The sequence below is a fragment of the Rana temporaria genome, chromosome 6, assembly GCF_905171775.1.
Source record: "Rana temporaria chromosome 6, aRanTem1.1, whole genome shotgun sequence".
Classification (NCBI taxonomy): Eukaryota; Metazoa; Chordata; class Amphibia; order Anura; family Ranidae; genus Rana; species Rana temporaria.
Genome location: NC_053494.1, coordinates 139,533,800 through 139,655,695, shown reverse-complemented (window position 1 = coordinate 139,655,695; position 121,896 = coordinate 139,533,800). Strand labels below are relative to the sequence as shown.

General features: G+C 45.7%; 1 protein-coding gene across 6 annotated transcripts; it reads right to left on the bottom strand.

Moving 5' to 3' along the window:
* Positions 1–5,050: 5,050 nt before the first annotated feature.
* LOC120943859 lies at positions 5,051–115,963 on the bottom strand. 6 transcript variants are annotated; one of them, XR_005750324.1, is made up of 4 exons: positions 115,428–115,963; positions 114,770–115,033; positions 108,949–109,531; positions 70,569–72,478 (listed from the first exon to the last, which is right to left on the bottom strand). XR_005750324.1 is itself a non-coding variant. In XM_040357453.1 (3 exons), exons 2-3 carry the CDS (start codon positions 71,889–71,891, stop codon positions 5,484–5,486), a joined length of 516 nt encoding a protein of 171 aa, XP_040213387.1. In that variant the 5' UTR covers positions 71,892–72,478; positions 87,457–87,658; the 3' UTR covers positions 5,051–5,483. The 6 variants fall into 6 exon arrangements, 2 of the variants coding, with proteins under 2 accessions (XP_040213387.1, XP_040213388.1); XR_005750326.1 differs by having other exon boundaries at positions 114,770–114,867; positions 115,428–115,960; XM_040357453.1 differs by lacking the exons at positions 108,949–109,531; positions 114,770–115,033; positions 115,428–115,963 and adding exons at positions 5,051–5,986; positions 87,457–87,658 and having other exon boundaries at positions 71,879–72,478.
* Positions 115,964–121,896: the final 5,933 nt, after the last annotated feature.

The following is a 121,896-nucleotide window of genomic DNA, read 5'->3' as shown; positions in this document are numbered from 1 at the left end:
GCGTCTCAAGAGCGAGAGCCGCCCCACCGTCATTTGTCTAAATGGCAGATGGTTAAAGAGAACCTGTCATGTAAAAATCATTACATTGGGGACTGCAAAAAAAATTAAGTTACACCCAAGCAAAAAAATCCCCCACCTGCACATATATGCACTCGTCGGTGGCACGTACGCATGAAAACTTCAATTGCGAATCATATGTTACAATTCACCCCACACCCTCCTTCCATCCAAGCCCCGGGCTTCCAATTTTGGCAGGGCATCCATGGACATAATCCCAAAAACCCTTCTTCCTGGGGCGCGCATCTGGCGCACTCTGTGACTGCTGTGACCTTCAGATGATCATAGTAAAGGGCCAATCACATGAAAACAGACGTGCCGGTTATTGGCGGCCCTTTCCTTCCATGCTGTGTCAGGAAAGGAGAGTGGTTAACCAGCAAGACTATCAATACATTGTTTACACTGATAATCAGTGCAGCCTAGCAGTGCTGCTTAGCACTGTTCTCCCTCCTCCCTTGTACGGAGACATCACAGCAAGTTTAAAGCAAAGGTCGAAGCTGCATTTTTTCAAGGCAGCACACTTCCCATGGTGCACACAGGAGAGGTGGGGAGAGAAGGAGCAGATCGGTTGTCTCATTTCCCCTCCGTGCGAGAGAGGAGGGAGGACAGTCAAGTCGGCTCTGAGCTGTATGAGGGAGACGCTTTCAGCTCAGAGCCCTGGGACTAGGGGTGAGCTTTATGTTCGGGTCGAACATGAGTTAGACTTGAATATTGGCTGTTCGCCGAATAGCGAACAATTTGAGATGTTCGCGGCACATTCGAAAGCCGCGGAACACCCTTTAAAAGTCTATGGGAGAAATCAAAAGTGCTAATTTTAAAGGTTATTGTCATAAAAAATGTTTGGAGACTTGAGTCATGCCCCAGGGGACATGTATCAATGCAAAAAAAAGTTTTAAAAACAGCCCTTTTTTTGGGAGCAGTGATTTTAATAATGCTTAAAGTGAAAGTGAAATAATCAAAGTAAAATATTCCTTTAAATTTCGTACCTGGGGGGTGTCTATAGTATGCCTGTAAAGTAGCACATGTTTCCCATGTTTATAACAGTCCCTGCACAAAATGACATTTCTAAAAGGAAAAAAAAAGTAATTTAAAACTACTATAATGAATTGTCGGGTCCCAGCCATACAGATAAAAGTCATTGAAAAAAAACGTCATGGGCTTCCCCCCCCGGTTCATTGGCAGGCCCTTCAGGTCTGGTATGGATTTTGAGGGGACCCTTACTCCATTTTTCCTTTTTAAAAATTGGTGCAGGGTTCCCCTTAATATCCATACCAGACCTGAAGGGCCTGATATGGAATTTGGGGGACCCCCATGCCATTTACTTTTATTTTGGTTCGGGGTTCCCCTTAATATTCATACCAGACTCAAAGGGCCTGGTAATGGACTGGGGGGGGGGGGGACCCATGCCATTTTTTTTTCATGACTTTTATCTGTATTGCCGGAACCCGACAATTCATTATAGCCGCGAGTAGTTTTAAATTACTTTTTTTCCTTTAGAAATGTAATTTTTGGGCAGGGACTGTTCTAAACATGCACTAACTTACAGGAATATTATAGAAACCCCCGCAGGTACAAAATTCATCCCTACCTGGGACTAGCAACCCTGCTGTGCCCCCCCGACAGTGGTGGAACGCCAGGGCCCGGTCGTAAGTGCGACTGTTGCGACCCTGGTAGTTCCACCACTGCTCTATGCATGTTGCAGGTGCATTATAAGCTGCAAATACAGCAGATTATTGGCACGATTTACTAAAAATGATGCACACAGAATCTGGTGCAGCTGTGCATGGCAACCAGTCTGCTTACATTTTTAATTTTTAGTTTTTATCACAGCTTAATAGAAAAAGTTTAATAGAAGCCGATTATTATTATGCCCAGCTGCACCACATTCAGAGTGTTCCAGTAAATCACCACCTATGTTCTCCAATAGGCAAAATGTATACTGTAATATAGTCTTAACAGCACCATGTCTATGTGACAATAATAGTGTCTGAGCACAGAAAATGCATGTCTAATGGCCAAACATCCTCGTGTCTCCACACATTTGTTGCTTAGTCTGTCTACCAATAGTTTAACAGGTATTGCCTTATCTGTTTGGAAAAAATGCATATTGGAAATCACACACTCCAATAGGTGCAATATTTTCTATTTGCCTTTGTGAACGAAAAGTCGGCAACAAGAAAGACCTTTCTGTTTGTTGAAATGGTTACAATTTAACACACGCATTCGCTGTCAATTTTTACAAACTATTTTAGATCGATTACACTACTGATCTTTTGAAAATCAATCGTTTTGGGTGGAAAAAATTTAAAAAGACATGGTGATTCGTTTTTTTTCCATTAAAATTGACATTTTGAGATTAAAATTCAACCGATCAAGCATATCGAATGCTTTTTTTAACAATTTTCTATCCATGTATGGCCAGCATTAGACTGGGATGTCATTAAAGTACATGTGCATGTAAAGGCAGGCGTTGCAATACTTTTGATAATATAGCGTATATTCGTTTTCCATAAGGCAGAATTACGCTCCATTCACACCTAGGCGTTTTAACGCCTGAAGCCCGACGCTATTGCAGCCTAAAATACGCTGGAGGGGTGATTTAACATTGTTCTCTATGGAGATGGTTCACATCTCCATGCCAAAACGCCGTACGCCTGAAGCTCAAAACAAGTCCCTGAACCTTTTTTTCAGGCGGCTTCGGCGTTCGGCATAGCCGACAATGTTAAATCACCCCTCCAGCGAAAACCGCGGTAAAAAACGCTGCGTTTTGTCGCGGTAAAAAACGCTGCGCTAAGGTGTGAATGCAGCCTTAATCCACCCTGGGCAACCATAGCATGAGTGAGGGAACTTTCTTTGCCCCCAAATATAAGTATCGCTTATGTGGATACTCAGCATGGCACTGGGGCAGACTTTTACCATTTTAAAGTAAGTGAAATTTTAGTCTCTAAAAACACTCCACCCAAGCCTTCTTTCAGTATTCTTTGTATAAAAATAAGGTTATTTGTGCACAAAGATGCATACCTGGGTGTACTGATATACAAACCCTTTGTTAGTACCCTCAAGGTCAGGGGTGTCCAAACTTTTTTCAAAGAGGGCCAGATTTGATGAAGTGAACATGCGTGAGGGCCGACTATTTTGCCTGACATTCTTTGAACCATTACAATTCTGTCTAAGTGTGTTCGTCTGAGCACTAATACACTGCCCAACAAGAATTATCTTGCCTTTGTGGCTGTGTGTGGTGAAGAGATGAGCTTGGGCGTGTTATTTGGATATACTGTATATATTTTATTTGTGGCCCCCAACGAACTAAGGATGAGCTTGGGCTTACCATTGCCATGAATGCAGCCTTAACATTGCAACCTCATCATTGCAACCAATGCAGCCTTACCATTGCAACCTCATCATTGCAACCAATGCAGCCTCACATGTGCCATGAATACAGCCTCACGTGTGCCATCAGTGCAGCCTCACGTGTGCCATCAGTGCAGCCTCACGTGTGCCATCAGTGCAGCCTGAACGATGCCCATCTGCAGCCTCGAAAGGCAGAGGGAGGGGACGGGACGAGTGCAGACAGATTACAAACAGGAGAATGTCTTGTTTACCCTGTGGCCTCTTTGATACAAAGTTCTGCCTCCTATGATAGACAGAACAGTCGTCCAATGGCATCCTAGGAGATGGGACTTCCAATAGAGACGCTGCTGAGTAAACAGGAGATTCTTTTCATGTAATCTGATGGCGCTCGTCCTGTCCCCTCCAAGGCAGCGCCAATAAATACAGTATATATCTTTTGTGGCCCTGGGGGCCACAAACAATATATATATCCAAATCCCCAGGGGGCCATATTAAATCAACAGGGGGGCCGCATTTGGCCCCCGGGCCTGACTTTGGACATGCCTGCTCTAGGTATTCCACTTACCAGAAAGGCAAAAAGCCCATCAATAGTGAGATGTGATCACAAGCGCTGATTATTAGTCATCTAAATATTGCTTTTGATAAGCAAAACAGAAGAAAAAAAATGTACATAGCGTAATCCAATATAACGCAATTTTATATCATTTGAATAGCTGCGTGGCGATGCCTAATGCGTTTGTCATTACTTTCGTCAGAGTAATGATGGAAACGCGCCAGGGCATCGCTACGCAGCTATTCCCAGTGCCAGCTTACTCTCGTCTTCCTACCTGGGAATCATTGCAGGAGCAGTGATAAGGTCAGGCTTGAAAGCGCGGCTTTTATCATTGATTACTACATGCCCTATTGATTTTTATGTTTGTAAAGTATAAGATTTCCAACAAATAAAGTTGAGTTTTATATACGATTACACTATGTACATTCTTTCTTCTGTTTTACTCATCATGAGCAATATTTAGATGGCTATTAATCAGTGCTTGTGATCCCATCTCACTACTGACAGGCTTTTTACCCAGAGCCATCTGGTAAGCGGAATACCTAGAGGGTGATAACACTTGTGTGGTGAAGGAGTTTTACTACAGATTTGGATTCCAACCTCTTCTGCTGCTTCTATATGAATGGACTCTTTTGCACTTACCTTCTGCTACAACAGACTTTTACTATTTATTTAGTGGATTGTTTCTGTGGATATTATCCTAACTTTATTTTAAGATTTTATCATTATATGGTATTTATATGTGGACTCACCTCATGTTCTAAAGCCATATGGGCAATTAATGATCATTGATTGTCATCTACACATGCACCTCATTGACCTTTACCAGTGCTGCTAATGTCACTGTTTTACTTGGACATAATTTTTTTTATATTTTAGACCAATATAGTAGCTGCTTTTTGTCTCTTGACACTTTCTGTGTGCGCTGAGGGAGTTATACTGTACTTTGGTTTATTATTACACAATTTCTGATATACAAACCCTGTAGTCACTGTTGTAGGTTTTCCTTGGAGTGCAGCTTCCTGTCTACAGTGAGGCCCAATTCAAAGACATGTTGCAGTGTAGGCAATCAGTAACAGACATCAGATGTATGTGAACGCTGTCTCAATTTACTGAATGATTGACATGGGTATTTACAATAAGAAAGGTGTAAAAATTACGCAGTCTTTAGTCACTAGTCAGATGTTGATGAGGTCTTCTGATAAATCTTGGGGACTTCTGATATTTAGCCGATTCCAAATATTCTAATTTATACTTTCATGATTCAATGTCCCAAGACTTAACAGGATCCTTGTTGCCACATTCTTCTACACTCAGATGTCCAAATTGCACATTTGTACATTAAACAAAAAAGAGACAAAAGGTTAGCTTTTAGTAGCCATCTTATTATAACATCATCGGCAATCATTTTAATATACCTATCCATCTCATCATCTAGAAGTGCCTCTGTATAAAACCTGGCATGTCCATAAGTGTTGCCATTTTGAGGGCATATGGAAATACGGCACCTTAGAAGCATCAATCACTGCTGTGATGTAGTAGAATCAGGAACCTTTGTTGAGAATGGCTTAAACAGATATTGTGCAATTTGTGCATGTTTTTCGGATACTTTTACAGGATTGGCAGGAATTAGGAGATCCTTATCCGAGTTTTCCACAGTAAATAAAGGAGGTACAAGTAGGCCAGTCCTTGATTTATCTATAAAAAGGGGCCCAACAAAAAACAGAGTGTTTTTTTCGAATGGAGAATTCACTTTCCAATAAGAGCAATCCTTATCCCAGACCACAGTGAATCTCTCGTTGTTTGCAGAGAATATCCAGGATTGGAATCCAAAGTCTCCTTTTTGGAGACCCCAGCCTGCAGGAGGAGAATCAGAAGTGTATGCCTGATTTATGCGTTCCCATATCAACATTACGGGCCAACAAGCCTCCTCATTTGCTTTTACGATGTCAGTTTCCATCTTACACTTGATAAAAGGAAAATCTTCCTTTAACCAGAGATTGTCATCCACCACAGCAAACCATTCTGTTAAAAAAAGAAAAAAGAGAGAAGGACTTGTTAGCATAACTTAACATATGAGCACATTAAATACATAATTTAAAGTGTTTTTAGATGCAGATAAAGAGGGAATGGGTAGTAAAAAGCAGTTCAATTAACTTCCTGCATTTACTGGAACCTAAAAATAGGAGTTTAAGTGGGACGTAACCAAAAAAATAAATAAAACCCCACACACACACACGACCCTTGCAGCAGGCAAGATCCATACCAGACCATTATCTTATACAAGACACAGGCTTTCAAAGACCCTAGGACAGTGATGGCGAACCTTGGCACCCCAGATGTTTTGGAACTACATTTCCCATGATGCTCAACTACACTGGAGAGTGCATGAGCATCATGGGAAATGTAGTTCCAAAACATCTGGGGTGCCAAGGTTCGCCATCACTGCCCTAGGATGTCCCTAAGCAATAACTGACACAACTCAGAGTACCGCTGCGAAAAAAACTACATCCATCTCCTAGAACTTAGAGTCTGTATGAACCGAAAACCAGGTGGCGACCTTACAAACCTGAACAACTGAGGCTTGGGGTTGGAATGCCTAAGAAACACCCAATCATATGAAAGAGTGAGCATGCAATTGTGCAAGTTCTTGAGATTGTCTTATCCACCTAGCAATAGTATATTTTGAAAGATGATGCCTTTGGGAGGCCATGTCAGTAGCAGAAAGGGAGAGTCCATCTTTCTAATAGAGGCTGCGGCTTTTAGATAAACTCTGATAGCTCTGACAACATCCAAACAATGAAGATCAATCTCATCAGGGGGTTAGGAGCAAGGCATAAAAAAGGGAAAGAAAATCTTTGAGATGGAAGGCTGATACCACCTTAGGTAGAAAGGAAGGCCTTGGGTTCAAGACTGCGTATCCTCGTGAAGAATCCAGAAAGGAGATTTACAAGAGAAGGCCATTACCTAATGTCTAAGAGAAGTTATACCCACCAAGAAGGCCACCTTTGAAGGAGAGCTCATCCAAGGGTTTCCAGTTAGGCTCAAATGGTTGTTTCTGCAGTGCAGACAGAACCAAATAGTGTGCCAGATTCACAAAAGAGATCCTGATACGCCGTTGTATCTCTGTTTTAGGGCCGTTCTAACTATGCGACGGATTCATAGAATCAGTTACGCATAGCTAGCCCTAAGATCCGACAGGTGTAATTGAATTACACCGTCGGATCCTAGGATGCAATACGTTGGCCACCGCTGGGGGGAGTTTGTGTCGTAAACCAGCGTCGGGTATGCAAATTACCAGTTACGGCGATCCACAAAGGTTTTTCCCCACGTCGCAAGTTTAAGATTCCCGTCGCAAAGATAGGGCTGCTCTTAACATGGTGGAAAATTACTCCACCATGTTAAAGTATGCCCGTCTTTCCCACGTCGCTTTTGAATTTTTTGGTTTTCCCGGCGCAAGTACATTACGCACGTCGCGATTCTCAACACGTCGGCGCGTCGTAATTTCGCGCAAAGCACGTCGGGAAACTTGCGAACGGAGCATGCGCAGTACGTCCGGCGCGGGAGCGCGCCTAATTTAAATGGTACCCGCCCCATTTGAATTGGGCCGCCTTACGCCGGACGTGTTTACGATACACCGCTGCAAGTTTCCAGGAAAGTGCTTTGTGGATCGGGCACTTAGACTGAAAACTTGCGGTGGTGTTAACGTAAACGGGTTACGTTACGCTGCGCCGCAGGTACGAGAATCTGGCCAAAAGATCCCAAGTAAGCACAGGGGGCCAGATTCACGTAGAATCGCGGCGGCGTAACGTATCGTAGATACGTTACACCGCCGCAAGTTTTCATCGCAAGTGCCTGATTCACAAAGCACTTGCGTGAAAACTTACGCCGGCGGCCTCCGGCATAAGCCCACGTAATTCAAAGGGGCGTGTGCCATTTAAATTAGGCGCACTCCCGCACCGGACCTACTGTGCATGCTCCGTTTGGAAATTCCCGCCGTGCTTTGCGCGAAGTGACGTCATTTTTTTGAACGGCGACGTGCGTAGCGTACTTTCATATTCCCGGACGTCTTACGCAAGAATTTTTTTTTTTGAAATTCGACGCGGGAACGACGGCCATACTTTAACATGGGCTGTGTAAAGTTAGGGCAGCTAAAACGACGACTAACTTTGCGACGGGAAACTAGACTAGCAACGACGTAACGAACGCGAAAAACCGTTGTGGATCGCCGTAAGTACTAATTTGCATACCCGACACTGGTTTACGACACAAACTCCCCCCAGCGGCGGCCGAGGTATTGCATCCTAAGATCCGACAGTGTAATTCAATTACACCTGTCGGATCTTAGGGCTAACTATGCGTAACTGATTCTATGAATCAGTCGCATAGTTAGGACGACCCTAAAACAGAGATACGACGGCGTATCAGGAGATACGCCGTCGTATCTCTTTTGTGAATCTGGCCCAGGGTGCTTAATGGATGGTCTGATTCAAGAATCAAGATTCAAGACCACATTTATTCACTTTGTTCTTTTTGTAAAAACATTTATTCAAACAAAGCCAGGAGTTTTTTTTTAGAATAAAATGCAAAAGGCCAAAACCTGTTCCTTAAGACTGACTATTCCTACCCAATTTAAAAAGGATCTGTATAATTACCTTCTTTAATCTGCTCTGGTAACATGATCCTGCATCTTAAGTTTCCCTGTGCAGCTGCAGGGGAGAGGAAGAAGTTGCCGAAAACGGCTGCACCATAGGAGTCTATGGGTGACTCATGGTTCCTGGAATTCCTAGACACTGTCAAGCTCTCCATGGACATGGGATCTGGAGCTGCTGGATCATGCGACCAGTTCGGAGAGGACTAAACAAAAAAATGGTAAGTATAGAGATTTGGTACCAGCTGCCCCCACGTATACCGGTGATTTATTATTTACCATAAGGACCCTGTAAACCCCCCCCCCCCCGAGAGGCCCAAACACCATCTTTTTGGCGCAATTCTATGCAGATCATTAACATCCTTAACACAGTGGAGTGGAAGGATCGTTACATTGTGGTCACTGCTAATGTTTCGTCCCAGTATACAATAATTTCACATCAACATGGTCAGGAGGCAGTGCAACGTTATCTCGAAATGCATGACCTCCCAGAGAGGTTATATTCTGTCACTCCTTGACTTTGCCATGGGACAGAACTATATACTAGTTTGACGGATCTTCTTACCGTTTGGCCATGGGCGCTAAATTTGTGCCGAGTACGGCCAATATCTTTATGGCTAAGTGGATCGAGGATGTCATCCATGTTGGGCCTAGACCAGAGTTGATCCTCTGGAAAAGGCACAGACGACATCCTCCTCATATGGGATTGTGATCAGAATGGCCTTCTTGAACATAAATGATAGGGGCATTTCCCTTCAAACACGAGTCAAGTGCAGGATGGAGCCATTGTTATGTCAACCTTTAACCACTTAAGGACCGCCTCCTGCACATATACAAATCGGCAGAATAGCACAGCTGGGCACAAGCACGTACCTGTACGTCCTCCAAGTGCCCAGCCGTGGGTCGCGGGCGTGTGCCCACGGCCTTGTCAGTAGCTCCGCGGCCCCAGATCGCCAGAGTCAAGCGATCGGTCCCCGGAGCTGAAGAACGGGGAGAGCTGTGTGTGAACACAGCTTCCCCATTCTTCACTGTGGCTCTGTCATTGATCGTCTGTTCCCTGATATAGGGAAAGGCGATCAATAACGTCACATGTCCAGCCCTGCCCCCCTACAGTTAGAAACACATATGAAGCGACGCAGTGCCGAATCGCAAAAAGGGGCCTGGTCCTTTACTTGCATTTTGGTCCGGGTCTTAAATGGTTAAAGGAGACGGACTGAAATGGCTTTATCTGCACCAACAGTTATCATCCTTTTTGATAGCAGAAAACAAATACTCTTGCGCACAAGTGAGTTAACCAGGTGGACTAAAGTTCATAATGAACAATGCCTCAGGCCTTGCTGCCCTGAAGGACAGGGGTATCCTAGCAGTCAAAAGAAATGGAAAAAAAATAAAACCTTGTGCTTTATCTTTAGATATATTTTATTTAAAGGAATAAAATAAAAACACCCTACTCACAAACATATGAAGGAAACCCGTAATATAAATAGCCTTCAGATGATGGCAACAGTCTCCATATTTTACTAGAGAAGATGTCGAGGGCCGCTGATGCGTTTTGAAGGGATACCTTTGGCTGAGGAAGGTATCCCTTCAAAAACGTGTCAGCCAGCAGTGACTCTCGAAATCTTCTCTATTACCATCTGGAGACTGTTGTCATCAGACCGATTGCCATCATCTGAAGTTTAATAAAATATATAACGGATAATGCACAAGGTTGGTGCGCCCTCTTTTCCCCATTTCCCTGTTATCCTGCCTGGCTTAGATCAGTCAGCCGGGGCCAAATTCTCAAAAACCTGTGTAAATGTAGGATTATCTAACTTATGTCATTTAAGTTACGGCGCCCTAAGTTGGTGTCGTAAGTACCGTATTCTCAGTGCATTTGCGTACAAAATTGCGCCATCCTTAACTTAAGTTTCAATGCGTAAGGCGTGGTTATGGCAAGTGGGAATGAAGTGGGCGTGCTTCATTGTAATGAGCCGTGACCCCATGCAAATGAAGTGCCGGCCGTACTGCGCATGCGCGCACGAATCTGGACCTCACTGCGCATGTGCAGAACTTTGGTCAGCGCAATCAGTGAGATAGGTAAAAGGCCAAGCGTACTTAGTTTGAAGATCGCCCTGTGTCTAAATAGCCCCAGTCAAACAGACTTCTATTGCAAAAGTATTTCCCTGTGTTCCCTTCCTAAAGCAAGTTGCTTCTGCTTTGAACGTTTGTCAGTGTTTGTTGGTAAGATTTGTTTGTGAGAAAAGTGTTTGTGGAGTTGGAGGGTAAAGTTGGTGTTTGTTTTTGCTAATTTGTTTGCCTGTTTGTTTTTGAAAAGTGTTTTTTTTTTTGGTGCGTTTATATTTTTTGTTTTCCTTTTTTGCCTGTTTGTTTTTGAATTTATAGTAGCTGTCTGTATATTTATTTTTTTTGCTTGTTTGTATTTTCTTTGTTGTGTGTGTGTATTGTTGTTTGTTTTTTTGGGTGAGTTCCCTGTTGCTGGGTGTTGTCTGTCATGGCTCCCAAGCGCAGGAAGCTTAATTTTACCCTGGCAGAGAAGCATATACTTGCTCAGGGCGTCATTAAATTTGGGCGATTTCTCCATGGCCCCGAGAGCCACAACACCACCCCGGCCAGGAGGAAGGAGATCCTTCAAAAGATCACCGATCGGATCAATGCGGCGGAGGGGGGGGGGGGGGGGGAGACCAGGACCATCGCTGGAGTTCAAAAAAAAATTAATGACTTGAGGAGCGTGTCCCGGAACAAGCTGGCAACGCTGCATGCCCATACCAGGGGCACTGGAGGAGGGGGACCCTGCCCAGTCAGGATGAGTGAGGAGGAATGGGCAGTGGCCCAGTGTTTCCACCCACAGCAGGTGGTGGGCCTGCCTGGCTTTGACAATGATCCTCTTATGAGGACAGGTAATTTTTTTGAATTTCTATCTGGTGATTAGCATGTGTGGGTGGGGGAAGGGAAGATGTGCCAAGTGTGTGGATCCAACAACCTGTGATTGTTTTGTGTCCTCCCCAGATGGCCAGGAGGTTGCAGCCCCATCAGCCCAGGAGGTGGCAGCCCCATCAGCCCAGGAGGTGGCAGCCCCATCAGCCCAGGAGGTTGCTGGCCCATCAGGTCAGGAGGTTGCTGGCCCATCAGGTCAGGAGGTTGCTGGCCCATCAGGGCAGGCTGCTGCACCACCCCTAAGACAGGCTGATGCAGAGTCCCAAGAAGGGCAGGATTCGCCATGGGAGGGGAGTTCCCACAACTCCCCTAATTTGGATGTTGAGTGGGAGGAGGATGAGGGGGAGGAAGATGACAATATTGTGATTGGGCAGGAAATAATGATGGGCCAAGATATGACCTTTGAGTCATCCCCTGAGGGAACCCCACAGGCGCCCAGCAGTCAGGCCACCATCATGGGTCGCCCCTTCCAACCCTCCTCCAACATGCAGCAGCACCCATGGCTCACTCCAACTCCTCCTCCAAGGCCACAAGCCTCAGGGGCAAGTAGGAGGCCGACCCCGGAAAACAGGGGGGGGTTGGTGCGTCTGCCGGTCAGTCTGTTGAGGGACAATGTCCGGCAGACCCGCAGTCTGTCTGCAATCCAAAAAACAATGACCAAGGTGGAGCGCAGCCTGGGTGCAATGAGGGAGTCACTGGGTGACGTGGCCACCAACTCCGTGGGGGTCATCACCTGTTTGTGGGACCTGAGGAACGCCACAACAGGTGTGGCCCAGGAGGTGACTGCCCTCACCCAGGCTGTGCAGGCCAATACCCGGGCTGTGCAGGCCAATACGGCTGACATTACTTCCTGTCTGACAAGGATAGCCGTTGCCTTGGAGGGAAGGCCAGCAGGAGGACAGACACCAGGGGAGGCTCCTTCTTCCCCTGCACAGACCCCCCCCCTGAAAATACTCCCTCCCCTGCACAGACACCCCCCCTGAAAATACTCCCTCCCCTGCACAGACCCCCCCCTGAAAATACTCCCTCCCCTGCACAGACCCCCCCCCCCCCGTGAAGATCCCCCAGTCGGCCGTGGCCGTCCCGTGGCCGTGGGCAGCCCAGAAGGAGCACTCGGCAACATCCTTAATTTGCAGGGTACTTTTGTTTTTTGTTTTTGTTTTTTTGCTACTGTACTTATGATTTGGTTTATGTGTGTGAATGTGGGGGGGTGGCATTCCTGAAATCATAAGGGTGTCACCCTCAGTTTTGGTGGAGTATGGATCCCCAGGACCAGGGAGAAGTCATCCTAGGTTCCTGAATGGTGTATGAATGCACAGTGACATAATTGGAGCCGTGGCGGGGCGTTACTGCTCCCAAGTACCAAAGGGGGGGGTACTTGGATCTAATCCAATTCGATGTGCATGTGATGTGTCTGTGCTAGGGACCACAGTGACGTGCATTCATGCATTCTCATTGTGAGATAATTAATGTGCGTTTTGTAACAAAAAAAAAAACATTCTCATTGGCATATAAGTAATGTGCATTTTATGTGCAAAGAAAATATTTAAAGGTCACATAATCTCTGTGATTTATTCTGGGCAAAGCAAAAACAAAAAGATAATTAGGGTCCATTTACTGGGCAAAGATGCCTTCAGACAGTTGTCTCCTTATTGCCTGGCCCTCAGCAGACCGGGTAGAGGGGTTTGGGGGGGGGGGGGGGATTGCCTGGGTGGGGGGTTAGGTCAGGACATATCTCCACATGCAGGCCCCTTCTCAAAGCAAAGTTATGGAGGATGCAACATGCCCCAATAATTTGGCAGACAAAGTCTGGGGAATACAAGAGTGTACCCCCAGTCTTGTCAAGGCATCTAAATCTGGACTTGAGAAGGCCAAAAGTCCACTCTACTATTGCCCGGGTCTGGATGTGCACCTCATTGAATTTCCGTTCTCCGGGTGTTTGGGGGTTCCTAAAGGGGGTCATCAGGTGGGGTCCCAACGCATATCCTGAGTCACCTGTAAGGGAAAAGACAGGAGGATATTAGTCATGCATGTGTCCCTTGTGATGTCTGCATCATGGGGGGGGGGCATACCTGACACCAATGTCACTCACCAATCAGCCAGCTGTCTCCATAAACGTTCATCTCCAAGTCTTGGTAGATCTTGGTCTGCAGTAGGATGTAACTGTCGTGGCACGACCCTGGAAACTTGGCACAAACGTGCCATATGAGGCCATGGGCATCTACGATAAACGTACAGGTTATCGAATGCCAGCCTTTCCTATTTCTGAACAGGTGTTCAGTATCATGGGGGGGCTGTAGTGCCACATGGGTGCAGTCTATCGCCCCGATGGTCCTTGGAAAGCCAGCAATGTTATAAAAGTCTGTCATGGCTTGCACACGCTGGTCCTCCTGGGTGGGCATGACAAACTGGTTGGTCATGCGCCGCAGTATGGCAGGGACCACCTGATGGACACATTTGCTCATTGATGACTGCACCATCCCAGCCACACCTCCAGATGCACGCTGGAATGAGCCACTCGCTAAAAAATGGAGGGTTGCCATCACTTTTTGGAGAGGTGTCAGGGCATGGGAACGTAGGGTTGGGGTGATAAGATCCTCATGAAGAAGTTGGGTGATCTCCAGGATGGCCTCCCTATCAAAACGGTAGTTGCCAATCACCTCATAATCTGGCATTTGCCAAATATCACGCCGTGGACGATAAACTCGCGCCTGTGCCCTCATCCTCCTCCTCTGTGCCCTCATCCTCCTCCTCTGTGCCCTCATCCTCCTCCTCTGTGCCTGTAAGGCAGCAAGTGCCGTCACAATCATAGCTGGTCCTGGCATTTTTCCAAAAATAACCTTCACAACTATAGCTCTAAGCTCTAGTCACTACCTACAGCAAACCCTTCCACAGCATGTGTAAAATTAGGGCTGGTTTTATAATGTGGAAATTTAGTCAGAAAAACTAACAGGTGCGCACAGGGCGGAAAATACGGCGCACACACACTTAATTCTGAGAATCACCCTAACTCCCTCATTTGCATCTTTGCCTATCAAAAACAGTGGCGAGCCTAGCGTAATTTGCGCCCGGGGATGCGCAGGTGTAACTAATTTAAGTACGGCTGAAAATACGGAAATGTTTGCTTAAGTCGTTTTGACGATCGTGCGCAAATATACGCGCCGTGTAAATTTAGAAAACTGGAGTTAAGTCTGCGTATCTCTTTTGAGAATTTGGCCCCCAGTTCCTATATTTGAGGAGGAATTGCATGACATTTGAGGACTTTGTGCGAGAGGCCTATGCTCTTAAAATTCTTGGAGAAAGGGTATGAGGAGGCAGAACTTGAGCAAGCCATAGACTGTGCAATTAAGAACAGAGATGAACTGTTGGTTCCTTGGGAAGCAAGACCCAATGATAGCTATAAGTATGCATTTTTCACTACTTTTTCCCACAGCAATATGCCATCAAAAACATTTTACGTAAGCATTGGAATGTTCTCAGGAACGATAGGGTCTTAGCGACTCTTCTTTCGGAGGCACCTGCAGTCATTTTTAGAGGTGCCCCACCCCTTAGGCTTCAGGTGGCTCAGAACGTTATAGAGCCACCCAATATGATCTCCTTCAATAAGGGGGGTTTCTTCCCATGAAGGAAGTGTTCTACAGGTGAAACTCGAAAAATTTGAATATCATGCAAAAGTTCATTTATTTAACCAATGCAACTTAAAAGGTGAAACTAATATAATATTTAATGTTCATTTTTATGCTGATCCCTGCTTTGTGTGTATGTAATATTCCATATTTATTTGATCGATTGTAGTTTCTCCAAGAACCACAAGATGGCGCTGTGTCCGAGTGCAATACATGCCTGTTTGACATTTTAAGATTTACTCTTTACTAGCATTTTATTAGATTATAGCATAAAGTTCTAATTTCTAGATCCTTCTTTTCCGATTGAATGATTGGATCTAGGTTTAATCAACCACTTCACCCCCGGAAAAATTGGCTGCTCAATGACCAGAGTATTTTTTGCAATTCGGCAATGCGTCGCTTTAACTGACAAGTGCGCGGTCGTGCGACGTTGTACCCAAACAAAATTGATGTCCTTTTTCTTGCCACAACTAGAGCTTTCTTTTGGTGGCATTTGATCGCCTCTGCATTTTTTCTTTTTTGAGTTATATAAAAAAAAAAAAACAACCCACACACAATATTTTGTACTTTTTGTTGTAACAAATAGCCCCTTTTAAAAAAAAAATTAAAAACTAGTTTTCCCAGCTTAGGCCGATTTTTTTTTTTTTTTTTAAAACATATCGCAAAAAGCGTATATGGGTTTGCACAAAAGTTATAGGCCCGGATTCACGTAGAACTTACGCCGACGTATCTCGAGATACGCAGCGTAAGTGTAAATGTGCGCCGTCCTATCTATGCGCCGTGCCCATAGAACTAGATACGCCTGAAATTAGGCTTCATCCGACCAACGTAAGTTTCCTACGCCGTCGTATCGTGGGCGCATATTTACGCTGGCCGCAAGGGGCACTTCCATTGATTTACGATTCAAATATGCAAATGAGTGAGATACATCGATTCACGAACGTACTTGCGCCCGGCGCATTAATATACGCGGTTTACGTAAGGCTCAAGTCCGGCGTAAAGTTAAGCCTCATAAAGCAGGGGTAAGTCATGTTAAGGTATGGACCAGGGAACAGCCGTCGTATTTTACGTTGTTTGCGTAGTAGTACGTGAATAGGGCTGGGCGTAGGTTACGTTCACGTCGTAGGCAGTGATTCGACGTATCTTAGGGAGTATTTCCGACGTGATTCTGAGCATGCGCACTGGGATGCTTCCACAGGACAGCGCATGCGCCGTTCGTTCGGCCCATCATTTGCATGGGGTCACGCTTTATTTAAATGGATCACGCCCACCTTCACCTACTTTGAATTAGGCCGGCTTACGCCGACTAATTTACGTTACGCCAGCGCAACATTGGGAGCAAGTGCTTTGTGAATACTGTGCTCGCCGCTCTGCGCTACGTCGGCGTAGCGTATATTTGATACGCTACATCGGCATAACTATGCGCAGAGGTGCGTGAATCCGGGCCATAGAGTCTACAAACTATGGTAGAGATTTATGGCATTTTTTTTTTTTACTAGTAATGGCGGTGATATGCAATTTTTGCGGTATTGCGAACAGACAGATCAGACACTTTTTTGGGACCATTGACAATTATTCAAACAAAGCCAGGAGGATTAGGTTTCCTCTTCCCTGACAGCACAGGGATTTGTACACGCGCGCGGCCAGCAGCGATCATGCCCGCTGGCCATGCTCATCAGGTTCCCCGCTGTGCAACGGGCGCACGCCCTCTGGTGGCTGAAAAAGATGACGTACCTGTATGGGAGCTATGCTGCCGCAGTATATCTGCGTGAGCCAGTCAGGAACTGGTTAAGAGGTCAAGTGTCCCCCAAGATGATGAGTGTCTCCCTAAGCTTGCTATATATCTACCACCAATCTAAATTCTGACCCCTCCCAGAGGTTGTAGTTGGTACCATTTGCACTTTAATGCCACGCTCGGAAATTCCGACAACAAATGTTCGATGGGAGCTTTTGGTCGGAAGTTCCGACTGTGTGTAGGCTCCATTGGACATTTGGAAAGTAAAGTGTAGCGCTTCTATCGTGGTCAGGAGAGAGCAAAAGAGAAAAACGGTCTCCTTGCCACAATTGGTATTGTGCAACACCCTATGACTGAGAAAACACCAAAAAAAAAATATGCCTGCTAATATGCGGTAAATCTGTGCCACACAAATACTCACAGGGAACAAGACAAATTGAGATATATTACTCAATCTGAAGTAAAAATGCCTTAAATGATAAAAACAAACAAATATGTGTAAGAACAAAGCTCATGAAGGACGAATGTCCTATGTGCCCCACAATGACGTCAAAACAACATAAGTGTGCTTCCAAAAAAAAAGGGGGAAAAAACGCCATGCAATGTTCGTGAAAATACATTCAGCCACACATGAAATTCTTGGATATCTGCAAGGGTCCAGACAGTGTTAATATTCCAACAGTCTCCAGATCTGAGGTGGGACTGAATAGTTGAAACAAGAACACCCAGGAGTGCCTTCACCATCTAGGGCGGGGATATGCAATTAGCGGACCTCCAGATGTTGCAGAACTACAAAACCCATGAGGCATAGCAAGACTGACAGCCACAAGCATAACACTCAGAGGCAGAAGCATGATGGGACTTGTAGTTTTGCAACAGCTGGAGGTCCGCTAATTGCATATCCCTGATCTAGGGGGAGAGTAGAGAAAATGGATACTCTTACCAGATGAGTTGGATCCAACTCGCTTACAGCGGTGGATACAATAGGCGTAGATATCAAATCGCTGCTTCAGCTAGACTCCTGGTGGATTTCTTGACCTTCCTTGGTGGGACTTTGTGACATTCTGTGCTCTCTTCAACCCGTGCAGCAAAAAAAAAAAAAAAAATTCTCAAATGGGAAAGAAACTTGTCTGGATCCCCCTCACCGGCACCAATGTGTTCGTAGGAGAAAACAAACAAAAAGGCCTCTTCAATGTCTTCATAGCATAAAAAATTCCAGTAAAAATGTATTAAAAAACATCTCACAGACAATATTCAAAATAACACCCAAATCAAAATCCCCCCCCCCAAAAAAATAAAAAATAACACAAATACAGCAAAGTATCTCTAAAAGAAAAAAAGAGATAGCAGTAGCGCAACATTGGGTGGCTGGAGCCAGTGTATCATGATGATTGTCCCTTAAGATGGTGAGTGTCTCCCTGAGCTTGCTATGTATCTACCACCAAACAATCTAAAATTGCACTTTAATGCCGCGTACACACGCTCGGAAATTCCGACAACAAATGTTCGATGGGAGCTTTTGGTCGGAAATTCCGACCGTGTGTAGGCTCCATTGGACATTTGCTGTCGGTATTTGACAATAAAAATTTGAGAGCTGGTTCTCAAATTTTCCAACAACAAAATCCAATCTCGTAAATTCCGACAGTAAGTAGACAATTCCGAAACATAAAATTCCACACATGCTCTGAATCAAGTACGAGACGGAAACGCTCGGTCTGGTAAAACTAGCGTTCGTAATGGAGATGGCACATTCGTCACGCTGTAATGGACTGAAAAGCACAAGGCTGAAAAGCGTCTCTCAAACTTCTACCAACACGACTAGTATTGAATCCACGGATTTGTTGTCGGAATGTCCGATCGTCTGTAAGGGGCATAAAACTAGGAATCCCTAGATTCAGGTAAAGAATACATTTTATAGCCGTGTACGCAAAAACCTGAGAACAGGACCATAGCTTGTTCCATTCAGCTTGTCAATTCTTCCGATTTCACAGAACAATGCATTTGCAGCCGTACAAAAGATTTTGTGTACCACTAGTAATATCAGATGGTTCATTGTTTGGGAAGTAATTGTCTCCATTGTTCATCGCATGTAAAAACATGCCCTTGCAATGATTTGCTCTGTACACATTTTTTTTGCAGGGCACACTATGCAAACTGAAAAGCCAATTTGTCTTCAATAGAACTCTAAAGGCCTGCCATACAAGGTGTGAATTTCTTTCCTGCAACCAAAAATTCTCTTAAATCCCTTTTGAACCTTTTGGAAAATGTAAAAGCTTCACATTGCATTATTTTTTTTAATATAAAAGGTTATACTTACTTGCTTTGTGCAGTGATTTTGCACAGAGCAGCCCTGATCCTCCTATTTGAGTCCCCCTCTAGCGCTGCCCACTCCTCCTCTCTGATGACTGGTCGCAAAGCAAGCTGCATGCAAGCAGCTTTTATTTATTCATGCAAAACCTTTATTCCAAAAGGAGAAAAAATGCGCAGCTTCCTGGCTGATGAATGCAAATGTTCCGCCAGTATTTTTTGATAACTTACAGCATTCATCTTGCCATGAATTTTGACCAAATTTCCTGTGCCTTTGTAGCTCACCCATCCCCAAAACATCAGCGACCCACCTCCGTGTTTCACAGTATGAATGGTGTACCTTTCATCATAGGCCTTGTTGACTCCTCTCCAAATGTAGAGTTTATGGTTGTGGCCAAAAAGCTAAATTTTGGTCTCATCATTTCAAATGACTTTGTGGCATTTGCGTAGTAATGGCTTTCTTCTGGCGACTCGACCATGCAGCCCACCTTTTTTTCAAGTGCCTCCTTATTGTGCATCTTGAGACAGTCACAACACACCTTTTCAGAGAGTCCTGTATTTCACCTAAAGTTATTTGTGAGTTTTTCTTTGTATCCCTAACAATTTTCCCTGCAGTTGTGGGTGAAATGTTAGTTGGTAGGGATGAGCTTCGTGTTCGAGTCGAACATCGTATGTTCCACGGTTCGTCAAAATACGAACATTACGGGTCGTTCGCGAGAAAGAGAGAAAGAGAGAAAGAGCAGGCAGGCTAGTCAGTTAAAGTGTAGAGGATATAGATATATAGAGATATATATATATATATATATATATATATATATATACATCCCAGGTGTTGTATATATATTTATACGCTGTATAGATTAGCTAGATCTGCTCTTCCTAATTTACTGGCAGGCAGGTGATTGTGCTAGCTGCAGTATTCTCACGTGGTGTACTGCCTGTGTCCTCTGCAGTGTGCACCTAAAGCTACGTGGTGTGTGTACTGCCTGTGTCCTCTGCAGTATGCACCTAAAGCTACGCGGTGTGTACTGCCTGTGTCCTCTGCAGTGTGCACCTAAAGCTACGTGGTGTGTGTACTGCCTGTGTCCTCTGCAGTGTGCACCCAACGCTACGTGGTTTGTGTACTGCCTGTGTTCTCTGCTCATTGTGCACCTAACGTAAAGCTGGTGTTTGATATTTACTCCTAGAAGCAGGGATCTGCTCATATTAATACTACAGGCAGGGTATATTGCTGCAAGTACTTTCGCGTGGTGTACTGTCTGTGTCCTCTGCAGGCCATTAGTATGTCTGGAAGGACAACAAGGAGAGGCAGAGAGTCACAAACCGATAAGAGGGCAAGCAGGCTCTGCGTCTAGAGGCAACAGTGCTGGTAGTGGACACGGTGCATCCTCATCAGCACGTGGCCGTGGGAAACGGTCGTCCTTTTTTTCGGAAGAGTTGGTAGAGTGGATGACCAAGCCGTCCTCATCCTCTCTCACCCAGGCTCAGGGTACTTTGGCAAAGCAGCTGCCAAGGCGGCCTCTTCCCTCTGCTCAATAGGAACAGTCACTCCTTCCCTAGCCCCACCATGTCCTCCTGAGGAGTCGCCTGCAGCGTTTCGAAGGCTCCGATGATGGTACACAGCTAGAGGAAGGCAGTAACGTGAGCCCAGAGAGGGGGTGCCCAAGAAGGACAGCAATCTGGCAGTCATGTTTCCCCAGCTGCAGCATACTGCCAGGTTTTCTACAGTGATGAGGCGGGAGGGGATGATAAGGTCACTGACTCTACGTGGGTGCCGAGGAGGAGGGAGGGGGGGGGAAGAGGGAGCACATCTCCAACGAGGCAGGATGCCCTCCAGGGGCCAGCTTAAGGGCAGCACACTGACTGCATCACAACACAGAGCTACACATGTGCAGGGCGCTGCTGTCTCTCAGCGTTACTCAAAAAGTTCTTTGGTGTGGGCCTTTTTTGAGACGAGTGCATCAGATCGCACCACTGCTATTTGCAACATATGTCTCAAGCGTATGTCACGTGGCCAAAACATCACCCGCTTGGGCACCACATGCTTGACCAGACATATGTCGACCTGCCATGCAGTTCGTTGGCAAGCGTACCTCAAAGACCCACACCAAAGAACAAAGCGGACCTCCCCTTGCTTATCATCAGCTGGGATCTCCAACCCCACTATACCCTCAGTCCTCTCTGAAGCCTGCACTGATAGGACTGAAGGTGTAGAATTATGTGTGTCACAGCCAAGTACTTGCGGGCAATCTACTATTGGTACACTGATGGCAGATTGTACCAGCCAAATTTCCCTGCCCCAGCTGCTGCAGCGCCGAAATAAGTTCTCTCCCAGCCATCCACATGCCCAGCGGTTGAATGCTAGCTTAGCTAAATTGCTAGCACTTCAACTGCTGCCTTTTCAGTTGGTAGATTTTGCCCCCTTCCGTGAGTTTGTGGAATGTGCGGTACCTCAGTGGCAAGTTCCCAAACGCCACTTTTTCTCACGGAAGGCAATTCCAGCTCTCTACCGGCATGTGGAAGGCAATGTCCATGCCTCACTGGACAGGGCGGTCAGTGGTAAGGTGCATATTACCACTGACTCATGGTCCAGCAGGCATGGACAGGGCGTTACCAATCTTTCACGGCGCATTGGGTGACTCTGCTGGCAGCGACGCGGGACAAGGTACAGTAGTGTTGGAGGTTGTTCCGCCACCACGCCTCCAAAATGCTACTAGTGGTTGTGACACACCTCTCTCCTCCACCCCCTCCATTTCTTCTTCCTCTGTGGCCTCTTCCTGTGCCGATGTGTCCTCGGAAACAGCGGTGCTCCGTAGGCGTTCAAGGGGCTATGCAGGTACGCAAGCAAAGAGATGCCATGCGGTGCTTGAGCTGGTGTGCTTGGGGGACAGGAACAACACTGGGCCAGAGGTTCTGTCGACTCTGCAGGGGCAGGCTCAGAGGTGGTTGACGCCACACCAGCTTAAGCCAGGAATGGTGGTTTGCGACAATGGCACCAACCTCCTCTCCGCCCTGCGACAGGGACAACTGACCCATGTGCCCTGTTTTGCTCATGTCCTTAACTTGGTGGTGCAGCGGTTCTTGGGCAAGTACCTGGGCTTAGAGGATATCCTGAAGCAGGCCGGGAAAGTCTGTGTGCATTTCCGAAGGAACCCACAGACTTGTACATGGCTGGGACGAGGTGGCTGCGGATCATGTCGTCCTCAGTGACCCAGAGGACTCCGCACCGAATGCCTCAGTATACCTACGTTGTATGGCCTCCCTGACCCTGCAAAGCCTGCGGAAGGATCCTCGTATTCATGCTATCAAGGAGAGGGATCATTACTGGCTGGCAACCCTCGATCCACGTTACAAGAGTAAGGTTGCGGACCTTATCGTGCCGGCACAGAGGGAGCAGACGATAAAACATCTTCGGGAGGCCTTGCAGAAAGGTCTGTGCAATGCGTTCCCAGATACTGGGAGGTTACAAAATCCTGGTCCTGGACAACGTGTTGCTGAGGCTTCGGTCAGTCACAGAAGGAGCGGTGGAGAAGGTGGCCGTCTGACCGATGCGTTCAGACAATTTTTTAGTCCGCAGCCCCAAGGTATGACCAGTTCCAGCAACCATCGCCAGCGTCTGTTTTACATGGTGCGGAAATACCCAGGGGCAAGATCAGACTTGGACACCTTTCCCACCGAAAATCCTCTGGCTTACTGGGTCTTACTGGCAATTGAGCTACTGGCTTGTCCTGCATCCAGCGTTCTTTGAGAACGCACATTCAGTGCTGCTGGAGGCTTTGTAACCGATCACAGGGTGCGCCTCTCCACCGACTCGGTCGATCGACTGACCTTCATTAAAACGAATCAGGCTTGGATCACCACCAGCTACCAAGCACCTGATGCTGATGTAACTGAATAATTTTTTTGGAAATGTCAGATCCCTTCAAGACTGCCTATGCTGATGCTGAGTGACTATCCTTTTCCTCCTCAATGATCATGCTGATAGCTTGTAAGAACATTTTTGGTTCTGGTCACCGCCACTAGTGGCTAAGGCCCAATTTTTCTGCCCCTGTTTAACAGGGGCGTGCAATTACAAAAATATAGAGACGTACATTGGAATATTATGGGAATGTTTTTTTCACTTTAAGCATCATTAAAATCACTGCTCCAGAAAAAACGACAGTTTTTAAAACTTTTTTTTCCCATTGATACATGTTCCCTGGGGCAAGACCCGGGTTCTCAAACCCGTTTTCCGACAATAACTTGCATATTGGGCTTTAAAATGAGCACTTTTGAATTCGAACGTTCGAGTCCCATAGACGTCAATGGGGTTCTAAATGTTTGCGCGAACGTTCGGTCCGTTCGAAGGTTCTGGTGCGAACCGAACGGGGGGGGGGGGTCGTTCGGCTCATCCCTATTAGTTGGTCTACCTGACCGTGGTTTAGTTTCACCAGAACCCCTAATTTTCCCCTTTTTGATTAGAGTTTGATTGTCATTTTTAATTCCTTGGCTATCTTTATATCCCTTTCCTGTTTTATACAGTTCGGCTACCTTTTCCCGCAGATCCTTTGACAATTCCTTTGCTTTCCCCATGACTCAGAATTCAGAAACATTGATGCAGCACTGGATGAAAGATGCAAGGGTCTGTCAGGAGTCCAGAAACATATTGACCTTTTACACACACACACACACACACACACACGGATGGTTACCTTTAATAAACATGTGCAGTCGTTTTCGTCCGAATGCATTTTTGTCAGAATTTCTGGCATTTTCGTTATCGTTTTAACAAACTAAAACGAATGCGCAGAATCCAAAAGATTTGTCATAAAAAAAAAAAATGCTTTATTTTCGTTGCTACAACAGTTCGATATAGATAGGAGATATGACATGATGCTGACAATAGAAATCTGTGTATCGAATCTGCGGTCCAATGTGCCTGACCTTAACTCTATTAGTCCAAAGATTCAACAGAGAGAAAAGATTCGACATTATAGAGACAGTGTTGGGGTAGACCATTCAACATGAACGATGAAGATTTGACGAAGCAGCGAAAAACATACAATTGTTGAATCGGTCATTGAAGGCTTATGGTGTCTGTCGAAAGTTCTAAGAAGATTCGACAAGCAGCTAAACTGTACGACGCCGCAATCATACATTTCCGGTTAATTGCTCGGTCCATAGGCTATAGAAGAATTCGAATGTTGGTTGACTAGTAATAATAATTTATAAATATAATTATTACTAGTGTAATACAACATTAGAATTCTTCTATAGCTTGGAAGCGGAAAATTTGACCAGAAATGTACGATTGCCACGTTGTATAGTTTTCTTAGAACATTCGACAGACACCATAAGCCTTCAATGACAGATTCGACCGTAATTCAGATTTTCAGACGAATGCAATTTCTAACGAAACAAAATAAATAAAAATGAATTTCGGAAGTAACTAAATAAATGCATTTTTCTGACGAAAACAAAATATTTCAGTGTGCACATGTCTAACCTTTAATAGCCATTCAAACTCCTTTGTTTCAATTTGTGTGCATGTTATCAGGCCAAAATCACCAGGGTATGTAAACTTTTGATCAGGGTCATTTGGGTAGTTTCTGTCGTGATTAGGATTTAAAAAGAGTAAATACAGTTGATTGATAATAACTGGGTTCAGCCAAACACTAACCATGAGTGAAAAAAAAAAAAAAAAAAAATATTGTGTTATCAATCATAGTCTATTATTTGGGACTTGTGATCTCTTGTGGAACTGGCGCAGCATTATCTCACTTTATGGTGCTATGATTGGCTTTCCTTTTTTTTTTTCCTTCATTCATATCGTTTTTATTGTTGTTTGCGTGACAAAAGTATAAAAAAAACACAGTGCACCAGCGTGCATAGTCTTGACATAGTAAATACACGTCATACATTTTTTTCCCCCCCTATCATATCTTCCTCTATTGCGTTGTGATTAAGTGAAAACCCTCTTAGTTCCATGTTATCTTCCCGCGTTACCACACTACCTACCCATCCCACCCACCCTCCCCTCACACCATGAACCAGTTTTTGAGGTTAGTATTATTCATTAATTAAGACTTCCCTAAAGAGGAATGCCCAATAGTGGGTTGGAATATAAATTACGTTTATTTTTCTTTTAATTTTCTCTTTCCCTTTCCTTCTCTTTCCCCTTCCTTTTTGAGAGCCGGCTGTCATCTTATTATATTTCCTTTTTAATGCTTTACTTTATAATTTGATCAGTGTGTAAGCTGGGGAAAAGATAGCAAGTACAAAGCTCCTGTAATATTTATAAGGTCTATATACAGGTGCTGTACAGTGTCTCAGAAAACAAACAGAACAAAAACAGCAAAACAAAAACCTAGCTGTGCCTCTGCACTAACTATACAAAATACAGGCCCTAACTAATAGGCCTAGCAAGCCTACATGTCAGCCCCCACATATACAACTTGTTAGTTTTTACCAACCTCTTGCTCTCACAGACAGGAGTTGTCTGATTTTCCCAGGCCAAGCACACTGTCAGTTTCAGGTTAGCATTAATTGGCCTGGGGGAGAGAACCAAGATCCGAACTGGATCGGGGGATCGGAGATGCCTGAATTTGTATGAGAGGAGCTTGGGAGATGTATAAACCCCGAACAGGACTTTTCCCAACTCTCTCTGGGACGCCCTGCTACAAGTGCTAAGGCCATCAGAGATATCATATATCCTCTTTGGAAGATTGGAAGACTCTTCACTAGGATGAATATACAGTTGCTTTTCATGTGCCCTCGAGATCTACTTCTTGAGCTTTAGGCTTCATTTCCATGGACGTTTTTACAGCCACTTTTCTGAGCATTTTTTTGCAGGATTGCAGCTTAAAAACGTCTCTCTGTGTTAGTCTATGGCCTCATGCCCACCATGACGTTTTTGAGCTGTAAATGGCTGAGCCGTTTTTAAGCTGCAAAAAAAAACAGGACCAGTGCGTTCTGAAGCTCCAGTGTTAGAGCTGTAAAAACGATTGACGTTAAAAAACGCTCAAAAACGTCCAAAAACACGCAAAACCGCAGCGTTTTTGAGCTCCAGCTCAAAAAAAAAAAAAAATGGAAAAAAAATAAAATAAATAAACATGGACAGGCTTTTTAAGCTGTAAAAAAGGCTAACAAAAGTGGCTGTAAAAACGTCCATGGAAATGAAGCCTTAGGCCCCTTTCACATTGAGGAGTTTTTCAGGCGGTACAGCACTAAAAATAGCGCTGCTATCCCGCCTGAAAAACTCCTGCACTGCAGACTCAATGTGAAAGCCCGAGGGCTTTCACACTGAGGCGATGCGCTGGCGGGAGACAAAAAAATCTCCTGTCAGCAGCATCTTTGGAGCGGTGAGAGGAGCGGCATGTATACCGCTCCTTCACCGCTCCCTCCCATTGAAAACAATGGGAACCGCGGCAATACCGCCCGCAATGCGCCTCTATAGAGGCGCATTGCGGGCGGTATTAACCCTTTATCGGCCGCTAGCGGGGGTTAATACCGCACCGCTAGCGGCTGATACCCGCGGCAATTCCGGCGGTATAGCGCCGCTATTTTTAGCGGCGTTATACCGCCACCGCAGCTCCCGCCCCAGTCTGAAAGGGGCCTAAGGCTGCATTCACATCTGAGCGACAGCCGCGTTCGCGTGTAGCGGCGTATTTTGCCGCGAGTACAAAACTTTCACTTTTTTTTTTTTTTTCTCAAAGTCTTCCCATTGCTGTCAATGGGAAAACGCCTATGTCGCCTGAAAAAAAGGGTCCGGGACTTTTTTTCAGGCGACAGGCGTTCGGCGTCTATGAGATGTGAACCATCTCCATAGACAGCAATGGGAATTCTCCCCTCGAGCGACAGAAGCGTCCGGCGTCGGGCGTTTTGTCGCTCAGGTGTGAATGGGGTCTAAAAGTAAAGGTGACCAGATTTTTTTAATTAAATCCGGGACATTTTTTTTTATTATTATTAGCAAAGGTTAAACAATTTTATAAGCATATTTTCCTCCAATGATAAATGCAGTGTATGTGTTTATAAAATGATTGTATGATATATATGTTATTTCTCACATTTCCTCTATGAGATAAATAAAAGATGCTTCTTAGAATTTTTTTGGGATAGGACTACTAAATGTTAAGAAGATAAGATAGAGAAAAAAAAAAACTTGGCGATGGGGCGGCAAAATTCTAATTTAATCCAGGCAGGGGCAGCTCCAGACAATTTTTTTGTTGGGGTTGCTATGGTGGTGCTTGAGATAAAAGTGAGGGTGTTAATGCGGTGGGCTACCGCACACCTATGGATGTGGCCAAAAATTGGGTGTGTCCAGCAAGTGGGCGTGGCCAGAAAGTGGAGGTTTCTTCATGGCGTACAATGGTGATCAGTATATCTTGACCTCTGTATACCAATACACAACCCTACACTTCCTTTATACAATTCTACAAATGGACTTATAAGTGTAATGGTAAAAACGTATAAATGAATATCCAGTGCAAATCAATCAATGTATTGCAATATAGTCGTGATGGTGTCACCCCCTCTGCAAAAATATTTAAAGAAATTGCAGAGCTTTAATGTGCAAATAATGGTGAAACCCCCTTTATATAATAATAATAATCATAAAATGTACAATTGATGTACATATTTTAAATGTTATTATGATTATATATAGGGGAGATTGTTGAGAGATTCGTGATTATTCAGCCTAGGCTCACATTTGAGCGATTTGGCATGCGATTTGACATGTCAAATCGCATGTCAAATTGGTGGCCATTGCCGGCAATGGCACTGTTCGAATTGTTGTGGCGCTGCACCGATTCCCAAAAGTAGTTTCTGTACTACTTTTGGCAACTTCGGGGTACGATTTCCCACACAGATGTCTCTAAAATCGCCTCCAAAATCGTGACTGACCTATGGGAATGAAATTGTGCGAGTTCAGCTGAAGTCGCACGATTTCATTCCCCGTCAGTGTAAACCTGGGCTCAATATCCATTGAAAAACAGTTTTCAAAATTGTGGAAAAATAAATAAATACAAAATAGAAATATAGTGAAATGATTAAAGGGGTTGTAAAGAATTTTTTTTAAACAACAAACATGTTATACTTACCTCCACTGTGCAGCTTGTTTTGCACAGAGTGGCCCCGATCCACGTCTTCTGGGGTCCCTCTCTGGTCCTCCCCGCAAGAACTCCACACATTCATGCGAGCTCCCTCGCATTGTGTGGAGTCCTTGCAGATGCACTCCCGTGATACAGCGAGGGGCCATAGCCGCTCACTGTATAACTCGGCCCCGCCCCTTGGCGCGCAGCGTCATTGGATGTGATTGACAGAAGCGCCAGCCAATGGCTGCGCTGCTTTCAATCCATCCACTCTAGCCAATCAACGGCCAGGCTGAGCGGCGAAGAGGATGTCGGGGCCGAGCGCGGGACCTTCGAGGGGTCAGGTAAGTATAACGGGGGGCCGGTATAGTCCGAAGTTTTTTCACCAAACTTTTACCTTTACAACCCCTTTAAGGCTGGGTCCACATACTGGTGTGATGTGAGAAACCCTGCGAATCCTGTGCGGGTTCCCGCATCGCACCTGAATCGCAGACGGTTCACACCGACATCTGCGATCCGCTGCAAGTGTTAATAGAAAGCTAATGACACCCCAGATCGGTTCTCAGATCACAGTGTGGACTGTGAAATGGTACAGGAATCGGATTGGATGGGTGTGAACAATCATGCGATCTGATTCCAGTGCGGACCAAAAAAAAGAATCCTGCTCCATTCTGGTGTAAATGCGATGCGATTTCAGCCATACAGTTTGTATGGCTGAATTTGCACCGCACAGACATCGCATGTGATGTAAATGCGGTGCGAATCACATGCAATGTCTGTGATTGCACAAGTGTGAACCCAGTAAGAAGGTTATTGTAGGCAAGGGAATAGGACTGACCTGGAGTTAAAGTGGAGGTTCACCCTATAAAAAATTTCTAACACTGCATCCAGCCCAGTCATGCATATAAAATGACACTGACCTTTTTTTTTCCTTTGCCGTAGATAGCGTTTAGCCGTGGAATTCACCGCGGCTTCCGGGTATGGAATCCCGCGGGAGTGGGCGTTCCTATTGTCATGCCAATTGATTGACATGCTAAACGACGGCACACACAGCGCGTCACGACTTACCGAAAGAAGCTTGGGTCGGCTCGGCTCTATTCGGCGCCGAATAGAGCCGAGCCGACCCGAGCTGCCTTATGGTACGGTGCTCCATCATGCTGGAAAATGCATTGTTCTTCACCATACTGTTGTTGGATTGTTGGAAGAAGTTGCTGTTGGAGGGTGTTTTGGTACCATTCTTTATTCATGGCTGTGTTTTTGGGAAAAATTGTGAGTGAGCCCACTCCCTTGGATGAGAAGCAACCCCACACATGAATGGTCTCAGGATGCTTTACTGTTGGCATGACACAGGACTGATGGTAGCGCTCACCTTTTCTTCTCTGGACAAGCCTTTTTCCTGATGCCCCAAACAATCGGAAAGAGGCTTCATCGGAGAATATGACTTTGACCCAGTCCTCAGCAGTCCATTCACCATATTTTCTGCAGAAGATCAATCTGTCCCTGATGTTTTTTTTGGAGAGAAGTGGCTTCTTTGCTGCCCTTCTTGACACCAGGCCATCTTCCAAAAGTCTTCGCCTCACTGTGTGTGCAGATGCGCTCACACCTGCCTGCTGCCATTCCTGACCAAGCTCTGCACTGGTGGCACCCCGATCCCGCAGCTGAATCCTCTTTAGGAGACGGTCCTGGGGCTTGCTGGACTTCCTTGGGCACCCTGAAGCGTTCTTCACAAATGCAGTGGAATTGTTTTTTTTATGGGATTAAGTTAATTTTCATTGCAATGAGGAACTTTGCAATTAATTGCAATTCGTCTGATCACTCTTCATAACATTCTATGAGTATATGCAATTTCCCATCTCAAAAACTGAGGCAGCAGACTTTATGAAAATTAGTATTTGTGTCATTCTCAAAACTTTTGCCCATGGTTGTATGCACTGGGTTGTCTGACAAATGGGGGAGGAGCTCTGCATATCGGCCCCGCCCATCCCGATATCAGAGCTCCACTTTGACAGCTCACCTCGCTCTCCCTGTAACCATGGTCACACTGCTGCATGTCCTGCTAGCTATGCTGTCAGCAATGGGTTTGGGCCCACCCCTAAATCCTGGGACAAATCCAGGGACAGACAGGCTCTGGGGATGGTGTCCTCAAACCGGGAACGTCCGGTCGACCTACTTTAAAGCAGCAAGGGTGGCGAATTTGATGGCTACAACATCTATAGAAGCAATGCATTTGCCTTACATGAAGATTTTCGATTTTCTGTATGTTGGATAATTGAAGATGGATATTTGCAAAAAACATATGAAATATAACAAGAGTTTAATACAATTTGGAAGTTTTGGGGTCTTGAGTTAAGTGACTTTTGTTCTACATTCCTTTGAACTATTACAGCCACCCTTCTTCATTGCTCTTCTGCACCCACCATCATCTTCAATTGTATGGTAATATCTTCAGAGACTCTCTTGCAGCAAGATACACTATATTACCAAAAGTATTGGGACGCCTGCCTTTACACGCACATGAACTTTAATGACATCCCAGTCTTCGTCCGTAGGGTGTAATATTAAGTTGGCCCAACCTTTGCAGCTATAACAGCTTCAACTCTTCTGGGAAGGCTGTCCACAAGGTTTAGGAGTGTGTCTATGGGAATGTTTGGCCATTCTTCCAGAAGTGCATTTGTGAGGTCAGGCACTGATGTTGGACGAGAAGGCCTGGCTTGCAGTGTCCGCTCTATTTCACCCCAAAGTTGTTCTTTTGGGTTACGGTCAGGATTCTGTGCAGACCAGTCACGTTCCTCCACCCAAAACTTGCTCATCCATGTTTTGTATTATGGGTAATGTATATCTACCCTGTACATATTATCCTGGTTTATAGCTGGAATAGCTTTTTCTAATAAACAGTGATTATATGGCCAATTTATTGTGGCTATGTTACACTATATATACACATCCAAAGGATGATTCTGCTCCTACTTGCATTTTGAATGCTCAATGATTTATATGATCACAGTACTATTACTCATGAATAACCTCTTTGATTACATGGTAATACATGCTCATGCCTCGTACACACGATCGGGTTTCCCGGCTGACTTTTTACCGCCGGGAAACCCGAGGACTGGCTCGGCAGCTTTTTCCCCTACACACAGTCGGTTTTCCTGGCAGGAAAACTGCCATGAGAGCTTTGGCCTGGAAACCCAGCTGTGTGTATGCTCCACCGGTTTTCCTATCGGGAAAAAGACCTCCGGGAATCACGGCAGGAAAAAAGAGAACATGTTCCTGCCAGTTTTCCTTTCGAGAAAACTGCCATGGTGCATACACATGGCCAGTTTTCCCGACCAAAAGCTGTCACAGCAGTTTTCCCGACAGGAAAACTGGTTGTGTGTACGAGGCATCATACTTTAATGTAGACATCTTTCAAGGATAATGTTGCTCCCATCTGCATTTTGAATGCCAATTATGGGATTAGGATTAGAATTATATTATTTATGATCGTTCATATGTGTACCATAGGACGTCACCACCTGACGCTGTCCATGTGACCTGGTTTGACGTGGGGAGAGAGACAGACGTGGAGGCACCGCATTGGGCTACTCTGTCCGCGATTCGGACATGGAGTGAAACCCACTTCCCTTTCCATCACGACCCCCGTATACTCCCGTATACTTGGGATGCCGCACAGGATGAGCAATTAGAGGACTGCCTGCACGGGCTCTGGCATTACTTTGACTACTATATCGAGTGGATGGGCACCAACTAAAGGTCTGTAACTTTGAATTGTGAGCATCTGTCTGGATTTGCATGGATGGCCATGTGCATTGAATTTGCTACCAAATGCTACGCTCTGCTGAGGCTATAATCATACTCTAGGCCACAGCACCTTGAACCCAGCACAAGTACTGCCCTGACCTGTATGTCACTGACCATTAGTGACCATACTGATGGCTGACTGTGTATAAGCCTGCATACCTTACAGCCATCTCGCATTAGCGAGACGCTCATACCCGTGCAATACCAGATACTATTGACTATTTAGTGGCCGTGCAGATGGCTAACTGTGTATAATCTTGCATATTCTGCAACTATCTCGTATCAGCGGGACGCCTATATCTGCGCAATTCCAGATATTTAGTGTTTTTACAGTCATCATCACACAGTATATAACACTTACTGCCATCCGGCCAACTATTGAGTATATACATCAAAGCCTCTGAGAATACTGATTGGATCCCTTTCCAGACCTTCGTGCCCTACCCTCTACTTGATTGCTCATTGATACTATCAGAGCGATAGAATACCGTACAGAGCCCATTGATTAATATTTGATGCCATTTCCTACACTACCAAGGATGGGACGTTATACCTACATCAATTGATGAACTCAATTTAATAATATACCCTTTCATCCCCTGGCATCATTATCAATATCTGCTGCAGCCTCAATCCCCAATACTCTCCTCATCCTCCTCTCCCTCCTCCCCCTTCTCCGCCAGGGCCCAGCCATTGGTGAGTGCACTTATAGGATTAATAGTCTGGACGTCAGGTGATATTCACATCCCTGACTATACCTTCATATCTTTACATCAATCAAATTCCGTCCATCACTATATTATACGATCACCATAGTGCCTGCCGACAACCAATGACTGATCCCTGTCTAGTCCGGACAGCGTCGTGTGTGTTCATGTTGTCTAATTGTATGTCTTGTACGTTACGTGTGTTCATGGTCAGACAACAGTCAGTCTATACCATGTTTTATCAAACTGTGCCGTGTTATCTGTATTGATCCTTATATGACTATTTAATTCATTAATAAACTTTTGATACCCAAATCCATGAGTTTAATATTATAACTAAGTCACTACAGTGTGGCCCACAGTAACCCCTTTTTTTCACGACCTCATCTGAGGTTATTTTCTACTTAATCTTACCTACTGTCCTTTCTTACCTGCCAGTTTTTCTGACATATGCTTAAGGTTACGGCTACACTTCCATCATTGATGAAGGATCTCACACATACTAATAATTATTGGACTAACTTGCGCCCTTCCCCCATTTCCCTTTTCCCCTGAAATCTTTACATTGTGTACCATAGCTGTCTGTCATTTGTGTCAATATTCAAATTTTTTGTCTCAAGCAGAGTCGGTCACTTTTACTATTACTAGTGAGTAATCTATTCTTGTTAAAGGGGTTGTAAAGGTTCATGTTTTTTCACCTTAATGCATCCTATGCATTAAGGTGAAAAAACATCCGACAGTTACGCCCCCCCCCCCCCCCCCCGTTTTACTTACCTGAGCCCGTTCACCTGCTGTGCTCGCCCCCGACATCCTCTTCTCCGCTCAGTCTGGACGTTTATTGGCTAGAGTGGATGGATTGATAGCAGCGAACCCATTGGCTTGGGGGCAAGTGATACAGTGAGTGGCTATGGCCGCCGGCTGTATCACATGAGCGCGCCTGCAAGAACTAACCCCCATGGCAGAGAGCTCCCATGAAGGGGGTTAGTTCTTGCGGGGAGGAGCCAAGACAGCCGCAGAGGGACCCCAGAAGACCAGGTTCGGGGGCCACTCTGTGCAAAATGAGCTGCACAGTGGAGGTAAGTATAACTATATTTAAAAAATATATAAAAATTATCCTTTACAACCCCTTTAAGTCCATTTCTCAAATGATATACTATCTATATTTTTTTATACATACAGTATATATATCAGGGCTCGACAAATCCCGGTCGCCAGGGCGACTTGAAATAGTGTCCTGGCGACTTGGCTTGGAAGGTGGGCAAAAAAAAAATGTTGTGAGCTGGCGCCATCTGGTGGTGAGCCGTTGGTATTACAAGTTAAACAGCAATTCTAATGTAATTTTTCACTATTTTCACTGCCATCTCCTTCCCTCTAATTAGAACCCCCAAACATTATATATATTTTTTATCCTAACACCCTAGAGAATAAAATGGCGATCGTTGCAATACTTTCTGTCACGCCGTATTTGCTCAGCGGTCTTACAAGCGCACTTTTTTGGGAAAAAATGTAATTTTTTTTAATTAAAAAATAAGACAACAGTAAAGTTATCCCCATTTTTTTAATATTATGAAAGATAATGTTACGCCGAGTAAATTCATACCCAACATGTCACGCTTCAAAATTGCGTCCGCTCGTGGAATGCCGACAAACTTTTACCCTTTAAAATCTTCATAGGCAATGTTTAAAAAAATCTACAGGTTGCATGTTTTGAGTTACAGAGGAGGTCTAGGGCTAGAATTATTGCTCTCGTTCTACCAATCGCGGCAATACCTCACATGTGTGGTTTGAACACCGTTTACATATGCGGGCGCTGCTCACGTATGTGTTCGCTTCTGCGCGCAAGCTCGTCGGGACGGGGTGCGTTTTCTGGCTCCTAACTTTTTTAGCTGGCTCCTAATTTGTCAAACCTTGATATATATTATACACATACATATACACACACATACATACCTGAAGCTCTTTTTATGGTATTAACTAGTTTTAGCTTTAGAGACAATGGCCCGGATTCAGAACAAAGTTACGCTGGCGTATCTATTGATACGCAGCGTAACTTCTAGGATGCGCCGGCGTATCTTTTTTCTGCAGTCAGAAATCAAGATACGCCGGAATTTTGCTAAGATCCGACTGGCGTAAGCCTCTTACGCCGTCGTATCTCAGTTGCATATTTACGCTGGCCGCTAGGTGGCGCTTCCGTAGATTTACGCAAGGAATATGCAAATTAGGTAGATACGCCGATTCACAAACATACGTACGCCCGGCGCATTTTTTTACGTTGTTTACGTAAGGCTTTTTCCGGCGTAAAGTTACCCCTCATAAAGCAGGGGTAAGTCATGTTAGGTATGGACGTCGGAAACGTTTGAACAGCGTCGTATTTTACATCGTTTGCGTAAGTCGTTCGCGAATAGGGCTGTACGTAAGTTACGTTCACGTCGAAAGCATTGACAGTTTGCGGCGTAATTTGGAGCATGCGAACTTGGAAACGTTCGCGGACGGAGCATGCACCGTTCGTAAGAAACGTCAATTACGTGGGGTCACAAGTAATTTAAATAAAACACGCCCACATCATCCACATTTGAATTAGGCGGGCTTACGCCCGCCCATATACGCTACACCGCCGTAACTTTGGGCGTAAGATCTTTCAGAATACACTACTCACCTGACTGAGTTACGGCGGCGTAGCGCATATGAGATGCGCTACGCCCGCAGAAAGATACGCTAATCTTTCTGAATCTGGGCCAATGTTTTCTAGGGTTGACATGCTTTCGTCCCTCTGAAAATTAATCTGCGATGGGTCGCTTTTCACAAGGCAGCATACAGATGGCTGTCAAGTGATATGTTGTCTCCTTAATATGTTTAAACCCATAGGGCTCTTTCACACGGAGCGCCCGTTCAGGTCCGCCTGCCAGTTTTTTAGACGGACCTGAACGGGCACTCCGTGCTCCTCTATGGAGCCACGGATGTCAGCGGTGACATGCCCGCTGACATCCGACCCGCTCTGATCCGCCAAAGTGTGACGGAGGAAAAGCCTACTTTTCCATCCGTCTGGCGGATCGGATGAACACGGACAGACGGTCCGTGTTCATCCGATCTCCCCATAGGGGAGAGCGGAGAAAAGACAGGGCGGTCCCTGCACAGTGTGCGGGGACCGCCATGTCATCCGCCGGCTCAGCAGGGGTTTCAACGGAGCGATCCCCGCTTAGCAAGCGGAGGTTCACGGGGCGGATCATTACTGATCCGACCCGTGTGAAAGGGGCCTTAAAAGCCTGCACCTTCGCAGCCCAATTTATTTTTGAAGGGGGAATCATTTTTTTCTACAGTCACAAAGCAAGCAAAGCAAAGCCACAGAGCAAAGCAAAGCATTGAGGCATGTATACACAATCATAGGACCCCTTACAGTTTAACCAACAGGTTAGAACTCCATCTAGTGGTAATATTTATGTAGTACACATATGTTATTACCTGCTATATTCATTAATAAATGGTGTTTTATGGCCTTCCGTGCAGGACAGTCCTGTGGGGACCTATAGTTCCCCCTTGTGCTCCCCTGGCAAAACACTCCCTTGGCATTTTCTTCTTTAACACATTGTGGCATTAAGCTGTATCTTAGTCTGCTTTCACACTGAGGCAGTGGGGCACTGGGGCGTCGGCGGTAAAGTGCCACTATTTTTAGCGGCACTTTACTGTTGTTTTTGTGGCTCTTTGCAGCCACTAGTGGCATGCTTTTAACCCCTGCTAGCGGCCGAAAAAGGTTGCCCCAGGGTGTGACGTCATAAGGGACGGGGTCACCGGGTGACATCACCCAGTGACCCTGCCCCATGCCTATATAAGTCATTGCGCACTGCGTACATGGCATTACAGCGGGAGAGAGGGTCAGTCAACATTGGAAGAAGAGCAGAGGGAAGAAGACAACGGAGAAGACTGCGCAAGAGCTAGCAAAAGAGCGGGCAAAAGAGCAGAAGAACCCAGCAGAAGGGACAGCAGGAGTAGAACCGGAGAGCACAGAGTCGAGTCAACATTGGAGGAAGAGCAGAGGGAAGAAGACAACGGAGAAGACTGTGCAAGAGCTAGCAAAAGAGCGGGCAAAAGAGCAGAATAACCCAGCAGAAGGGACAGCAGGAGTAGAACTGGAGAGCACAGAGAAGAGGCCGTAGAGAGCGGAGAAGTCGGAAGAGACCCCCCAAAGTCAGAAGAGACCCCCGAAGCTGCCTAATAAATTACTTTAAAAACCTGTGTAGTGTGTTTTATTTTTGACACTTTTTTTTTCACACGATAAACCCCATACTTATTCACATAGGGTGGGGGGCCGGGATCTGGGGCCCCCTGATTAAAGGGGGCTCCCGGGTTCCGATAAGCCCCCTGCCTGCAGACCCCGACAACCAATGGCCAGGGTTGTCGGGAAGAAGCCCTTGTCCTCATCAACATGGGGACAAGGTGCTTTGGGGTGGGGGGTGCAGGGCCCCTGCCCCAAAGAACCCACTCCCCATGTTGAGGTCATGGGGTCCTGGTACGGTTCAGGAGGGGGGCTCGCTCATCCCCACCCCCTTTCCTGACCGGCCAGGCTGCGTGCTCGGATAAGGGTCTGAACGGGCACTCCGTGCTCCTCTATGGAGCCACGGATGTCAGCGGTGACATGCCCGCTGACATCCGACCCGCTCTGATCCGCCAAAGTGTGACGGAGGAAAAACCTACTTTTCCATCCGTCTGGCGGATCGGATCGGGTGAACACGGACAGACGGTCCATGTTCATCCGATCCCCCCATAGGGGAGAGCGGAGAAAAGACAGGGCGGTCCCTGCACAGTGTGCGGGGACCGCCCTGTCATCCGCCGGCTCAGCGGGGATCAAAGGAGCAATCTCCGCTTAGCAAGCGGAGGTTCACGGGGCGGATCATTACTGATCCGACCCGTGTGAAAGGGGCCTTAAAAGCCTGCACCTTCGCAGCCCAATTTATTTTTGAAGGGGGAATAATTTTTTCTACAGTCACAAAGCAAGCAAAGCAAAGCCACAGAGCAAAGCAAAGCATTGAGGCATGTATACACAATCATAGGACCCCTTACAGTTTAACCAACAGGTTAGAACTCCATCTAGTGGTAAGATTTATGTAGTACACATATGTTATTACCTGCTATATTGATTAATAAATGGTGTTTTATGGCCTTCCGTGCAGGACAGTCCTGTGGGGACCTATAGTTCCCCCTTGTGCTCCCCTGGCAAAACACTCCCTTGGCATGTTCTTCTTTAACACATTGTGGCATTAAGCTGTATCTTAGTCTGCTTTCACACGGAGGCAGTGGGGCACTGGGGCGTCGGCGGTAAAGTGCCACTATTTTTAGCGGCACTTTACTGTTGTTTTTGCGGCTCTTTGCAGCCACTAGTGGCGTGCTTTTAACCCCTGCTAGCGGCCGAAAAAGGTTGCCCCAGGCGGTGACGTCATAAGGGACGGGGTCACCGGGTGAAATCACCCAGTGACCCCGCCCCATGCCTATATAAGTCATTGCGCACTGCGTACATGGCATTACAGCGGGAGAGAGGGTCAGTCAACATTGGAAGAAGAGCAGAGGGAAGAAGACAACGGAGAAGACTGCGCAAGAGCTAGCAAAAGAGCGGGCAAAAGAGCAGAAGAACCCAGCAGAAGGGACAGCAGGAGTAGAACCGGAGAGCACAGAGTCGAGTCAACATTGGAAGAAGAGCAGAGGGAAGAAGACAATGGAGAAGACTGCGCAAGAGCTAGCAAAAGAGCGGGCAAAAGAGCAGAAGGGACAGCAGGAGTAGAACTGGAGAGCACAGAGAAGAGGCCGTAGAGAGCGGAGAAGTCGGAAGAGACCCCCCAAAGTCAGAAGAGACCCCCGAAGCTGCCTAATAAATTACTTTAAAAACCTGTGTAGTGTGTTTTATTTTTGACACTTTTTTTTTCACACGATAAACCCCATACTCATTCACATAGGGTGGGGGGCCGGGATCTGGGGCCCCCTGATTAAAGGGGGCTCCCGGGTTCCGATAATCCCCCTGCCTGCAGACCCCGACAACCAATGGCCAGGGTTGTCGGGAAGAAGCCCTTGTCCTCATCAACATGGGGACAAGGTGCTTTGGGGTGGGGGGCGCAGGGCCCCTGCCCCAAAGAACCCACTCCCCATGTTGAGGTCATGGGGTCCTGGTACGGTTCAGGAGGGGGGCTCGCTCATCCCCACCCCCTTTCCTGACCAGCCAGGCCGCATGCTCGGATAAGGGTCTGTTATGCATTGTGGGGGGGACCCCACACCTTTTTTTAGGCTTAGGGGTTCCACCTTAAAATCCATACCAGATCGAAGGGCCTGGTATGCTCTTGAAGGGGGAACCCATGTCGTTTTTTTTTTTAATTTGGCGTGGAGTTCCTCCTCAAGATTCATACCAGACACAGTGCCTGGTATTGTCGGGGATTGAAGTCGGATCCCTGTTCATTGAAGTTAGACGCATGTCGGACTTCAAGTCATAGGGCAAAGTCAGATCCAAAGTAGTACGACAGTCGGGTCATACCAGTGTGAACCCAGCCTTATGGTGTCAGGCTAATTAAGTCAAAACACCTGTAAAAGTTTCCTGAGCCTTTAAATTGTCTCTCAGTTTGGTTCAGTGGGTTACACAATCATTGGGAAGACTGCCGACTTGACAATTGTCCAGAAAACAGTAATTGACACCCTCCACAGGGTGCACCGCTGTCCCCACTGGCTGGAAGAGTCCATCTTTACCCCTCTTCCTTACGGGGCCCGCGGACTCCGGCTCTGTGACTGTCCGGAGTCGCGTAAAATCACTCCCGTGCTTGCGCACGGGAGCCGCCAGTCACGGCATGATCCCTTTAGAAACGGCACTATCGTGCATGTTTAGGAGATATTTCCAGCACCTACAGGTAAGCCTTAATATAGGCTTACCTGTAGGTAAAAGTGGTTGTACAGAGTTTTTACAACCACTTTAAGTCACTAATATAAAGTCCATCTAAACCTGCTAATCCAGTGGTTCTCAACTTGGGGGTCGGGACCCCCTCGGGGGTCGAATGATGATTTACCAGGGGTCACCGAATCCTGGGCTGTTCCTGAAGCCCATACTGCTCTCCCAGCCTATTTGCGGCTGCAGAGGCAGGGCTGTCCCTGGAGTCTGTGGCCGCCCAGCTGGGCTGTTCCTGGAGCCCGCAGCCGCCCACTCAGTTCACGGCATGGCTGGGGGGCAGAGACTAGAGGTCAGCTGACTGGTTAGGAATGTGAAGTGGGAGGGACTGGAGGAGACCCTATCTTCTGATTTCGACATAGGTGTCACTGGTACGAGACACCACAAAGTCAGAGACAGTGAGAAACACTACCTGTGATTTATAGTTGCCATTAAAAGTCCCTACTACAGTTCTCAGTTTAGCAGATGAGCTTGATCAACAGCACCTACGTTGGCTGATCAGAACTCCCCCCAGCACTGCCAATCATCCCAACTCCCCCCCCCCCACACACACAGGAGTAAGAGAAGGAATAAAAATAGAGAATACATTGAAGAGAAAGGAAAAGAGGGGGAGGAACAGAAAAAGGGAGAAAAAGAATAAGAGAACAAGAAAGACGGCTAGAGAGAAGGGTGGGGGGGGGGGGGACAAGAAATTAGGATAGAGAGAGATACAAGGGATAGAAAGGAGAACAAAGAGAGTGGTAGATCCTAAAATGTACCATAAGGTGTTTTAATAATGTACGAGTGGTAGGGACTGAGGGAGCGCTAAATGTCTGTGGGTTAGGGGGTGCAAATTACTTGTCTTTCCTTGGGTGCTGACAACCCACGCTAGGAAAATAATTTTACTGTTAGGGGTCCCCACAACTTGGGAAATTATATCAAGGGGTCACGGCACTAGGTTGAGAACCACTGTGTTAGTCCATCTAATATTATCCCTCTACTGATTTACAATTCTGCTGTCAAAGGATGTGAAAGGGTTAATTTCTTACGGCCTGCCTCAGTCCCACCTACCTGACGTGGAGCTCCGGGAGTAATACAATTCAGACACAATAGATCATGAAAGCAGAACTTGTTTCTTTAGTTCGTCTCATCATCTTACGTATACAAAAGCATATGGGTGGTAGTATTCCTTTCCACCAATGAGGGGTACCTTCTCTAAACTATACATCTAATAGTGGGACCCTTTGCAGTTGAATGAAAAAAAGAACTGACAGCTCAGGTCAGAACCACTGTACTAATGATCTGACGTTAGTACAGTGATCTCCCCCGCTGAGCTGTTGTGTTCTGCTCCTGCAAGAACACTCCGGTCAGCGCTGTCAGCTGAGAGCAGTGGTGTACCGGGGGGGGGGGGGGGTTGTGCAATGCAGGATGATCCAGAGAGGAGATCGCAGCAGGGCCATCTTAATGAGTGGGCTCCCCAGCACTTTCCCAGCTTGTAAACAAAAGTCCATCGGATCAGCAGGGGTCCAGCGGTGCAGGGGAGGGCAGCTGCCTGTCCCCAGTCATCAAATGAGGCAGGCCGTCCCTCTGGGATATTCAATATCTCCCGAGTCCCGAAGCAGCTGGAGTTGGTGGGCAGAGCCAGGGGTGCGGCTGCCTCCTCCACAAGACTCATTCGCTGGCTGATCCTGTGACTGAAGGAGGATAAAAAGGGCACTCAGGAGCTGTGGGTGTCTGCATCTCCAGGCCTGCTTTAAGTGAGTGAGTCACTGTATACAGCCCTAACCTGCCACTATAATACCCTATAAAGCCCTAGCCTGCCTTCCTATTACCCTATACAGCCCTAGCCTGCCGCCATAATACCCTATACTACCCTAACCTGCCACCATAATACCCTATACAGCCCTAACCTGCTACCATAATACCCTATACAGCCCTAGCCTGCCACTATAATACTAGGGATGGGCCGAACACCCCCCGGTTCGGTTTGCATCAGAACCTTCGAACGGACCGAACGTTCGCACGAACTTTGGAACCCCATTGAAGTCTATGGGACTCGAACGTTCGAAATCAAAAGTGCTAATTTAAAAGGCTATTATGCAAGTTATTGTCCTAAAAAGGGTCTGGGGACCCGGGTCTTGCCCCAGGGGACATGTATCAATGCAAAAAAAGTAAAAAAAAATGCAGTTTTTAATGACGCTTAAAGTGAAAAAAATAACTGAAAAATGTCTTTAAATATCGTACCTGCTGGGTGTCTATAGTATGCCTGTGAAGTGGCACGTGTTTATAACTGTCCCTGCATAAAATTACATTACTATAGGAAAAAAGTCATTTAAAACTGTTTGCGGCTTTAATGTAATGTCTGGTCCCTGCAATATGGATGAAAATCATTGAGAAAAATAGCATGGGTTGCAGTGTCTCCCCCCCCGGTCGTTACCAGCCCCTTTGGCTCTATATACTTTGAACAGCAGTATACAGGCGTGCAAACAAGACAGGGACTGTAGGTTTGTTGTTAAGTAGAATCTGTTTGTAATTTTGAACTGGTACTTTTTTAAAGTGTAGCTCCAGCCAAAAAAATCTATTTTTAAGCTTTTCGGAAAACATAGAGAAGGGTTATCACCCCTGTAACATTTGTTTTGCTGTCTGTGCGCATCTGTTCAGAAGATTGCACCTCAATTTCTGTCCCAATGACAATTTTTTTTTTTTAATTTGGCTTTTTTTGTGAAACATTGATTGGTGATATAGCATCAGTGGACAGGAGACACCTCTTACAGAAAATAATTTCCCTTCCTAGGGGTAGATTTTCTTTCACTTCCTGTTGTCTCCTTCCGTTTGCAAGCAGGAGTCGTTTGTAAGTTGGATGTTTGAAAGTAGGGGCCTGCCGTATATACTCTGCAGAAATTTGGGTCCTAGGTGTTGGTGTTGCCACAACACTGTAAGGCCTTACAGTTAGTCTTAGTGGGCGCTGGAACGCCCTGCTGTGAACTATTATATCAAAAAATGTAATTCCATTCCATTGTTGAACAGTGGTAGAAAGATTGGGCCTTGGGTGCTGGTGCTGGTGGCACAACACTGTAAGTCCTCACAGTTACTCTTGGTGGGTGCAGGAATGGGCCCTGCTGTGAAATATTAGATCAAGAATTGTAATTACATGCCCCTGTTGAACAGGGGCAGAAAAATTGGGCCTTAGGCACTGGTGTTGGTGCCACAACACTGCAACCCTTCACAGATACTCTAGTTGGAGCGCAGGAATAAGCCCTGCTGCAAAGTATTGCATCAAAAATTGTAATTACACGCCCCTGTTAAACAGGGGCTGAAAAATTGGGCCTTAACCACTGGTGGCGGTGCCCAGAACCAAAAATGTTCTTACACGCTATCAGCATGATCATTGAGGAGGAAAAGGATAGTCACTCAGCATAACAGGATAGTCACTCAGCATCAGCATAGGCAGTCTTGAAGGGATCTGACATTTAAAAAAAAAATATTCAGTTACAGTGATGAAAATAAGTATTTGAACACCCTGCTATTTTGCAAGTTCTCCCACTTGGAAATCATGGAGGGGTCTGAAATTGTTATCGTAGGTGCATGTCCACTGTGAGAGACATAATCAAAAAAAAAAATCCAGAAATCACAATGTATGATTTTTTTAACTATTTATTTGTATGATACAGCTGCAAATAAGTATTTGAACACCTGAGAAAATCAATGTTAATATTTGGTACAGTAGCCTTTGTTTGCAATTACAGAGGTCAAACGTTTCTTGTAGTTTTTCACCAGGTTTGCACACACTGGAGGAGGGATTTTGGCCCACTCCTCCACACAGATCTTCTCTAGATCAGTCAGGTTTCTGGGCTGTCGGTGAGAAACACGGAGTTTGAGCTCCCTACAAAGATTCTCTATTGGGTTTAGGTCTGGAGACTGGCTAGGCCACGCCAGAACCTTGATATGCTTCTTACAGAGCCACTCCTTGGTTATCCTGGCTGTGTGCTTCGGGTCATTGTCATGTTGGAAGACCCAGCCTCGACCCATCTTCAAAGCTCTAACTGAGGGAAGGAGGTTGTTGCCCAAAATCTCGCAATACATGGCCCCGGTCATCCTCTCCTTAATACAGTGCAGTCGCCCTGTCCCATGTGCAGAAAAACACCCCCAAAGCATGATGCTACCACCCCCATGCTTCACAGTAGGGATGGTGTTCTTGGGATGGTACTCATCATTCTTCTTCCTCCAAACACGGTTAGTGGAATTATGACCAAAAAGTTCTATTTTGGTCTCATCTGACACATGACTTTCTCCCATGACTCCTCTGGATCATCCAAATGGTCATTGACAAACTTAAGACGGGCCTTGACATGTGCTGGTTTAAGCAGGGGAACCTTCCGTGCCATGCATGATTTCAAACCATGACGTCTTAGTGTATTACCAACAGTAACCTTGGAAACGGTGGTCCCAGCTCTTTTCAGGTCATTGACCAGCTCCTCCCGTGTAGTCCTGGGCTGATTTCTCACCTTTCTTAGGATCATTGAGACCCCACGGGGTGAGATTTTGCATGGAGCCCCAGTCCGAGGGAGATTGATAGTCATGTTTAGCTTCTTCCATTTTCTAATGATTGCTCCAACAGTGGACCTTTTTTCACCAAGCTGCTTGGCAATTTCCCCGTAGCCCTTTCCAGCCTTGTGGAGGTGTACAATTTTGTCTCTAGTGTCTTTGGACAGCTCTTTGGTCTTGGCCATGTTAGTAGTTGGATTCTTACTGATTGTATGGGGTGGACAGGTGTCTTTATGCAGCTAATGACCTCAAACAGGTGCATCTAATTTAGGATAATAAATGGAGTGGAGGTGGACATTTTAAAGGCAGACTAACAGGTCTTTGAGGGTCAGAATTCTAGCTGATAGACAGGTGTTCAAATACTTATTTGCAGCTGTATCATACAAATAAATAGTTAAAAAATCATAAATTGTGATTTCTGGATTTTTTTTTTTGATTATGTCTCTCACAGTGGACATGCACCTACGATGACAATTTCAGACCCCTCCATGATTTCCAAGTGGGAGAACTTGCAAAATAGCAGGGTGTTCAAATACTTATTTTCCTCACTGTACATCAGCATCAGGTGCTTGGTAGCTGGTGGTGATCCAAGCCCGATTCATTTTTATGAAGGTCAGTCGATCGACCCAGTGAGTGGAGAGGCGCACCCTGTGATCGGTTACAAAGCCTCCAGCAGCACTGAATGTGCGTTCCGAAAGAACGCTGGATGCAGGACAGGCCAGTAGCTCAATTGCATACTGTGCAAGCTCTGGCCAGTGATCCATCCTCAAGACCCAGTAAGCCAGAGGATTTTCGATGGGAAAGGTGTCCAAGTCTGATCTTGCCCCTAGGAATTCCTGCACCATGTAAAAAAGACAATGGCGATGGTTGCTGGAACCGGTCATACCTTGGGGCTGTGGACTAAAAAATTGTCTGAACGCATCGGTCAGACGGCCACCTTCTCCACCGCTCCTTCTTTGACTGCCTGAAGCCTCAGCAACACATTGTGCAGGACCAGGATTTTTTAACCTCCCAGTCTCTGGGAACGTGTTGCACAGACCTTTCTGCAAGGCCTCCCGAAGATATTTCATCTTCTGCTCTCTCTGCCCCGGCAAGATAAGGCCCGCAACCTTACCCTTGTAACGTGGATCAAGGAGGGTTGCCTGCCAGTAATGATCCCTCTCCTTGATAGCACTAATACAAGGATCCTTCCGCAGGCTCTGCAGGATCAGGGAGGCCATACAGTGTAGGTTTGCTGAGGCATTCGGTGCAGAGTCCTCTGGGTCACTGAGGACGACATGATCCTCAGTCACCTCGTCCCAGTCACGTACAAGTCCATGGGTTTCTTGGGACTGTAATTGATCCCTTAAAGACTGCTGCTGATGCTGAGTGCTAGGCTCCACCTCCATGCTGACACAATCCTCCTCCTCCTTGTCCTCTTCCTGTGTGATAGACAGGCAAGCAGGAACACTCTCTGGATAAAGGGGGCCTTGAGAGGTAAGGAAGTCCTCCTCTTCCTCCCTCTGTTCTGCCTCAAGGGCCCTGTCCATTATTCCATGCAGCGTGTGCTCCAACATGTAAATAAGAGGGACAGTGTCACTGATGCATGCACTGTCACTGCTCACCATCCTCATGGGCCTCCTCAAATGGTGACAGGACAGTGCATGCATCCCTGATCATGGCCCACTGGCGTGGGGAAAAAAAAACAAGCTCCCCTGACCCTGTCCTGGTGCCATATTGGCACAGATACTCATTGATGGCCCTCTGCTGCGTGTGCAGCCGCTGCAGCATGGCCAACGTAGAGTTCCTCCTGGTGGGCATGTCACAGATTGTATTCATTTTGGAGGTCTGCCAGCCGAGCACTGGCATTATATGACCGTCGGAAATGCACACAGAGTTTCCTGGCTTGCTTCAGGACATCCTGTAAACCCGCGGACTTGACCAAGAACCACTGCACCATCAAGTTAAGGACATGAGCAAAACAGGGCACATGGGTCAGTTTTCCCTGTCGGAGGGCGGAGAGGAGGTTGGTGCCATTGTCGCAAACCACCATTCCTGGCTTAAGCTGGCATGGCGTCAACCACCTCTGAATCTGCCCCTGCAGAGCTGACAGAACTTCTGCCCCAGTGTGGCTCCTGTCCTCCGTCCCATGTTGTAATATCCTATGGTGTCACAGTGTACTCCTAGAAGCTCTATCCCCCTTGTCTCATGTTCCAATGACCTGTGGCATCACAGTGTTTACCTAGAAGCTCTACCCCCCCCCCCTCCGTCCAATGTTTCAATGACCTGTAGTGTCACAATGTACACCTATAAGGTCTATCCCCCTATCTCATGTTCTAATGACCTGTGGTTTCAGTGTACTCCTAGAAGCTCTTCCCCCCTGCCCCATGCTGCAATGACCTGTGGTGGCACAGTGTACTCCTAGAAGCTCTATCCCCCCTGTCCAATGTTCTGATGACCTGTGGTGTCAGTGTACTCCTAGAAGACCCCCCCCCCCCCTGTCCAATGTTCTAATGACCTGTGGTGTCACAGTGTACTCATAGAAGCTCTATCCCCCTTGTCCCATGCTGTAATGACCTGCGGTGTCACAGTGTACTCCTAGAAGCTCTATCCCCCCTTTCCCATGTTCTAATGACCTGCAGTGTCACAGTGTACTCCTAGAAGCTCTATCTCCCCTGTCCCATGTTCTAATGACCTGCGGTGTCACAGTGTACTCCTAGAAGCTCTATCCCCCATGTCTCATTATCTAATGACCTGTGGTGTCAATGTACTCCTAAAAACTCTATCCCCCCTGTCCCATGTTCTAATGACCTGCAGTGTCACAGTGTACTCCTAGAAGCTCTATCCCCCTTGTCCCATGTTCTAATGACCTGCGGTGTCACAGTGTACTCCTAGAAGCTCTATCTCCCCTGTCCCATGTTCTAATGACCTGCGGTGTCACAGTGTACTCCTAGAAGCTCTATCCCCCATGTCTCATTATCTAATGACCTGTGGTGTAAATGTACTCCTAGAAACTCTATCCCCCCTGACCCATGTTCTAGTGACCTGTGGGGTCACAGTGTACTTCTAGACTCTCTATCCCCCTGCCCCATGTTCTAATGACCTGTGGTGTCACAGTGTACCCCTAGAAGCTATATCATATGCCCCATGCTGTAATGACCTGTGGTGTCACAGTGTACTCCATGTACAGCAGCTCTATACCTGGCTGTAGTTTACACAGGTCCCCCTATGCCAGTGTTTCTCAATTCCAGTCCTCAGGCCCCCCCAACAGGTCAGGTTTTCAGGATTTCCATTATTTTGCACAGGTGATTTGATCAGTTTCACTGCCTTAGTAATCACCACAGCCTTTTCATCTGAGGGAAATCCTGAAAACCTGACCTGTTGGGGGGGGCTGAGGACTGGAATTGAGAAACACTGCCCTATGCACAGTTTATAGAAGTTTAGTGCCTGGCTACTTTCAGAGCCGGTGCTATGTTAAATTTAGGGGAAGGATTCAGAGAAATACTAAGCTCTGAGTTCATCTGATCATTTAAATTTGTGTCTCTGCTCTAGCTTGGCTGTGCTGTGGGCTGACCTTCTGGAAGGGGATTCCCGTCACCCCCGGACAGCAGGTGGCAACAGTGTGGTCAAGTGCTCTGAGTGCCACTCCTTAGCAGCCAGTCAGGGGTTGGCTGCCCCGCTGTGCATGCTGGGGAGGGGTATAAATAAAGGGGGCAGACGCCATTACCTCGAGGTTCTTCCTCGTGTGGTGCCCACCATTGGGCCATTCCACGACACCCCCGCATATGGCCCTCCTGGCCGGGGTGTGCGTGGGCAGCAGTGTTCCTGGTTCCGGGACCACGTTGGCCCGGAGCGATTGATCCACTGTGTGGGCCCAGTAGTCGACTGGGTCCCCAATCTGGAGGGGGTCCCGAGCTGTCCGTCCAATTGGAGGAAGCCGACCGATGAGGAGACTGTCCGGGAGATACTTAGCATGAGACTGGTGTCCCAGGAGGGGCCTGTCCATTCATCGGGGACCACCTGAGTTCTGACAGGCTGGATGTTGTCGCCCGTTAGCTACTGACTGTGCAAAACTACCTGAAGGAGATCCGGGTGCTGAATCTACTAGAGAGGATTCCGGACCATAATTGTCTACAATCTCATAGGAGGGTCTGTGGCAGAGACTTAATCCTAAATTCGAGTGACATTCTGGCTGCCAGGCTTGTGAGAGAGGCTTGCCCAGGTGCGCTATACCCACTCCGGCTGGAGTGGCGAAGTAAAGTGTTGTTGGAAGCAGGACTGTTTCCCGTGTTCAGTTATACCTGGATCTACTGTCTCCTATTTGCTATCCCTTCACCTCTCTACTGTTTAACCGTTTTTACCCGGCTGGGAAATAAAAGCACAGAAAAGACATGTGGACATTCCATTTACTACAACTCTCAAGTACCCTAGACGGCGGAGATACAGAGGTAACGTGCCACCCAAAACAAACCAGCAGCTCCTTCGGGGGTAGTGCTACAGAAGATATATAGGGAACGAGCCTAGCCTGCATGTTTCCCCTCCAAATTCCTGTCCTGCACTCCAGGTACAGTACCTGAACACACACATTGCATATACTGACCACACTCATAAACACAACAATAAAGTTCCCTCTCACCTTTCCAGCACAGCTGTCCTCAGGTGTGGAGTCCGGGGCTCAGAGGACACAAGTTCTACACTGTACAGGGTGCCTGGTGTTGCTCATACAATATAGTGTGTGTTTGTGTGCCAAAGGTATCTTTGCCCCACCCATGTCCTAATTTCCTCCTTACAATTCACACGGCCCTCTTGTTTACGTTGCTGGAATTTATTATGTGGGGAGACATAGAAGTCTGCAGTGGATGTCTGTGCTTTATTGTGCCGCAGTGCTCCAATCACTAACAGATTTTGCATGCCAGATTTGTATATATTTATTTTTTCGAAATATTGCATGTGATAGTAAAAGAGTCAATTTGCAAAATATTGAATGTGAGGTAAATATTGCAAAAGAAAAATTAGATAAATCCAGTCAATTCATTAAAAAAAAACAGACATGAAGTTGGTATTTTAGTATACAGGGAGTGCAGAATTATTAGGCAAATGAGTATTTTGACCACATCATCCTCTTTATGCATGTTGTCTCACTCCAAGCTGTATAGGCTCGAAAGCCTACTACCAATTAAGCATATTAGGTGATGTGCATCTCTGTAATGAGTAGGGGTGTGGTCTAATGACATCAACACCCTATATCAGGTGTGCATAATTATTAGGCAACTTCCTTTCCTTTGGCAAAATGGGTCAAAAGAAGGACTTGACAGGCTCAGAAAAGTCAAAAATAGTGAGATATCTTGCAGAGGGATGCAGCACTCTTAAAATTGCAAAGCTTCTGAAGCGTGATCATCGAACAATCAAGCGTTTCATTCAAAATAGTCAACAGGGTCGCAAGAAGCGTGTGGAAAAACCAAGGCGCAAAATAACTGCCCATGAACTGAGAAAAAACAAGCGTGCAGCTGCCAAGATGCCACTTGCCACCAGTTTGGCCATATTTCAGAGCTGCAACATCACTGGAGTGCCCAAAAGCACAAGGTGTGCAATACTCAGAGACATGGCCAAGGTAAGAAAGGCTGAAAGACGACCACCACTGAACAAGACACACAAGCTGAAACGTCAAGACTGGGCCAATAAATATCTCAAGACTGATTTTACTAAGGTTTTATGGACTGCTGAAATGAGAGTGAGTCTTGATGGGCCAGATGGATGGGCCCGTGGCTGGATTGGTAAAGGGCAGAAAGCTCCAGTCCGACTCAGACGCCAGCAAGGTGGAGGTGGAGTACTGGTTTGGGCTGGTATCATCAAAGATGAGCTTGTGGGGCCTTTTCGGGTTGAGGATGGAGTCAAGCTCAACTCCCAGTCCTACTGCCAGTTTCTGGAAGACACCTTCTTCAAGCAGTGGTACAGGAAGAAGTCTGCATCCTTCAAGAAAAACATGATTTTCATGCAGGACAATGCTCCATCACACGCGTCCAAGTACTCCACAGCGTGGCTGGCAAGAAAGGGTATAAAAGAAGAAAAACTAATGACATGGCCTCCTTGTTCACATGATCTGAACCCCATTGAGAACCTGTGGTCCATCATCAAATGTGAGATTTACAAGAAGGGAAAACAGTACACCTCTCTGAACAGTGTCTGGGAGGCTGTGGTTTCTGCTGCACGCAATGTTGATGGTGAACAGATCAAAACACTGACAGAATCCATGGATGGCAGGCTTTTGAGTGTCCTTGCAAAGAAAGGTGGCTATATTGGTCACTGATTTGTTTTTGTTTTGTTTTTGAATGTCAGAAATGTATATTTGTGAATGTTGAGATGTTATATTGGTTTCACTGGTAAAAATAAATAATTGAAATGGGTATATATATTTTTTTTGTTAAGTTGCCTAATAATTATGCACAGTAATAGTCACCTGCACACACAGATATCCCCCTAAAATATTTAAAACTAAAAACAAACTAAAAACTACTTCCAAAAATATTCATCTTTGATATTAATGAGTTTTTTGGGTTCATTGAGAACATGGTTGTTGTTCAATAATAAAATTAATCCTCAAAAATACAACTTGCCTAATAATTCTGCACTCCCTGTATACCAGACACTTTTACCCCCTTCCTGCCTAGGCTAATTTTCAGCTTTCAGTGTTGTCAGAATCAGAATACTTTATTAATCCTAAAGGGAAATGATTGCAACTTTAAATGACAATTGTGCGGTCATGAAACATTGTACGGATAGGAATGTTTTTTTTTTTTTTTTTTTGAGACGGATAGAAGTGTATTTTGGTAGTATTTAATCACCTCTGGTTTTTTTATTTTTTTGCTAAACAAACGAAAAGAGACCGAAATTTTTGAAGGAAAACATTTTTTTTCCTTATTTTCTGTTAATTTTTTTTGCTGAAGTGGCCTAATGCCTCATACACACGATCGGTTTTCCTGACAGGAAAAGTGCGATGTGAGGTTTTTGTCAGGAAAACCGACCGTGTGTATGCTCCATCACACCTTTTCTGTCAGTTTTCCTGCCAAGAAAAGATTGAGAGCAGGATCTAAATTTTTGTGACAGGAAAAAGTCCTATCGCGAATCGCATTCGTATGCATGCAATTACGACATGCAAAAAACGTGCATGCTCAGAATCAAGCAGAAGAGCCGAACTGCCTATTGAACTTCATTGATCTCGGCTCGTCATATGTGTTGTACGTCACCGCATTCTTGACGATCGGAATTTCATCCAAGATTTGAGTGACAGATCTGTGCCAGCTACACGCACAAGTAAAACACCTTTCTCAGGTGCGAGTAGCCCACAGAGCCTGCAGCGGTATTTGTTCGGGCCTACTCCAGCTCTACGAATGTTGAGGCCAGGAGCAGAACAGGCGGTAGTAGATTGGGTTGCTGACAGTGCCTCCAGTTCCTTCACATTGTTTTCCAACCAGTCTTGTGCTGAAAGTTCAGAGTTGGCGCCTGCAGCCGATGTCCACCATCAGTCTTTCACCTCACCCCCTTGCAAATCAGCCAAGCAGTCTGAGCCCCAAAGCATGCAGCAGTCTCTTCTTCTTTTTGATAAGTCTGTTAGCATGTGTTCCCAGGGCCATCCACCTAGCCCAGCCCCAGAAGGGGATGAGATTGAGTGCACCGATGCCCAACCACTTATATTTCAAGATGAGTACATGCGGGGACCATCACAGCACGTCTTGGATGATGATGAAACACAGTTGCCAACTGCTGGTGCTTTTGCAATTGTGCAAACCGACAAGGAGGGCAGTGGTGAAGACTGGGTGGAAGATGATGTGGAGGACGATGAGGTCCTCGACCCGACATGGAATCAACCTCATGCAGGTGACCCATGTAGTTCGTAGGAAGAGGCGGTGGTCGCACAGAGCCACCAGCACAGCAGAAGAGGGAGCACGGTGCCAAAGCAGAGCGTCCGTCCCCTAGACAGTACGCCTGCTACTGCCCAACGCAGCAAGAAACCAAGCACACCAAAGCCAGGTCCAAGGAGTTCCCTAGCGTGGCAGTTCTTCACACAATGTGCTGATGATAAGACACGCGTGCTTTGCACGTTGTGCAATCAGAGCCTGAAGCGAGGCATAAATGTTCTCAACCTGAGCACAACCTGCATGACAAGGCATCCAAGTGCAAAGCACGAGCTGCAGTGGAGTAGACACCTCAAAAACCAAGAAAGATCTCTGGCTCCTCCTGCTTCCTCTTCTGCATCAGTCTCGGGCCTCTCTGCCTCTTCATCCACCTCTGTAGTGACAGTGCCACCTGCCACCCACCAAACATCTCCACAATGTCCCATGGAAGCATTCAGCTCTCTATCTCCCAAACACTGGAGCGTAAGAGGAAGTACCCCTCTACCCACCCGCGATTCCTGGCCCTGAATGCCAGCATTTCAAAATTACTGGCCTTTGAAATGCTGTCATTCCGTCTGGTGGAGACGCAGAGTTTTAAAAGTCTGATGGCATTGGCTGTCCCACAGTACGTCGTGCCCAGCCGCCACCACTTTTCCAGGTGAGCCATCCCTTCCCTGCACAACCAAGTGGGGGACAAAATCAGGTGTGCACTGCGCAACGCCATCTGTGCCAAGGTCCACCTAACTACAGATACGTGGACCAGTAAGCCCGGTCAGGAACGTTATATCTCCCTAACAGCGCACTGGGTAAATGCAGTGGCGGCTGGGCCTGAGGCGAATAGCAGTTTGGCGCATGTCCTTCCACCACCGAGGATTGCAGGGCGCTTCAGTTTTCCTCCTGTTCCTAACTCCTTCTACTCCGCTTCCTCATCCTCTACCGCCTCCTCATCCAGTCAGCTTAACAAATTCACCACCAACTTCAGCACAGCCATGGTTAATCGCCAGCTGTTTGGGGGGAAAACCACACACCGCGCAGGAGTTGTGGAGGGACATGGAACAACAGACCGATGAGTGGTTGGCGTCAGTGAGCCTCAAGCCGGACCTGGTGGTGTGCGATAACGGGCGAAATCTCGTAGCAGCTCTGGGCCTAGCCGGTTTGACGCACATCCCTTGCCTGGCACATGTGCTAAATTTGGTGGTGCAGAGTTTCCTGAAAACTTACCCCGATATGCCACAGCTGCTGCAGAAAGTGCGGTCCGTCTGTTCGCACTTTCGGCGTTCTCACCCTGCTGCTGCTCGCCTGGCAGCGCTACAGCGTAACTTCGGCCTTCCCGCTCACTGCCTCATATGTGATGTGCCCACAAGGTGGAACTCCACCTTGCACATGCTGGCCAGACTGTGCAAGCAGCAGCAGGCGATAGTGGAGTTTCAGCTGCAGCACGCACGCGTGAGTCGCTCTGCAGAACAGAACCACTTCACCACCAATAACTGGGCCTCCATGTGAGACCTGTGTGCCTTGTTGCGCTGTTTCGAGTACTCCACCAACATGGCCAGTGCCGATGACGCTGCTCTCAGCGTGACTATCCCAGTTCTATGCCTCCTTGAAAAAACGCTACGGGCGATGATGGAAGAGGATGTGGCACAGGAGGAGGAGGAGGAATCGGGATCATTTCCATGGCTTTCAGGGCAGTCATTCACAAGTGACTCCGAGGGTGGGTTCGTGCACCAACAAAGGCCAGGTACACAATTGTCCAGCAAGGGCACAGTCCTGGAGGATGACGTGGTGGAGGATGAGGAGGAGGAAGACATGGAGGAGGAGGAGGAACCATGTTCATAGCAGGATGGCATCCAGACCAGCTCATGGCCATCACTGGTGCGTGGCTGGGGGGATACAGAGGACACAGATGATACACCTCCCACAGAGGACAGCTTTTCGTTGCCTCTGGGCAGCCTGGCACACATGAGCAATTACATGCTGCAGTGTCTCCGCAACGACCGGCGTGTTTCGCACATTATAACAGGTGCTGATTACTGGGTGGCCACGCTGCTGGATCCCCGTTACAAGGACAATGTACCGTCCTTAATTCCCTCACTGGAGCGTGAACGCAAGATGCGCGAGTACAAGCGCACGCTGGTAGACGCGCTGCTGGTGCAATTCCCACCTGACAGCGGGGGCACAGTGGAAGCAGAAGGCGAAGGAAGAGGAGGAGGAAGAGGTCGCCAACGCAGCAGGGGCACCGCCAGCACCTCAGAAGGCAGGGTTAGCATGGCCGAAATGTGGAAAAGCTTTGTCAGCACGCCACAACAAACAGCACCACCAGCTGATATGGAACGTTTTAGCAGGAGGCAGCATTTCAGCAACATGGTGGAGCAGTATGTGTGCACACGCCTACACGTACTGAATGACAGCTATGCCCCCTTAAACTTCTGGGTCTCCAAATTGGGCACATGGCCTGAGCTTGCCCTTTACGCCTTGGAGGTGCTGGCCTGCCCTGCGGCCAGTTTATTGTCTGAACGTGTATTTAGCATGGCAGGGGGCGTTATCACAGACATGCGCAGCCGCCTGTCCAGAGCCAATGTGGACAAGCTCAAGTTCATTAAAATGAACCAGGCATGGATCCCAGAGGACTTGTCCGTACCTTGTGCACAATAGACACCGGGCCGGCCTTACCCAGCCATTGTTTTTTTTCTGATGTTTCTAGGGTTGCCATCTCATCCCTTTAAAAGCAAAAACATATTAATTACACAGGTTCTCTGGCTGATTAAGGTGCTGCTAATTAAACTCACTTGGTGCCTTATCGACATTAAATTAGCCCCAGAACCTGTGTAATTACTCTGTGTTCAGGTTTAAAAGGGATGAGGTAGCAACCCTAGATCTTTCTCACTCTTTTGGGGTTTACCCTAATTTAAAAAATAAATCAATTAAAAACCAAAACCTGCTGTGTTGGCTACCTCCTCCTCCTCCACCGGCGCTTCCACCTTCAGTCACATTCTTAGGCTTGCGCACTGCAACTGCTTTCTTTAAGTCCCACCAGAGGTTCTCAATCGGATTTAAGTCTGGTGGCTGCGATGGCCACTCCAAAATGTTCCAGCCTTTAATCTGCAACCATGCTCTAGTGGACTTGGAGGTATGCTTGGGATCATTGTCCTGTTGAAAGGTCCAACGTCTCCCAAGCCTCAGGTTTGTGACGGACTGCATCACATTGTCATCCAATATCTCCTGGTACTGAAGAGAATTCATGGTACCTTGCACACGCTGAAGCTTCCCTGTACCTGCAAAAGCAAAACAGCCCCAAAGCACTTGTGTGGTTTGTCCACATGACTTTTGGCATACTGCAGTCGACTCTTCTTATTCTTTGGAGACAGCAAGGGGGTGCGCCTGGCAGTTCTGGCATGGAGGCCTTCATTACGCAGTGTGCGCGGTATTGTCTGAGCAGAAACTTCAGTACCCACATCTGACAAATCTTTTCTCAGTTCCTCAGCAGTCACACAGGGACTTTTCTCCACTCTACGCTTCAGGTAGCGCACAGCAGTCGAAGTCAGCATCTTCTTTCTGCCACGACCAGGTAGCGTTTCAACAGTGCCCTTTGCCTTGAATTTGCGAATGATGCTTCCTATGGTGTCTCTTGGTATGTTTAACATCTTTGCAATCTTCTTATAGCCATTGTCCTTCCTGTGAAGAGTAATCACCTCTTCTCTTGTCTTCCTGGTGCTTATTAGGCCCCGTACACACGAAAGGAACTATCCGCTGGAATTTATCCGTGGACCGGTTTCAGCGGATAGATCCGCTGGTGTGTACGATCCAGCGGATATTTTTCCGGGCGATGGATTTCCAGCGATCAAAATTTCTTAGCATGCTAAGAAATCTATCCGCTGGAATCCAGTCCAGCGGATTGATCCGCTGGTCTGTACAGACTCAGCGGATCAATCCGTTCGATTCCCTCCCTCACATGCGTCGTAATGATTCGACGCATGCGTGGAAGTCCTTATATTTCAGCGTCGCGCACGTCGCCACGTCATCATCGCGGCGACGGGGCGACACGTCACCGCGGAGGGAATTCCGCGGGGATTTTGATCGGATGGTTAGTACAACCATCAGATCAAAATCAAAATCATTCAGTTCTGAGTACTTGCCATGCTCTTCCCGACATTTGCAGCCCTCCAGCCCGTTCCCTTAGTTTTTTAGAGACATTTTTGTAGTCAAAAGTCCGGGTCCCCATTGACTTCAATGGGGTTCGGGTCGGGTTCGTTCCCGAACCCAAACTTTTTTTTCAAAGTGCGGGTTCGGGTCCGAACCTGAACATCCAGGTGTCCGCTCAACTCTATACATGGACGATTACCTGTCCCATGGTGCCCACGATGTTGGCAGCCGAGGCCGGGCAATCGCTCAGCTCTCGGCTGCCCCCCGCCACCATCCTTGGTGAGGGAATCAGGAAAGGAAGCGTTGCGGCTTCACTTCCCAGTTCCCTACTGCGCATGCGCAAGTAGCGCTGCGCGACTTCACTGGTCCCCACTGTGTTCTGGGAGCTGTGCGTCTCCCAGAAGCCAGAGATGGCATGGAGTAGGCACTGGAAGCGACGTAGATCACGGAGGTGATTTATGCCAGGAAGTGGGAGCAAATACCTGCATTAGAAAGGTGCCAAATGTGGAGGGAGGAGTCTGGTAATGGCGCTGTGCAGGAGCACGCCGTGAGCTTGTGACGCCCAGCCTCCTAGAAGTATGATTAAACTCCCGTCCCCGTGAACCCCAGCTCCTGCCTGTATGTGAGTGTGTTTACCTTGGCATCTTAAGTTTGCCGTCCCTGCTGTTTCTGAGCCCTGGAGCCTCTGGGTTAGCACGCGGAGACATCAGCGTTGCCTATGGAGAGGAGAGATACGTGACCGGTAGCTGCCGGTATCCGAGGTCCGGAGAGGTACGATAAGGAGGCGGAGAGGTCGTGAGCGACGAGTCGCCGAGGATCCCCGAAAGAAAGCCGAGGAGCGGTGATTACCGCGAGAGTACCGGAGATAGTCGGAGAGAGCTGGAGATAGCCGAGAACAGCTGAAGCCGGCGCTCAGTGGTGACATAAGGGGGGTAAGAGGTAGATGAGAGCGGGTTTGACCCGTGTTTCGAAGTACTTGGCTAGAATGATAAAGTAGCCTCTATCTTTACCCTCCCGAACCTGAGGAGCCTAACTATTTTTTTTAAACACAGAAGTATACAGTTGTGTTCAAAATTATTCAACCCCCCAATGCTGTAAAGGGTTTTAGGGAATTTAGTGTACATTTGTAATTGTATTCAGAATGAAATGCTACAAGGACTTCTTAAAGAATCATATGCAACTGAAATGACATCAATTGGTTTTGTAATACAGTAGTCAATGTTTCTTTTGTGAATTCTTCATTTACACAATTATTCAACCCCTTAAAGACTACCACTCTGAAGAACAGAGGTTCATTGAAGTGTTTTCAATCAGGTATTGAAAACACCTGTGGATGTCAGGGAGCAGCAATAAAGCCTAATAAGCACCAATTGGGCAGCTTTAAAATGACTGTGATACTCAGCTCCTTCTAGACATTTACTGGTGTGGTTACAAACATGGTGAAGTCAAGAGAATGGTCCAGGAAGACAAGAGAAGAGGTGATTACTCTTCACAGGAAGGGCAATGGCTATAAGAAGATTGCAAAGATGTTAAACATACCAAGAGACACCATAGGAAGCATCATTCGCAAATTCAAGGCAAAGAGCACTGTTGAAACGCTACCTGGTCGTGGCAGAAAGAAGATGCTGACTTCGACTGCTGTGCGCTACCTGAAGCGTAGAGTGGAGAAAAGTCCCCGTGTGACTGCTGAGGAACTGAGAAAAGATTTGTCAGATGTGGGTACTGAAGTTTCTGCTCAGACAATACGGCGCACACTGCGTAATGAAGGCCTCCATGCCAGAACTCCCAGGCACACCCCCTTGCTGTCTCCAAAGAATAAGAAGAGTGGACTGCAGTATGCCAAAAGTCATGTGGACAAACCACAGACGTTTTGGGATTGTGTTCTGTGGACTAATGAAACACAATTAGAACTGTTTGGGCCCATGGATCAACGCTATGTTTGGAGGAGGAAGAACAAGGCCTATGATGAAAAGAACACCTTGCCTACTGTGAAGCATGGCGGGGGGTCAATCATGCTTTGGGACTGTTTTGCTTCTGCAGGTACAGGGAAGCTTCAGCGTGTGCAAGGTACCATGAATTCTCTTCAGTACCAGGAGATATTGGATGGCAATGTGATGCAGTCCGTCACAAACCTGAGGCTTGGGAGACGATGGACCTTTCAACAGGACAATGATTCCAAGCATACCTCCAAGTCCACTAGAGCATGGTTGCAGATTAAAGGCTGGAACATTTTGGAGTGGCCATCGCAGTCACCAGACTTAAATCCGATTGAGAACCTCTGGTGGGACTTAAAGAAAGCAGTTGCAGTGCGCAAGCCTAAGAATGTGACTGAACTGGAGGCTTTTGCCCATGACGAATGGGCGAAGATACCCGTAGATCGCTGCAAGACACTTGTGTCAATCTATGCTTCACGTTTAAAAGCTGTTATAACTGTAAAAGGATGTTGTACTAAGTACTAAGATTGAATGTCACTTGGGGGTTGAATAAAACTGATAATGATGTGAGCACAGAAAAGACATTTGTGATTATAAATGTTATGTTATATTTGTCTGACCTACATGTGCCTCTTTGATTTAATTGTAAGCAGGATGACTGAATGGCCAAAACAAGTGGGGGTTGAATAATTTTGAATACAACTGTATAGTACTGTATGGTCTCTGGGGAGATAGTATCGTATTGTAGTGGACCTCTCTTTCCCTTTTCCTGGCTATTGAACTAACTGAACGATTTGAACTAACTGATTCAATTACACCGTACAGATGGTCATAGACTGTCAAAAGACAACTATAGAACATATATATAAGAGAATGGAGACTGACGGTCAAATAAGCAGTATATAAGCAATTTGTTTGTTTTTTACGTGCCGCAGGTGGGGTTGTTTTTTCCTTCTTTCTTTCTCCCTTTTTTTTTTTTTAACTACTGCCGGATAACAGCTAATGAACACTGGACTTAAGCCACAAAATATTAAAACAGCACATTTCCATTACACTCTGAAGTAGAAGATCAGTGAACCAGGAAAGGGGTGATGGGAAAAGGGAGAGAGTGACGAGTTCCTCCCCCAGGAATCTGGCCCAGAACCCTATTTTTTTTTATTTTTTTTGTAATCTTCAGAGTAGTACTAGTGCTATGAGATACAACTGGATTGAACGGAATTAAATTAAGAGTAGTGGCTTAAGACATAGAGACTGTGTGGAGAGTGCGGTCAGTACGATTGGAAATCTGAAGTGCCCTGTAACTCAAGCGAGTGCTGTACTTGTGCGATATTGAACACTGAGAATTTATTGTGGCCTATAAATTGAAAAAAAAAAAAAAAAAACACTAGAGCAAAAGGAGAACTGTTCTATAAAAGATCAGCACTAAAAAGAACCGTCCCTTCTTTTTTTTTTCACCCTCTTTCCCCCCCCCCCCCCTTTTTTTTGTTTTGGGATGATAGGCAGCATGAGGGGAAGAACTGGGAGAGGAGGAACGGTAGCAAAGTCACCCCGTTCAAGCCTGAGCCCTGGACCTATGACCAAATATGTAACATTAGCTGTAAGTGGAAATAACCAGGCTATAGGAAAGCAGAGTACCAAGGGGTGACATACTGAAGTAAAAGATGAAAAAAAGAGAAGAAGGCCCAAAATAAAACACAGTCTTAGAAATAAGCACACATACAGACACTCATGAGGAAATAGAGGTCGAAATAGAAGAGGAGACAGGGAAAGAAGGAGAGGAGGAACGGTATAGAAAAAAATCAACTCCCTACAAAGTATGATATGGAAAACATGTTTGCAGCTTTAGAGAGATCCTTAACCACTTCCATACAGGGCACTTACGCACCTTCCCGTCCAAGCCAATTTTCAGCTTTCAGCACTGTCGCACTTTGAATGGCAATTGGTTACAGTGTAGCATGACTGCGCAAACAAAATTGGCGTCCTTTTTCCCCCACAAATAGAGCTTTCTTTTGGTGGTATTTGATCACCTCTGCGATTTTTTTTTTGCGCAACAACTAAAAAAAGACTGAAAATTTTGAAAAAATAAAATTACGTTTTTATTTTTTTCTGTTCATTTTTTTTGTAAATAAGTAAGTTTTCTCTTTCAATTACGGGCACCGATATGGCGGCACTGATGGGCACCGATGAGATGGCATTGATGGACATCGATGAGGTAGTACCGACGGGCACAGATGAGGTGGCACTGATTGGCTGCGCTGGTATGCGGCACTGATGGGCACACATAGGCGGCACTGATGGGCACACATAGGCGGCACTGTGGGGTGGCACCGATGGACACTGTGGGGCGGCACTGATTTACCTATGTTGCCAGTCAGTGCCCATTTGTGGGCACTGATTGGCATCTTTTTTTTATGTTTTTTTTTTCCCACAGACTTTTTTTTTTTAAATCTGCCCTTCCCTGGTGGTCCAGGGTGGGCTTCCCTGGTGGTCCAGTGTGGCGATCCGAGGGGGGGCTGCGCTGATAAACAATCAGCGCGAACCCCCCCTGTCAGGAGAGCCGCCGATCGGCTCACGTCTGTCAGACGCGAGTGAGGAAGAGCCATCAACGGCTCTTCCTGTTTACATCGTTGGACACGGCTGATCACGTGGTAAAGAGTCTCCGTGACAGACTGACACCCCGCAACAACGATCGCCGCGATGCGCGCCCCCGGTGGTGCGCAGCGGCTCAGAGTCCTGAGGACGTCATGTGACGTCCAGTCAGGATTCTACAACCACTTTGCCGACGTCAATCTGTCATTGGCGGGCGGCAAGTGGTTAACTACTTGCCGACCGCCCACCGCCGTTATACGTCATCACTTTAGAGATGAATATCTCGGTAACGGTAGCAGCTGCTGCCACAATCGAGATATTCATCTCTTCTGTGGGCGGCCGTGTTAACGATAATGGCGGTCTCCGCGGCGAATCCGCCGCGAGATCGCCGTTATCGGTGGCGGGAGAGGGCCCCCCCCCCCTCCCGCCGCTGTTCCGCGCCCTCCGCCGCTTACCGGAGCCGTCGGTAGCGGCGGAGGAGATCGCGACCATCCGGCAGCTGAGCAGGGACGAGACTGAAGGAAAAATCTCCTTCGCCCGTCCCCATAGCTCCGCTGGGCGGAAGTGACGTCAAAACGTCAGTCCCGCCCAGCGTCTTAAAGAAACATTTTTTTTTTTTGTCATTTGAAAAAATGACATTTCCAAATTTTTTTTTTTTTTTTTTGCATTTAAGCCTAAATATGAGATCTGAGGTCTTTTTGACCCCAGATCCCATATTTAAGAGGACCTGTCATGCTTTTTTCTATTACAAGGGATGTTTACATTCCTTGTAATAGGAATAAAAGTGATAATTTTTTTTTTTTTTTTTTTCAGTGTTAAAAATTGTAAAATAAATAAAAATAAATGCGAAAAGCAAAAAAATTTTTTTTTAAAGCGCCCCGTCCCGACGAACTCGCGCGTAGAAGCGAACGTATACGCGAGTAGCGCCGACATATGAAAACGGTATTCAAACCACACAAGTGAGGTATCGCCACGATCGTTAGAGCGAGAGCATTAATTTTAGCCCTAGGCCTACTCTGTAACTCAAAAAATGCAACCTGTAGAATTTTTTTAAACGTCGCCTATCAAGATTTTTAAGGGTAAAAGTTTGACGCCATGCCACGAGCGGGCGAAATTTTTAAGCGTGACATGTTGGGTATCATTTTACTCTGCGTAACATTATCTTTCATAATATATAAAAAAATTGGGCCAAATTTATTGTTGTCTTATTTTTTCATTTAAAAAAGTGAATTTTTTCCAAAAAAAGTGCGCTTGTAAGACCGCTGCGCAAATACGGTGTGACAAAAAGTATTGCAATGACTTCCATTTTATTCTCTAGGGTGTTAGAAAAAAAAATATATAATGTTTGGGGGTTTTAAGTAATTTTCTAGCAAAAAAAAATGGTTTTGTCTCGTAAACACCGACTCTGAAAAACAGGCCCGGGGCTAAAGTGGTTAAAGAGCCTAGAATCATCTTTGAAAAAATAAATAGCTATAATCCACAATGATGTGGGACATCTACTTACTAGAGTGGAAAATAAAGTGGGATTCCCATACAACTACAATAAAAAAAGTTAAAAGGAGAAATAAGATCTTTAAAGCGGATGTGCCATGGGAAAAAACATATTAAAAGCCAGCAGCTACCAATACTGCAGCTGCTGACTTTTAATATTAGGACACTTACCTGTCCTGGAGTCCAGCGCCGATCGTAGCAGAGGACGAGCGATCGCTCGTCTCTCTGCTGCTCCCCCCCGCCATCCACGCTGAGGGAACCAGGAAGTGAAGCGCTGCGGCTTCACTGCCCGGTTCCCTACGGCGCATGCGCGAGTCGCACCGCGCCCGCCGATTGGCTCCCGCTGTGTGCTGGGAGCCGAGTGTTCCCAGCACACAATGGGGGGGGGGTGACGGGAAGTGACGGAATGCCCGTCTTTTGCCCGTGAATGCCGGGCCGGAAGTGGGTGCAAATACCTGTCTTTAGACAGGTATCTGCACCCCCCTCCCCCCTGAAAGGTGTCAAATGTGACACCGGAGGGGGGGAGGGTTCCGATCAGCGGGACTCCACTTTAGGGTGGAGAACCGATTTAAGAACAGATCAGCGGGAACAAGCCTATAGGATGAAAGAACAGGAGACTAAGGCCGTGTACACACCAGCAAACATGTACGATGAAACCGGTCCGCCGGACCGGTTTCACCGTACATGTCTGCCCGGGGCTTTCTGTACGATGGCTGTACTAACCATCGTACAGAAAGCCGCGCGTAAACAATACGCGGGGGCGTGTCCGCGATGACGCTGCGACAATGACGCGGCGACGTGGGCGGGCCTGCCAGTTAAATGCTTCCACGCATGCGTTAAAGTCATTCGACGCATGCGAGGGATGGCGGGCGCTCGGACATGTACGGTAGGTCTGTACAGACGACCGAACATGTCCGAGCGGGCAGGATTCCAGCGGACTGTTTTAAAACAAGTCCAGGAATATTTGTCCGCTGGGAAAAGGCCCGGCGGGCAAATGTTTGCTGGAATCCTGCACGCTCGGGCCTACACACGACCGAACATGTCTGCTGAAACTGGCCCGCAGACCAGTTTCAGCAGACATGTTTGGTCGTCTGTACGGGGCCTTAGAGAAAGAACTTGCGAATAAGAGGACTCCCGGAAAACCCTCAGAAGAGGTTTGATAGAAATTATGGGGGAAATACTCAACCCATTACTGGGGGACCAAGAAACAAATACCGTAAAGATTGAAGGAGTCTATAGAATAAGGAGACCTATGGCTGCCCCAGTGGAAAGCCCAAGAGATATAATCGTAAGATTCGAGAAATTGGAGGAAAAAAAATCAAGTATAAAGAAATATGAGGGGAAAGCCCCCAATAAAATATGGGGAAAAACCACTACACACTTTTCTGGATCTATCACAAGATACACTAAGAAGAAGGTGGATGCTAAAACCCCTATAAAAAATGTTGCAAGAACACGAGATTCAATATAATTGGGGGTTTCCTGCATGCCTGATTGCTAAGAAAAATGGACAGTAAGACTCAGGTTTGTAGAAGAAGCACAGGACTTCTGCGAAAAATTGGGAATCCCAGTCCCAGAGGCTTTAAAAGGAAGAAACATCAGACAAGAAGAGGAAACACAAGAAGACGAACAATGGCACTTGATGCCCAGTAGGAAGACATAAGGAAGAAATAGAAGAACCAAAGGAGAACTAGCACAAACGATAGCAAATGGGATTCCTTTTTTTTTTTTTTCAGGCGGAGCTTTGGGGTGAGATGGGAGGTCGGGGAAGAGAACGGAAGTTGACGTAAAAAAAAGGGGGAGGTAGGTGGCCTGTGCTTTTGGAAGAGCTCTTGAGCTAGCTCCCCATTTATAAAAGGGAGCCGGCAATAGCGCCAGACAGTACACCACCTCCGAGTAGGATACCAGGGGGGCCAGGAATGGCCATAGACACCTGCTTACAGACCATGGGTCTAAAACATCTTAAGAAGAGGGAGGGGGGGGGGGATTGAACGGTTTGTCCAGGAAAGAAGAAAGGGAAAAGAATTCCCAGTTAAGTTGCTGTCTTCAGGGATGGGGGGGGGGGGGGGAGGGAGAGACCCCTGGTGCATAACGGGGCCCGGGATCTCTCCATCCCTGCATAAAGAGAGAAATGGAAGAAGGGAAGAAAAGAAAAAAGCAGAATGGATCTGATAAAATTTATAACTTACAATATTAGAGGGCTAAACTCGCCACAGAAGCGACATATGGTGTTACGGGAAATAGAAAGAATGAGCGCAGAAATAATATTCTTACAAGAAACCCATCTAGCATTGGACGCCAATATTAAACTATACAAAGAAAAAACAAGAAACAGTGCTAGTATCCTCCCACCCTCTAACCCCAGGCAGCAGCTGGCGTTCGATAACACAAAAGCAAAAATGAACAGAAAAAGCCGCGCCAAAAAACAGTCAGTTGAAATACACAGTCTCTGAGCTTGTGATTTTGTTCCGTAGTTGATTAAAAAACAGTTGTATGTTCACGAGGTAGGCAGATTAGAACCTGGCGAAAATACCTCATACGTTTTCACACCACCAAGTGACACATAAACAAAAGTGACCCTCCACCGGAAAGAAGAGCCGCTTACCAGAAGGCAAGCAGTTAAGGCAGATGGCTATAACCCAGCCGAGGCCTTTAATCCTTGCCAGACTGCAGACAGTATTCAGATGCCTTTTCCCCAGCAAAAACGTTGGAGCTGACATCCATCACACTCAAAGGACAGGGGGCTCCCTGGTGGAAAACGTCCAAGGATTAAAGGCCTCGGCTGGGTTATAGCCATCTGCCTTAACTGCTTGCCTTCTGGTAAGCGGCTCTTCTTTCCGGTGGAGGGTCACTTTTGTTTATGTGGCACTTGGTGGTGTGAAAACGTATGAAGTATTTTCGCCAGGGTCTAATCTGCCTACCTCGTGAACATACAACTGTTTTTTAATCAACTACGGAACAAAATCACAAGCTCAGACTGTGTATTTCAACTGACTGTTTTTTGGCGCGGCTTTTTCTGTTCAATATTAAACTATACTCCAGGAAGATTCCTACATGGTACTATGGAGATTCTCCTACAAAAAGGGCGAAAGGGGTGGCGATTGGCTTCGGAAATAAAGTTGGCTTTGTGATAAGAGGATAGAAAGGTGGACCCTGAAGGCAGATTTCTGTTCCTGAGAGGAACTATATCAGGCACAAGATATACTTTGGCAAATGTATACTGTCCCAATAAGCATCCTAAAAAATATTTCCTAGAAATCTTAAAAGAACTGGGGGAATTCAAGAAAGGTTACTTAATATTGGCTTGAGATTTAAACTTTACTATGGACCGCAAACTAAACTCCACCTCCGGGGCTGCTGACAAAGAAAAAAAAAATATTAAGAAGAATAAAAATAAAAATTATTTGAACACCAATTAGTAGATGTCTGGAGGATTCAACACCCCAGTGTAAAGGACTTTACATACCATTCAATGGTACATGAAATGTACTCCAGACTGGATTATATATTGATTGAACATAGAGCACTGGAAGTAGTAACGGCAACAACGATAGAAATAGCTACAATATCAGACCACGCTCCAGTGACAATGAGATTAAAATTAAAAAGGGAAGTGCCGGGGAGAGGAGCATGGAGAATAAATGAAAACATAATTGAAGACCAAAAAGTAGAGAATATTATAAAAATGGAAATCGATCAATATTTTCAGACCAATGCTACATCAGAAGTAAGCTCAGCAACAATCTGGGAAGCACATAAGGCTGTTATCAGGGGTCAATTGATTGCCATGGGTACTAGAAAAAAAGAAAGAGAAACTAACATGCAAAAAACGTTAAAAGAAATACACGATCTGGAATATAGACATAAAAGAAATGCGGAAAAAGAAACTCAACGTGCTTTGATATTAAAAAGGGAATTACTGAAAGACCTTATGGAACAGGAAACAAGAAAGGAGTGTAAAAGACTCAAAAAAGACAGATACAAAAGTGGAAATAAGACTGGAAAATACCTTGCAAAAATGTTAGGACGTAATAAGTCAATACATTTTATAGAGAAGATAAAGAATGGAAGAGGAGAAATGATGAATAAAACAGCAGATATCGCCACGGCATTTCAAACATATTATAGTGCATTATACGCAATTAAAAAGGACGAGATACACAAGGAGAAGAGAAAAGAAAAGATACAAGAATATTTAAAGAAGGCGAAATTGCCAAAGATACATGAAGAATGCCTGACAGCTTTGGAAGCAGTAATTACACAGGAGGAAATTATAAGATCATTGAAAGAAACACCTGCAGGGAAAAGCCCTGGACCAGACGGGTTCACCATTAAATACTATAAAAAAAGTTTCAGAACCAACTGATTCCGAGACTATGTGACTACTTTAACAAAATAGGGGAAGAAGAGGAAATACGACGCGAATCTCTAATGGCCCATATTACTATAATACCAAAACCTGGAAAAGACAAGACTTTGTGTTCCAGTTATAGGCCTATAGCACTACTAAATGCTGATACAAAATTATACGCAAAAGTCTTGGCCACCCGTTTAAAGAGCCTAATGCCAGATTTGGTCGACCCGGATCAGACGGGATTTATACCCGGAAGAGACATTAGCTTAAAAACTATATTACTATTGCAAGAAAATAAAAGTGGAAAGTCCCCAGTCTTACTCCTGTCAATAGACGCTGAGAAGGCATTTGACAGGGTGGACTGGGGATTTATGATGGACACACTGCAACATCTGGGATTGGGACCTAAGATTAGACATTGGATCCAAAACCTGTACAGTAGACCAACGGCAATGGTTAATGGTAATATGTCAGCACCTTTTGAAATGTACAAGGGGACTAGACAAGGGTGCCCGCTCGCGCCACTACTATATGTACTAACGCTGGAACCTTTTATGGAGTCTTTGCGAAATAATCAAAATATAGAAGGGGCGAGAATAGGCGAAGAAGAACATAAGGTAGCGGCTTACGCCGATGATATCTTAATGTATATAACTAACCCAAGAGTGACCTTGCCAAATGTAGCTAAGGAAATAAAGTACGGAGAACTTTCGAACTTCAAAATAAAATCGTATAAAAACAGAAATTTTTAAATATAGGGGTGGAGAAGAAAAGAAAAAAAAAAAAGAAAGGTGCCAAATGTGACACCAGAGGTGTGTGGGGGGGGGGGGGGGATCCAAAAAGTGGAAGTTTTATTTTTGGGAACTCCATTGTAATGAATTCCATGCGTTAAAGCAGAACTCTGGGCAATTCTCCCCCCCCCCCCATGTCCTTGTTGCTAATCTCCTACCTTCAACAACTTTGCCATCCATGTTCTTCTGTGCTCTGTAGTTCCTCTGCAATAGGCTGCTGAATAACCGTTATTGCCTGCTGACAGCCTGTTGTCAAGACCGCTGGCTTCTATCCCTCTCCTAAGCTCAGCCAGCAGTCCGACGCCCCCTAGTAGTCCTCTCAAAACGAGCAGGAAGGAAGCAAAGATGTAGTGGGTGGATTGGGTCTCACAGCCCCCAGTCTGTGCCACCTATGGAGGAGGGGTCCTCCTCCCTCTCTCCTCCTCCCTGCCAGCAATCCACCCTCCACTGTCCCCGCCCCAGCTTGCTATCTCCGTGCAGAGCGGGAATTATTATTAGAAATCGGTTGTATGACACAGTGGGGATGTCCCGCTGTGTCAGGTATTGTATATTAGAATACCGATCGATGATGTCCCCTCCTCCTACCATTATAGGAACAGTGCGCGGTCAATCATAACCGTGGGAGGCGAGGACATTAGCGATCTGTGTTCTCATATAACAATACCTGACTCCACATGAGATCCCTGCTGTGTCATACAACCGATTTCTAATAATAATCCCCGCTCTGTACTGGTGGTCCCTGGCACGTTGCAATGGTTTGCAATAAGGCTCCAACCCATCATACCATGCGTTATGTGTAGCTTGCTGGCTGCAGAATGAGGGGTGTGATTTATGTTGAAGTGGGCGAGTTCACATTTACAAGCCTAGTGTACCCTCCCATCCCAAGGATTTATGGGAAATGTAGGCTGATGACAGAGACAAATGATACAATCATTGTTTTAAGAGATCCTCCCTGCCAGAAAAGATGAAGCATTTTTTTACTCACAAAGCTGACTTCCTGAAAATTAGGGTTGTCCCGATACCACTTTAGGACCGAGTACAAGTACCGATACTTTTTTTTAAATGTGTCCCCAAATGCAGCCATGTCCCCCCACATATGCAGCCATGTCCCCCCACATAATGCAGCCATGTCCCCCCACATAATGCAGCCATGTCCCCAAAAACATATTGCAGCCATGTCCCCCGTACCTAAATGATGCCGCCGCGTTAATCACCGCGCAGGGAACATTACAGTCAGCTTTCGTTTGAATAAGCTGTTTTTTCTGCCGCGCTGTGTATAGAGACGCTCCCCCTTGCTCGCGATTGGACAGATCGGTCCAATCCCGAGCAAGGGGGAGTGTCTATGCGCGGCGGGGAAAACAGCTATTCAAACGAAAGCTGACTCTAATGTTCCCCGCGTGGTGAGTAACGCGGCGGCTTTGCGATATACGGTGGCGGCGGGCAAGTATTCTATTTAGGCATTGGGGGGTATTTGCGGGAGTACAAGTACTCCCGCAAATACTTGGTATCGGTCCCGGTATCGGGACACCCCTACTGAAAATCCCATTAGACATATCTCTTAAACGGTAAGAGATTGTTTAGTGTGTGGTGTACTAATGGGGGGGGAGTTCTGCTTTAAGAGAAAAAGCCTGTGTGCAGCAGCGCCCTAACACTTACCCGAGGTCCCTCTGTCCACGAGTGTCTCAGCTATCCGAGATCCTCCATCAACATTGGCTGAGACAATCAAAGTCAGCTAGCCAATTATGAGATATGGGGGGGGCAGGTCAGGGCTCCATGCCTGAATGGAGACTCAGGCAGAATGCGACTCACCTCGGGAGGGGGGGCCACTTGCAGTAGGGGCAACGGAACAGGAGGGAGGGGCCAGGATTACAGAAGAAGAGGGACATAGGTGTGCGCAGCCTATTGCATTAGGGTGTGCACCCCAAAGCTCAAACGCACACACTACCGATCACTCACAATCTTCATTCAGAAAGGGAAGGGGCCAGTAATTTACATACTTGCTGCCCCTTCCCCCACTAAAACATCCCCACAGCAAGAGCCGGCTGGAGAGGGAAGCCAGAAGAGCTGTAGGGAGAAGGGGGGAGGAGCTAGGGCAGTAGGGGGGGGGATTTGTGCTGGCACCTGGCACACCCTGTGCGCACGCCTATGAAGAGGGACCTGAGAAGAGGAGGAGCTGGGCTGCTCTGTGCAAATCCACTGCAACAGTAAGTATGACATGTTTGTTATTTTTATAGGGGAACAAAAAAAAAAAAATCATGAGGCTTTGCAATCACTTTAAATTCTGCAGCCCATGTTAAAATTGCTGTGGATGCAAAGCATCATAGTCGTGGCATGTGTACAGCCCCATCAGTCGAATTTCAGCAATCTGGTGGGAGGCAGGAGAGGAAGGGGAAATAAAACCTTGGCTCAACTACATGTTTTTGGAGTCAAAGTGACTTCTACCTGAAAGCCCGTCACCTGTTCTACAAATTTAAACACACAACCAGCTATGCTTAAAATTTAGCTTTCCCAGCTACCATTTATAAACAGTGCTGGTAGACAAGTAGTAAAAGGGACATATACATATCTCTTGTTTTTGTTTAAAAACTTTTATTGCAAAGTATAGAGATTATACAAAATACACACCAACAAAGCTCACATAAAGAATAAGTAAGCACAGAAACAGCAGGTATTATGTTGCACATGAGCAGAATAGGTTTAATACACAGGCACCATGGAAACAAGTTGCATGAAATACCCTGTGGGCACCCAGAATTAGTTACTCGTAATACACAAGTCACAAGATCACATTTAGTTTTTTTTTTATGAAGAGAAAGGGAGGCAAAAAGTCGAAAAGAACAAGAAAAGAAAGGTGATTAAATGGGAGGGGGATCAAATGCAATGTGGCCAGCACATTTCAAATGACCAACCAGGTACAAGCATGGGGGGGGGGTTAGAGGACAGAGGACAGATGCGGCTGATGGAATCACGCAAATGGACCACAATGTCAGGGGCTTAGCAGCCATGGATTATCGTGGTCTGTTTGCAGGGGGGAGGGTATAGCCAGGCAGGATCAGCCAGGTTTTTAGGGTATACAGGGGGCCCAAATGACACAGCACAAGCACGGTGCCGAATACCATGCTTTAAAAAAAAAAGGGAACAGAATCAGTTTTTTTTTTTTTTATTGGGTTGACAAACACTTTAACCTCTTCCCACCACCTGCACACACATATGCGGCAGGTGGGCTTTAATGCAGAGAGCCTGCATATATTTAGCCCTATGAAAACACAAAACTGTGCGCCCTGCGCGCTCCCAGCATGGATGCATATTTTCGATCATGTGACAGCCGATTAAAGCAGTAACTTGAAGTTCTTAAAGGGCCAGGAGATGGTAGCTGAAAGGGGTTAAACTATATGTAAAGGTCTGAACAAAAATAAATAAAAACACACATCATACTTACCTCCTCTGTGTTGTTAGTTTTGCACAGAGTAGCCCCAGATCCCCCTCTTCTGGGGTCCCTCAGCGGTGCTCCTGGCTCCTCCTCTTCTGAGTGCCTTGTTGGAGAGCCGCTCTCCCTCGGGGCACTCTCGCCATCAATCTATTCAATCGGGATCAGAGACACCGGCTAGAGCTGGTGTGCTTGTCCCCGTCGCTAGAAAAACCAGGTTCAGGTAAGTAAAAAGGGGGGGCTATGCTCCATCACAGGAGTTTTTTTTACCTTAATGTGAAAGAACGAGGGTTTACAACCCCTTTGATCTCAAACCAACAGGCCCATTGCTTAGTGCTGAAGACCCTGGCTACACATGTTGGCTCTTAAGGCATAAGTAAACCATTGAGCGAAAGAACATCATTTATCCTCCCCTCCGAATATACATATCGCTTATGCGGATACATGGAATAGCACTGGTGCAGACTTTCATCACCCAAGTGGAATATTAGCGTTGTCCTATAAAAGACAACACCAAAGCCTTTTCAGTATTTTGTGTAAAATACCATTTTATTTTTTCACAAAGATGCATACCTGGGTGTACTGATATACAAACCCTGTAGTCCCTGTTGTAGATTTTCTTTGGAGTACAGGTACAACTACCTGTCTACAGATAGTCAGCCTAATTCAAAGACATGTTGTAGTGTAGGAGATCAGTAACAGACATCAGATGTATGCTGAAAACTGTCTCAATTTACTGGATGATTGACATTGAAGAAATGTGTAAACTATGCAGTCTTTGGTCACTGGTCAGATGTCGATATTGTCTTCTGATAAATCTTGGGGGACTTCTGCTTTTTAGCGGATTCTGCATATCTTAAAATTATACTTTTATGATTCAATGTCCCAAGACTTAACAGGATCCTTGTTTCCATATTCTTCTACACTCAGATATCCGAATTGCACACATGTACATTAAACAAAGACGCAAAGGACAAAAAGGTTAGCTTTTAGAAGCCATCTTCTAAATATTATAAAATCATCAGCAAACATTTTAATAATATACCTTTCCGCCTCATGATTTAGAAGTGCCTCTGATCTGCAGAAAACCTGGCATGTCCATAAGTGTTTTGGAGGGCATATAGAAATACAGCACTTTAAAAGGTGACAATCACTGCTGTGATGTAGTAGAATCAGGAACCTTTGTTGCGAATGGCTTAAACACATATTGTGCAATTTTTACAAGTTTTTCAGACACTCTTGCAGGATTGGCAGGAAATAAGGTATCCTTCTCCGAGTTAATAACAGTAAATAAAGGTGGTACAGGTAAGCCTTTCCTTGATTTATCTATAAAAAGGGGCCCGATAAAATACAGATGCGTTTCGAATGGAGAATTCACTTTCCAGTAAGAGCGACCCTTATCCCAGACCACGGTGTATCTCTCGTTGCTTGAGAATATCCAGGATTGGAATCCAAATTCTCCTTTTTGGAGACCCCAGTCCGTAGGAGGAGAATCAGAAGTGTATGCCTGATTTATGCGTTCCCATATCAACATTACTGGCCAACAAGCCTCCTCATAAGTTTGTACGATGTCAGTTTCCATCTTACACTTGATTAAAAAAATAAACTTTTACCCAGAGATCGTCATCCACCACAGCAAGATATTCTGCAAAAAAGTAAACAAAGGGCCTGTTAGTATAACATATGAACACATTGGACACATTATTTAGGCCTCATGCCCACGAACGTTTAAAACGCATTTTTTCCCGTGTTTTGCATTGAATTCAATGCACGTTCGGCCACGTTTTTCTTTCTCTATTCAAATATCAAATGGTTGCCTATGGGAGCCCATTGATTTGAATAGAGGTCGCACCATAAGTCGGATCAAGATGATCCGACTTTCGGGGAGACTTGTGTGCGGAGAATCTTGAAGTGGAACCCTGCAAAAAAAAAAAAGGCGTGGGGGTTCCCCCAGGATCCATACCAGACCCTTACCCACGCACACAGCCCAGCAGGTCAGGAAAGGGGGCCATATACCATACCAAGCCACATGCCCATGTTGATGAGGACGAGGGCCACTTCCAGACAATTGTCCGTTGGTTGTCGGGGTCTGCGGGGGGGCTTATCGGAATCTGGGAGCCCCTTTAACAAGGGGGCCCCCAGATCCTGGCCCCCCACCCTATGTGAATGAGTATGGGGTACATCATACCTACCCATTCACCTGGGGGGACGGGGGGACAAACACGACAGGTTTTTAAAATAATTAGGCCGCTCCGGGGGTGTTCTTCCAACTACTCACGTGCCTTCTGCGGGGCTCCCCCGCTATCTTCTTCCAGGCCCGGTCTTCTTCCCTCTTCTCTTCCAACGATGTTGACTCGTCGATCTCTCCCGCTGTAATGTTGTGTGCGCGCAACCATTTATATAGGCATCACCTGGGGACCACGCCCCATGCCTATATAAATGACGGGGAAGACCAGGCACCCACTAGTAAAAGCTGAAAGCAGTGGAGCCCGTCAAAAGGCAGAAAGCACCGGAAGACGACATCCCCCCCCCCCCAAAATCAGAAGAAGACCCCCCCAAAGTCTGAAGCTGCCAAAAAAAAAAAAAAAAGGAGTATATAATTATACCACACTCATTCACATAGGGTGGGGTGGCCAGGATCTGGGGGCCCCCTTACTAAAGGGGGCTCCCAGATTCCAATAAAGCTGCCCGCAGACCCGACAACCAATGATCAGGGTTGTCGTGAAGAGGCCCTTGTCCTCATCAACATGTGAAGGTGCTTTGGGGTGGGGGGGGGGGTGCAGTGCCCCCTCTGCCCTAAAGCACCATCCCCCCCCCCCCCCATGTTGAGGGCATGTGGCTTGGTATGGTCTAGGAGGGGGGCGCTCGCTCCTTTTCCTGACCTGACGGGCTGCATGCTCGTATGGATCCTGGGGGAACCCCCCCACACCATTTTTTTTGGTGTGAGGGGGATTCCCCCTAAGCTTCATACCAGACCGAAGGGTCTGGTATCATTCTGGGGGGGGGGGGGGGGGGGGAGACCTCACGTTTTGTTTTAAATGTTTTTGTTTTTCAATGATTTAAATTTTTCCAGGGTTCCCCTGTAAGATTCTCCACACACGAGTCGCTCCGCAAGTCGGATCATCTTGCTCCGACTTCTGGTGCAACCTATATTCAAATCAATGAGCTCCCGTAGGGAACCATTGATTTTTATTATAATTTTTTTATTATTATTTTTTTATTTTATTAATATTATTTTTATTATTAATATTATTATTAATATTATTAAAGGATTTATATAGAGCCAACAGTTTGCGCAGCGCTTTACATCAGGGAAGACAGTACAGTCACAATGCAAATCAATACAGGAGGGATCAGAGGGCCCTGCTCATTAGAGCTTACAATCTAGAAGGGAGGGAAAGAAATGCAGGACGAGGCTTAACACAGTGTTAAGCCTTGTTAAATCGCGTTCAACACCCTTCGCCAGCGCCTGACGTCTTTACAGCTCTAACGCTGGAGCTTCAGAACGCACTGGTCCTGGGTTTTTTTTGCAGCTTAAAAGACGGCTATGCCATTTACAGCTCAAAAACGTCATGGTGGGCATGAGGCCATAGGACAACATGGAGACCCGTTTTTAACCACTTGTCCACGGGAGGACATCATATGACGTCCTTGACTTTGTGCGGTGATATCTGAATGATGCCTGCAGCTACAGGCATCATTCAGATATCGCCGTCTTCAGCCACCAATTCTGTGCACGATAAGAACGATCAAATGGCGGTTCCGCCGCTTGATCGTTCTTATAGGCAGCGGGAGGGGACATCCCCCCCCACCTCCCACCGCCATCCGGTGCTTCTCCAGGCTCTCCCTTGCCATCGGGGGCCAGGAGAGTGAATCGGTCAGCGCTGCCTTTAAACCATAGAAATGACTGTCATCTCTATGACCGTAGGAGGCTCGGGCGCGACGTTATGATGTCTACCCGGAAGTAAACAAAGCCGCGATCGCGGCTGTCAGCATGTGATCTGCGATTTTTTTTCCCACCGATTTTATGCTTGTAAGCCTGGAGGAGAGATGTGGGGTCTTATCGACCCCACATCTCTCCATAAAGAGGACCTGTCACGCTGATTCCCATTACAAGGGATGTTTACATTCCTTGTAATAGGAATAAAAGTGATCAAAAATGTTTAAATAAAATTATATATATATATATATATATATATATATATATATATATATATATATATATATATATAAAATTTTCAAAACGCCCCTGTCCCCGTTATCTCGCGCGCAGAAGCGAACACGCATGCAAGTCCCGCCCACATATGTAAACGCTGTTCAAACCCCACATGTGAGGTATCGTCACATGCGTTAGAGCGTGTGCAACAATTCTAGCACTAGACCTCCTCTGTAACTTGAAAATAGTAACCTGTATAAAAAAATGTTAAAGAGTCACCTATGGAGATTTTTAAGTACCGAAGTTTGGCGCCATTCCATGAGTGTTCGCAATTTTAAAGAGTGACATGTTAGATGATGTTACGCTGAGTAAATATATACCCTTCACAAAAAAAAATGGGCTAACCCAGCCAAACCATTGCAATGGAAAAACAAACAAAATCATCAAGAAAATAAGGAACTATAGTTACCTTCCAAGTGGATGAAAGGGATTGCTTGGTTGAAAAAAGACAGGACATTAAGATGGCTACTGACAAAATCCTCAAGGTGGCTGTTGATGGGCAGAGCCTAATGTGGAACCTGCCTTCCGAAATTGTTTCTTCAGTATAGAAGCTGTGTGATGAGGAGTGTCTAAACCAGTAGTATGTGTGGCAACATGTGCATTGAGGTGTCCTTAAGACGATTAGTGCCCCCCCCCCCCCCCCCCTAAGGTGGTGAATGTCCCTTAAGATGGTAAGTGTCTCCCTGAGCTTGCTATAGATCGCCCAAACAATTTAAGTTCTGACCCTTCCCAGATGCTGTAGTTGGTGCCATTTGCTTACTTCTCATTGGTAAATTATGTTTTGATTGCATGAGCACTAGCTCTAATTGACCACAAGGTGGCACTCTAATACTAGAAATCCCTATAATTCAGGTTTTAAGGGGGGGGGGGAATACTTTTTTAGGATCCAATCTTTATAGGATAAACACATTTTTATACGATTTTTACCAAAAATATGTAGAAGAATATATATATATATATATATATATATATATATATATATATATATATATATATATATATATATATATATATATATATATATATATATAAATAATGGGCTAAACTGATGAAGAAAATTTATTTTTTTTTTTTTTTTGGGGGGGGGGGGGATATTTATTATAGCAAAAAAAATGTTTTCAAAATTGTCACTTTTTTGTTTATAGTGCAAAAAAAAAAAAAAGAGAAAACCGCAGAGTTGATCAAATACCAACAAAAGAAAGCTCTATTTGTGGGGACCATGCAATTGTCAGTTAAAGCAACGCAGTGCCAAATTGTAATAAGTGCTCTGGTCAGAAAATCTTCTATATTGGTCATTGATCTTAACTACTTGCCGACCTGCCGCCATCATTCTACGGCGGCAGGTTGGCTCTCCTGCGCGAGAGCCCGTAGCTCTACGTCGGCTCTCTCGCAGGGAACTAGGGACGCGCACAGCTCCCGGTCCTGTCAGGGGGGGGGGAAATGCTAATCCTCTGTTCATACAATGTATGAACAGAAGACCAGTGATTTCCCCTAGTGAGGACACCCCCCCCCACAGTAAGAACACACCCAGGGACATACTTAAACCCTTCCCCGCCCCCTAGTGTTAACCCCTTCACTGCCAGTGGCATTTTTATAGTAATCCAATGCATTTTTATAGCACTGATCGCTATAAAAATGCCAATGGTCCCAAAAATGTGTCAAAAGTGTCTGCCATAATGTCGCAGTACCGAAAAAAATAAAACATTTTCGCTGATCGTCGCCATTACTAGTAAAAAAAAATAAAAAAAAAATCTTAAATAAAAATGCCATAAAAATACCCTATTTTGTAAACGCTATAACTTTTACGCAAACCAAACGCTTATTCCGATTTTTTTTTTTACGAAAAATATGTAGAAGAATACGTATTAGCCTAAACTGAGGGAATAGTTTTTTTTATATATTTTTGGGGGATATTTATTATAGCAAAAAGTAAAAAAATAGAATTTTTTTTCAAAATTGTCGCTTTATTTTTGTTTATAGCGCAAAAACTAAAAAAAACGCAGAGGTGATCAAATACCACCAAAAGAAAGCTCTATTTGTGGGGGGGAAAAAAAGGATGTCAAATTTGTTTGGGAGCCACGTCGCACGACCGCGCAATTGTCAGTTAAAGCGACGCAGTGCCGAATCGCAAAAAGTATTCTGGTCTTTGACCAGCAATATGGTCCGGGGGTTAATAATATTATTATTATTATTGTCAGATATGTTTATTTGTAATATTTTTGTTTGTTTAGTATTATAGATGAAAACAAACAAGCGAGATGGGAAAATTAGTTTCATTTAGTTCCACAATAATTTCACACACTAAAACTTGCCCAATAATTGTGCACATAGATATTCTCCTAAGAAAGCCAAAACCTCACTTAACTTTTTTTGTGCTTTTGGGCCGCGATTTACATTAAATTGCGGCCGAAATCGCGGCCGCGAAATCGCGGTAAAATCGCACATTTTACCGCGATTTTGAATTCGCAGCAGTGTGAACCTAGGCTTATACCTAGTAATTCTGCAACTAACATTTCCTGTCCTAGTGTGGCGTTGTCTATGAAGTAGCCATAGTTGTCACCCTAGGGGGCTGTTCTGATTTAGACTACATACACCTCACCCTCTCTTTATCCCCATTACATGGGTGGCAAGAACAATTGTAGTATACAAAGGGTAGCTTGAATGGAAGAGAACATTTTACCTTCACTTCAGTTCATATCAAGTTATGAGAGCATTCCTGGTAAGAACAGGTATTGTGTACTTGCTGAAAATGTTCATAGCCAGAAAAGGGAACATGAATGCAGCCATCACATTTAAGGACTGATAAGCTGTAATAAAATAGTAATAAATTGACTGCAAGCGCTGATCCAATGCCAGATCGGCTGCTGGTATTCCAGCATGCTCATTAGACAAAAGCCGGTCACGAGATCAGCTTCTGTCAGACAAGGAGATGTATAAAAAAAAAAAAAAATAGGCAGAATGCCTTTCGGTTTCTACTGTACGATTGTTTGACGTCTCCAACAGTTACTGAGAGTGGACTAGTGTTATGGAGATCTATGGCCTGGTCACCGGGTACGAAAAAAAAGGGTTAAGTTAGAGTACATACAAAGTCTGCGCTATGTGCTCAGCGGGACCCCATTCTGTTACTGGGAGTGAGGCAACAGGGGTACATTGACTGGTGGAGTGGGCAGAGGTTCAGCCTGTCCCCGAATGCCACACATACATCAGTACAAGTGTGTAGGACAGAAGGTTTTTCAACTTCATGCATTGAAGCACCTTAAAGCGGGGGTTCACCCAAAAAAGAAAAAGTCAACATTTCATTCAGCCGAGTTGTTAGAATGACATTAGGCTGTTTTTTTTTTTTTTTTATTTCCTTGATATATATATATATATATATATATATATATATATATATATATATATATATATATATATATATATATATATATATAATTATATAATCGGTATGTATGGCAAGGAAATAGAATGACATTAGGCTGTTTTTTTTTTGTTTTTTTTTTATTTCCTTGCCATACATACCGATTATATATATATATATATATATATATATATATATATATATATATATATATATATAATCGGTATGTATGGCAAGGAAATAAAAAAAAAACAAAAAAAAAACAGCCTAATGTCATTCTATTTCCTTGCCATACATACCGATTATATAATTATATATATATATATATATATATATATATATATATATATATATATATATATATATATATATATATATATATATATATATATATATATATATATATATATATATATATATATATATATATATATATATATATATAGCAAGGAAATAAAAATAAAAAAAAACAGCCTAATGTCATTCTAACAACTCGGCTGAATGAAATGTTAAAAACATTTTTGGGTGAACCCCCGCTTTAAGGCTTTAGAACCACTTTAATATAAAACTAAAATACACTTACTAGTTGTCCCAGATTTTCACCTTGCGGGAGATAACGAGTAGCAGCCTTTTGCCACCTCCACACTCCGAAGCAAGTGCCATGTTTGAGCTTACTTCTCTTCCTAGAAGCTTTGTCTGCACACAACACAGGCTGGCAGTTTCCATGGCACCTGTAATGTCACCCTTGCGACACAGCTGAAGAGCATTGCAGAGACTGGCCACATATACTGTATCTGCCTGATTTTACAAAATGCTCCCAGTTCCACTTCCCCAGTCACAAGATATGGTTATTCTCTTTCAAGGGCAATTAAGATGGATATGCTGTGCTACACATTGATTAGAATTCAGGGATTTTTAATTCGGTTAGTCCTTTTAAAGGGGTTGTAAAGGTTTGTTTTTTATTTTCTAAATACCGTAGGTTCCTTTAAGCTAGTGCATTGTTGGTTCACTTACCTTTTCCTTTGAATTCCCTTCTAAAAATGTTTTTCTTTGTCTGAATTTCTCACTTCCTGTTTCTCCTCAGTAAGCTTGCCCTCATCATCCGAGCCGTTCTGACTGGGGGTTAGTCAGCCAGAACAGCTTACCGAGGAGGAATAGGAAGTGAGAAATTCAGACAAAGAAAAAAACACAACAACATTTAGAAGGGAGATCGAAGGAAAAGGTAAGTAAGTGAACCAACAATGCACTAGCTTAAAGGAGCCCATTTAGAAATTAAAAAACAAACCTTTACAACCCCTTTAAGCCATAGCCTGCATGACTATATTGTCTCGTCAGGACAAGGCAAAGTGCTCTGTAACCCACTGCCTCACCCTGCATACCAGCACCTGCATTCAAGCAGCCCTTGGTCCTTTCTCACCATAACCTGTATGAATATGCAGTAGATGGTCATATGAGAGGGAGAGAAAGGCATTGGGAGAGCTGGGGGAAGGAGACAGCAGAGGTCTTCACATTTTGGCATCTCAGCTATGCTAAGACAGCTGCATAAGCTCTATATACTTGAATGAAAATGGTGTATACCGTATAAAAACAGAAAGCTTTATGGAGAGGTAGAGGCAGCTAAATTGGTACATATGAAGGAAAGAGTTGCTATGGTGCAAAGTTGTATAGGAGACAAAAGTTATGCAATTTGGAGAAAGACAGATAAATCTACAAAACGTATACATTATACACACACACACACACACACACACACACACACACACACACACACACAAAATTTGTATTTTGCTTTTAAAAACTTAAGGCTCTAACCTCTAAAAAGTGATCTGATCACTTTTCAGAGGCATTTGGCAGGTGCTGAACCCTGTAATGTGGCACCACTGGCACTGCAACCGTGGTTGGAAGGGAGGTTACCACTCCAGGTGGATGCAATAGGCAATCAATGTCCTCTCAGAAACCACGGGTGCTGGCAATGCACAAAGCAAAAATAGGAAGGAAAAAAAAAAAAAAAAGTATGGACAGCCGCACTCCGGAAAGACCTTTTCGGTTGCCTTCATTAGTAAAAAGATAAAAAAGCACTACAAATCACAGCAGACAGTGGGATGCACAGCCAACGCGTTTCGCACTAAGGTCTAGTGCTTAGTCATACGAATAAAGGCAACCGAAAAGTTTTTTCCGGAGTGTGGCTGTCCATGCAACCGTGGTTGGTTGTGGCGCAGTCCCATTCAGTTGAACGTGACTAGTGTATACACACACACACACTTTAACAGTCCTTGTACCTACAAAATACTCCCAATTACTATGCCACAAATAACAGTCTCACAGGCACCAGAAATCACACAAAGCTCAGGACATAGGATCATTTTAAAAGTTACATTTTCATTTTAGATTCGCTTTTCTGCACACAAAAATACAGGCAAAACTTGAAAAATTAGAATATTGTGCAAAAGTTCATTTATTTCTCTAATGCAAATAAAAGGTGAAACTAATATATGAGATAGACTCATTACATGCAAAGCACGATAGTTCAAGCTGTGATTTGTCATAATTGTGATGATTATGGCTTACAGCTCATGAAAACCCCAAATCCACAATCTCAGAAAATTAGAATATTGTGAAAAGGTGCAATATTCTAGGCGCAAAGTGTCCCACTCTAATCAGCCAATTAAGAGGTAACACCTGCAAAGCCTTTAAATGGTATCTCAATCTGTTTCAGTAGGAATCGCAATCATGGGAAAGACTGCTGACCTGACAGTTGTGCAGAAAACCATCATTGACACCCTACATAAGGAGGGGAAGCCTCGAAGGTAATTGCAAAAGAAGTTGGATGTTCCCAAAGTGCTGTATCAAAGTACATTAATAGAAAGTTATGTGGAAGGTAAAGGTGTGGAAGAAAAAAAGGTGCACAAGCAGTAGGTATGACCGCAGCCGGGAGAGGATTGTCAGGAAAAGGCCATTTAAAAGTGTTGGGGACTGTCACAAGGAGTGGACTGAGCCTGGAGTCAGTGCATCAAGAACCACCACACACAGACGATCCTGGACATGCGCTTCAAATGTTGTATTGCTCTTGTCAAGCCTCCTGAACAAACAACGACAGAAGGAGTCTTACCTGGGCTAAAGAAAAACACACCTGGTCTGTTGCTCAGTGGTCCAAAACCCTCTTTTCTGATGAGAGCAACATTTTGCATCTCATTTGGAAACCAAGGAGAAAGAGTATGGAGGAAGAATGGAGAGGCACACACTGCAAGATGCTTGAAGTCCAGTGTGAAGTTTCCACAGTCTGTTGATTTGGGGAGCCATGTCATCAGGACTATGTCACTTTGCTACAATGTAAAGTAGGGAGTGTACAGCTTATTTATTATAACAGTGTAAACTTGCCGTCCCCTCAAAAGCAACAACACAGCCATGTCTAAGGCTGCATTCACATCTAGACGGACGAAATCGCGACGTTTTGTCGCCGCAAATCGCGGTAAAAATAGCAGCGTTTTGTACCGCGATTTGCGGCGACAAAACGCCGGTATTGTCCGCCTAGATGTGCCCCAAGATGACCCCCTCTATGGAGATGATTCCCATCTCCTAGCTGAACGCTCGAAGACGCCTGAAAAAAAGGTCCGGGACCTTTTTTCACGCGGCAGGCGTCCGGCGTTCGGCGTGGAGATGTGAACCATCTCCATAGAGGGACATCTGATTTCAGCCCTCTGGCGGCAGCGGCGTAGCGCTACAGGCGTAAAGACGCCTAGGTGTGAATGGGGTCTAAACCGCTGGCAACAAAAGTGAGTACACCCCTAAATGAAAATATCCAAATTGGGCCCAAAGTGTCAATATTTTGTGCGGCCACCATTATTTTTCAGCACTACCTTAACCATCCTGGGCATGGAGTTCACCAGAGTATCGCAGGTTGCCACTGGAGTCCTCTTCCATGATGACACCACAGAGCTGGTGGATGTTTGAGACCTTGCCCTCCTCCACCTTCCATTTGATGATACCCCACAGATGTGCAATAGGGATGGGATCTGGACACATGCTTGGCCAGGCCATCACCTTTACTCTCAGCTTCTTTCTTGGAGGGGTATTTGGGGTGCTTTAGTATGTCTCAGTACATGGTGACATTCATGGTTCCCTCAATGAACTGTAGCTCCCCAGTGCCGGCAGCACTCGTGCAGCCCCAGACCATGACACTCCCACCACCATGTTTTGACTGTAGACAAGACACTTGTCTTATACTCCTCACCTGTTTGCCAACACAAATGTTTGACACCATCTGAACCAAATAAGTTTATCAGACCACAGGACACGGTTCCAGTAATCCATGTCCTTAGTCTGCTTGTCTTCAGCAAACACTGTTTGCAGGCTTTCTTGTGCATCATCTTTAGAAGAGGCTTCCTTCTGGTGACGACAGCCATGCAGAACAATTTGATGCAGTGTGCAGCGTATGGTCTGAGCACGGAAAGGCTAATACCCCCCCCCCTTCAACCTCCTACATCTATTTCCCCAAAACAACCTATAGATATGATGCTGAGCACGTGCACTCAACTTTTTGGGTTGACCATGGCGAGGCCTGTTTTTAGCAGAACCTGTCCTGTTAAACCGCTGTATTGTCTTGGCCACCGTGCTGCAGCTCAGTTTTAGGGTCTTGGCAATCATCTTATAGCCTAGGCCATCTTCTTTGCCATGAGATGCCATGTTGAACTTCCAGTGACCAGTATGAGAGAGTGAGAGCAATAACACGATTTAACACACCTGCTCCCCATTCACATCTGGGACCTTGTAACACTAACGAGTCACATGGTACTGTGGAAGGAAAATGGCTAATTGGGCCCAATTTGGACATTTTCACCTAGGGGTGTACTCACTTTTGTTGCCAGCAGTTTAGACAGTAAGGCTGCTTTCACATTGAGGCGTGCAGCCGCGGTGACGGTATAGCCGCGCTATTTGTAGCGCGGCTATACCGTCGTATTTACCGCGATATTCGGGCGAACACACCGCTCCTATACCGCGGTAAAGATGCGGCTAGCAGGACTTTTGGTGCGCTCCTGCTAGCGCACCGCTTCAATGTGAAAGCCTTCGGGCTTTCACATTGAACACTACAGGGCATGATTTTTCATGCGGTATAGCAGCTCTATTTTTAGCGCTGTACCGCATGAAAAACGCCCCAGTGTGCAAGGGGCCTAATGGCTGTGTGTTGAGTTATTTTGAGGGGACAGCAAATTTACACTGTAATACAATCTGTAGACTCACTACTTTACATTGTAGCAAAGTGTAATTTCTTCAGTGTTGTCACATAAAAAGATATAATAAAATAGTTACAAAAATGCGAGGGGTGTAATCACTTGTGAAAATTGTTGGTACCAGACAAGCTGGTCTGAGAATTTCAAAAACTGCTGATCTACTGGTATTTTCACGCACAATCACCTCTAGGGTTTACAGAGAATGGTCCAATAATTAGAAAATATCCAGTGAGTGGCAATTGTGTGGACCAAAATGCTGTGTTGATGTCAGAGGAGAATGGGCAGACATTATAGAAAGGCAACAGTAACGCAAATAACCAGTCGTTACAATCAAGGTATGTAGATAGAATACCATCTCTGAACACACAACACATCAAACATTGAAGCAGATAAGCTACAGCAGCAGACGACCACACCGGGTGCCACTCCTGTCAGATAAGACCAGCAAACTGAGGCTACAATTCGCACAATAGAAGAATGAAAAAGCATTGCATAGTCTGATAAATCTCGATTTCAGGTACGACATTCAGATGGTAGGGTCAGAATTTGGCATAAACAACATGGTGTAATGATATGGGGTTTATTTTCTTGGCACACTTTGGGCAACTTAGTACAAATTGAGGATCATTTAAATGCTGCAGCCTACCTGCATATTGTTGCCCACCATGTCACAAAGGTCAATACATCTCAAACTGGTTCCTTCAACATGACAATGAGGTCACTGTACCCCAATGGCTTCCACAGTCACCAGATCTCAATCCAATAGAGCACCTTTGGAATGTGGTGGGACGGGAGATTTGCATCATGGATGCGCAGCCGATAAATCTGCAGCAACTGAGTGATGCCATCATGTCAGTATGGAGCAAAATCTCTGAGGAATGTCTCCAACACCTTGTTGAATCTATGCCACAAAGCATTAAAGCGGGTCTCAAGGCAATAGGGGGTCCAACCCAGCACTAGAAAGGCGCACCTAATAAAAGTGGCCGGTGAGTGTAGATGTAAAGCTCTGTATAAATTGATGGTGCTATACAAGTACCTGTAATAAATAAATAATGGCTGCTGCAAGCATGGGTGTAGGAACCCTTACAAATCTGGGGGGGGGGGGGGGGGGGGGGAGACCAGCATTTTTACTCGCCAGGTAAATTCTTAATAAGTAAACTCGGACTCCCACATGCCATGTGGGTTAATTTTTACTAATGCCTTGTGGGCCACAAGGCATAAGTAAAAATCAACCCACATGGCATAAGTAAAAATCAACCCACATGGCATAAGTAAAAATTAACCCACATGGCATTAGTAAAAACCACCACCAGCTCCTCCTGCCACCTCCTGATACCACCAGCTCCTCCTGCCACCATCACCACCAGCTCCTCCTGCCACCATCACCACCAGCTCCTCCTGCCATCACCAGCTCCTCCTGTCACCACCAGCTCCTCCTGTCACCACCAGCTTCTCCTGCCATCACCAGCTCCTCCTGCCATCACCAGCTCCTCCTGCCACCACCAGCTCCTCCTGCCACCACCACCACCTCCTGCCACCTCCCGATACCACCAGCTCCTCCTGCCACCATCACCAGCTCTTCTTGCCACCACCACCAGCTCCTCCTGTCACCACCACCACCAGCTCCATCTGTCACCACCAGCTATTGCCACCATCACCTCCTACCACCACCATTAGCTCCTCTTGCCCCCACCACCAGCTCCTCCTGCCACCACCAGCCCCTGCCCCCATCAGCTCCTCCTGACCCCACCACCAGCTCCTCCTAATACCACCAGCTCCTGCCACCACCACCAGCTCCTTCTGCCGCCACCGCTTCCTCCTGTCACCACCAGCTATTGCCACCATCACCTCCTACCACCACCACCAGCTCCTACCCCCATCACCTCCTGCCCCAACCAGCTCCTGATACCACCAGCTCCTGCCACCATCACCAGCTCCTGGCACAAGCTCCTCCTGCCCCCACGCCAGCTCTTCCTGCCCCCACCGCCAGTTCCTCCTGCCCCCACCAGCTTCTCCTGCCACCAGCTTCTCCTGCCACCTCCTGATACCACCAGCAGCTCCTGCCACAAGCTCCCATCATCACCAGCTTCTGCCATAAGCTCCTCCTGCCCCCACCGTCAGCTCCTGCTGCCATCACCAGCTCCTGCCACCTTCTGCCCACGCCAGCTCCTGCCACCATCAGGCATTAGCTCCTCTTGCCACCATCACCTCCTTACCTTAAAGCAAAGGAGTCTTAGGATTGCCCTGAGCTGGTCCGTTGTGCTGTGTGTGGATGCCTGGGCAGCTGCTGGGCTGTCACTGAATTGCCTGGGCAGACCACAGCCACCGCCGGCACCATGAAGGCAAAACTGCTCCATTCCGATTGCCCAGCTCGGAGCTCCTGGTGAGTAAAGTATTTTTAAAGCCTGGCGCGTCTGGCTGGCCGCTGGATGCGCCATGACATCACTGACTCGCATCGCCGGCGCTCCACCAGTAGCATGCCACACACAGCTTGTCAGCCTCTGTCAGATCCACCCCCCTGTGCCCGAGCGGATTACAGGATCAGAATCAGATCCATTCGGCGGCTTAGCTCGGGATCGGGCAGCCCGCCGGAACTGCGCTGTTTTTTGCAGGCACTTTTGTCCTATCACGGACAATTACGTACAGGAAGAAAGTGCCAAGTCCTCCTAACCTGGGGGGGATTTGACCATACCTGTCCCCCCTGCATTATTTCCTGGGGGGGGGGATGCGTCCCCCCGGTTGCTACGCCCATGGCTGCAAGCGTGAATGAGTCCTAAGAGGTCCAAAGGAAGCAAAATAACTGATGATTGTTTGGGAGAGCGATTTTAGGCAGTTGATGAGATGCACATGGCTCTATGTACTCCTAGAAGCTCTATCTCCCTGTCCCATATTGTAATAACCCATGGTGGTACAATGTGCTCCTAGAAGCTCCATCCCCCTGTCCCATGCTGTAATGACCCATGGGGGCACAATGTGCTCCTAGAAGCTCAATTCCCCCCGTCCCACGCTGTAATGACCTGTGGGGTCACAATGTGCTCCTAGAAGCTCTATCCCATGCTGTAAAGACCCATGGGGGCACCGTGTGCTCCTAGAAGCTCTATCCCCCCTGTCCCATGCTGTAATGACCCATGGGGGGCACAATGTGCTCCTAGAAGCTCTAACCCCCCTGTCCCATGTTGTAATGACCTGTGGGGCCACAGTGTACTCCTAGAAGCTCTATCCCCCTGTCCCATGTTGTAATCATCTGTGGGGCCATAGTCTACTCCTAGAAGCTCTAGCCCCCCCTGTCCCATGCTGTAATGACCCATGGGGGGCACAATGTGCTCCTAGAAGCTCTATCCCCCCTGTCCCATGTTGTAATGACCCATGGGGGGCACAATGTGCTCCTAGAAGCTCTTTCCCTCCTGTCCCATTCTGTAATGGCCCATGGGGGGCACAATGTGCTCCTAGAAGCTCTATCCCCCCTGTCCCATGCTGTAATGACCCATTTGGGGCACAGTGTATTCCTAGAAGCTCTATCCCCCCTGTCCCATTCTGTAATGACCCATGTGGGGCACAGTGTACTCCTAGAAGCTCTATCCCCCTCCCCCATGTTGTAATGAGCTGTGGAGGTCACATTACTCCATGTACAGAAGCTCTATAACTGGCTGTACTTACACAGGCCCCCCTCCACCATGCACAGCTTATAGCAATGGGGGACAAGCCTAGCCACTAGCCAGCATGTTTCCCCCTCCTAATTCCTGTCCTGCACTCCGGGTACAGTACGTGAACACACACATTGCATTGACTGCACTCATAAACACATTAAAGTTCTCTCTCACCTTTCCAGCATTGCTCTCCTCAGGTGTGGAGTCCGGAGCTCAGAGGACAAAAGCTCTGCATTGTACAGGGTGCCTGGTGCTGCTCATACAATATAGTGTGTGTGAGAGAGACTAATGGAATCTTAGCCCCGCCCACGTCCTAACTTCCCTCACAATTCACAGGCCCTCTTGTTTACGCTGCTGGAAGTTATTATGAGGGGGGATGATGTGGGTGCAGACATAGGAGTTTGCAGTGTGTGTCTGTGATTGTGACAAGTGTTCAATCAAAGGAAGGAAAAGGAAGGGCTGCATTCAAACAGATATTACATGCCATATTTGTGTTTTTTGTTTCTTTAGAAAACATGTGATAATAAAAGAGACAATCCGTTAAATTAAAATATTGAAAGTTCGGTAAACACTGCAAAAAAAAAAAAGAGATAAATCCAGTCAATTCACTAAAAAACAGCCATTCATTATCTATCATTCTAGGACAGGAAGTTGATATTTTAGGAATGTGCAAAATAACAACGAAGGGAAGTCTGCAGCAGCCAGTCATTTAGGGTTCGCTCACACCTGAGCGTACTGAAATCGTGCGATTCTGTCCACGATTCCGGAATTGCGGAAAAACATGGAAATGCATTTCCGATGCCATTATTTCTTAGCCCTCGTTCACGTTGACTGTGGCTTTACCATTTCAAAGCCGCATGTTAGTGCAACTTTAGGTACGACTTGGAAGTAGGGTTGCCATCTTATCCCTTTAAACCCAAAAATAGTGGCGGCCCGTCCATTAGGGGCACCTGGGCGCTGCCCCCTGTCTTCACCCCCCTCCATATATGCATTGGATAGATTCATACATGCATAGTATGAATCTATCCATGGCCACCCCCAATTCATGTATCTGGCCCCATTCGGGTCACCGGGCATTAGGGTTGCCACATCATCCTTTTAATGTTATACTTACCTCCACTGTGTGGCTCGTTTTGCACACAGTGGCCCCCGATCCACGTCTTCTGGGATCCCTTGGCAGCTGTCATGGCTCCCCCTCCGCAAGAGCTTTCCACCTTCATGCGAGCGAGGTGATACAGAGGCGGGCATAGCCGCCGACTGTATCACTTGCCCCTGGCACCGCATCATTGGATGTGATTGACAGCAGTGCCAGCCAATGGCTGTGCTGCTATCAATCTGTCCAACCTAGCCAATCAACGGCCAGGCTGGGAACCGAAGAGGATGACGGGGACGAGCGTGGGACTTTCGAGGGGTGAGGCAAGTAAAACGGGGGCTTGGGGGGGGGGGGGGCGGTGCTGTCAGATGTTTTTTCACCTTATTGCATAGGTTGCATTAAGGTGAAAAAACATTTACCTTTACAATCCCTTTAAGGTGATAATTAACCACTTCTCTACTTTGGGTGTTTTTCAGATTTGGTGTTTACAAGACTAAAACAGTTTTTTTTTGCTAGAAAATTACTTAAAACCCACAAACATTATATTTTTTTTTTCTAACACCCTAGAGAATAAAATGGCGATCATTGCAATACTTTTTGTCACACCATATTTGCGCAGCGGTCCTACAAGCGCACTTTTTTTGGAAAAAAATCACTTTTTTTAAATAAAAAATAAGACAGCAATAAATTTGGCCCAATTTTTTTATATATTGTGAAAGATAATGTTACGCCGAGTAAAATGGTACCCAACATATCACGCTTACAAATTGCGCCCGCTCGTGGCATGGCGTAAAACTTTTACCCTTAAAAATCTCGATAGGCGGCGTTTAAAAAATTCTATAGGTTGCATTTTTTGAGTTACAGAGTAGGTCTAGGGCTGTAATTATTGCTCTCGCTCTAACGATCGCGGCGATACCTCACTTGTGTCGTTTGAACACCGTTTTCATATGCGGGCACTACTCGCGTATGCGTTCGCTTCTGCGCATGAGCTCGTCGGGACGGGGCGCTTTAAATTTTTTTTATTTTTTTTTATTATTTATTTTTATTTATTTTATTATTTTTTACACGGGAAAAAAAAAAATGATCACTTTTATTCCTATTACAAGGAATGTAAACATCCCTTGTAATAGAAAAAAGCATGACAGGTCCTCTTAAATATGAGATCTGGGGTCAAAAAGACCTCAGATCTCATATTTAGACTAAAATGCAAAAAAAAAAAAAAAAAAAATTGAAACTGTCATTTTTTCAAATGACAAAAAAAAAATGTTTCTTTAAGAGGCTGGGCAGGACTGACGTTTTGACGTCACTTCCGCCCAGCAGAGCTATGGGGACGGGCGAACAAGATTTTTCCTTCAGTCTCGTCCCCAGACGAACGGTCCCGATCGCCTCGGCCGCTACCGACGGCTACGGTAAGCGGCGGAAGGCGCGGGAGAGCGGCGGGAGGGGGGGCCCCTCTCCCGCCGCCGATAACGGCGATCTCGCTGCGAATCCGCCGCGGAGGCCCGCCGTTATCGTTAACAGAACCGCTGACACTAAAGATTGATACCTCGGTTGTGGTAGCAGCTGCTGCCGTTACCGAGATATCAATCTTTAAAGTTAGGCCGTATAAAGACGTACGGCGGTTTAGAAGTGGTTAAACTCACTTGGTACCTTATCTGCAATAAATTAGCCTCAGAACCTGTGTGTGGGTTTAAAGGGATGAGGTGCCAACCCTACTTGGAAGACATCTGTGTGGTTTCATGCAGATCACACCCGAAATCGCCAAAAGTAGTGCAGGAACTATTTTTTCCAATCGATGAGGCACTGCGATCTAGGCAGCAATTTGAACAGTGCAATCAATGGCAACAGGGTGCGCTTGTCATGTGATTTGGCCTGTGAAACTGCATGACGCTCCCATGCGAACAAGGGTGACAAAACACGCTAATAAAATTGCGCCAAAAATCACAACACCAATGTTCTTGGCTCTGTTCCAAGATTTGGTACATAAGCTTCTTTTGGAGCATTTTTGGAGCAGTCCCTCTGCTCAAATGAATAGTGATGCTCTAAAAATGCACCACAAATAATTTTTTTTAAATCTGAAAGAGACTCAGTGCAGCAGCTGTCGCTGCACTACACTTAGGTGTGAATGGAGCCTTAATGCCTTATTACACACTTGCTCAAAATCCTGATGCCAAAAAACATACCTATAGTGTTAGGCCAGGTTCACACCTATGCGAATTGAGTGCGGCTTAAACCGCATCCAATTCGCAGAACATTTTAAAATACATTGTTTTCAATGAGGCTGGTTCACATATGTGCGATGCATTCACACTGCGCATTGCCTCCAAACCGTGTGCGTTTTTTATGTCTTGCGGTGCGGCTCAGGTGCGAATTCAAGCCCATTATCTTCTATGGGTATGCAGCTGAATTCGCAGATGTGTTCAGTTCTCTTCAGGAATTCTCTCATTCAGCTCAATACACTTCAACCCCACTCTCCTCTCACCCGTAACTTCTCCCAGGTCTCCAAATTTGCATCTAAAACGTTGCTAATCTGCTGAACACTTCTCTTATCTCTCTGCAGAGATAAGGGAGCTGAAATTAGCAACGCAGCGGCGCGAATTTCAGCTCTCTTATCTCTGCAGAGAGATAAGAAAAGTGTTCAGCAGATTAGCAACTGTTTTAGATGCGAATTTGGAGACCTGGGAGAAGTTCCGGGTGAGAGGAGAGTGGGGGAGAAGTGTATTGAGCTGAATGAGAGAAATTCCTGAAGAGAACTGAACACATCTGCGAATTCAGCTGCGTACCCATAGAAGATAATGGGACTGAATTCGCACCTGAGCCGCACCGCAAGACATAAAAACCGCACACGGTTTGCATCGCACATATGTGAACCAGCCTCATTGAAAACAATGTATTTTGAAATGTCCTGCGAATTGGATGCGGTTTAATCCGCACTCAATTCGCATAGGTGTGAACCTGGCCTTAATGTGAGTTGGTCGTTGCATTTGGTGTCTATCGACTTAGCACCTGCTCGCTGCAATTGTACTGTGGATGAGCAGCTGGTGTAGGCAAATTGACGTACGTACTCATATGTCACTGCACTCTTCCAGGTCTAGGGAGCTTGCATGCATGCGAGAGCCTATGAGCAAGTCCCGGTCAATTATTCACGGCCGGGACATACTAATTGGCTGTGTACATGGGAGTGTAGGCCGTACAAGACAACTTAACTTCTAATAATTTGAATAAAACCATAGACCAAAGTAATTTAAATAACTTTATTGAATAAATATATATAATAACATTTTATTTTTTATTTTTTATTGGTAATAGAAATGGCGGCGGCACCGTTATTGGTATAAATAAATCTATATAATCATAAATATTCCATTTAATATTACTAAAATTCTAATAATAACATTTTTCAATATTATTTAAATTCTTAATATAAAATTTTCCAAACTTTAATCATCTCTTAAGATCTCGCTCAGTCATAGAACTCGAGCGAATACCATAACTAATAAATACAAAGTCCCCCCTTGATTTCAAGGGTGACATACCACATAAGGTGCTGCGACAGGGTGGGAGGGAGGGGGAGCACACTATACCTTACTATGCCACAACTGAATAACCCTCAGAGCAGTGGGCTTATATAGCCCCCCGCACGTGTACAAAGCCCGGGAAACATGTGAGTTCAAACACATGCAGAAAGCCCGGGAAACACGTGAGTTTGAACACCTGCACAAAAGCCCGGGAAACACGTGACTCAAAAGCCTATTTTTGCCCAGCAACATGACTCATCCTTTTCAAAGTCACGTTTTTCCCGCCTAAGCTGCCAGCTACAGTATTTTAAATTGACCATTTTTTTTTATTTTTTTTTAGAGCAATACTGCCATATAAATTATATTAATTTAATAGTTGTTCTGCCAGCCACAATCCCATGATGTGGGCACTAATTAATGCCCCCTTTCCATTCAAAGCCCAGAGCTCTGTGTTGACATTATGAAAGAACATAATAAACCCCCTAGGGGTCCTTTCACACGTGCGGACTGTTCGTCCGTTTTTTCATACGTCCGTTTACGGACTGCAATGCTTTCCAATGGGATAGCGTACGTTAGCGGATGAGCATCCGCTGACGTCCATTAACATCCGTCTCTGTTAAGCTCCGTTTTTTTGAACGGAAGAAAACCCTATTTTTCTTCCGTCAAAAAAACGGAACGGACGAAAAACGGATGCTAGCGGACGATCCGTTTAACATCTGATCCGCTAACATCCGTTTTTCATCAAAATATGTAATAAAAATAAAGTTCTAACAAAAATAAAAAAAACGGATGAAAAAAGGAATGAAAACTGATGAAAAACGGATGAAAAAAATGATGAAAAAAATGAATGAAAAACGGATGAAAAAACTGATCAACTGATGATAAAAAACTGATCTAAAAAAACGGTCCGCACGTGTGAAAGGACCCTAAGGGTGGGACTTTGAAAGGGACCACGAACAGAGATAATATTGTATAAAAGTATAAATTTTATTAATGTACAAGAATAAAGATCATGGATAAAAGACACAATGGAACAAATTGAATCCAAACAGCTGTTTCAGTATGAAGCCCTTCTTCAGGGGTTTTAAAAACGTTTAGGATCAAAGTTGTGTAATAAGAAAACACATATTAAAGGGGTGGTTCACCCTAAAAACTACTTTTTCTTATTCCACTGCCCCCCCCACATTACAATCCGATTAAGGCTCTTATTATTTTTTTCATGCTGTACATACCTTAGTACAGCATATTCACCCGTGCATCCGGGTTGCGAGTCCCGCGGGAGTGGGTGTTCCTCACATGCTGGTGATTGACGTTTTGCCCAAAAACGAGCTCCCCCCCGTCGCGTAAGCCGCGTCACGGTTGGCGAAAGGAGCCGAACGGCGAGTCGGCGCTATACTGCGCATGCGCATCACCGTTCGGCGCCTTTCGCCAATCGTGACGCGGCTTACGCGACGGGGGGAGCTCGTTTTTGGGCAAAACGTCAATCACACACATGTTAGGAACGCCCACTCCCGCGGGACTCGCAACCCGGATGCACGGGTGAATATGCTGTACTAAGGTATGTACAGCAGGAAAAAAATAATAAGAGCCTTAATCGGATTGTAATGTGGGGGGGGGCAGTGGAATAAGAAAAAGTAGTTTTTAGGGTGAACCACTCCTTTAAGTTAGCTTTAACAGTTTCTATGCAACATATATAATATTCTAAACAGTATGTACAAAATAATATAACACTTACATCATTATGAAATGCAATTGTCAATCCATGTGTCAAGAAGCAATGTGCGTAGCTCAAGATATTTATCGAAAAATAAAATTGTGTCCCACGACTAAGCGGACCAGGCCAGGAGACAGACTCCAACAAGGGTTTCTCCCAAGAGACAGGTGGTAAACGAACCGGATCAAAAAATGTCCTTATCTCTCCTCAAGCTGTATATAAACAGAGACAGAAGAAGTAGAAAAAAGGAAGACAATAAACTTATTATCTATGATTCCCTCTAGAGATTGTATATCTCCAAACAAGCTGGAAGGGTAGCAAAAAAATGACTACCTACCATAATGGTGTATGAACTATCACCAAAAATTTGGAAGAAAATTGTATAAATGGTCCTGGATCTTCAAAAACCGTCCACTCCAAAAGCTGAACAATATTGGATAATAGTAACAACACGTTCTCTAGAGTAGACATATATATATTCCCACCTCAACAGAGTGTATCTGTGGTACGCCCCTACTGGGAGTGTCTGGGCTAACCTGGCATCAAAAAGACTGCCTTTGCTCTTGTGGAGTAGTAAGAGTTATTCTTCTGGGTGTTCAAAAAGGATGCCTGAGTGCCCTTCCAAGGCCTTCTGTTGTCTCTGAACTGCCTTGACTGCCTGAAATCCCTTGAGTTCGACTGATGGAATCTAGACAAATAGACTCTGGATCTTCACACCCTTCTGTCTTGGGGGAGCATGCCAGATTTACCCCCTGTCACCGTGGAGATAGCTTTAACAGTCTGCGAACAGTGCCCTCCCATCAAATGGGATTTTGCACCAGTTCTGCTTCAAAGCTAGGTCAGCCGTCCAGGCTTTCAGGCCTTCTTTGCCATAACTGAATGCAGCATGGATCTTGCTGAACACCAAATTGTGTCAATGGCCGCCTCCTCGACAAAGTCTGCCGACAATTTAAGTTCTTCCAAAGCCTTAATTATGTCATCCTTCGGAGACATCCTGGTGTAAGGCTTCTTTCACACGGAGCGGACCGTTTTTGTGTCCGCTCCGTGTGTGTCCATCGGCTCCCCGCTGAGCTGTCGGCGGATAGGGCGGTCCCCGCACACAGTGCAGAGACCGCCCTGTCTCTCCTCCGCTCTCCCCTATGGGGAATCGGATGCAGTCGGACCGCCTGCATCCGATTCGTTCCGCCGGACGGAAGAAAAATAGGGTTTTGTTCTGTCCGCAAAAGCGGATCCTGACGGACGCGGATGGTCGCGGACGTTAGCGGATGCTCCATCCGCTAACGGACGCGGATGGTCGCGGACGTTAGCGGATGCTCCATCCGCTAACGGACGCGATCCCATAGGGATGTATTACAAGTCCGTAAACGGACTTGTAAAACATGGACGAACGGAGCGGACGTGTGAAAAGACCGTAAGGCCGTTTCAATGTTTTCCATTCAGGCTCTGATGGCATTTAACACAGAAGTGAGGGTGATAGCTGGTTTACAAGCTACTCCTGCGTATAAGTAGCTTTTTTTAAGATCTAGGTCAATCTGTCTGTCAAGCGGTGTCCTTGAGGAACGCAGAGTCCTCCATCTGGAGAGTAATATTTTTTTCAAGGCGTACTACTGCTGCATCTACTACCGGCATGGAGTGGCTGTATTTCTGACTCTGCAAATGGATGCAACTTGTTAAGCCGGCCTAAGGAAAATTTCTTATCCGTCTTTGTCCATTTGATTTTTGATGATTTCTCAGATCTCGCCCATCAAAGGAAAGACAATCTGTTTCCATTTAAAGCGGAGCTCCACCCTATAGTGGAACTTCCGCTCATCGGAACCCTCCCCCGGTGTCACATTTGACACCTTTCGGGGGGAGGGGGTGCAGATACCTGTCAAAGACAGGTATTTGCACCCACTTCCGGGAGTCCTCTCTGCAGGGACTCTGCGGGGAGTACGTCACTTCCCGCCCCCACCCGCTGTGTTCTGGGAAACACTCGGCTCAGTGAGGACGGCGCTGCGCGACTCGCGCATGCGCCGTAGGGAATCGGGCAGTGAAGCCGGAGCGCTTCACTTCCTGATTCCCTCACCGAGGATGGCGGAGGGGGCAGCAGAGTGACGAGCGACCGGGGACGGGACAGATTGCAGGTCTGTGTCTACTCTGTACATGCAGAGCGGACATGGACACAGCCCACTATACTCTATACTTTTTTTCCGGATTGGATTGGAGGTAGGACACAAGTCGGTTTACAGGTGGTGAGAAAGCAACACAATGGTGCCTGCTTTAACCCCTTGTTTGCTGTACTGCACAAGGTTGCAGGATATGTGCAGAGTTGCCTTATTCATTTAAAAGGGTCATGCTTGGCAGATGCTACACCCACCAACCATGACAGGGCATATAACTCCTGCTGTGGCTGTGATATGTGTACACCCCTGGCCATTGCAGCAAAAGGGGGAGAAGTTGGGGCACCCCCAAACTGCAAATATAAAAAACCCTTAGGGCTCTTTCACACGGAGCGGATCCGTATTGATCCGCTCTGTCAGCCCGTTTGGCTCAGCGGGGATTTCTCCGTAAATCCCAGCTGAGCTGTCGGCGGACAGGGCGGTCCCCGCACACAGTGCAGAGACCGCCCTGTCTCTCCTCCGCTCTCCCCTATGGGGAATCGGATGAATACGGACCGTGTGTCTGTATTCATCCGATCCGTTCCGCCGGACGGAAGAAAAATAGGGTTTTCTTCCGTCCGCAAAAGCGGATCTTTGCGGACGCAAAATCCCATAGGGATACATTACAAGTCCGTAAACGGACTTGTAATAAACGGACTGCAATCCCATAGGGATAAACGTCTGCAATCCCATAGGGATACATTACAAGTCCGTAAACGGACTTGTAATAAACGGACTGTTTGTCCGTATGTGTGAAAGGGCCCTTAGTGTTCTGAGCCCCCTATGAGGCTACTTTTACGCCGATATGCTGCAATACACTCTGTTTGATGCTCTGGAATGGCGGGTCAGCAAGCCTAGAACTCAATTTACCAGTCACTTGTCCGTAATCTACTGGTTGCTGACTCCTGCCCTAGACCCTTGCAGTAATATCATGTGACATCAAAGATTGTAACTACCATTATTTTATTTTTTAGGCTGTCTGCTTTAAATATATATATAATGTTACTGGGGTTTTACGTAATATTCAATGGTTTTTCAAGCATGTATGCAAAAATGTTTCTGGCAGTAAAAGGGTTAAAGTGATTGTAAAGGCTTGTTTAATTATTTTTTAAATAACAAACATGTTATACTTCCCTCCTCTGTGCAGTTGGTTTTGCACAGAGCAGCCCGGATCCTCCTCTTCTCGTGTCCCTCTTCGCTGCTTTTAGCCATTCCCATCTTTAAGTGCCCCCTCAGCCAGCAGCTTTCTACAGGGGGCACCCAAGCCGAGTCAGAGCTCCGTGTATCCATTCAGACATGGACCCCTGACCTGGCCCTGCCCTCTCTCTCCCCTGATTGGCTGACTGACTTTGATCGACATCGCTGGAGAGAGAAGAGGCTCAGGTTGGAAATTAGGGGGGTGCTGGGGGGCTGCTACACACAAAAGGCTTTTGATCTTAATATATAGAATGCATTAAGATAAAAAACCTTCTGCCTTTACAACTCCTTTAAGGCTAGGTTTACACTTATGCGGATGCAGGAATGCGCATAAGTTGCACACATTCCCGTACCCGCAGGCATAGTGCATTGTTCTTTAGAAGACGCGCAGGGGTGCCGTTAATTCTTCTGTTTTTCATTCTTTATTTATAGCAAGAAAACACACAGTAACCACAAGTGCCAACTAAGTTGATGAAGAATGAGTTCTTGGTATCAGGTACATGAACATGGTCAACAAATATCCAGTGGAGCTTGCAGAGTAAAATGACCCAAATAATTAGGCATGTGCAAAAGGGAAAATTTTGTTTCGTTTCGTTTTAATTCGTTATTTAATTAATTTCGTTAAGTTAGGTTCGTTACATATGTTAAATTCGTTTTCGGAACTCGTTCGATTTCGACCGAATTTCGAATAATCCGATCGAATTCGAAAATTCTCTCTTCGAATATAATTTCGAAATTCGATCGGAATTCGAAAAAAAAAAATTCGAATTCCAAATCGAAAACCCGCGGACGAAATTCGATCGGAATTCCCAAAAAAAAAAAAAAATCGAATTCCGATCGAATTTCGTCCGCGTGTTTTCGATTCGGAATCGAAAACGTTCGTTCGGATTGGGTAAATTCATTAAAATTGCAATTCGGGAATTCGTATGCATCCGAATGTCCGAATAATGAAAAATTCGTCCGAATTTCGATTCGGAACGAAACGAAATGCACATGCCTACAAATAATAGAACACATCTAAAACACTGTGAAAGCACCTGGGAAGTGGACCCCCTGCTAAAAAGTTATAAATTAAAAGATGGTTGGCACTGCCACGCATCTGACAATGCAGCGCTTTCAGGTGCATGAAACAAAATGGCGCGAAAGCACAACGCAGCTTCAGTGAGGCTGCGATTTTGAAAAGGTGCCACAATCTTTTTCCTGCAAGTACAGCAACCCATTAAAATGAATGGACCACTGTGTCCGCACAAACACGGCATGCAGGAAACGATTAGATGTGAAGTTAGCTTAAGGCTGTTTTCATAGATTTACAATATTTCTGTGTGCATTCATCTACAAAACATCAATAATAACACTAAATTTAAGTGCTAAATGTCTGAAAACATAAATATTTAATGCATTTGTTAAATAACGTCATTTCTTTTAGTGAATTGACTACGTTTGCCATAAATATCACATGAGTTCGTTTAACTCAAAATTCACGCAGTATTTATCTCAAAAGCTGACCAAGCAGTACGTTTTTTTCATTTAACCAGCAGGTTGAATGAAAAAAATTACCCCATTAAACAAATACTTCCTGCTGTGGCATTGTATTTTGACAGTGAGGTGACTTGCCCACTATCATAATACGCTGAGGCTAGGTTCACATCTATGCAGGTTGCAGTCGATGCGTTCTTCCGGCGCATAGTGTGTTTTTCAAATCGTGTTTTTGATGCATTTTGAGTTTTACTGTTTTTTCCTGGCTAATAGGAAAGTATGACAGTTGTGTTCATGTAGTGTGACTTTACACTCTCTGGCACTCAAATAGCATCAAATTTGCACGAAAGTAGTGCAGGAACCTTTAACCAAAGTCGCATGTTAGTGTTAAGGGTTAGTGTTAAATGTTAGGGTAAGGGGCTAGGGTTAAATGTTAGGGTTAATGGCTAGGGTTAAATGTTAGCACCTTTCAGGGGGAGGGGGGTGCAGATACCTGTCTAAGACAGGTATTTGCACCCACTTCTGGGAATACACTAGTGCGGCAGCCACGCCCCTTCCCGCAGCCCCCACTGTCTTCTGGGAACACACTGTTCCCAGGAGAGAACTGGTTAGTGAAGCCGCAACGCTTCACTTCCTGATTCCCTCACCGAGGATGGCGGCAGGGGCAGCTGGGGGACGAACGATTGCCCGTCCTCGGCTGCCAAAATCGCGGGCGCGCTGGACAGGTAAGTGTCCATATTTTAAAAGTCAGCAGATGCCGTATTTGTATTTAAGGACTAGGGTTAAATGTTAGGATTGGGGTTAAGTGCTAGGGATAGGGTTAGCGGTAATTATTCAGGTTATCGTAATCGCTAGGGTTAGCGGTAATTGTTAGCTTCCTAGCCCTAACAATTACCGCTAACCCTAACAATTACTTCTAGCCCTACCTCTGACCCTAACATTTAACCCTAGCCCTTAACCTTAACACTGCCATTTAAACCTAACCCTAGTACCTAACCTTTATCCACAATTCTAACATTAAACCCTAACCCTTGCCCTTAACCCCAACCCTTAACCAGAACTGTCATACTTTCATCTTAGCCAAAAAACTGCAAAATGCATAAAAAATGCATCAAAAACGCACACAAACTCAATCTGCTGTGGGAAAAAAGTCCCTCACCCTTACCAAAAAACGCACCAGCTCAAAAAGCACAGATATGAACTAGATCCATAGGAAACCATGTTAAATGGACTGTAGAGAGTTTCAGCAAAATGCACTAAAAAAAACTTTTCTCGCACCCACAGGCATTGAGCCAGGGGTTAAGTCCTGGGGAAAAAAGTGTGGGAACTCCCACCCAAGATCCACTCAGAGAGAGAGAGCGGGGCGACAGAGAGAGGAAGACAGGGAGGAGGGCAGAGAGAGGAAGACAGAGAGGAGGGCAGAGAGGAAGACAGAGAGGAGAGCAGAGAGCAGGGGTCAAGTCCTGGGGAAAAAATTGTGGGAACTCCGACCCAAGATCCACTGCCCCACCAAAAAAAAAATTATACGCTCATATGCATAATTACTAAACCGCAAGTTCTTTCTAAATCCCGCGATAACTCGCGGCAGACCTCTACATTGTCTCCTGGGAACAATGACAAAAGCTCCCAGGAGACATTGCGGCATCGAGGAAGTGACGGAATACCCGCACAGTACCTGATGAATCCATATACAGGTAGCGGCCAGTAACATAAAGGATTACTAAGGTTCGCCTGCCCCTGACAGTGACTCGAGCTGGGCATTGCCGATTAGTGAAGGATTGGCTCGGGTGGCTCGGCTGCTCTAGTCCTTCAAAGGGAACCGAGTTCCTGTTGTGAAAAAAGTGCAGGAACTACGTTCCCACGCGTTCCCACAGGACTTGAGCCCTGCATTGCGGCAATGCTGTATCTTGGCCTAGGCCAACAAGGCCCAGTCCATGGGCGGCACTTTGTAGGGGGTAGAACAAAGAGTCCCCAGCAGCTTGCGCTACTCTTTTAGTGTAGCACCAGTCTTATGGGGCGGACTGGCCCAGGGGGCAAATCGGTCTGATGCCCCCATAAAGCGGCTGCACTGTTGCTGGTATGACAGACCATATATACATAGGGGGCCTGGGAGGCGGACCCCAAACAATGAGTTGTTGAGCGGGCATTCCGCAATAGTGCAGTCCCCCCCTCAATTATAGACACCCCTTCAGTGCAGACCCCCATCAGTATAGACAGAACCCCTTAGTGCAGACCCCCTCAGTGCAGACCCCCATCAGTATAGTCACTCCCCAAGTGAAGACCGCCCCATCAGTATAGACACCCCCTCAGTGCAGACTCCACCATCAGTATAGACAACCCCATCAGTGCAGACCCCACCATCAGTATAGACATCCTCCTCAGTGTAGAACCCGCCCATCAGTATAGACACACCCCATTAGTGCAGACCCCCCATCAGAATATACACCCCCTCAGTGCAGACCCCATCATCAGTATAGACACCCCCCTCAGTGAAGACCCCTCTCCTTAGTGCAGACCCCCCATCAGTATAGACACCCCCCTCAGTGCAGACCCCACCATCAACGCAGAACCCGCCCATCAGTATAGACACACCCCTCTTAGTGCATACCCCCCTTAGTATAGACACCCCCTTAGTGCAGACCCCCATCAGTATAGACACCCCCTCCCTCAGTGCAAACCCCCATCTATATACACACCCCCCTCAGTGCAGACCCCCCCGTCACTATAGGCACCCCTCTCCCCTCCCATATGCCCCCCTGCACATGTCCACCTACATACTGTATAGTAAAGTGTACAGAACTCAGAACAGTACAGAGGGATATACTGTACACAGCGGTGTGTGTCCCTCGGCCTCCTCCTCCTTCTGTGTGGATGTAAACAGAGAGGGTGCGGCATGCACCCCCTAGCGACGCCACTGCCTCGGGCTCACACTATGTACTCAGGTTACGTGACATCACTGTTTGCTAGACACGGGTGGTTCTAGCAATCAGTGCAGTGGGAGAACAAAATAAAATGCATGAGATGTTAGTAATCTGTACCGCATCCACATCCGCTGCTGATGGCACTGCTGCACCCTGTGAGAGACTCTGGGCCCCAGATTCGGGACTAAAGCCCCAATAGTCACCCCCTAGTGACACCACTGCTGACCTGGCTTGTCCTTAACATTCCTTGAACTCTGCCTGCACCGACCTCGGATTGTCTCATGACCTCTGCTTCTGCCTGCTCCCTTTGCTTCTGCACTGAAGATTTACCAAAACGAAAAATTGTTGGACACACCTATCTATCCAAATCAGTCTGTATCCAATCAGGCAAGCACTTTCAATACATAGTTGATGGTAGATCTAAAGGAGATTGTACATTCAGATTACATAGTGTATGGTGAACTCTATAGACTTCCAGGGACACACGTCTCCTGTTATCAATACTACAGCTCTGCTCCACATAGGCTGTTATGTGATCGCTCAGCTCCTGCACACTCTGCCAAATGAGTGATCTGTGCAAGAAGAAGGTACAGAACTATCGATGGCCGTGTATAGAGGGAGAGCACTGACAATGTCTGCATTGGCTTAAAGTGGTTGTAAACCCGCATCAAAAATGTATTTATTTTTTCTCCTGCAAGGCAAAAGTCATAATGAGCTAATATGCACCGCATATAAGCTCATTATGAAATACTTACCTCGGAACGAGGTGTGTAAAACTTACCTGGTTCACGCCGAGCGAGAAATCATCTTGCTCCGGCATGTCTTCCGGGTATCGCCGTAAAGCGGAGGTTCACCCAATAAATCTATTTTTAACATTACATTCAGCCGATTTGTCCCAATGACAATCGGCTGTTTTCTTTTTTCGTACATACCGTATTTTCACCGCCGCTTCCGGGTATGTCTTCTGCGGGACTGGGCGTTCCTAATTGATTGACAGGCTTCCGACCGTCGCATACTGCGCGTCACGAGTTGCCGAAAGAAGCCGAACGTCGGTGTGCAGGCGCCGTATAGAGCCGCACGACGTTCGGCTTCTTTCGGCAACTTGTGACGCGCTGTATGCGACGGTCGGAAGCCTGTCAATCAATTAGGAACGCCCAGTCCCGCAGAAGACATACCCGGAAGCGGCGGTGAAAATACGGTATGTACGGGAAAAAAAACAGCCGATTGTCATTAGGACAACTCGGCTGAATGTAATGTTAAAACATTTTTTTTTGGTGAACCCCCGCTTTAACGAGTGTGGATTCATCCCCTACAGCACATTTGGCTTTTTATTTATTTGGAAATCAACGATTTCTGGTAAGCAGTCACTCCTTACCTTCACTTTGCTGGACAAAAGGAGATTGTAAATTCAGATTACATAGTGTATGGTGAACTTTACAGACTTACAGGGACACACGTCTCCTGTTATAAATACTACAGCTCTGCTCCACATAGGCTGTTATGTGATCGCTCAGCTCCTACACACCTTGCCAAATGAGTGATCTGTGCAAGAAGGAGGTACAGAACTATCAATGGCTGTGTATAGAGGGAGAGCACTGACAATGTCTGCATTGGCTTAGCATGTAACTGCAGAAGTGAGCTGGGGAAATTTCCTAGAGGGTTGAGCAGGGCTGTGGAGTCGGAGTCGGAGTCGGGGGAAATTTTGGGTACCTGGAGTCGGAGTCGGCAAACAATGCACCGACTCCGACTCCTACTAAATTTAGATTGGAATTAAAAAAAAAAAAAAGCAAGTTTAAATGTCCCAATTCACAAAAAGTTATAATTAATGACTTCTCTACTGTAAGAATAAAGACCAATGCATGCAGTGCCTCACGTAACCGCAAAACGAACACGTTAAGTGACCGTGAAGAAGCATGCTTTTCATGTGCTTCACTATATGGCACGCAACACACAATTAGGAGCTGCAATACTTATACTTTCCATAGTGTTGTGTTCTGCTTTTACAGGGAACGCATGTTAGAGAACCAGTAAGTGTCCAAATAAAAAAATTCCAACAGGAGTTTTATAAAGCACTAAAAGAAGTTGAAAAGTATGATCGCTCATCAAAACTTACTGTTGAAGAAGCCATCCTTGTTTATCCAGAGATCGTTAGTGATGTGGCCAGAATAGTTACTGCAACGCCACCCACCCAAGTCAGTGTCGAAAGATTATTTTCAGCCCTAAAAATAATAAAGTCTGACTTAAGAGCCTCTATGAAAGAGGATCTGGCAGAGGCAATTCTCTTCCTTAGAACTCTACATTGAATTGATTTGCATTTGCTAAGCCTAGAACTACATTTCAAGATTAATATAAACCATTTCTAGGTTTTACAGATTTTGTTTTTGGTTCATTATAGATAAGCTTTGTTTTTGTTCTAAAACAACCAAATAATGTGGTTTGTATTTTTGAACTGGTAAAGATCCTGTTCCTGATGTTTATGCCTGCTGCTTCTATCCAGTCACTTGATTGTTTTCATTGTGTTTGTCTTTTGCTTAAACTGTGCAATACAGTAGACTGATGGCTTCCCAGCCAGTAGTCCTGTGGTAGGTTGCGTTTCTTACCCTCAAGGAATGTATAAAATACATTCGCATATTAATACAGAGGAGTCGGAGTCGGAGTCGGAAGTACATAAAACTGAGGAGTCGGAGTCGGAACATTTATCTACCGACTCCACAGCCCTGGGGTTGAGTGCAGGTGCAAGGTGTGTAGTAAAAGATAAGTTCACCTTTGAAAACATGTTACATGTTCCACCCATTTTTAGGCTCCATTCACACCAATGCATTTTTACATGTGTAGCCAGGAGCTGACTATTATGCCTGCAATTCAGATAGCTATGACTAAGCACTAGTTTCAGTGCGAAACGCGTCAGAGGTCGGGTTTTATTTTATGTTGCTGTGAGTCGGAGGCCCCTACGCGTGAAAACGTTGATTGCGATAAACATGTTGCATATCACCGCACACGCCGGATTGAGAGCAATAATTCTAGCATGAGAACTCCTCTGTAACACTAAACTGATACCTATAGAGGGCTTTTGAAGCGTTGCCTATAGAAAATGCAGGGAACTGAAGTTTGTCGCCATTTCAGACGGACACAAATTGAAGGTTTGACATGCTGGGTATCTATTTACTCGGCCCAACCTCATCTTTTATATTTTACCAAGATTATGGATAATGTTATGCCTTTGTTTGCCCTAAAATTCACTTAAAATGTTTATTACCCCAACATTTCATATTACTGATATGTGCCTGCTGTACCATGTACTTGCGTGTAAAAATATCCTGTTCTCTTTGTATTGCTTCCTGTGTGAAATCCCTGGTGTTCCTGCCAGTCCCTGTGCTTTGCTATAAAAAAAAAATAACCACACTAAGCAGGAGTACACATCGTGGTCAGTTCTTAATGGGAATTCAGTGTTCTCTCTTCCAATGATCAGACTTGTCCTGAAATGCCCCCACTGCACAGCCTTTCACTGGCTCCCCCCCCCCCCCCCATCTCTTATGCAGTGAAAACAGAGGGAATGTGATCACTTATAAAAAAGGGGAAAAAAAAGGCATTGATAATATTTTTTTAATATCTATATGTGGGGGTGGCAGAGTGGCGCTGGTTGTCCTTTGGCAGTCTCAGTGTGTTTGGTTCGGTTGGCCAACCATGAGAGAGGGATATCAGCTCACGGAAAGAAGACACACATGCATTATGGCTGAAATCATCTCTCTGACTTTTACTCATAATACTATGAGGATATATGCATTACAAAAAGGGGAAGGGCCACATTATCCAAACAATATGTGATTGGCTAATACAAATACAAAACAATATGTGATTGGCTAATACAAATCTTTCTATTCATTAAAGGGGTGGTTCACCCTAAAAACTACTTTTTTTTATTAGACTGGCCCCCCACATTACAATACGATTAAGGCTATTATTTTTTTTTTGATGCTGTACATACCTTTGTACAGCATATTCACCCGTGGCTTCGGGCTTGCGAGTCCCGCGGGAGTGGGCGTTCCTAACATGTCTGTGATTGACATTTTGACCAAAAACGAGCTCCCCCCCGTCGCGTAAGCCGCGTCCTTTCGCCAACCGTGACGCGGCTTACGCGATGGGGGGGGAGCTCGTATGTACAGCATAAAAAAAAAAAAATAGCCTTAATCGTATTGTAATGTGGGGGGCCAGTCTAATAAAAAAAAGTAGTTTTTAGGGTGAACCACCCCTTTAAGTAAAAGCACCTGCAAAGGCTAATTGGTGAAAAAGGAGTAAATATGACATCAGCTGAAATCATAGATAAGAGTGTACAAAGTCAATTAATTTTAACAATTACTAAGAAAATAATAAGGGTTCCTAATTATTAAAGAATGTTGCGTGTGTGATGTTTTGTTCATAGATAAGAATTAACAAGCAATTATGTATGTGCAAAGTTATCTTAGAACTCTTCAAAGAAAATAAATAATAACATCTGTTAGTAATAAGAAAGAAATGCTATATGTGTTATCTTTTCTCAAAGATAAAACTATGTGTACAAGGACATTTTAGGATCCTACTAAAATGTGTGAAATAATATTCACTCTAAAACCTATTAACCCTTCGCAACCATATGTATAGTTAAGGAAGGATCCTAACTATAGAACCTTAACCCCTTACACTATACACAAATGTTTTGCCTTTAATTTCTATTTTAAATGAATGTATTGTTTACAAAGTGTTTTTACTGAAATTTAGCATTTTGCATTTCCTAGACCTTTGCGGTAATTGATTGTGACATAAAAAAATTAACCTACTACTAATTTATTCTCTAGGGTGTCTTCTTTCAGAAAATATATAATGTTTTGGGGTTTTACATCATCTTCAGGGCTAATATGATTTTTTAAACATGTGCAAAATAACGCTAAAACGGCTCTGGCAGTAAAAAGGTTAATAACTTCTTTATTGCGAAGTAGAGATATTATACAAAATACAAACTAACAAAGCTCTCTATATATATATGGGCAACACACTAGTACACGAAAAGATGCGTTTCTCAGTGTGTTCCAACAACCTCTGATTGTCTCACTGATTTTATATCGTTTTCATGGTTACCACACCCAAACCTCCATTCCTGCTTATCTGGTTATCTGTGTCTCCCATTCTGCTATGACATACAGACGTGACTTGACAATTACCGTAACTTAAAGCGGATGTGCCATGAAAAAAAAATACCGATACTGCAGCTGCTGACTTTTAATATTAGGACACTTACCTATCCTGGAGTCCAGCGCCGTCCGCAGCAGAGGACGAGCGATCGCTCGTCACTCTGCTGCTCCCCCCGCCATCCTCAGTGCGGGAACCAGGAAGTGAAGCGCTCCGGCTTCACTACCCGGTTCCCTACGGCGCATGCGCGAGTTGTGCTGCGCCGCTGATTGGCTCCCGCTGTGCTCTGGGAGCCGAGTGTTCCCAGAGCACAACGGGGGGGGGGGACGGGAGGTGACGCTCTGCCCGCAGTTTACCCGAAACTGTGTGGCCGGAAGTGGGTGTAAATACCTGTCTTTAGACAGGTATCTGCACCCCCCTCCCCCTGAAAGGTGTCAAATGTGACACCGGAGGGGGGAGGGTTCCGATCAGCGTGAGTTCCACTTTAGGGTGGAGCTCCGCTTTAACATACAATTTGCTTACAATGTATATTATATTATCTCAAACTGCTAACACACAAATTGTTATCTCTAACCTTCCAGCCACTAATATTGACAAAAGATGTTTTGTCATTCTACAATGCTGACAGTGAAATACTGAATTGACAACTTGTAACTCAGCACTGCTGACCAGAGCAATACATAATCACTTAATTAATACATAACAGAAATCTATATATTAGTGATACAGCATGATCATAAAATTCCCTATACAGGTGGTGGCTGGAAGGAGTTAAACTCCAACTGACAGGCCCCTATGTTAGAGTGTTTAGAGCTGAATCCCCTACATACAGTATGTTAGCTCTTCCATAAGGCATAAGTAATCCACCCTCTGTAATCATAGAGTGAGAGAGAGAACATTTTTTGCCCCCAAACATAAGTATCGCTTATGCGGCTACTTGGAATGGCATTAGGGCAGACTTTCACCATTTTAAAGTAAGTGCAATTTTAGTGTTGTCTATAAAAGACTCCACCCAAGCCTTCTTTCAGTATTCTTTGTATGAAATAAGAAGATGTTATTTTTTCACAAAGATGCATACCTGGGTGTACTGCTATACAAACCCTGTAGTCACTGTTGTAGATTTTCTTTGGAGTACAGCTACCTGTCTACAGATAGTCAGTGAGGCCTAATTCAAAGACATGTTGCAGTGTAGGAGATCAGTAACAGACATCAGATGTATGTGAACGCTGTCTCAATTTACTGGATGATTGACATGGGTATTTACAATAAGAAAAGGTGTTAAAGCGGGGGTTCACCCGTACATAACACTTTTTCCCCTTAGATGGATGCTCGTTTTGTCTAGGGGAATCGGCTAGTTGTTTTAAAATATGAGCTGTACTTACCGTTTACGAGATGCATCTTCTCCGCCGCTTCCGGGTATGGGCTGCGGGACTGGGCGTTCCTATTTTGATTGACAGTCTTCCGAGAGGCTTCCGACGGTCGCATCGCGTCACGATTTTCCGAAAGAAGCCGAACGTCGGTGCGCAGGCACAGTATAGAGCCGCACCGACGTTCGGCTTCTTTCGGCTACTCGTGACGCGATGTATGCGACCGTCGGAAGCCTCTCGGAAGACTGTCAATCAAGAAGGAACGCCCAGTCCCGAAGACCCATACCCGGAAGCGACGGAGAAGATGCATCTCGAAAACGGTAAGTACGGCTCATATTTTAAAACAACTAGCCGATTCTCCTAAACAAAACGAGCATTAATCTAAGGGGAAAAGAGAAGAAAAAACATCATTGGGTGAACTCCCGCTTTAAGTATGCAGTCTTTGGTCCCTAGTCAGTCAGATGTTGATGATGTCTTCTGATAAATCTTGGGGACTTCTTCTGATTTTTAGCTGATTCTGCATATCTTAATTTATACTGTTGTGATTCAATAGGGTAGATTTACTAAAGAGCACTCAGAATCTGGTGCAGCGGTGTATGGTAGCCAATCAGCTTCTACATTTAGCTCAGTGTTTCTCAATTCCAGTCCTCAGGCCCCCCCAACAGGTCAGGTTTTCAGGATTGGTTTTCAGCTGTGGTGATTACTAAGGCAGTGAAACTGATCAAATCACCTGTGCAAAATAATGGAAATCCTGAAAACCTGACCTGTTGGGGGGGCCTGAGGACTGGAATTGAGAAACACTGATTTAGCTTGTTCAATTAAGCTTTGACAGTAAAACCTGGAAGCTGATTGGTTGCTATGCACCAAATTTTGCACTCTCCGGTTTAATAAATCACCCCCCCCCCCCCATGTCCCAAGATGTAACAGGATCCTTGTTGCCATATTCTTCTACACTCAGATGTCCAAGTTGCACACAAGTACATTAAACATTAAGTGATGTAAAGACAAAGGTTAGCTTTTAGAGGCCATCTTATAATATAATTATTATAAAATCATTAGCAATCATTTTAATAATATACCTTTTCACCTCATCATCCAGAAGTGCCTCTGATCTGCATAAAACCTGGCATATGGAAATACGGCACCTTAAAAGTGACAATCACTGCTGTGATGTGGTAGAATCAGGAACCTTTGTTGAGAATGGCTTAAACATATATTGTGTAATTTTTGCAACTTTTTTTAACACTCTTCCAGCATCGGCAGGGATTAGGAGATCCTTATCCGAGTTTATCACAGTCAATAAAGGAGGTACATGTAGGCCTCTCCTTGATTTATCTATAAAAAGGGGCCCCCTAAAAAACAGATTTGTTTCGAACGGAGTATTCACTTGCCAATAAGAGCGACCCTTATCCCAGACCACAGTGTAGCTCTCGTTGTTTGCAGAGAATGTCCAGGATTGGATTCCATACTCTCCCTTTTGGAGACCCCAGTCCATAGGTGGAGAATCAGAAGTGTATGCCTGATTTATGCGTTCCCATATCAATATTATAGGCCAACAAGCCCTCTTCGTTGCTTGTATGATGTCAGTTTCCATCTTATTTACACTTGAGAAAGGAAACTCTTTCTTTACCCAGAGATCATCATCCACCACAGAAAATTATGCTGCAAAAAAGAAAACAGAGGACTTAACATATGAGCACATTGGATACATCATTTAAAGTGTTTTTAGATGCAGATAAGTAGGGGATGGGTAGGAAAAAGCAGTCCAATGAACCTGCTGCATTTACCAGAACCTAAAATATGAATGAGGTGGGATGTGACAAAAAAAATAAAAAAATCTGATATGTGGCAAAAGAAACAATAATGAAATTCCAACTTCAGCCACAATAAAAAAATAAAAAGAACCTGACCCTTGAGCAGGCCCCTCCATACTGCAAGGATTAAAGTTCACCGTTTGGGGAAAAAAATAAATTCACATATTTTTGCCCCTTCCATCCTTAAATATCAATACCAGACCCTTATCTTATACAGCACACAAGCTAGGTTTTCATAGACCCTAGGACATTCCTAAGCAATAACTAACACAAGCGCTGCTGTAAGAAACTATGTCCACCTAGTAGAACCTAGAGAAAGCATTAACCTGAAGACCAGGTGGCGACCTTACAAATCTGAACAACTGAGGCTTAGGGTTGGAATGCTTAAAGTGGAGTCCCGCTGATCGGAACCCTCCCCCCTCCGGTGTCACATTTGACACCTTTCAGGGGGGAGGGGGGTGCAGATACCTGTCTAAAGACAGGTATTTGCACCCACTTCCGGCCCGGCATTCACGGGCAAAAGACGGGCATTCCGTCATATCCCGTCGCCCCCCCCGTTGTGTGCTGGGAACACTCGGCTCCCAGCACACAGCGGGAGCCAATCGGCGGGCGCGGCGCGACTTGCGCATGCGCCGTAGGGAACCGGGCAGTGAAGCCGCAGCGCTTCACTTCCTGGTTCCCTCTGCGTGGATGGCGGGGGGAGCAGCAGAGTGACGAGCGATCGCTCGTCATCTGCTGCGATCGGCGCTGGACTCCAGGACAGGTAAGTGTCCTAATATTAAAAGTCAGCAGCTACAGTATTTGTAGCTGCTGGCTTTTAATATATTTTTCCCGTGGCACATCCGCTTTAACCACTTGCCGCCCGCCCTATGCAAAAAGACTTCGGCAAAGTGGTTTCAATATCCTGAGCGGACATCCGGGGGCGCGCATCGCGGCAATCGTTGTTGCAGGGTGTCGGTCTGACACCCCGCAACACCGAGCTAGGTAAAGAGTCTCCGACGGAGACTCTTTACCACGTGATCAGCCGTGTCCAATCACGGCTGATCACAATGTAAACAGCAAAAGCCCGTAATCGGCTTTTCCTCACTTGCGTCTGTCAGACGCGAGTAGAGGAGACCTGATCGGCTGCTCCTCTGACAGGGAGGGTTTGTGCTTATCGATTATCAGCACAGCCCCCCGAGGATGCCCACACTGGACCACCAGGGATGCCCACCACAGGTATGCCACCCTAGACCACCAGGGATGACAATCACAAATAATGGATGCCAATCAGTGCCCACAATGCATGCCAATCAGTGCCCACAATGGGCATCACTGATTGGCAGGCATTATTGTTTGACACTGATTGGCATGCATTAGTACAACACATACATTAGTATGTTAGTGCCACCTATCAGTGCCCATCTATGCCCATCCGTGCCACCTATCAGTGCCCATCCATGCCGCCTATCAGTGCCCATCCATGCTGCCTATCCGTGCCCATCCATGCCGCCTATCCGTGCCCATCCATTCCACCTATCCGTGCCCATCCATTTCACCTATCCGTGCCACCTATCCGTGCCCATCCATGCCGCCCAGGGTTTGACAAATTTGCTTGGAATCTAGAAGCCAGCTAAAAAAGTTAGGAGCCACGATCGCCGCGATCGTTAGAGCGAGAGCAATAATTCTAGCCCTAAACCTCCTCTGTAACTCAAAACATGCAACCTGTAGAATTTTTTAAACGTCGCCTATGGAGATTTTAAAGGGTAAAAGTTTGACGGCATTCCACGAGCGGACGCAATTTTGAAACGTGACATGTTGGGTATCAATTTACTCGGCGTAACATTATCTTTCACAATATAAAAAAAATTGGGATAACTTTACTGTTGTCTTATTTTTTAATTAAAAAAAGTGTATTTTTTCCCCAAAAAAGTGTGCTTGTAAGACCGCTGCGCAAATACGGTGTGACAGAAAGTATTGCAACGATCGACATTTTATTCTCTAGGGCGTTAGAATAAAAAAATATATATAATGTTTGGGGGTTCTAATTAGAGAGAAGGAGATGGCAGTGAAAACACTGAAACAACACTTTAAGAACTGCTGTTTTACTTGTAATGCCAACGGCCACCACCAGATGGCTCCAGGTCACAAAAGTAAGCTTGGGCCTTCACAAGGCTGCAAAGCCGCGGCCTCAATTACCGGCCGTCGTGGGCCCGCCGCGATCGCGCAGCAGGGGAGGTGGGGGCGCACGGAGACACAGGATCCTGTGCCCCTGTGTGCCCCCACCTCCCCTACCGCGCGATTGTGGCAGGCCCGCGATGGCCGGTAATTGAGTCCGTGGCTTTGCGGCCTTGTAGGCCGCGGACTCAATTACCGGCGGGCGTGGGCGCCAGGTCACAATTTCTTGTCGCAATTGCGACCAGGCGCCCGGATATTGTCCAGCCCTAATACAGTGATCATACTGTACACTGTCACTACACTAATGACACTGGGAGAGGAGGGGGTTGGTTGCCACAGGGGAGAAGGCAGAGAGAAAACAGCACAGGCAGGCGCAGCCGACAGTAATCATCGCTGGGTTCAATACCCCTGCTGAGGTCCCGCACTGGCTGGCCAGCCAGGAATCAGGGCACAGTGTATACAGAGTGCTGGGATCAGGGCACAGTATATACAGAGTGCTGGGATCAGGGCACAGTATATACAGAGTGCTGGGATCAGGGCACAGTATATACAGAGTGCTGGGATCAGAGCACAGTATATACAGAGTGCAGGGATCATGGCGCGGTATGTACAGAATGCAGGGATCAGGTCAAGGTATATACAGAGTGCATGGATCAGGGCAAGTTATATATCCCCTGTCCCATTTTGTAATGACTTGTGGTGTCACAATGTACTCCTAGAAGCTCTATCCCCCCTGCCCCATGCTAAAAATGACCTGTGATGTCACAGTGCACCATACCTCTCAAATTTTCCAGATGGGAATGAGGGACACCTATCATAAAAAGTATGCAGGCATAGGACACTCTGCCACGCCCCCTTAAAGGAGAACTGTACAAAAAAACAAGAATGGTTAAACCCCCAAGTGCTATGGACAATTGGGAGCTATGGTGTACTCCATGTACAGCAGCTCTATGGATATATTGTATATAAGGGTGGTGGGCTGCTTGATGAGCTAATAGCGTGTTGAAATGGGTAGATACCCTGGAGCAGCTAAAATAATGTGCAAAATGCTGGAAGTGCAGTAAATAAATGTCTGGTACCCCTGATAGGTATGCTCATAGGTGGGAAGAGCTACTTTATAACCATCAGGAGGTGGACCCTTTTACTGGTCAACCAGAGTTTCTGTAGAGATATATGAAAAAAATTGATGGTGCATCTAGGGCAAATTATCTGCCTATGAACTGTCTATAATAAGACTGTGCTCAATTGATGAGAAATATGTGACCGTGTCCGGATGGGATATATATAAATGTATGTGGTGTCCCAATGGGAATAGATAATAGTGAAAAGTGCAATTACATGATAATATAATAATTCAAAGTGCCCGTCCAAAACAAAAGAAAAGTGAGTAGATAAATCTAAAAAATAGTGATCAGGATATGAAACTTTGTCAAGTTGATTGTCCTGAAAGATAATCTGTAAATGGACACTATGGGGTAGATTCAGAAAGAATTTACATCGGCGTAAATACGCAGCGTAAATTCTAATCTGCGCCGGCGTATCTTTTTTCTGTATTCAGAAAACAAGATACGCGGGAATTCAGCTAAAATCCGACTGGCGTAAGTCTCTTACGCCGTCGTATCTTAGTTGCATATTTACACTGGCCGCTAGGTGGCGCTTCCGTCGATTTACGCAAGGAATATGTAAATTAGGTAGATACGCCGATTCAGAAACGTACGTCCGCCCGGCGCATTTTTTTTTACGACGTTTGCGTACCGCTTTTTCCGGTGTAAAGTTACCCCTCATAAAGCAGGGGTAAGTCATGTTAAAGCGGGAGTTCACCCGAAAAACTATTTTTAACATTAGATTGATGCTCATTTTGGGAAGCAGAATCGGGTGTTTTGTTTTTTAAATCGAAGCAGTACTTACCGTTTTAGAGACAGATCTTCTCCGCCGCTTCCGGGTATGGTCTTTGGGACTGGGCGTTCCTATTTGATTGACAGGCTTCCAACGGTCGCATACATCGCGTCACGAGTAGCCGAACGTCGGTGCGGCTCTATACGGCGCCTGCGCACCGACGTTCGGCTACTTTCGGAAAATCGGGACGCTCTGTATGCGACCGTCGGAAGCCTGTCAAATAGGAATGCCCAGTCCCGCAGCCCATACCCGGAAGCGGCGGAGAAGATCGATCTCTAAAACGGTAAGTACTGCTTCGATTTAAAAAAAAAAAAACACCCGATTCCCCTTCACAAAATGAGCCTCAATCTAATGTTAAAAATTTTGTTTTTGGGTGAACCTCCACTTTAAGTATGGACGTCGGAAACGACCGAACAGCGTCGTATTTTACGTCGTTTACGTAAGTCGTTCGCGAATACGGCTGTACGTAAGTTACGTTCACTTCGAAAGCATTGACAGTTTGCAGCGTAATTTGGAGCATGCGCACTTGGAAATGTTCACGAACGGCGCATGCGCCGTTCGTAAAAAACGTCAAATACGTGAGGTCACAATAAATTTTTTTTAAAAAAACACGCCCACATCATCCACATCACATTTGAATTAGGCGGGCTTATGCCGGACCACATACGTTACGCCGCCGTAACTTAGGGCGCAAGTTCTTTATGAACACGGAACTTGCGGCCTAAGTTACGGCGGCGTAACATATCTGAGATATGTTACGCCCGCGGATAGATTCACAATTGTATCTGAATCCGGGCCTATATGTCCCAAAACTGGTGTTAAAAGATTAAAAGATAGATAGATAGATATATATATATATATATATATATATATATATATATCTATCTATCTAACTCTATATTATACGCAAGTGCCAAAACATAAGTCCAAGCGCAAATCAGGCAAATAAATGGTGACTCGGTGATAAGGTTAGCTGGACTGCAGTCATCAACGTAGTGACTTCTGTGCTCCCCCCTATGGGATCCCCACTCACCAGATTGTAGTCCCCCAATTCGGGGTGTTGCGCTCCGAGATTGTGGGATGATTCGATCGTGTGTCTCGGCTTGTCTTCTCTCCGCCGTCAGTCAGCTTCTGCCAGGGGTATAATCCAGAGCAGGACTCAAGAATTTGAAATTGCAAGACAATCCCTTTCCGGATCTGGTGGAATCACTGATCCGCTGACTACTATGGGCTTTTGAAGCGGATTTACTCATCTATGACAATATTTCTCAGATCACTTCAGGGACTTCCTGGTATACTATATACAGCAATTTAGAAATCAAATTAAAGGTTTAGCGCTTTTTGATAAATAAAAAGTGCATTTTATATACAACTATATAGATCAGACCAAAATGAGGGACACATGAGGAGGAATGAGGGACAGAGGGACATTGCTCCAAATCAGGGACAGTCCCTCAAAATCAGGGACAGTTGGGAGCTATGGTGTACTCCATGTACAGCAGCTCTATACCTGGCTGTAGTTCACACAGGTCCCCCCTCCCCATGCACAGTTTATAGAAGTTATATAGGGAACAAGCCTAGCCTGCATCATGTTTCCCCCCCAAATTCCTGTCCTGCATACATTGCATACATTACATCACACTGCATATACTGACCGCACTCATAAACACAACAATAAAGTTCCCTCTCACCTTTCCAGCATTGCTCTCCTCAGGCATGGAGTCCGGGGGTCAGAGGACAAAAGCTCTGCACTGACTGTACAGGATGCCAGGTGCTGCTCATACAATGTGTGAGACTAAAAAGGCATTTTAGCCCATCCCATGTCCTAACTCCCTATTCACTCCCCACTCACAATTCACACGCCCTCTTGTTTACACTGCTGGAAGTTATTGTGTGTGTGGGGTGGGGGGTTACATAGCAGTCAGTATTGGGTTTCTGTGCTATTTTAGCAGTCAGTATTGGGTTTCTGTGCTATTTTGTGTTATTGTGACGGCAGGGCTTTATGCCAGATTTGTGTTTATTGTTTATTCTTTTGGCAAACATTGCATGTTATAATAAAAGAGTCAATTTGTCAAAGTAAAATATTGAATGTGAGGTAAATACTCATCTATCATTCTAGGACAGGAAGTTGATATTTTAGTAATGTACAAAATAACAATGAGGAGAAGTCTGCAGCAGCCAGTCATTTAACCACTTCAATAACAGACACTGGGGTAGATTCCAGGTAGCTATTACGGCGGCATATCTCCAGATACGCCGCCGTAATTTTAAATCTGCGCCGGCGTATCGTTACGCTGATTCTCAAAGGCAGTCTGCCTTCCTCCGCCGCCGTAACTTGAATGCGGCGGCGTAGAATTGTGTGCAATATTACGTTGGCCGCTAGGGGCGCTTCCGTTGATTTCGGCGTAGAATATGCAAATGACCTAGATACGCCGATTCACAAACGTACGTGCGCCCGGCGGTAGTTTTTTACGTAGTTTGCGTAAGGCTTTTTCTGCGTAAGGTTGCTCCTGCTATTAGGAGGCTCAGCCAATGTTAAGTATGGACGTCGTTCCCGTTTCGAAATTTTAATTTTTTACGTCGTTTGCGAATAGGGCTGGACGTAATTTACGTTCACGTCGAAACCAATACGTCGCTGTGCCGTACTTGGGAGCAATGCACACTGGGATATGTACACGGACGGCGCATACAAAACGTCAATAACGTCAGGTCATCATACATTTACATAAAACACGCCGCCCCTTCCACATTTGAATTACGCTCGCTTACGCCGGCCCCATTTACGCTACGCCACCGCAACTTACGGAGCAAGTGCTTTGTGAATACTGCACTTGCTCCTGTAAGTTACGGCGGCGTAGCGTAAATACAATACGCTGCGCCGCTGTAAGAAGAAGCACAGGTACCTGAATCTGCCCCACTGTGATCCCCTCCCTGCCCAGGCCAATTTCCATGTTCCAGAATACTTTATAAACCACTCCGGAAGATTTACCCACCTTCATGACCAGGCCGTTGCTTTAACTGACAATTGCGTGGCTGTGCGACTCTACCCAAATAACATTTATGTTCTTTTTTCCCACAAATAAAGCTTTCTTTTGGTGGTATTTGATCACCTGTTTTTTCTTTTGTTTTTTAATTGCACTATAAACAAAAAAAACAAAAACAATATTTGGAAAAAAAAGTTCTTCATTAATTTAGGCCAATACAGTTGTGCGCAAACATTTGCATACCCTGGCAGAATTTGTGAAATGTTAGCATTTATATTGAAAATATGACTAACCATGCCAAAAAACTTTTCTTTTGTCTTTTATTCAGGGATAGTGATCACATGAAGCCATTTATTATCACATCGTTTTTTGGCTCCTTTTAAAATCATAATGATAACAGAAATCACCGAAATGGACCGGATGGAAAGTTTACATACCCTGGAATGTTTGGCCTTGGTACAGACACAGAAGGTGGCACACACAGGTTAAAATGGCTATAAAAGATTAATTTTCCACATTTGTGGCTTTTTAAATCGCAATTAGTGTCTGTGTGAAAAATAGTCAATGAGTTTGTTATCTCTTACATGGGTGCACTAAGCAGGCTAGATACTAAGCCATGGAGAGCAGAAAAGAACAGTCAAAAGAGCTGCGTAACAAGGTAATGAAACTTTACAAAGATGGAAAAGGATATAAAAAGATATGCAAAGCCTTGAATATGCCAGTCAGTACTGTTCAATTATTTAATAAGAAGTAGAAAGTTTGGAGATCTCTTGATACCAAGTCAAGGTCAGGTAGATCAAGAAAGATTTGGCCACAACTGCCACAGAAATTGTTTGGGATACAAAGAAAACCCACAGGTAACCTCAGGAGAAATACAGGCTGCTCTGGAAAAAGATGGTGTGGTTATTTTTAAGGAGCACAATATGATGATACTTGAACAAAAAGAGCTGCATGGTCACAGGGCTGTCTTAAAGAGAGGGCACACCTGGGCACTGCCCAGGGGCCCCAGCTGCATGGTGGGCCCCTGCACTTTCCCCAAAGCAGCTGGTCCTTAAGCCCACACTGCCTAGAAATTGGGGGCCCCATGATGGCACTGAGAGTGATGGATACACAGGGGAAGCAGGCTGACAGGGGTGCGCAGTGCTGTGCAGAACAATACCTATCATTTCACAGACAGCAGTAATGGGCAGGGCCAGAACGCCAGTAAAGCTCTGACCCCACCCCATGCAGCTTGAATGCTTGGGACTCGAAGACTGCGGGGTCGAAGCTGGAGTGGGAGATGCTGAGTCGGCAGCATTGAGAGCCCACCTGCGGAAGTAGCATTGTGGATAGTGTCATGGTGAGCCCAGCTGTCCAGCACGGTTTGCACCGAAGGGCTTGGAATGCCTGGAGGGATGCTCCCTCTAGGGCAGTGGCCTCCAAACTGTGGCCCGGGGGCCAGATGCGGCCCTTTGCTTTCCTTTATCAGGCCCTTGGACTACTATTCATCCCACTGATACGAGACACTTTTATTCCCACTGACACCAGTAATAGGGCATCATTTCTGTCCCTGACACCAACAATGGGGTACTATTCCTCCCCCTGATATCAAAGATGCGACACATAGGGGGGGCTATATCTGGGGGCCCCCTTGTTAAAGGGAGGATTTCAAATTCCGATAAGCTCCCCTTACTCACAGACCCCCACAATCACATCCCAGGGTTTTTGGGAAGAGGCCCTTGACCCCATCAACATGGAGACAAGGTGCTTTGGTGTGGGAAGCGCAGAGCTCCCCCTGCCCCAAAGCACCCACCCCACCCCCTACATGTTGAGGGCATGTGGCCTGGTATGGTTCAGGAGGGGGGGGGGCATTCACTCATCACCCCATCTTTCCTGGCCTGCCAGACTGCATGCTTGGATAAGGGTCCTGTATGGATTTTGGAAGGGATCCCCCACGCTGTTTTCTTTTTTTTTTTTTGTCAATGCTAAAAAAAAATCTTCTCCCACTGGCCACAGTACGGCCCCCCTAAAGAATGACGGACAGTAAACTGGCCCTTTGTTTAGAAAGTTTGGAGACCCCTGCTCTAGGGCATAAAGGGGCCATAGTGCTGGGGAGGCATCAATCTAACCGATATTTTATGTGCACAGGACAGCTTTGTTACTTTATTAGTATTTTCCCCCTGTTACTTGCTGTACAGAATGATTGTTCATGTAGTCAATGCGGAGCTCCACCCAAAAGGGGAAGCCCCGCTTGTCTGCCTCCTACCTACTTGATGTCTGTTTACCTGCATCTCCATTGTAGTGGCCCCAGAGAATTACTTTGCCCAGGGGCCCATGATGCTATTAAGATGGCCCTGCATGGTCAAGTTGCCAGAAAGAAGCCTTTACTGCACAAGTTCCACAAAAAAGCCTGGTTACAATATGCCCAACAACACCTTGACATGTGTCTTTGTTTTTTTTTGTGGCATTGGCGCAGTAAAGGCTTCCTTCTAGCAACTCAACCATGCAGCTCTTTTCTATTCAAGTATCGTTAAATTGTTCTCCTTAAAAACAACCACACCATCTTTTTGGAGAGCAGCCTGTATTACTCCTGAGGTTACCTGTGGCTAACACAGTTGCAAATAGTATTATAATGTCTCTAGGCCAGGCATGTCCAAAGTCCGGTTTTGAATGGCCCGCCGGGTTATTTAGACATATATATTTTTTGTGGCCCCTGATGATCTCCCAGCGCCGGGGCCACAAAAGATGTATATGCCTTGGAACGGGACAGGGAGGAGGCAGGATGAGCGCCGCCGCCGTACACACACAGGAGAATTTCCTGTTTACGGGCGGCCTCTGTAATAGGAAGTCCCGCGCTGCCATTGGACAACTGTTCTGTCGAACAAAGGAGGCGGGACTTTCTATTAAAGAGGCCGCTGTGTAAACAGGAGATTCTCCTATAATTCATTTTTGGCGCTCGTAAGTGCATTCCTGGCAAATATGGTGCTGCATTGCTGGCATATGATGCTGCATTTCTGGCAAATATGGTGCTGCATTCCTGGTAAATCGTGCTGCATTCCTGGCAATGGTGCTGCATTCCTGGCAATGGTGCTGCATTCCTGGCAAATGGTGCTGCATTCCTGGCAAATCGTGCTGCATTTCTGGCAAATCGTGCTGCATTCCTGGCAATGGTGAGTGCATTCCTGGCAATAGCGGGTGCATTCTTGGCAATGGCGGGTGCATTCCTGGCAATGGCGGGTGCATTCCTGGCAATGGTGAGGCTACATTCATGGGAAAGGTGGGCCTGCAGATGGGCACTGACCCTTATTTTGCTTCACAGTTCTGTATTACATTTTATTTTATTTCCCTGAAACTTTGCTCTTAAAAGCGGATGTCCCCTGAAAATAAAAATATTAAAAGCCAACAGCTACAAATACTGCAGCTTCTGACTTTTAATATTAGGACACTTACCTGTCCTGGAGTCCAGCGCCATCCGCAGTAGAGGACGAGCGATCACTCGTCACTCTGCTGCCCCCACCGCCATCCTCGGTGAGGGAACCAGGAAGTGAAGCTCTCCGTGCTGACTGGTTCCTGCTGTGTTCTGGAAACTGTGTTCCCCAGAACAGGGGGGGACGGGATCTGACATCCTGCCCGCAGTCTACCCACTGTGTGGCTGGAAGTGGGTGCAAATACCTGTCTTTAGACAGGTATCTGCACCCCCCTCCCCCGTAAAAGGTGTCAAATGTGACACCGGAGGGGGAGGGTGACGATGACTGGGAGTGGAGGTGGAGGTTGGAGCTCCGCTTTAAAGTAAAGGTGCGTGTTATACGCCAATAAATATGGTATATCCAAATAATATCTCTTCACCACACACAGCCACAAAGGCAAGATAAGATTGTTGGACAGTGTATTAGTGCTCGGAGGAACACACTTAAACCAAATTTTAATGGTTCAAAGAATGTCAGGCAAAATGGTCGGCCCTCATGCATGTTCACTTCATCAAATCTGTCCCTCTTTAAAAAAAAGTTTGGACACCCCTGCTCTAGGCATTTCAAATTGTATCACAATCAGAACCCTCAGAGACTCAGCTTTTGGGGTATCGAGAAGGGTTACCAAACATTGGAGGGGGGGGTAATTTAATTCCCCAATTAAGCCGCAGGGAATCATATTGGATACATGAAACAAAGGTTTTAGTACCTGCAGGCTTAAATGTTGATTTTAATACTAATTGCTTTATATCTGATTGTTAATATATTTGGTTGTATTATCATTGTAAGATGCCGTAGATTGATGTTATGTGACACTTTAAAATAAAATCTATTAGGGCTCTTTCACACTGGCAGTAATGTTTACTGCCCTGTGAAAAAGTATGTGCGGTGGACAGGGCTTTCTTTCTCAAACAATGGGTGCAGGAACTTCCCCTTTCCAAGTCACCCCTTTTCTCCGCCCCCTACCCACCTCCCAGTACCGTCCCTTTTAGACAATACAGAACCAAGTATCATTTTGTGATGCCAAGTAATTTGTATAGAATTTGGTAATGATATCAAGAAAAGCAGTAAAATAGAACCCCTGCAGCCAGCAACAATAGATCCACCTAACAACAATGGACCACCCACAACAAAATTTCCCCGCCAGCAACAATAGACTCCCGACAGCATCAACAGATCTCCTCACAGCTAGCATTAATAGTCTCTCTGGCTTCCATCTACAATAGACCCTTCCCCCCAACAGTAGATCTCTTTCAGCAACAACTGCCCCCCCCCCCCCTTGCTATTATTATTACATAAACCCCCTTCATAACCAGACCAATTTTCAGCGTTCGGTGCTCTCACACTTTGAATGACAATTACTCAGTCATGCAACACTTTACCCATATGAAATGTTTGTCCTTTTTTTCACACAAATAGAGCGTTTTTTTGGTGGTATTTAATCACCGCTGGGTTTTTTATTTTTTGCGCTATAAATAAAAAAATACAGAAAATTCCGTAAAACAATAAAAAATCCTTGTTTCTGTTAAAATTTAGCAAATTAGTAATTGTTCTTCATGAATTTTCGCCAAAATTTATACTGCTACATATCTTTGGTAAAAAAACAATCAAAATTGGTGTATATTATTTGGTCGGTGAGAAAGTTATAGAGTCCGCAAGCTATGATGCCAATTTCTGAAAATTGATCACACCTGAAGTACTAATGGCCGATCTCATTTTTTGAGACCCTA